Here is a 140,982-nt window from a genome sequence, read left to right on the forward strand (position 1 = left end):
TGAAAATTGCTTTTCATTACAGCTGGGAGGGGAAAAGGAGATAAAAATGAAATAAGCTGTGCTTTTCTTCCCTTTATGTCCTTTTTGCAAACCTGTAAGGATTCTTTCTGTCTTTTTCCCCCCCAGTTTCCTGCACCAGTGAGAAGTTTTATTACAAAATTATTGTGTATTTGTCTAGGAATATAGGGATCTCAAGCAAATCACAGCCCCAGTCTGGCAAGCACTGCTAATAGACGTAGTAAGAGGCAGGGTGTACTCTGAGCAGTTTTTACTTGAAATAGAGAAGCCAAGTGTCAGAGGGAAAATGCATGAAGACACTTTCCCAGGGCCACCCTCAAAAAAATCAGCAGCAGGAGTAGATATGAAATCCAGATCTCCTGCCTTCTAGGCCCTTGTGAAAACCTGCCTGCTTGGGGATTTTTTTCCCAGTATTAAGGAGTAATTGTAGCAATGGAGCTGGGATGCTGAAGCATCCTGCCCTTGCTGCTGCTCTGCCCCATGCCCGACGTTGGGACAAATTGCACGTGTGGGACCTGAGGCCAAGAGGGTGGGCGCCGACCCACTCGCTGGCTGCCGACGGACATTCCCACATGCAGCATCTTGGAAGTTGTGGGACTGAACTCTGCAGCTTTTCCCTGTGCTGGTGCAGAGCATGGGAGGGGCTCAACTTTGGTAGACCAGTGTGGGTGAGCCCTGGAGGATATTTATTCCGCAGAGATGCACTGTGCAAGTAAATCCTCCCGGTCCAGGCTGGAAACCCTGTCCCTGGGGAATTAGGCAGAGCTCATTTTCCCATCATTAATGGGAGCAGACAAAAATACGGCCACCGTGGTGGTGATCATCCCTGCAAATATAGATGTCTTGGGAAACTTAATCCTCAAACATATAAGCATTGCATTTCTGCCTTTGCAGCAAGGGAACTTTGAACATCTTCTCTGATACAGTGGAGCCAGCTGGGCTTTTGGACTAAGCTCAGTGGAGCCAGCTGGGCTAAGGAAGATGATACTTAGCTCTTAGCTCTGCTAGCGACTCTCTATGTAACCTTGGTCAAATCACTTGCCACTTTGAAGAGGGAGGAAGAAGATTCAGTGGAGCAGCTCCTGAGGGTGGGCAGCCCCAGCGTTCCATGTGCCCAGAGGAGCAGCTGCAGCACAAAACTGAGCTGCTGAGAGGGTCAGCACAGCTTCAGCCTCCTCCAGCCGCTGGTTTGGGGCAGCCCTGGATAACAGGCAGCCTGCACTGACTGCCACTTTCTTGGCTGCTCCCTCTCCGGCTCAGCAAAGACAGTCCAAATACAGTCCCAAATCACCACGTGCCTCAATTTCCCCATCTATTAAACAAGGCTAATCATCGTTTTCAGTTTTGTGTTGTCAGCATTGCACTGCCACGCAGAACCTAACGGGCAAGGGGCCTCTCAACAATGGTGAGCAACACCCTGGAGCTGAGCAGCTCCCCTGGTCGGGCATCCCCCATCCACTGTGGCTCTGCTGATTTTGGGCACGTGCACGTCCCCCCCCGTGCACCAGATAACAAACTGGCTCAGGAAACCACATCCATCCTCCATCTCGTCTGAAGGCAGATTGCTCACGGGCGGAGGAAATCTCCTGGAGAGTGAACCTTGTCAGCAAAAATGCAAATATTTGGAGACAAAGTGTTCATTACAGCAGAACTTGATTTCAGGGTCAACCCTTTTTGCAGCAAATTGTTAGCCAGCTAAAATGTTTATTGTCACCACACTCTGGCAGTTTTGACAGTACCTATCAAGTTGAGCTTGACAATATCTGCATACTGCTTCCCCGGCTTTCCCTCGCACGGCAGTGAGAGAGGTGCTGGAGGAAGAGATTTAAGACAGAAGCAAACAGTCAACAGATAATTGGAACTATGCCCTTCTTTGTGAAAAAGCCAGTGGTGCTGTGGACCGAGGGAACTGTTTAAGAGGAAAGTATAACACAGGCTGTTGGTAAGATGGTGGTGGGTTACATAGAGAAACATCTTGGCGGTTATTTTTTCTCTTTTTTTTTTTTTTTTTCAGATGCAAAACTGCACACATGGAACAATAAAGTCCCCCCGGTCTGGCAGTGCATCAGCAGAAATCACAGACTACAAAAGGATGGTATTTCCTTTAGTCTTTTTATGTGTGAGGCATGTGGCTTCCCAGGACCCACAGCAGGGAACCATCCAGGTATCTGTGGAGTTTCTGTGATTTTTCTCCATTCCCATTTGTGCTTTCTTCTGCTCCCCTTAATGCCTGCACAGGACTAAGGCCAGTGGCACCTGGGGAGAGAAGCTCACCGCTGGCAAGAGGATGGAGCCAGGGCCAGCTCTGCCTCACTGGTGAAGTGGGGAAAAGGGGAGGCAGCAGCAGGAATTTTGGGGAAAACAAGAACCAGGGTGAGATGTTGATGAAAACACCAGGGAGTGGACAAGGCAGCTGCAGCCACAGAACCTGCTGGTAACATTTTGAGGCTCCCTCTGCTAGACAAAAGACAGCAGCTCCCACCTCAAGGATGGACTAATTTTTTTCTGCTTTTTGCTCCTTCAGGTCTTTACCTTTTCCCCCAGCTAATGCACAGGGAAGGTGGGCCAGTCTGGAGCCACTGTGAATGGGTTTCATTTCTTTCCTTGCTGGAGCTGAGTGAAGGCTGTTTCATCTCAACAGGCTGCTCCCAACACCCCTTAATTTGAGATCTCCTGCATGCAGGAAGCAATGGAGTTGTGTGACCTTGCTGAATCCCGGCCGCTGCAGCTGCAGAAGAACAGGGGAGGAAAAGAAAAGAGGGGAGGAGGAAGAGGCACTTTGCTGTCTCCCATTAAAGCCCCAAGAGGCTGAAGATGAGAGAGCGAAAGTTTCAAATTGCCAGAACGTAATTCTGAAAGTCATTTTCCAAGCACTGAGCTCTCTGCAATGTCACCTCTCATCTTCCAAGGTGGGGATTGAAGGGACAATAAAGCACAGAATATTCTGCAAAGACAGAGCTGCTAATTCAAAGACAGAAGAGGTGCCAGTCCCCAAACAGGCTGTCTCACCCCCCCCCCTCTGCCGGGAGATCTCTGCGCTCAGATGTGGCTGTACGGGGAGCTCAGCTCAGCTCCTTTCCTGAGCCGTACCCCGCCCGGACGAGTGATCCAGCCAAGCTAAGCATGGCTTATCCAGTTCCTTCTAAGAGTAAAGATCTCAAAAAAAGCCCACTTATTCAACAGTCACACTTTTAATTTGACTCAAACTCCTGACTTTCAATTCAATCCACTGATGATAATGATTATTACTATTTTTTAGCCCTCCCTGAGGCCAGCAGAAGACCGTGATGGATGTGCAGAAGAAAAGGTGCACTTTGATATTCACGCACCGCCTGCCCCAACCCAGCAAAGCTGTTCCTCCCTGCTCCCCCTTCCAGCTCTCTGCCTTCAAAGAAATCTGGATTAAGGAGTTAGATGTATTCAACAAAGAGTTCAGGCTGGGATCTTGCACCAGAGAGTGAATTAGCCTCTTGTTCTACGTTCTTTGCCGACCTTTATTCCAACTGCATCCCCCTTATGTTTATAAAATAAAAAATTACCCAAATATACAGGCATGCCCTGCTGAGATAAATTGCATTCAACTCCCCTTCAGTTAATATCAGCTTTGTCCCGGGCTCCTTATTACTGGTGCCACCTGTCCACTCAAGCACAGGCTTTTGCCCTTTCCCAAATTACCCGAGCTGAGGCTTGGGTGGGCTTGCCCTCTCTCTGCAAACGCACTTATTTGCCCCCCCGGGTCAGGGTGCAGAGTTTTTACACTGACAATCAGGCTTTTTGCCAGGCAATCCCTCTTCTCTCTCACTTTCAGAAATGGCACTTTCCCCTTTCTGCAGGCCAGAGCTGACCCATAGAAAGAACTGGCCTTGTTTTTATCTAGCAGAGCACGGTGGGTCACACACCCTAGAGAGGACACTTTGCCCTCCAAGCCAGCAGGGTAAAAAAGTTCAGTGCTATCATACATACTAATCACAACCCTGGTTAGTTTTATATTATTATTATTATTATTATTATTATTATTATTATTATTATTATTATTATTTCCTGGTAACTATTTCCCTGCTTTTCCATCTGGGAGGCCAGTGAGAGTGTTCCTCCCTGGCCTGTAGCCAGTTTTCTCCAGCTGGGATCAGTTCAGTCCAATGTTGCCATCTGTCCTTTGAGGCAGAGGGACATCCTCTTCCATTTCGGATCTCTCCCAGAAACAATTCCCCCTTTCCCTTCCTCCATGCACCCTGGACTTGACCAATGCATCCAACGACCTGCGTGTGGCCATCATTAGACTCACGCATTTCTGGACAGACTCGAGTGTGGAAGAGGTCCAGTGATCCGGTCACTGGTTGCCCAGAGCCCTGCCAGCCCCAGCACTGCCCACAGGGCTGTGGGCAGGGGGACATGCCAGCCCCGGGGTGAGCGGGGAGGGGGGGTGGGGGTGGGATTGTCACGCCGTTAAGTGGATACAGTGTGTTTGGGGGGGGGTGTGTGTGTGTGTGTGTCTCCCTGACATAGTGGAGGTGGATTGGGCTCCCTGGGGATGCTTCGCCTGGAGGCGGGGGTGTCGACCCCCCCACCCCTCCCCTGGGCTGTGCACGTTGTCACTTCATCCCTCTCCTAATTAAAGACAGAAGTGAAGCGCTGAGACCCCGGCCGCCCCTTCCCCAGCTTCTCCCCCCCTTCCCTGCCTAGCCAGGAGGGGCGAGGGGGGACACACATCCCCGGGGGTGGGGGGACGGGGACCGGAGCCATTGTGCGGGGCCCCCGCGGATTGGCCGCCGAGTGCGCTGCAGTGATTTTGCGGCGAGGTCCCATTGGCCGCCGCCGCGCATAAGTTTTTGCTCCGGACGGCAACTTTTCCCAGGGATGATGGAGTAACCCCCGGCGGCTCCGCTCCCCCCCTCCCGCCGCCCGGCACCCCCCCACCGCCCCGGCCCAAGGCAGCCACCGCCACCCGGCAAGGATGAAGCTCTGCGGGACTTTCCTCGGTTCGTAGCCGTTTACCGGCGGGTTAGGGGGCGGGAGGGGGGGGGGGTGGGGGCGTGAGTGGAGGGGAGGGGGGTCCTAAGTGTGTGTGTGTGTGTGTCCCTCTCTTTCTCCTCTAAAGCACGCGAGCAGCTTGATTCTGCCTAAGCCCCGCCTTGGCAAAAGGGATCGTTCGGCTGAGGGCGGGTGGGGGGGATCGCGGACCCACAAACTACCCCGTTCCCCCTTGTTTTATAATGTTCCCCCCCCCGCATGGTGGAAAGAGGTTCCCGAGTGTTATTTCAGAGCGCAGGTTTCCCGTGTTGGGGTTTAGCAAGCGAGGTCCCGGTTTCATCCACCCCCCCACCCCCCCCATCCCCCTCCACTTTGCTCCGGGCTTAGTTGCAAAGGGGCTACAGGCTCGGAGGGGGGGGGGGGGGGGGGGACACACAACGCGCGGCCCCCGGTGCTGCTGCTCCGAGGCACCGGCCGGGCTTTGTCCCCGCTGCCGCGGGTTTCACCTAATTACAAAGGACGAGGAGGGAAGGGGAGGGGGGTGAGGAGAAAATCCTGTTTTCTGCTGCTTCTGGTCACAGTTCTGCTTGGGGGGGGGGGGTGGGGGTGGCGGTGTTTGGTTTGGTTTTCCGTTTGTTGGTTGTTGGTGGTTTTTTTTTTCCTCCTCTTGCACGTTGCTGGATAATAAAGAGCCGAGGAGGGTGTTATTAAATAAAAAGTTAGTCCGTGCCTGCTCAGCTGGGTGTGTTTCGGTGCCTGCGTTAACCGAGGCACAAAGGAGGAAGTTTTGGGATAATGCGAGGTGCCTTTTGCATTGGTGATTGCTCCAATTGTTGTTCTTCGGGGCGAAAAGAGCTCTAGATTTGGGTGAGACAAAGACATTGCCTCTTCGGGAAGGAACCACCCAAATCGGGGAGAAGGGGCTGGAGAGCGAGCAAAGGGTTATTAAAAGTTTTTTTTCTTTTTTTGTGCCTGTGCATGTTGTTCCATCTGCCAGGGGCCTGTAGTGGGCAGGTTTCTTCGCAACCCTTCAGCTGTTCCATATACAATATTAATGCTGGCCATTTCTATTCGGCATACAACAGCACTAATTGTAGTCTGAGGCATTAAGGCAGCCAGCCCATCTGCATAGAAGCTTTCAGAAAGAAACAAGAAAAAAAAAAAAAATCTTTCACCCCCAGCTGGTAACCGGAGAAGTTGGTGCCAATTACAAATGCATAAAGTTTGAGATCTAATTTTCTTTGAAACGGACGCAAAGAAGCCAATGAAACGCAGCGTGGCGTTTATGTCTATATTTACACAAGCAAAAGCAGTTTTATTTCAAATAATCTCCAACTTGAAACGCTTGATCTGAAAACACGAGCATGGTAAGAATTATTTAAAAAAAAACACCACCAACAAAACAAATAAACAAAAACCTAAAAAAACCGCACGGGGGGACCGTGAAGGGAATTTACTTTTAAAAAGCCTTTTGGCATTCGCTTCTGCAGGCGACACGCAGGCAGGGACCCTCGGAGCACCCGTCTCAGCGCTCCGAAGGCGAAAAAAATGTGAATATTTATTTTATACCTCTCTGCTGTACGGCTCCCTTTAGGGAAGCGGCAGCTCTTTCAGACCTGGGAACTCACAGTAATTATCTCCTTCCTGAAACCAGCTGTAAAGTGACTCTGTAGAGTTCAGAGGGGAGGGAAAAAAAAAAAAACAAACAAACACAAAAAAAGGTCGAAAAGTGCTTAAAAGGGTCTAAAATGCCTTAAAGGCGGGAGCGGGCGGGCGGCCGGAGCTGTCCACCGCCGTGGTGCTGACCCGCCGCCGCGCCGCAGCCCACGCGTGGCCTCGCTCCTCCAGCGTGGAGGGGGGCGGATCTGGCCGGCGTGACCCGGAGATCTTCAGGGGTTAGGAAGGGATTTGAGGGCTGCGAGATGGGAATTCCAGCCGGCTGCTGAAGTTGGTGGGAATTAGAAACTCTAGGTAGGGCGCTGCTGGGTTGCAGCGTTTTGGGTGGTTTGGAGGGAGGGGAAGGGAAAGTCTGGGGAGTTTGGGAACAAAGAAAAGCCAAACACTCTCTCTCAATCCGGTAGAATGGTATCAAAGCTGTCAGCTGCCTCAGGGCTCCTAGGTGCGTGGCGTGTTAATAAATGCAACAACAGCAATAATAAATTTAATCTGTGCTACCACTCAGGCACAGGTATGTTCACACACGTGCGTATTCATACACCTGCAGTGCGCGTGTGCGCAGATCGATGTGGAAACACACACAAGTAAACACACTTCCCTCCTGCCTTCTAGCCCATCTATTGTGCTTTTGTTTCTCAAGTTTTAGCATTACGTCTCTAAATGAAATAGCGGTGGAGAGGACTCGGCAGCATTGTGAGCAGAGAGGAGCTGAGTCCACCCAGCCCTCCCTTTGATTGTATCGCGGGTGCAGAACAATGGAGATGCAGTGTAGCACCAGGCCTGCTGCCTGCAGATAAGAGTTTAATAGAATTTCTGAATGCCAAAGGTTTAGGATGTAAAATATCCCTGTCTTCGTGGTGTGTCCAAAGGAGATAGAAAACCGCTTTTCAGGAGTACTCTCTGCTGAATACCTCCTTTATGCTAATGGGTTCGGGGCACACCAGGCTTGCAAACCATGGAACTGGGCATCGTAAGAATCTCCAAAGCGGCCTCAACAGTTCAAAATTAGTGTTTCTGTCACACTCTCCTCAATAAAATGCCCCAAAGGAGAAATCAAGTCACTCTCCCCTGCCATGTGCCCTGTAATGGTCCATGGGTGAGATGGGGGTTGCATCAAGCCCACGCTGCCAGAGCTAATAACGGGTGTGGGCCCAAACCTCGGGCAGCTTCAGAGGCTCTTCCCCCTCCTGCCTGCACCCACCCTGAGCAGGGTGCTGGGGAGCTGGAGAGGGGTGGTTGGGGCTCCCGCAGCTCTGGAGCTGGAGTTTTCCACAGGAAAGCGCATCCCCAGCAGGATTCAACTTTCCCTGCCAGGCTCTGCCTCTGCTCTCTCAGCTCTCTAAAGGCTCCTGGGGTTTTCATCCATTTGTGAGTTCCCGCATCTTTTCAGAAATCTTCATTAAGATGACAGCAAAGCCTTAATCGTCCTGGCGGTGCTGGGGATGGGGTGAGGGTGCAGGAAAAAGCCCTGGGTACAAAGGTGACCTCCCCACACACCCTGTGGGGCTGCAGCTCGCCTGTGTTTTCTCCCCACTATTTCCAAAAAGTTGCAATCCAAGTGCTAATGCTCCCCTCTGGAGGGGGCGGACGGGCTAATGCCTTTCCTGCTGCACAGTGCTGGGGTCTCTCCCCAGAGCATCCCCCCCTCCAGCTCGGCGAGGGCTTTCTTCCCCCGGGGTGGCTGGATCTCCACCCAACAGAAGCATTTGCAAGGAAAGATGATGCTAGCTCCTGGGAAGTGCCGCTCTGTCGGGGAGGAAAACATGCATAATGGAGGAGCATGCACTTTTCTCACTTAGAAACAATCCCCAAACTATTTTAGTCACCGTTTTCTTTTAGGACTTATCCTTATGGTATTCTCCTTCCCATCACGAAGCCCAAAACGTCACCGCCTGAGCCACGATCTGTCCTTCCCGCGGTGAGGCGATGTCTGCTGGGAATACGTTGTGTCATTTTTTTAATTTTTTTTTTTTTTAAGGGGAGGAAAAAAAAATATTTATACACCTTTTAACCACTCACTTTTGAATATGTATATCAGCTAATATGCAATATTTCCAGGTTCATAGAGGCGATAAATTTCCCAGTCTGTTCTTTATGGTGATAGGTCATCTTCCTAACCACCAATAAATATTGTAAAGTACTTTCGCTGGAGCTGTGCTAACCCAGGGCATCTGTCACTCGCTGCTTGCTGCTATTAGGAATTATTGGGCCATACCACGCGTTGGGATGCGCGGGGGGACGACACGGCACGGCGCTTGTCGCGCTCGCCGTCCTTTTGTGTTGCTGCTATCAAAGGAGCCCCGAGCCGCGTGCATATTAATTATGAATCAGCTCGGGTAAAATCACTCACCTTCTGCTGGGGCTTGGGGAGGGGGGAGCACGAGGCGAGAGGGGCTGGCGGGGCTGGGAGAGCCCCAACTTGCCGTGCACTCAAGTCAGCAGCTCCATCTCTCTCTCTCTCTCTCTCTTTTTGATGCTATACTGTAAATTTATTTCACCTCAGAGAGTAAACAGATATATTGCAACCCCAAGGGTTCATGGGTAGTGTATTTACAAAGGGAAGGCGCAGCAAGCCCCCTCTGTGCCATTTCCATTAATGAGAGCGGTCATTAAGTAAATGAGACATTGCCTTTAGCAGGCTTAAGAGTTCACACACTAAGGAGTATCAGATATTTAATTGAAACCAACAACCCGTCTTACACGCGTGTTACTGGTGTAGGGAAGTGGGCTGCCCTCCAAGAACTCTCCCCCCACAACCTCCCCCATGCAAATTTCATGATTGGTTTCCGTGATGTCATTTTGCAAAGGGGCAGACAATAGCTGTGGGGAAAGGTAAGTCAATATTATGTTCTTTCGCTGACAAAGGCAGATAATGCTGGCTTTTTTTTCTTTTCTTTTTTTTTTTCTCTTCTTTTTTTTTTTTTTTTTTTTTTTTTTCCCCCTCCCTTGGATTGAGACAGAGGGGAAAGGCTTTCGGAGCACACAGTTGATGTAAACAGACGCAGGCGTTTCGCCTTTAGAGCACGAAGGCTGGGTTGTTGTTTTGAAAATTGCACTGGAGAACCGAGGGGATTTTTATGATGATCATCATGCTCCTAGGTCCATCTTTGCTCGCTCGCTCTCTCACTGGCTGCGAGACGCTAGTGGACATGTTATGCTTCTGACTGAAAAGAGGTTGAATAAGACGAGAAAGGAGGCGATTTATTAAAAAAAAAAAAAAAAAAAAAAAAAGCACAACATCGCATTCAGCCGGGAAACTTTCTGAATATTTCTGGAAGAGGATGCTTGCCGGGTTGGTGGACCGCGAGATCGGTGGATGTTTATCCGGAGGGAAGCGTGCGCGGTGTTAGCAGAAGACGCTCCCGGGAGGAGTTTGCGCCGCCGGCGGCCTCCGCGCCCGCGGAGCTCTCGGAGGTGCTGATGGCGGTGCGCGCCCGCGGTGCGGGGAGCGGGGCTCCGCGCGTCCCTCTCCGGGCTCTACCCCCCCCCCCCCCCCCCCCAGCCCCCCTTACTACAAAAACTCCAGCCCGAGTCGGCACTTTCGTACTCCTCGGTCCTTAAGGAGCTCCGCGCCGCGGCGGGGGGGCCGCGCTTTGCTCGCCGATGGACGCGTGTGCGGAGGGCTGGCGTTTGCCCGCTCCGGTCGCCTGCCGGGTGCTCGCTTTTGCCCTTGGCAGACTTTTTTTTTTTTTTTTTCCCTCCTCTTTTATTTTTTCTCCTTTTTAAATTTTTTCTCCCTTTTTATTTTTTCTCTTTTTTTTTTTTCTTTTTTTCTCTCCCCCCTCTTCCCCAATAGTGACTACTTCGGAGTTCTCTATTTATAGCAGCGAGGAACAAGGGGAGTGTGCCATGTTTGTGGATTTCTCTCTATACATTGACCACGACAGAAATCTGCGGGCTCTTATTTTTAGCTAGCTCGGAAGAGGCTTTGCTTGGCTAATCTCTTTATCAATTTTAGCAAAGTTTTTTTCTGCTGTTGTTCTTGTTTTGTGGGTAATTTGGGGGGGAGAGAGAAGGGAAGGGGGCTGGTGCCTGACGATATGCTTGAGCCGCGATCGACCCCGGCGAGTTAGGCTGAGTTTAGGGCGCAGTTTGCTGGCGGGTAGGACCGACCCTCTCGGGGGAGGTGGCCCCAAAGGGGGGGGCTCAGCACCCTCCGAGGCTCTCCCACACAAAGGGGCAGGTCGTGGGGATCATCCCCTCGGAGCAGGAGGCCTGGGGTGTGCGAGCCCCCCCCGGAGCCGGGTTGCCGGGGCAGGGGAGGGGGGGGGGCTGGCTGCTCGCTGCTCCCCCCGACCTGGCCGGGCAGCAGTGTTGGGGGGGGGCAGCCCACACGGCCCCCACCGCTCCGCTCTCCTCCCGCTATTGTTGATCCCCCTCGCTCCGAGCAGCCGCTGAAAGCAAGTGCAAAAAGCCCAGGCTAAATCCTCGCCATCGCCCTGCCTCTACTTTTAGTTATTTTTTTTTTCTTTTTCCTTCCCTTTTCCTCTCTCTCGTTGGCTCATCTGCTGTTATTATCAGCCTTTTCCATATGGCCACTTTAATTAATGGCAGACAAAAGGGGGTTGAGGGGGGGGGAGGAGGAATCCAGGAATTAGAGTTTATAGTTGGTTTGTCTCTGATGCTGTCATAGAAACCAGAAGCAAAGATGCCGCCTTTCCACTTCTTTGTATGATCCTGTTTATTGTTCCCGAGCGGCGCAGATTGGAGCAGGCGCATGTTGCAAAGCGCAAACCATCGCCTGCTGCTGCGGCCCGAGAAACCTGGGCACAACTTGTCCCCTTCAGCTCTTTCTGCCCTCTTCCTTCCCTTCCCTTCTTTCTCCCGCCTCGGGAAGACCAAGGAGAACTTATTTTTGCTCGCCTTTTTTTTTTTTTTTTTTTTTTTTTTTTTTTTGCGAGTGGTTTAGGGATCTGTGGGATCCCAAAGGCGAGAAGAGCAGGAAAACTCCACAAAGTTGGGTTTAACCCTTCCCAGAAAGCAGACGGGAGCGTTGTCTTGTTGTCCTTGTTGTCCCGGCGGAGTTGGGGTCCGTGTACCCCCGGGCCCGGCTCTGTCCCGGGGTGCGTTACGGCGGGGGGCACCGGCCCGGGGGTCCCGTCGAGGAGGGTCTGTGCGGGCAGAGCCGCTTGTCCCCTGCGCAGCCCCGAGCAAAGGGCCGTGAGTGCCCCCCACCCCACCCCGGGGTCACCGTCGGCCCTCGAGGGGCGAGGGGACAGCGGGGACACCTCGTACTGTAGGAAAGCCAGAAATACAGCCCCCCCCGCCCCCCCCCCGGAGCCCCTGCAAGGGGGATCCCCGGCTCTTGGCCCGGCTGGAAGGGGCGTCCCGCTGCGGAACGGTGCTCACGGTCACGGCCAAGGGGGGCGTTGATGGCTTTGGGACAGGGGTGTCCCCTCCCCTTTGGGCAAACTCTGGGCTGGAAGCGGGGGAGAAGCCCCTTCCCTGAAGAGCAACCGCCCCCCCCCTTTCTTCCCGCTCTCCCTCCTCCCCCCGGACGTGCTGCCACTCGGTGGCCGGTCCCTTTGCCCCCGGGCTCATCCATGTCCCCAGAGGGGGGGGGGGGGGCGGTACGGGGCAGGGGCAGAGCAGCCCGGGGGGCTCTGGCGGTTAATAGCCCCGGGCTGGGGTAGGAGGGACGCGGGGTGGGGGGGTGACACACAGCGAGCCCAGGTGCCTTCCCGTCGGGAGCTGGGGGAAGTCACCAGGCCGGCGACTAACCCAGCTGGGCCGGGACTTTCCCCAACAACTCGAAGCCACGAACTGCGGAGGGGGGGGGGGTGGAGAGCAGGGTGGGGGTCCTCTGGCTCTGTTCCCCCCTTCACCTCGTCCCGCAGAGCCCCCGGGGGAGCCGGCAGCGGAGCGGCCCCGGTTCCCGGCAGTCAGATGACGAGGGCAGGGCTGACTTTGCAAGACGTAGTTCGGCGTCAGAGCAGCTGCCATTTTAGCAGACAGTGCTAAACTCCCCCCCCCCCCCCCCCCTCCACCCCCCCCCGGAAGCCTCGGCTTTGGGGTGCTGCCTCTGAACTTGGCTGCTTGGTGGACTCTGAGGGGGGGAGCAGTGCACCCGAAGTCAGCAAAACACCCTAAACAGGCTGAGTTACGCAGCTTTTGGAGCTCGGGAATATAAACTCTTCTCCCTCCACTGTGGTTCTGCGTCAGGGCTTGAGGAGGGCAGGTGAGTTTATACTCCTGAGCCCCAAAAATCACTCGGTACAATGCAAGATGGTCCCAAACTCCCTATGCGGTGAGGGGTAGAGCCCTCCTTTTGCAACCTGGGGGTGCTTATTTTGCAAGGGGGGCTGGCATCCACCCCACCCGAAAGTTTTGGGGGGACCCTCTGCTCCCTGAGAACAGAGCGAGGAGGGGGAAGCGGCAGGTTTACAGTAAAGGCTGGAGCGTGCGGGGGAAATAGCCACGGCTGGGCTGGGCTTCCCAGAAGACATGAAATCAGCCGTGGAAGGGGAGGGAGACGGGGGAAGCATCGCGTTATCGCTGGGAAGTCAGACGTGAGAGTTAAATGGCAAAGTGGGGGGCATGACCCGGCCTCCCTTTCACTTTGTGTGTGCGTGTCGGTTTGTAAATGGAAGGACTTAATTTTTACAGCTGTAAACTCTGCGGCTTAGTTGCTAGAGCTCTTTCCTTAATGACAAAGGACATCTCCTGTCATCACTTTATAGCTGTTCCTCTTTCTAATATGTGGGAGCTGAGGGTGGAGGATCCGTGCTGTAAACTTCCAAAGCTGGGAATACACCCCTTTGTGTTACTCTTCTTCCCCCCAACAAATTTCCTCTTTAAGTTACTGGTTGTGCAAATGCTGTTTCCTCTGTGGCTGAGCAGAGAAGGGTCCTAACACCCAGGAGGGAGGTTAAGGTGGCCCCAGACTCCAGGTTTATTTGTCTTTTGGGGATCTAACCCTACAGCAGCTGTGTGAAAGGGGTTGTCAGGCTCCTACCCATCCTCTCAGTTCCCAGGTATTTCTAGAGTTTTGACAGGGCAGAAGTCGCTGTCAGGAAACCTCACGCTTTCCACCTTTTTCTCCATCTTTTCCATCTTTCTCCTGGGTCTTGCGGGTTTCTACAAAGAATAACTCCACCACATAAGTAGCAGTGCTGGTCTCCCTGGGCGTGTGATGCAGAGTCCCCGGTGTCTCTGACATCCTTAGGGCTGGCTTGTGTGAAACCTCCCGTCTTAAAGTATTCTGTATCGCTTCTGAGGCTGTTTACCTTTGCAAAGTAGAAACTTGATCCACTACGCGGTCCTTAGAGAGGAGATCAGGGTGTGAACAGAGAAGTGGGGTGATAAGCACGTGTTTTGAAAAGTTTCTGGAGTGGGTGAAATGCCCCGAAACACCTTGCTCCTAGAGCGAAATGAATTTACACGAGATTTTTTGCTCTGGGATGTGGGAGCCAGGTCATGAGTAATGGCAAAGAGCAGGACTGGGGCATCCCTTCTGCTTCCTTCAGACATGGGAGGGAAATCTGTCACCCCCCCACTCCCCACAAATATTTTCACTGAGGAGAAGAGGGCTTTGTGTGTGTATATTTGGAGGAAGCAAGTTTCCCCTCTTGGCAGGTTAATTGGCTGAAGGGAATTTCTGGAAGCGCAGCCTTTGCCCTTGCCAAGCTTGGGAGCCGCTTTGCTGGGAGCGGCTGCGCGGTGGTTTGGCCGTTTGGGACCGGGCTGAGACACAGAAGGTGCAGAGCAGTTTCCAAGTGTCTCCTCCCCGTGCAGGTTCTCCAGGCTTCCCCTGCGTGAGAGCAGCAGCGCAGGAGGGCATCCCTCCAGGCTTCTCGGAGCCGCTTTGCTGCAGCATCTTGAGTGTGTGTGTGGGGGTTGTTTCTGCCCTGGGAAGAGCTGGAGGTGGGCACAGAGGTGAGGACATCTCAGAGGCAAGAACATGCGTTGAACACTTATGTTTAAAGAATGTAAACATTAAAAATCACCTGAATGGAGCTAATCCTCAGAAAGTTGAAACATTGTGGATTTTCTGTGGGTTCTTTTATGGAAGGCACGAGCTGGAGTTTTAAGGAAAACAAAACTAGTGTTTTTCTATTGTTGTAGGGATGAATAACCTCAACACTTCTGTGAGGCCTTGCTGTGGTTTTGCAGGTGGGGATGCGGAGGCAGAGGAGGTTTCTGGGCTGGAAAGGTCGAGACTGACAGCCTGGGATCTTAGTCTGAAATCTGTGTCCTTTTGAGCAGGAGTTTGCCCTTTGGGGACTGTATTTGGAACATCCCTGGCTGCTTTTTTAAAGTAATGCCTCTGTCCGTGCTACGGGAGCCTTTGGTGAAGCAATGCCTGTGTGAAACTGGTCCAGCAGTGCCCTGGAGGGACCCGGCACTGGGAGCTGTGACTGGTTTTGGGCAGACCCAAGAGGGCAAAGGCACACGTGGCTCGGGCTTGTTTACAGATGAGTGTGGGGAGAGGATACAGGCTGCGAGCATGGCTGGGGCTCCATCCTGCCTCCCTGCTCCTCGGCCGATCCGATCGGAGCATCCCAGTGTGCCGGCTGCCACACACGTTCATACGGGACTCAGATGCCCGGTGTGTGTCTTACAGCACTGAGGAAATGAAGTGAGCTGTGAAAGCTTGTCCAGGGAAGGGTGGTCGGTGTGAAAGGAGGTCAGGAAAGGAAATGGGGAATTTCCAGGCACAGTTTGGTTGAGGAAAGAGTGGCTGAGATCACCTTGTCCTACCAGCCAGGCTGTTCCCGCCAGTGTCAGTCTTACAGCAGAATAATGAAGTGACACACTCTGTGATACTCGGCTTTTCATTTTGGTTTGGTTTAAAAAAAAAAAAAAAAGATTAAAAAAATATAATTTTCACCTGAATTAAAATACTTTTGATCTTTGTATTTCATTGAACTTTTTGCTTCAGAGAGAATAGATTAATAAACACTTTCAAATGGAAAAAATATAGTTTGGAAAGGTCCCCCTTTTATCTTTAACACAGAGCTTTAATGCTAACCTGGGTATGGGCTGGCTGTCCCTCGGTTCCTTTTCTCTCGCTTTTTTTATCTTAACAACAATAAATTTGCTTTTATTGTGATCATGCTGGCCTTTACTGGTCACTTTTTATTCTTTCCTTTTTTATTTTGAAGTCAGCACATTAAAAAAAAATTGCAATGTTATTTTAATCAGACCAAATGAAAGAGCAAATCAGAGCGAGAATTTTAATCTGCCCCAAGCAAAACTGCCTTGTACATCTGTCATGTTGGGATTAGTGGAACTCTTTAAAGAAGCTGAAGACTTTTTAAACAAAGTATTAAACATTTGTGACCTGATTTCCATTCTTACAATATTCTCATTAATAAGAGTGCAGGCTGAAAGACATCTGTTAGCTCCTATTTGTTTTAAGTATATTAAAGAATAATAAGAATATTGGGGGGTGGGGGAAATCTAAATGTACTATTTAGAGCCAAATCTCCAAGCTGCAGTCTTCCAAAGTGATTCTGTGTCTAACTTGGGGCAGGGTGGGGGGAAGCATAAGTCTTGGTAAAGCCCGTGAAGTTGGATGCTCTATATTGTTGGTCTTGCTTGGCCAGTTTAGGCTGTTAGAGCTTGGGTGAGGCTCCCCCACGGGCTGTGAGCTTTGCCTGGTGCTCCATCCCTGCTTCAGTAGTGGAGAAGAGGCAACTCTATCTTCCTGAGATAATATCTAGTCTGAAACGAAAAACAGGCAGAGGTGCAGCCCTAAATTATACACAGATACAGCTTGTACGTGTGCAGCACCTGCACGCATCCAGTGCTGCTGTGGACCAGCCAACGAAGAGTAGGAAGGGAGTGAAAACGTCATTTTTGGGTTCGCTGCTTGTGTTTCGTTTGATGCTGAGGCTGTGAAAGTAAATGGCCCAGCTTGGACCCCTAAGGAAAAAAAAAAAAAAGCTAGGCATGTGTTCCGTAAACTACTTGCTGAAAGAAGCCTTCACTATTAACATGGGTATATGGTTTAAGAGAAGGTTGCTGTCGACTGCAATCTTTGCATCTTGTTTATGCTTGCTGGGTAAAATATTAACTAAAGCATCTGAACATAAAGTTCTGGTGTGAAAGAATATCAGCAGGGGAGAGCCATATGGTGCCAGCCTGCTAACAAAATACCAAACGCTGGAGATTCCTTTTTGCAGAAGACTGAAAATTCTCGTTCCCATACATAATACATGAGTTCACGCCTTTGATTACTCTAAACATTAGTCCAAGCGGTACAGGCGTCTCTTTGGAGCTAACACAACTTAGGGCATGCAGTTCTCTTCCCCCCTCTTCCTTTACATAAAAGAAATCGATGTCGAGCTGTTAAGATACAAATATCCAATATGCTGTAAGACAATATGTTTCCGAAACTGCTGCGTAAGCTGCCTCTCCTCTAATTAAATATAAACTGCAGTAGAGACTTGGGTTTCTTCGTTCCTTCGCTTGAAACCATTTGGCAAGTGCGTGGCTCTCCCTAGGACAGCATCTGCAAGTCGGGTCTGTGCCCGTTTTGGGGAAGCCTCTCGTTCCTCATGGGTGTGATCCGACCTTTCGGATCGATGCTGAGGGCCATAATTGTCTCTCTGAGCAGCAGCTCGCAGGCGTGTTTACCCGAATGCTCCCCGCGAGCCAAGGAGTCAGGTGTATTCAAGAGCAATGGATTCAAACCCTGCATTAGGAGGATCCCCTGGTGAATATTATTATAAGGCACAAGAGATGGCTCTAGGGGAGCTTTCATGCACGTGGTATTTAAAAACCAAGGTATTGCTGGCAAAATCTGTAGGTGACACTCTGAGCACTTTTGAATTTCTTCTTTTAAACAATCCCTCGAAACCAACAATTTGATGTTGAATAACTCTGCCTTGTGCTTGTCGCTGGGCTCCTCAAGTGCAGCTTGTTAAGTTGTTTGATGAGAACCCAATTACCTGTGTGTAGAAACACCCACGGAGCGTGGAGAAACCTCCCCAGCAGCTGCCTTTGGTTAACCCCCATTTCAGAGCCGGAGCCTTTCCCTGCCCCTGGTGCTCTCCAGCCTGGAAGAGGCAGCTCTGGGGGTGGAAGGGGATATCTGTCTGGCAGCCACGGGTTTGGGGCAAAACCGTGTATTTGAGTCACCTGTTGCAGCTCTTGGGCATCCAAACCCTCTTGGAAGAGCATCAGGTTTAGCACCTAAATGCAGAATTGGGCTTTCCTCTTTCAGCACTGGCTTTTCCTCTTCTGGCTGTACAGGCAACATGGGGTGATGGGATGGAAACGAAGACAAAGCCCCAGCCGTGTTGGCTGAATGTCCAGTGCAGGTTTTGAGGCAGGGCAGGGTTGGGTCTGTGAAGTTGCGTCCCAAGGGGAGGCTGCTGCTGGGCTAAGTGAAGGTGTCAGATGGGCTTTGAGAGAAGTTTCCTGATTTCAGCCAAGATCTTTTGAAAACTGTCTTGTAATGGGCCTCGAAGCCTAAGCAAGAACTTTCCTGGGGGACACGTGTCCAGTCCTCACTCCATACCCAAAACCCAGGTGCTTGCATAGGAATGAGAGAAAATAAATTAATTGCCTTCCCTTGTAAAGGCAAAAAAATCTTTATTTGTAAGAAATCAGAAGCCTTGGGTGGGAGATATTCTGGGTAAAGTTATCTTGGGCAAAGTTAGCCCAACTTGAGTGGCTCTGCAGAGGAAAGACAGTTTATGCCTCTGAAAGCTGATGTGGCCATGAGCGTGTCTGGAGCCCCAGCATCTCCTGCTGTGGCCTAAGTTTCTCCTTCAATTTGATGCTTTGCATCTAGGGAGCTTCTGGCAAGTGGAGTTAAGGGTTGGTTTGTTGCCCTCAATATTTTGATGTAATTAGTCAGTGAGCAACTTGCTGCTTTTGCCCAGAGAAATGCTCTCTCCAAGAACACAAGTGACAGGGGAGGATTAATGTCCTTCTGGAGAGAGCTGCTCTGTTTTCTTTATTTTAAAAAAAAAAAAAAAGTTAAAAAAAATGTGCCTGGGAGCAATGTTGTTGCTTTAAAAAAAAATGACAGTCTAAACAGTTAACTTTGCCTGCAGTGTCTGAGAGGAGCGGGGAGTTGTCAGCTCCTTTCCCACATCCCCTAGAAACTTTTGGCTCCCTCCTGTCACGGAGTGGCTTTCCTGGCTGCCGGGGAGGCTGGTCACTGCCGTGAAGCGGCTCTGGCAGGGTGGCTGCCTCCCCACTGCGCTCGCCAGCCAAGCAAGGAGCATTGCTGAGGAGAGCAAAGGGGACAATTGGGGAAAGAAGGATTTGGAGGGGAGAGAGAAACTCCCCACTTGTGGACTATGAGCTCATCCTTGGCTGTGGGGTCTGGGGAGCCAAGCGCCCTGCTGGGGACCGTGGACTTTCCCTGCTCCCAGCTCAGGATGGAGACAAAACCGCTGCAGCGCAGAGGGCTGAGCCCCTGCCAGCGGCTGGAAGCGGGGTGAAAGCTGCTCTGAGAGCGTTGCCCGTGGGCACCCAGCTGCTGCCCTGTCCCCCCTCCTCCTCCTCGTCCCCACTTCATATTCACAAGCGAGCGCAGACTGCCGTAGGAAGGACAGAAAGGTATCACTCGCCGCTATTTAATTTCAATTACACGGGGTCCGCAGGAGCGCAAAGAGCACTGCCAGCAGGGCTATAAACTTAACATATTTGATGATTATTCTTCTTTTCAAGCAAGTGGCGCACAGCAGCCGCCCCATTCAGCGGCGATAATCCTGGGGGGCTGCGACATTACGGCTGCCAGAGCCGTGCGCTGTAGCGGGGGCTCCTTTTTAATAAAACCATTTGAAGGGTCAGCTTAATTGCCTCATTTCGTGGCAGGCAGCGTGGCACCCTGTGCGTGCCCCTGATCTGGGAGGCTTGGCATGGAAATGGGCTTGGGTTTGAGTGTGCCGAGCCCGTGCCACGAGAAGGGATGCTGGGGGGTGCTGAGAGCCAGCGGGCACTGTGCAGCGCTGCCTCTTACCCCGGGGGAGTTGTTGCTGCACGATGATCTCACCTCCTTTTATGCCTTATTGCTCCTGTCTATCTGACTCCGTATGACACACGCTTACGTGTCAACTTTTCACTTCTTATATGGCAGCAGAGGAAAGGCTTAATATCATAAAGACAAGCTGGCAGCTGGGAAGGAGCCCACTTAGTCATCGAACTTTGCGTCAGAGGCGCTGCCAGCCTCTTCCCCGGCTCTTCCAGGCAGCTTCTCCTTCCTCTGCCTCACCTGGTGTCACACGTGGTAGAAATCCCTGTGCAGAGAACCACCCGCTTGAGCAAATGCTGTTGGTGGACCCTAGCCCTGTGCTGGGGGCAGAAGGGTTTGTGTCCCTCAGGCACCCCTGTGTGTGCAGCTTGGGCCAAATTTGGACAGAAGCAATGTGGGGTTTTTGTAGCTTTTGTGAGGTTTTTTTGAAGCTCTGTGTGTTTGCCCAGAACCTACTGGGCTGAGGGTAAGGTCCCAGAGCAGATTCAAATTCACTTGAGCTGTGACAGTCAACACTGGGGCATCTCTGGACGTTTGGAGCCCAGAAGGAACTAAAGAGTCACAGAATCATCTCGGTTGGAAAAGCCCTTGAAGCTCCTCCAGTCCAACCATGAACCTCACACTGACCGTTCCCAACTCCACCAGATCCCTCAGCGCTGGGTCAGCCTGACTCTTAAACCCCTCCAGGGATGAAGTCATTGACAACTAAATCTATAGACGACTAAAATGATAAAGATTGGTTCATATCTCGCCTGTTTCTTTTACTCTTTCCCTACACACTGGGGAAATCTATATTTGCTGCTCAGAAACAGGTACTGAGCTGAATGACGCATTGCCCTGTCCCAGGAAGGCCGTCTGTAGCTGGCTCTTCTCGCTTGCTATTTCTGTATGTGAAGAACCCAATTTATTACCTTTGCTTTATACATTTGGGTTCCCCCCAGTGTGCCGCCTTGTATCCCCCTCTGCAAGCACAACGCTCGGGCTCGTTCTTCCTCTTCTCTCTTGATTTCCAAGCAGATGATGGAGCGGCTTGAAAACAGAGTGTCAAATACCCGAGCTGGGTCAATGCATCCAGCTTGGTCTGTTTGACATCCATCTGCACTGGGAGTATCAACCTGTGCAGGCGTGGAGCTGCTGTGAGGAAGGGGATGCTCTGGCTGCAGCAATCCCTGATGCCTCCTTTCACCACTCAACCTGCCGGGGTAGGTTTGTGCTCCCATTTTGGGGGGACAACCCTGTCCCCATCCCCATGGGTGAGGAGATGCAAGCCAAGGGCTGCCTGGCAGGGGGCTGCTGGTGCTGTGACCGCTGCCACGGTGGAAGTGGAAGCATCACCACACTGCTCTCCCCAGAGGTTAATCCTTCTCTCTACAGCTGTGAGGAGGAGAGGTGGACTCGGGTGGGGGTCTTGGAGCTGAAATCACCTAATCTTGTTTGTTCCTCTGCATGTATCATCTCATCGTGGCTGCTTCCCCACCAGCCTCTTCTTCAATCACCCTTCTTATATTCATCTTCAGCCCCAGGAGTCCCTAATGCTGCCCTGGAGCCCCTTTGTAGAGCACAGATACACCCTAAAGCTCTTCCCAGACCACCTCAGGTGGGGAAGGACATCCCTGTCCAAGACCGGCAGTGCCAGTGGACATAGTCCTTGTGCCCACTGCACTCACCCCGCGCAAACCTCCCCGGCTTACGCAGGTTGTTTTCCCCTTCCTGAGGATTTCTGTGTGTCAGCAGCACTGTGGGAAGGGTTTTACAAGACAGAAGATGCTCTTGTAACCTCACCCTGAGCCATCAGGTTGTTCCCTTCAGCAGCAACACGTCTTGGAGCTGCTTCCTTTGCCCTGGCCCAAGACACACTTATCCAAAACCATCTCTAAAAATTCATTTGTGCTGAATTCTCCTGCTGGTGTTTCGACACATTGGCTCCACGGAGGCTTTCGATTTGGTATGAAAAGTAATTATTACTGGGGCGCAGTTTAGCAGTTGTGTTTTACAGTGCTGGTAAGGTTAAAAGAAATAATAATAATAATATAAGAAAGACTCAGCCAGAGTAACTGCCTGCAACATGCTATTTGCATTTTTAAGGAAATACTTCTTTGAGACAGCTTGGGTGAAAGGTCGGCATTTGCATATAAATGGAAAAGAAAGTGTGTGATGCTGGAAGTTACATCTATATTATTTTCTCAGCAGTGTGCTGCTGTTTCAGAGATTAAGGGACACGGTTTGCATTTGGCTTTTACTGAATAGAGAAGGTACCAGGAAAGCCAAATTAGAACAAAATAATGAGGGAAATGTGCAAGAAGAAAGCAGCGATATCCTGTTTCTCGGAGATGCTCTCTTGTGTGCCGGGCACGTTACACGGCTGTTTGCACGCATGCTGGGCACAAGCAGATGAGTGTTGCTGAGCAGGGCTCCCTCTGCGTGCACAAAAGGATGGACGCTGGAGATGAAGCTGGCGGCAGGAGCGGTCCAGGCTGTGGATAAGCCTGGCTGAAGGGGGGATGCTGGCACTCATTGTTTGGAAGTGATAAGCTGGGGCTTGCTTGATATTTAATTTTTTGTTGTTGTTGTTCAGGCTCAGGTATGTTTGGAGAGGAATTAATCAGCAGGCTCATATGAAGTGGTGGAGTCCCCATCCCTGGAGGGGTTGAAGAGTCGGGTTGACCCAGCGCTGAGGGATCTGGTGGAGTTGAGAACGGTCAGTGTGAGGTTCATGGTTGGACTGGAGGAGCTTCAAGGTCTTTTCCAACCCAGATGATTCTGTGAAGTTCCTGCTATTGCAGTAAGAAAACAAATCACACTTTGGGCAACTCTTAGCGGCTGGTAGGGTGAAGGCAGGAGGCAGAGACGCCCATGGCTCAGCTGTTGCTGTTGCCCTGGGCCCTGGAAACCCCAAAGAGAACCTCATCGCTTTGTTTTTCCTCGTGTTGGTGGCCCTGCTCACCATGCTCAGGGTGGCTTTGCATTTTGACAGCTCCCCCAAGGAGCCAGGAGAAATGGGATGTTGACCAGTGTTCACTCTATTCTTTTTTGATCAATATACTTCAGAACAATGCACAGACAGCAGTGCTACTGTGGGCACGCAGCATTTATTTCTCTCTTGAAGAGTACACAAGTGATACAAGGATGGAAGGTGAAAACCACCTTCTTTTATATCTTCTGCAGCACTTTGTAGTGTGCTTCTGCCACTGTGTAGAAAAAGAAAAAAGACTCTAATAAAAAGTCTTATTAACTGGCCATGAACACTGGAGCATGAATATTGCACTTAATGAGGAGAGACTGTAGCCTCATTTGCTCCCTTTGCATTGTAGGTGCATTGAGGGCTTCAGCTCCTGTAGCGCTGGGTGATACAGAGGAACAGGATGAAATGTTGGTCCTTCCCTGGAGCACTTTGTGGCTCGGGGTGCAGAGCTGCTGGGTGCTGGGATGGAGAGAGGGCCCCGAGCGAAGGATGGCAGCGCAGCCGTCGCAAGGGCCTGGGGATGCCGGTCCGTGGCAGGGTGATGTCTGTACCTTGTTCCTGGCGGATCTTTAACCCGCTGCTGAACTCTGCTGCTGAGGGCTTTGCCCCCTCTCCAAGGAGCAGGTTTTGGTGCTTCTTCCCTTCCTATTGCAGCGTGTCCTCGTGTTTGGGAAATCTGCATCTTCTTGTGATTAAGCCGGTTGCTCCGTGTCTTGTCCCAGGGCTGCGGGAAAGGGATGATTCCCTTTTCCCATCAAGGACCTGACAAAGAAAGTTCAAACGCATCCAGAGGTGGCAGGTATCGCAGGGCAAAGCACAAGCTGGCATGGCTGAGGTGGCCACAGGGGCTGACGCAGCTGCCTGGGCAGAGGTGGCAGCTGATGACATCAAAAGCAGGATGAGCCAACAGGTGAGGTGGCATGGGGCTGGGAAGGAGGATGTGAGTCACTTGTGCTTCATGCAGTGCTGGAGGAGGGAGCTGAGGGGGGCGATGCTCCTGGGGCTGCTGGCTGGCCCCTGGGTACTGCAGGAATCGCTGGAAGGAGGGTGGCAGGTTCTTGGGGCTGGAGACGGAGAAACAGCGGCATCATGCTAGCAGTGACCTGTCCCCTTCCTCTTTGCATAGCCAGATGGAAACCTGGGTGCTCCCCTCCTCTCCTCTGTGCCCCCAGGACCCACAGAGCTGAGCAGGGCTGTACACCTCTGAGCTGTGCTGGTGCTGAGCCAGTTGCTTAGTGGGTTGGCAACACACACCGTGCTGCAAGCATCTGTTTGGCAGTGAAAGCACTAGAAAGGCTTGATCCTACTGAAATCAAACCCCTTCTTTTCCTTTGGGTAAGGGGAAAATAAAAGATCAGAGTGCACATCACAGATTTCATAACCTTTGATGTTGCAGCGTGTGGTTCGGTAGCGCAGTGGGTTAAGCCAGCGCTGCATGTTTGTCGGGGCCATGGGATGAAAAATTCAGCTCACTGGTACGATGAGCTGTTGGGTCTCTGAACAGCCGCACAGTGCAGCAAGGCACCGTCCGGCTCTGTGCTTCGGCGAGGGGAGGCACGGCTGGGACTGATGTGGGGACGAGGAGCAGCGAGCCTGGGGCTGAGGGATGTGCTGGGTCAGTGTGATGATGGAGCCAGGGGATGGGAGAAGCAGGAGACCAAGCGTTCGGGTGAACTGCCCTGGAGACCAGCCCAGGGCGTAGCTGGGATACACGTATCCCTCGTCAAGGGCAATGACATTTGTCAACTAGCTTTAAATAAGAGTTACTATTAGGAAGTGCAGGGTGGCTGTGACTCTTGCACACAGTGGAAGGGATCTCCCAGGTGCTAGGAGAGGATGACCATATCCCACCATTCGCTCCCCTTTCACTGGAGTTCACTGGTTCCTCGCCTTGCTGTCGGTGCAAACACAGTCGTGGGGCCAGATCCCTGCAGCTTGGCCCCAGCTTTGTATGAGAAAACAGCTCATGGCTCCCCCATTTCTCCCTTTATGGAGATTATAAACTCTTTGGGACTTGTCCAGGTAAGGTCCCTAGGTGAGAGCATCAAAGCTCCACATCTGCCAAGCTCTTTCCAAACACGCTAAGGAAATACATCTTTAGGTCAGCAAGTGAACAACAAAGAAGAACCTGCAATCTAGTTGGCCATGCTACATCTCCCATCCATATATCCCATCCTAACTGATTATTAAATCATACTTGCTGATAAGTATGAGATGTAATATCTATTACGCAGCTGTTAAACCTCAATTAATATGTTTTAATGATCAGTCATTTACTGTGCAATATACAATTAACATCCAGTATTAGATCTTAAATTAAATGCATGTTTAGGAAGCTAAATTTGAAGCACCGAACATAGCCGTGCCACAGTAAACAGCGATAATTGCGTTGAATAGACAGTATTTCTGTTCCCTGAGAGGGGGTTAAACCAACACTCCTGGCAACAGAGGAGAATGGAGAAGAATTGCTAAAGTGGCTGGGTTCTACTTTTTCAGTGTATTTTGATCCCTACGGAGGTTTTAATTCATCTCCCTTGGAAAAAAAAAAGCACCCTGATGCATAACTGCCGCGCTCCTGCATGCGTGAAGGCTGAACTGGCAGGCGCTCGCGTGGGGTATCGGCTCGGAGGAGTCTTTTCTTGGCAAGGGTTGGGCGGGAGCGTGGGGCGATTAGTCGTGCTTCAGGCTGCGTTGGGCTGTGCTGAGTCCTGGGGGCTGTGCACGGGGGTTCAGTGGTGCAGCGAGGGTCTGCGACTGAAGCCTTAAATCAAAGATAAGACTCGTGTTGCCAGCTGGAAGAGAAGTCCTCACTGCACCGTGGGTTTGGGGCCATGCAACAAAGCAAATTTAGTTATTGGTGTTCTCCAGGCAGTGGCTGGTGGCCATGGAGAGCAGCGCATGCGGGCGATGAGCTGCAGGATGCACGAGAGGTACCAGCAAGCGGTGCAGAGGGGGTGGAGGGGCCCATAGGTGCCTTTTGCAGCTTAGAGAAGATATAAAATCTGAGTTTGAGATTATTTTTTCTTTTAATTCATATGAAAGATGGGCTCTAAAGGGCACCCTCCGATCCCTGGCGCTGCTGCTGTATTTGCTCTGAGAAGCGAGCCCGCGTTCTCTGGCGGGACACTGAAGGACCCAGCCTGTTCTCAGCACGTTGCTGCCTTGTTAACACAGGGTTCACCTTTCCCAATGAAAAAATGTGCCTGAGCAAAGATGAAGAAAAATCTTACACTCTTCCTTTTTCTTTTCTCACACTTGGGGGAGCAAATGAAGATTGATATGTTTTTCTTCTAGTCTTTCAGCTTAAATATGCAGTGACGCATCTTACGAGGAAATGAAGCCTTCACCCCCCATCTTTTCTCTAAGGAACCTGTCTCTCACCCCATCACTTTGCTATAGCAGATGTAACCTCTGCATAGATTTGGCAGTGTAAGGACATGTGTGGGAGCCGGCTGCCACCCAGGCAGCCCCCTCCTGCAGCATCCTGCCTCACTTTCTATTCACCTTCTGCACTCCAAAGCTTCCTATGAGGTTCGCTGGGTTTATTTTGGGGGGAACTTTTGGCCATTCTTTGGAGGGTTTAATTTTCTGGCAGATCAATGCTTTCTTCTCTCTTTGGAAATGGAAAGTAAAACACACCCAAGTCTGATTAACACTCTGAATCGCGTGTGGTCTCCCTTCTATGTTTCCAAATCTTCTTGTTTGGAGTTGGTGAGGGTGACCCAAAGGTTTCACAGAACTTGCTTTTTCGTGCCACGATTCTGCACAACTCACAACACTTCAGTTCACAGCTGAGCTTTCTCTGTAGATATTTCTGAAGGACTGAGACAAATAGATTCAGGGTTTGGGAAACAACCTCATTTGGAAGAGGACACACAGATGTTTTGGTGGTGGATTGTCATAAATGTTGATGGGGAAAAGCAGCCTGTCTAGTGAGGGACCCCAGTGCGTGATCCAGTCCTGACTAGGTGGTGGATACTGAGGCTGGAGCAGGTGGGGAAAAGCTGGTGATTTCCTTTGGAATGTGAACATCAGGCGGTGATCTATCAGACCAGCTGAGCATCTAGGTTGTTTTTCAAGGGGGAGTGGATGCCAGTGCTCCTGGTTGTGATCTTTGGCTGTCCCAGCTTCACACCAGGAGGGGGCCCCAGATTGTGCTGTTCCCTCTGGGATCTGCTTCCCATGGACAAAAAGTTGTATTTAAGGCAATATCCCACATCTCCTCTTGGGTGGCCCAGGTAGGGGTTAAGAGAAGTGTCCTTCAGATAGCCAGTGAGCTGCATTTCTGCTGAACCCAGGGTCCAGAGCTGAGGTGGAAGGGGCACAGCCAGCAGTGCAAGCTGATCCTCTCCAGAGACCAGATGCATTTAAGCAGCATGGAGTAGAGGAAATCTGATTCGCGTGTTGACGGAGCTGCCTTGGCCACCTGAACTGGGCTGGGCAGAGGGACAGGAGCGAGCAGGAGGGTGTTGAGCTGGTGCAGCCAACGCTGGGGCTCCTCACCCCAACACACAGCCCCTTCCCCTCCTCCTGCTTGCAGGGACGAAGGCACGGGAGGTTGGGATAGGGCCCGTGGCAAGGACAAGCTGGCATCTCGGGCCAGATTTACCATAGCAGCTTCTGGAACTCACCGTTAGCCTACAACTTAGGCCCACATGAGCAAGACAGGCCCAAAGAGGATAAGTATGCCTGTGTGTTTTGCCATTTTTGGCTCCTCAGGGTTGAACCTCATGACCTCTCAACCTTTCAAAAGTCTTTTAAGCTGTCTTTAGGGTTATCTTGCATCCAGGATCCATTGTTTCTACAGTTTAACCCACTCTCTGCTCCTGCCCCCACTGCATCCCAGAGGATGCTCCTGCTTTAAAACATGCTACCTGGGAGAAGGATGCTCAGTGGAGTGCTTGAGATAAGCAGACAGTCTGTACTGACCTATGAATGTGCTATAGAAACATCTTTATTCTTCTTATTTGATGTTTTTTTCCCCTCTGTTCTCCTTTCTTCTGTTCTTTTCTAGCTTCTTTCCCACATTTTGCTTGGTTTTAATCATCTGCCTGGCCATCTGTGCCTTCCTGCTCCCTTTCCTCAGAGCTTCTCCAAAGCAAAATAATGTTTCAGCAACTCCTGGATTTTGTTTCCAAGCCCTGTGCCTTTTCTGTGGGTCGGGGCTGGAACACAGTGCTTCAAACAGGGTTTGGAGTGGAGTCTCCAACACAGATGTTTCTCCTGTGAAACTTAGAAAAGTCCCCCCAGCTGCCCTCCTGGCTTCAGAACAGCTCTGTTTTAGGACAAATACATGAAGGTGACTTTCACGGTCATCTATCTTAGGCACTAACTTGGATTGTACGTCACCATAGGATCGAATTATCCCAGTCTTTCAATGTACTTGTTCTTGCAAGAGCACTGTGGGATGTACTGGTTGTTCCTTAACGTCTTATAGATAGACACAGGCAGGGGAGGAATAAATGCCCTAGCTATTTGCTGCACGTTCTCCTAAAAGCTGCTTTGTGGCAGAGCAGACCCAAAGTTGCTCGGCTGGTGTCCTACACACTCAGCAGTTAACCATTGCTGGAAACACCCACCTTCCACAGGTTTCCTTTAGTGTGTATGATCCCTCTCCCTACTTTGCTGTCTTTGAGATCACCCCAATAATAGAAACATCAAGTCAAGGAAGCATAGGAGCCTGTTCCAGCAGAGGAAGCGTAGCCTCTGCCCTGAGCTCTTCCCCAGGCTATTAGCAGCCCGAGATGAATGAGTGTGCCGGCACGTGTGTAGTTCCTCACGTGTCTCCTTCTGGGGGATGCTCTCCTTTTTCCTTTGCATCGGTGGTAAAAGATGAATGGAGTAAGACTTGGAGAACAGGCAGTAAATTATTCAGTACTCAATGCCAGAGGGAGCCGCAATTAAAGATGCGAGGGGAAGGCTCACGGCGGTGGCGCCCAAAGCGACAACGGTTTGCCAAGGTGAGCTGTGACACTGGGGGCCCGGAGGCCAGAGACCGGGGGCAAACGCTCTTAGTCTCATCCCAGTGAGCAATAACAGCTCAGCAGGGAGGCCGTGCCGGGCAGCTCCCGTGCCACAGCAGCTCCTCCACGCTGGCCCAGCCACCGCAGATCCAGCTGTGTGCGGCAGGGCCGGTGCTGGCCCCTTGAGGGTGTTTGAAGTTGTACTAGATGAAGGGCAAGTGCCAAGAATCTGCTTGTAAAGTATGTATTTCCCAGAATCTTCCTCTCCAGATGATGGCTCCTCTCGGCCTGCTCCCTCTTGCTCCCAAAGCAACTCTGCCTCCGGGAGCTTTAACTTCAAGACCCTTGTTTCACACCTTCACAGCATATCTCCGTAAGGACCCACTGATGTCACGGAGTTGTCATGGAAACCTGCGTGGGGATCCCACTCGGCTCTCAGTGGTGCCCAACTAATGGCTCCCATCCACAGCTATAGATGTGCAAATCTTTGTGAAAGAGTAAAAACTAACTTAATCTCTAAAAAAAGAAGAAGGTGTAAGGGAGAAGCCCTTTGGCAGCTGCCACGGGCACCATGAGGCTCCCCGGCCGGTGCAGGCAGCTGCCTTGCCCAGCCCACCAGTGACACTGTTACTACTTGTGTTTCCCAACTGAGGGCCAAACTGAGCAGCATTGTAGTGTTTGGGGTAGGCTGAGGGTGCACGTGCAAATTCTTCATGGTTGGGGCTCTTGGCCTTGGTGTGGCAGCCTGGGGTCCTGCTCGGGGCATGGAGACCCTCAGGCAGGATTTTTATGGCCATTAAAGAAAACAAGCAGGGAATAAATATTGCATTTTTGCCTCCGGTTGATGCTGCTGATGAGGTGCTGGGCTGATTCTGTGTCCTGACCCCGTGTTCCTCTTCCTCTCCCCAGAAAATGAGTTTCGGGGTGAGCTGCTGAATCAGAGGTGGACTTGTGGAGAGAAGATCAGCAGCTGCGAGGGAGCCACCAGCCTGCACGGCACACGCATCAAGGTGAGCAGAAAGCCCTTGGTCCTCCACAAGTGGACACTTTTTTGGTACAGTGACCCCTCACCCCATGCATTGGCCACAGGACAAGGGTCACGTGCTGCTGCAGCCAGGTGGTCCTGGGGAGATGGAGCCTTTCCGGTACCCAAAGTGATGGGCAGGACTTGGAAGTCTCTGTCTCCTTGCTACAGCCAAACCTCCTGCCTGGTGAATCCGGGCAGAGAGGGCTTCCAGCTGTCAAGATTTGGCTTTGAGTCCAGATATTTAAATCCTTGCCTTCCTCTCCGGTCCCATCCTTCAAGGATGGCTCAGATCTGGATATTTAGGTCAGTCCCAGCCCTCTTAAAATAGGCCCTTTCTCCAAGGCGCCGGCTGGTCGGAAGAAGCCCCTCGCACGCCAGGTGAAGCTGTGGTGCCTTTGGAGAAGACAAGCGAGGCATTCATCCCCAGCGGGACCCCGAGCAGCTTCTGGGGGCTCAACAGAGCCACTCATTTACTGCTGCAGCTGTGGCTGATGAAAGAGGTCCAGCCAAGGCTGTCAAACCTCCTGGCAGATTCACTGCCAGCAGATGAGGAAACTTTAATTAAGCATAGAACTGGGCTGCTCATTACGCAAATGGCACTTCCTGTCCCGTTTTGGCCTCTTGGTTGTGAGGCAGCATCTCGGATGGGCGGATGGACCCACCTGGGTGGTGGAGGAAGCCCTCCTTGGGTGACTGATGTTACTGACTCTTCCTGTATCCCCAAATAAACCGAGCCCTGGGAAAACCCCAGATCAGCAAAAACCCACCCTTAAAAAACATCCGTCTTTGCTAACAAGCTGTCAGCTGCAAGCAGGTGTCGCCAGGAAAGCTCACACCTTCTTAGAAAGCAGAGTAAGCAGTTGTTGCTATATTTAAAACGAGCTCAATTAAGGCTTTTCTATTGAACCTGCCAAATAAGCACTTAGATTAGATTTAATAAGATTGTTGTATGTTAATAAAGCAATGATTACAAAAGGTAATATTCCTAGTACCTGGTGCTCATCTAGTGCTCTGCCTCTGCCGAGCACATTGCTAATATTTACTGATTCTTGCAAGCCCCAGCTCTGCTTATCTGTGTCTTAACAGAGTGGTTGGTCTGGGGGCAAAAGGAGGAGGTGGGGAGGGGGCATCTGAAGTGGGAGCAGGGTTTGGGGAGCTGCAGCTTTTGGAGGTGGTAGTGCTGGTCCTGCAAAGCCAGGTCTGTGAAGAGTCACCCCATGGCACGTCGAGGGTACGCAAGGGCCTGATCCTGCACGTCTCAGGCTGCAGGACTGAGTCTGTTGGCCTGAGGTGTGTCAGTGAGCAGCAGAGGAATTCTGGCCCTTTGTTATAAAAGCCAAATTAAACTTGAATGGGAAGGGAGAAGGAAGCACCTGGCTTTGCTAAGGCTGTTGCTGGCTCTCTAGGAGGAGTTTTCCCCATGTGTAACTAAATCCATTCAGGCAAATTTAAAAAATATTTTTCTGCCTATCAGTGCAGTAGCATATTTATTTTCTGCTATGTTTTCCTAAAATCCAGGTAGAATTTAGGATAGTTTAGGCCTGGAGACTCTGTGTGTGTGTGCAGCCCTCTTACCTCACGGCAGGGGAGGGGTCTCAATCCCTCTCTAACCTTGGGATCCCCACCATGTGCGCACGCTTGAACTCGCATGTGTGCTCATAAATACATATTGCATTTAAATGTAGTTTTTCATGCCAGTTACAGCTCGTAATCCACAGGATTCGCAACGGTGAAGGACAATGGGATGCAGGGCACATTTACTTATTTATTTTCGCCTCTAAGGAAGTCCAGGCACAGGATAAAATTTCCCATGACAGGTCTGAAATGAGATCTCTGAGGAGCGCTAGGGAGAGGTGCTCTCTGCACGGAGCCAGCGGAGACCGTCCACACGGACGCTCCTGCTTGCGCTCGGCACGGACCACGGTGGCTGGTGGAGAAATGGATCTTTCTCTCCCAAATCCCTATTCTGCCGTGCCCTGGTGAGCTAGCTGGGGGTAATGAACAGCGGGCAGGCTGGTGCTGAAGGCTGGCTGCTCTTAGGACAGGCAGGGCTGATGTTGATGGGGCCACCAGAGCCCATCCCCTGCCACGAGCACTGGCTGCTGCAATCCTTTACGGAGATGTGCACGTAGCTCGCTTCAGCAATCGCCTCGCATTGTGCCGCTCAAGGATAATCTTATGAAAAAGGCAGCTTATTACTGAGCTTGAAAACAATGAGGTTGAAGAACTACGATTTTTTTTTTTTTTTTTTCCCTCTCCTCCCCACCTCTTCTGGCGTAAGAGCTGTTTGCACGTACAGAGCCACTTAGGTCTCTCGGCACGTGAAATGGCGTTTGGATTGCGTGTTGTAGCACTTTCAAACAGTCAAGAGGAAAGTATATGTCAACTTAAACTACTGCATATGAAATCACCCCAGCCTAATGCTTGAGTGTCAGCGCTGCGGAGGCACGCGGTACAGCTGCGGCTGTGTCAAATGTGATGCTTGGGAGCATCTTTTCTGGTCCACTTCACTTGTGCGGAGGATGCCTCTGCTACGGCTACAGAGCATTAGCGCTCGGTAAGCGTTTCACTGGCAGCATTGGGCTTTTTTGGGCTGGGGGTTGGACCCTTTCTGCAAATGCGAACTGACAGCACAGCTTCAGGAGGATGTTTGTGACACAGCTGTAATTTTTAATTTGAGGTGGGTACAAGCTGTGGTTTTGCATCTAAAGACATCAAGGCAAAATCCTCCCCCCGACTCCAAGCCCGAGAACACCGCACAGGGTGTCCTTCGCTGGAAGCAGTCAGAGAGCAAAAGGCAGACGGTAGTTTATTCAGCTGAGGATGGGACTCACAATAGGTGGAATGTCAGGAGGATTTAAATCAAGCAGCAAGGAAGACCCTAAAGGAAGAAGGGGGGGGGTGGAAATAAAACCTAACCTCAGAGTGTGGTTATAAAATAGCAGCTGGGAGCTACTATTGAGCCTTTTTTTAAAAGTAGAGGCAGACTCTTGATCAAGGGTATTTCTTCCTTCATCACCCCTCATTTTATTTTTTTTAAAACACTTATCAGCTAGAGAAAGTCCAGTGGGACAAAGCCCCCTTCATTCCCTGCAATGACCAATGATGCTGTGGCACTTTACAGAGAGAAAGATTTGGAGACCCAGATCCAGGTCTCTTCACCTGTGTTCAGCCTGCAGCAGCCAAGGGGGGATTCCTCATGGGGTGGGAAAAAAACATCCAAAAAAAAAAAAAGCAGAGGGAGGGGAAATCAGGACAGGCCATTCAAACCCATCCTCGCCGGCTGGTGGGTGCTGAGGGGGAGTTTTGCTGCCTGGCTGTGATTTACGCCATAGTTACATCCAGCTGGACCTCAGGGTTTGCTCCCTTCATTGTCTCGTGCTGATGATGTGATCCTTGGGTAGGAAAGGAGCAGCTGACAACAGTGCAAATTAACCAGAAAATCAACCTGCCCTGGTGAGAGCTTGAAGGATTTTGCTGGGACAAGGTTGGTGATGGTGGAGGTTTCCCACACAGCATCCTTCTCCCTTCCCTTCCCTCGTCCTGGCTTTGAGCCCAGCCCTGAAATGGGGCTGTGGGAGCTGGACCATCCCCTGACTCTGCGTGGCCAGGGTAGAGCGAGGGGTGGTGGGGCCCTGCCTCGCCAGGGTGGTCAGCGCTGCCTTTTCCCTCGAGGAGCTAAAAAAGGGGCTCTTTGGACCTGGAACAGGGGAAGGACCAAGCAGAACACCACTTTTCAACAATTCTGTTGGAAAAATGTGATTTCTTCTGGCATTTTCCTCCTCCTGCCTTACCTGCTGCTAGGCAAATTTAGGTTTTGTTTTTTTCTGTTATTTTTTAACTAAAAATAGAGCCTCTGTCTGTCCTTCTAAAGCTCAGACACCGCTTCTTGCAAATGGCATTTTGCTCTATCCACAAATAAGCACTGATGGAAGCTCTGCTGCTTTCAGAGTTAAATAAATATTCCCGCTGAATCCTCACCTCCCTTTGTCCAGCTGAAGGCTTTTTCAGCATGTTTATTTTCTCTGAGCTCCATGGTGCTCTTGAATACATATAAAGTATTACCGCTGACCGTGGGGAATTTCAGCATGGCCCTTAATGGCATATTTGCATAGAGCTGTCGAAGCCCAGGCACACCTGGGCATCAGCACATGGGAGGCTCCGGCGGTTTTATGTTAGCACCTAGGTCTTCCATCAGAAAAGAAATGTCTATTAAGATAAGAAACAAGAAGAAAATATCAACCCTGTAGGTACTCCATAAAATTAAAGTTCAGATCTGTGCAGCTGTTCTCATGCTGTAGTCCTGGCAGCAGAGCAAGGCTGTTAGTGTAGAAGTAGGCTGTTAAAATTCACATTGTAGGTGGGTTAAACTGTCTTTCAAGTTTATCTGTCTGAACCTCATTGATTTAGATTTGCAGCGTCAGGACATCATCAGTACAGCTTGGATTATGGTCGTGTCAGGAAGCTCCTTAGTGGGGGGCAAACGCGTGGTAAGAAACAGCCCCTGCACCAAAGCACCTTTAGAGAGAAGATCTAAAAAAGGGGCACCCAGAGATGAAGTGATGTTCCCAAGGTTACACTGACTGCCAGTGGCAGAGCACGGAGCTGAATCCTGACGTGAGTAACCTGAGGCCCAGCACCGGGTCTCTCCCAGTGTTGTCTCCTGGCGTTGGGTTAGGAAACCTGCTAGATGCTTATTTTGGTTTAATGTGAGAGATAGTCCAGTGATAAGGTGAGGAGGAGTGGAATAAACCTCTGTCTTTTCCAGCTGGACTAACATGCTCTGAGGCTGGCATCTGGTGGCAATAATTTATTTGCAGGTTTCCTTTCAGATTGCTTTGTTTTCCATTCAGAGTTAAAATAATAAGAGTGAAATCTAGATAGCTTCTCATCCTGGCTATTATGTGAGAAAGAGAGAGAACAAATGAAAATACCCCGTCAGTCTCCAAGACTGCAAACATGCACTATGTGACCTGAAATTTCGCGTTAAAACGATCTGTCTAGAGGGCTTCTTGCTGAGGAGGAGAACAATAAAGGACAGTGGTTTCATGTAACCTTCATGCATCTGAGCCCGATAACCACAGAGGCTCCAGAAGTGCAGTAATGGTCATGTCAGTTAATTTAAGTTGCCTGGGAGGAGTAGGGGCTGAGCTCAGAAATAGATCTTTTTTCCTGGTTTTTCTGCACTTTGGTAGGAAATGACGATTTTTGAGGATGATACTGTTGTTGATTTAAGCTGAGAAAAGGAGCCTGATGGTAGAAAACAGTCTGGGTGTGCAGAGCCCACCCCATCCCTCCGGTGCTGTAAGCAAAACCTTGTACATACACAGCGGTGGGGCTGTGTCAAGTTCTCTAACCAAGTAATGGGGTCTTCCCTATGGGGAAAAACCTCAATAATTTAGTTGTTTTGTTTTGTTTTGTTTTTAAAAAAGGCTGCTTTGTACAGTAGGCCAGGCAAGGCAGCCTATTTGGCTTTTCCATCCTTTGGTCCTCGGCAAGGCTGGGTCCATCCCTGCCTCGGGTGGGTTCTGTCCCTTCTGCCCACGTGGTGACTGAGTGTGCTCCCGTCTTCCTGGGGCTTCAAAGAGGTGTCGAAGGCAATGGGAGGAGTTGCTTTATGAGGTGCCAGGGTGTAGTGAGGAGCCTGGATGTTAGCTCAGATGTGGTACCTAATTTTTTTGAAGACAACTGTGACCGGAAATTGGATCTCCCCCCATTTATACACAAGCAGCTTGTTGTTGAAGGGCAGGTTTAAGAAAACGGAAGTTTTGCTCTGCTTTTCCTCCACTGTCCCTGCAGGGTCCCAGCCCCTCTTCTTTCATGGCCAGAGCTGGCACATTGCAGGCAGTGCCCGTTACTCTTCCCGCTTGCCCTCCTCTGCTGCTTTGAATAATTTATCTGCAGGAAACCCGTATTGCCAAGGCACCAGCCCAACACGTGCCAATTCCCTGGGAAAACTGTCCAAAAAAAAAAAAAAAAAAAAAAGAAAGAAAAAAAACCCTCTCTGAAATTCACTTTGGTTGGAGGCAGGCTCCCAGCAATCAAATGTATTAGTCGTATTGTCGGCGTGCAGCGGCGGCATTAGCCAGCTCGCTCAGCGCACGCCGACGTTGAAAGGCTCATAAATGTAATGAAGTCCCTTTGACACCTGCTCCTCTCCACACTTTAAACGTGAGCCATTGGTCCGCAGGGAACCGGGGCTTTAAAAATAGAAATTATAGTAATTGTCTGCTGTGTTATTGGGAAGATTGTAATAAACGTGGAGCACAACACCGCGGTGCCACAAGCTGAATGCTGACAGGATGCATAAATTGCTCCAGGTTTTGATTTTTTTTTTTTTCCCCTTCCCCCCGCCCCATCTCCAATCTCCCCATCGAACAAATCACATAAATCATTGTGTGTTAGCGCTGCATTTCTGGAGAGTGGCAGTGGGAGGGAGCGAGGCACTCGGGGAAATTTCATCCTGCCTCTTTGAGGTGTTTTCAGTTGTGGTGCCCCATCGGCTGGGAACCTCCATCCCCTTTCCCTGCCTGCCCAATACCCTCCATCCCTCCTCGCCACTCCCAAGCCTCAGGGGGGACAAGAGAGGCCCAGACCAAGCAGTGCATCCTTCCAGGGTGATGGGTGATGACCCCTTGCCCCTTCTGCTGGGGACTGCGAGCAGTAGCCATCCAAAAAGAGTTTAGAGATGCACACGGGGATGAGGTGGCACATATCACGTGTGCATCGTCCCCATGGCCAGCACGTGCTCTGCATGTGTGTCCCTTCCTGCTCCTTGACTGGGGGAGCAGCTGCTTGTGTGCCCCTTTCTTTTGGGGGTGCCAGAGGGTTAGCTGTGGAGCCCCTTCATTTTGGGATGGCACCGGAGCTGGTTACATCTCTCTCCAACTGGGACTTCTAGAGGATGCTTCAAAGAGAATTTGTTTTTATTATGTCAAATCCCACTTGGAAATGGTCCTTCCCGCCGCCTTTCCTCTCTCTCTCTCATTATCCCAGGAGGAAATGTCCCAGATGGTAACACCACAATAAAACCCAGTCTTGTCCCCAACCTACCAGGCTATGGTCCTCCTCCCTCTTGCACCCCGATCCTGCGTACCCCTTGGCATTCGCTGCAGAGAGAGCTGCTGTGTCAAGGGCGAGACGTAAAACCACCCCTTTGACCACTTCATCAACTTTGTTGACAACTTTAACGAAATCCCACTTCTATTTCTCTGGCTCTGCGTTTTTGCCCCGCCGTGGAGGTCCCCTGCTCCCGCCTCCAGGCACAGCCCAATTTCAAAGCTCCCCCGGACGCCGGGGCACGGAGCCCGCGCTGCACTCCAGAGGTGGCTGCACTTCAGCCTTCCGCTACCTTGTAGCGTGTTGTGATGTTTAATTAATATTAAGCACTTTGAAGTCCCTGATGTTACTTATTCATGCCCGTATTCCCCACAGACCCTCCTGTTTGATGTCCACATTGCTATTTAGATGCAACCCTCTTTGTCTCAAATTTAAGCGGAGAGGAGAGGTTGCTCTTTAGGGCACTACACAAAAAGTTGCCCTTCCCGGGCATGAGATCAGCTTGGCTGCATATTCAGAGATTTCTGAATACATTCTCGCTACTCACCTGGGTGCTCACAGCACTTCCGTGGTGTAAATCCAGAGAAATCAGTTCTGCCCTTAACAACCGATATCTCAGATGCAGCTGTTTTCCATCACGGGCCATCACACCTGGGGGTTTGTCCCTCTGCAGTACTGACCAGCAGAGAGTCCTTGTTGTGTCCCAGGATGTGGAAATTAATTTAAGGTCGCTAAATTTGGGCACTGTGGGTTGAACAGTAAAATCAATGCAAGAAACCTCTGTCTCAAAAACGCGGGAAAGCTTTCCCTGCCACCCGCGTATTTACACAGAGCAACAGCCACATGTGAGATTGTCATTTAACAATAATTTTCTTGTTATCTTTCAACAATTATCTTTTCTTTCCATTCCAGATGAGTTTAGAAAATGACGATAAGAGAGCACGCACGCGATCGAAGTCTATCAGAGGTGAGCAGCTGGTTATCCTGCAGCGCAGGGATGTATAGACCTGAGCTCCCTGCACTTTGCTTGTTCCAAATAGGCTTTGATTTTTCAGGCCCAGGCTTAACTCTTTAAGTTACGCTCACTGCTCCCCACCTCCAACCCCACTGAAATTTGTCCATGAACCTGGAAAACTCCCAACCATAAACCTTTACCGGTCCTCATAATATTTAACCCTCATTCCCTACATCCAGGGGAAGAAAACAAAATTTATAAAAGCCCCTTGCATGCTTTGCTTTAGGGGGATCGCAATCACTGGAGCTTCAGATCAGCTCCCTGGGCTTTCATCATGCACACTCTGCCAGTGGCTTTGAAGTTGCACATCTGAGAGTGCCTGGCAGAAGTAGTGCAGGCTGGAGAAGCAAACGGGGCTGTCCCCTGGCAGGGACATGAGGACAAACGACTCATTAATGCAAAGCTTGATTGCTATTTGTTTTCCAACTTAAAAAAAAAAAATGTGCAGGTCTTTCTTTGGGTGCTTTCTCTCTGGGAGGAGGTGAGGTGCTCTGATACAGAGCACGGGGTGTCACCTCGGGTGCTCCCATAGCCACGTGTGATGGTTGCAGACTGGCCTCTCCGTTTTGGATCCCTTTTGTGGCTGTGGATTCGATGAATTGCAGAAGTGGCTGGAATTGAGGAACAAATGGGGCTGGCTGAAAAAGTGTGTTCTGTAGCTCCCCCCACACCACCATGCTGGACCACTTTCCTTTGTCCTGACCCACCTTCCTTCTTACTCTTTTCAGCATCTGCATCTTTTTAAAACCAAAACACAACCCAGATGCTGCCAATTGTGCTGAATTGAGCTCAGATATTTGGGTTTCATTGCTTTGTTGCCTGTACATAAAGGTGCTTGCTCAGGTTGCTCATGACAGCGCCCTGATTCTATTTATTTTCTCACACCCTGCCTTCCCCACAGTTGAATCTGGGTTTCTTGATGTGAAAAGGTAATTTATTGCGCACACCCTGGGACTTGCCACTGCCTCCAGTTTGTTGTAGCTTGTGAGTCATCCCACCGGGAGCTGGATCCCAGGAAACCCAATTAGCTCAGACAAATTGAGCAAACGTGTTATGGTTTTTAGCCTGGGCAAATTTAGACTTGTGTTGTGGGTTTTTTTCCTCCTGATTATCTGGATTCCTGGCTGGATGTAAGGTTTCAGCAGTGATGTGATGTTGTATGTTGTTATTGTAAGCAGCGAGAAGTCCTCTTATTCACAAGTGAGGAATAACCCCTAAAACCCCTAAAAACGATTGTTTACCCTAAAAGCCAAGTAGCACATCCCCTACCATGTGTCTGAGCATGGGCAGGGGCTCCCACATCAGTCCGGTGTGACAAGGGGAGGAGAAAAATATGCTTGTGCCCATTGATATGTAGGAGGTAAATGTGGCCATTGCAGCAAAACAGTAGTGAACAGTGTAAAAAGTAGCTGAGAAGCATATTTTAAAGGCAAACATAGAGAAGAGAGTGTGAGAAAACTTGGTCTTTACTTGAAAGGGTTTGAGTCATATGTATGTATATCAGTACAGCTTCACTGACTTTAAAGTCCTCATGTATTTAGAGAGAGGGGTAGTCCCTGATGCTGCAGGCACGCACTCACGTGCTTGAAATTAAGCACAGGCCTGAGGATTTACAAGGCAGGATTATGATTTACTAGAGGCTGGCTTGAAATGAATGATGGCAGGATAGACTTGCCCTGTCTTTCCCAAATGGGATGCCTGAAGAGGCAATAGAAACCCAGCTGCAGGCAGGAGAGGATCCCCCAGAGAAGGGGGATGTCTTGGGAGGGGCTGGGCACCCCTGTTGTGTTTTTGACCTTGTGTTTGTTTCCATTGCTGCATCCTGCCCCTTCACTCAGTGCCCACGGAGCTCATCGGCCAGGAGGTGAGGTAAGGACCCTGCTTCTCCTCGGCGGTGGGAGGGAGGGGAGGCCCTGTGCTGGGATTGGCTTGGGCAAAGCCCCACAGCTCCTTCCAGGCTTGGGAACCTGCGAACCCGTGGGACTAATGGGGTGGAGGTCGTGCTGCGGGGCTTCTATTGGTGGGCACCTCGCTGTGTCCGAGTCCTCAGGGCACCACTTAACAACACACATTAGAGGAGCCATAGGAGTTAAAGGGATGAAAACACGAGCTCTGGATGGATCACGTTAGAACGAAGACCCTCCAGCAATCCTCTGTCCCACCCCAGATCTAAACCCCATCAAAACCCAATGCCCACATTTTGTGTTGCAGGATCATTAGGGACAACATCCTACTAACCAGAGTTTCTTTTCTGTATATTTTACATCTGCTTGTTGCCCCAAAACAATGTTGTGTCACATCACTTCTCGTGCCAGGTGTTCCTGCGTTGGCCCTATGTCCCCTGTTGAGTCACCGAGGTCCTGTTGTCACTCATTTAACAGCACTGGCATGTGAACAGCAGCAGCCAAAAGAGCCGGAGCGAGCCTCTGCAGCCCTACAGAGCTCCTCATTATAAATAACAGCCTCCCCCATCTCTAAGCTCCCTTTAAACCTCGCACAAGGGCTTACGCAAGAGGTAGGAGTCTTTAACCTGGACAGGCGCTAATAGCAGGGGCTGCCTTTCCTCACAGCCTCCGTCAGGAAGCCGTGTGTGTCAAAGAGTAATTGGACCTTAACCAGCCCAATTTCAGAGCATTTCTGCTCCTCCGCTCTCCTATTACTCTGGAGAGACGGGAGGAGCGAGCGGCAGGCATGCCACTTCTCCAACTTTTATTGCTGAACACTTGAGTGGAGGTGGTAATTGGAGCAGGTGACATATATAAGGGGCAGGACAGAGTGCTCCACAAAGCCATCTCTGCAGCTGTCACCTAATTGCCTGAATAACTGGACGATTAATCGACTAATTGGAAGCAGGGCATCGTCTGCATAACAATAAGAGGCCCTTTTGTCAAGCTTATGAAGGTTGAGGAGAGGGGGAGAGCAGGTCGGTGTGGTGGCTCTTGCAGGGAAGGAGAGCAGCTTTAAGAGACCTCAAAGCCCCTTTCCCCTTTTGGGATTCCTGCCAAAATACGTGAAACCTCCCCGGAGGAAAGCAGGGATGGGAAAGCCCAGCCCAGAGCAGGCTGAGCATCACCTCAGTGCTGGTGCTTTTTAAAGGGATTAAATCGACACACTGAAGCCAGAGACATCCCAAATCACCACCTGCTTCGGAAAACCTCAATGCTGAACCACTTGGCTCTTTCCTATTTACTTTTTAACGCAGGCTTCATTTCACCACATCAAAAATGGGGTGGGGTGGGGGGAATCCATTTTAATCGATTCAGGAAAGCTTATAAAAGCTTGTACATCTTCATCAGAGCAGCTCTTGTTTCCCACTGAATAAGGCCTTTTTCAGGCAAGCCACTGGTATCATAAACACTGCTCTGTCTCTCAGCATGCAGTCACTTAAAGTGTGTCTGGGACTGCTCAGGACAGAGCAGCCTCAGTCATGACTGAGGGCAATTAAAATTAAATAGACTTTCAGATCATCAGCAGAGGGAGCAGCGAAGGGGGGAGCTCGCTCCTCCAATTACATGTCAGCGGAACGAGATCTTTTTATACATGTCCTCGAGCGTTTTGCTCGGGAAGTGACGCCCCCCTGGCAGGCAAGACCCCAGGTGTGGTGGGGCTCGGGCTGTGTGTACTGAAAAAGCTGGGACACCCCCCCCCACCAGGCGATGGTGTTGGAGGATGCTCAGTGTGTCAGGTTGAAACCAGGCGGTGAGCAAAGGAGACAGCAGGAAGGGGGGACTTTGTCTTGGGGGGGCCAGGAGGTGCAGCTTATACCCACGCCTCCTCTAGAAAGCCGTGTGCCCTTAACGGACACATTGCCATCATTTACTCTGTTAGCATTAGCTTTGCTAAGCTAAAGCAAGTCTCCCTGAAGGAAGGATTCCTACTCTCCTGACAGTTCAGCAGCCCTTTTCTGTCCCGGTTTTGGGTTGAATTATATTCTTTGAACACAGCGATCTGACTTGTGCACGGTGTTCTGGGGAGTTGAGCCATTAATAACCCGCCGGTGCACCCAGAGCTACTGCATCCATTAGTGCACTCGGATCCTCCTTATCCTGAGCTTTCTGCAAGGGCTGAGCTCTCTGCTGAGAGCAGAAATTCTGAGTCCCTAAAGCCTGACTTGGCACTTGGTACTATTTAATGTTGTCCCATGTCTTTTACTCCAAGAATAACAGGCTGGCCAGATCCCCTCTGGGCTGGTGATACCTTCTCCCTTTGCACTGTCATCAAGAGATTTCATTAGCGCTTCCAACTTCCCAGGCCGAGGGTGATGCGGTGCTAAATGAGGTTATTAATCCTACACGACTCCAGAATTCCTCAGGCGTCAGGCAAGTCACTTGGGTATCCTATAATCAATGCCATAATCTGGTTTTGCCAGAAAATGTTTGCTTTAATGCTTCTTATCTGGAGCCCTTATAGCTCCTGGAGCTGGGACTAATTACCCCCGCAGGGGAGGCGTGCAGCCCCATGCTGGGGGATGCAGCAAGCAGGCTGCATCGCTGCAGCCCATGGCAAAGGCAGCAGCGGCTGCAAGAGCTGCCCAGAGCTCCCTGGAAGTCTTTAACTCATCCTCTACTGCAGAGCAGCAGGAACAAATGCAGGGATTTGGGAGATCTGGTCACCTAAATCCCACCTGTTCCCCCAAAAGTGAGGCTCTGAGGTGCTTGTGAGGAATTTTGTCCTGCTGATCTCCACCCAACATGCTCTGGCTCAAACCTCCTCAATCCACTCCCAGCCTGCTCCTTCCAAAAAGCCACCCATTTCTTAGGACAAGGAACCCCCAGTTCCCTGATAAGCCATCAAATAAGTGAAAAGCCCATGTTTTCCTCCTGTGCCAGCGAAAAAGAGAACTGAAGAGTAGCAGTGGGGAGGCAGCGTGCAGTAGTTGCCTGCTTTTTAGAAGCTTGCTCTTACACATGCAAATCTTTAATTAAACATAATCATAAAACTATAATGAACCGTTCATCTAATTAAATGGGGTGAGTCATTTCATTAATTTTTAGCAAACTGCAAGGCTGCTCTCCTGCCCTCCTCACTTGGAATTCAAAGGGACAAGCTGAACCATTTGAGGGAAATTATCTTCCCTTTTGCGTTTATTTTGTTCCTTGTGCACAGGACCTGTTTAACTGACCATAGTTTATACACTTTTAATTAAAAATGAATTCTCCGAGTCCTATTGCTGTTGTTGACGGTTGCTTGTTTCCCTCTCAAGCTGTCCAACCCCAGGCTGTAACGGCTCAGGACACATCCGTGGAAAGTATGCAAGACACAGAAGGTGAGGCTGGGTTGGAGGTGGTGGGGATGGAAAAATGCGAGCAAGAAACCCAAAGGCAGATGTTCACTGGAGAGAGGCTGGTTCAGAGGAGCAACCCAACTCACCTGCCCCAAATCTGCCTGCCAACAAGCCTCTTTCTGTCTCTCCATCTGTCCATGAGGGATCGTGGGGGATTTGCTTCACCAGGCTGACAGTAGCCTTCCCCCAGACCCTGAACCATGGCACAGTACCTGGCTCAGGTGCCTGAGGTTGGTGGGGGCTGTCAGCAGGCAGAGATTTTGGTCTGCTCAGTGCCTCTATGGACAGGGAGGGGAAAGGAGAGTGTGCTGGCTGCCTTGGAGGCCACACCAGCCTGGACTGATGGTTTTCATCACCTCGTAATGGTGAAACCTGAGCAGTTGGTGGACATGCCCCAGGGCCTGGTTCTTCATTCCCTGCCTGGTTTCATGGTGGCACTGGTGGCCATCATCAACAGTGGTGCTGGGAGCTGTGGATCCTGCTGTTCCATGGACAACAACTGCCCATGGGCCAGACTGCTGGAGTGAGCCCAGCATCCTTGCCCTGGCTTCTGAGAAAAGTTGACATAGTTGCACAAAGTCAAAGTCTGAGAGCAGATCTTCCGGCCATGAAGGGTTAAACTAGCTAAAAATCTGGGCTTCTGGATGACATCTTTTTCTAGTACTTGTGTATTTGTCCCACTTGCCTTTGCCTAACTGGTTCAATGTTGTAGCCGTGCCTTTCTCACTCAGCAATGCCTCCTCTCTGCTCCTTGATCCCATCTGCAGTTTACAAAGCTGCCCTCTAGCAAAGAAGAGGAAACTTCAGGATGCGGAGGCTGAACATCTGGTGTCGAAGAGAAAATCCCATCCGCTCAAGCTGGCCTTGGATGAAGGCTACAACGTCGACAGCGACGGCAGCGAGGAGGCCGAGGTGAAGGAGGAGTCTGGCTCCGATGAGTCGGAGGGGACGCTGGAGGAGGATGAGGCGGAGGCGGTGGAGCAGGAGGAGACCCGCAGCCCTGAGCCGGCAGAAGGTGCTTTATCATTATTGATTGTAGAGCTGTGTTCTGCAGATGAAAAAAGGGCAGGGAGTGTTAATAACCAGGAGTTATAGCTCCTCTGAATTATGTACAGGACGGGTCCTTCAATTATTGTGTTTGGTGGAAGCACAACGGCAAAGCTCTTGTTAAGCTGAGAGGGGATATGCACAGATTGTCTCCGGTGTCTTAAAAATGAGAGCTTTTCCATCAGGGATGCTCCCTGGGGAAGGACCCATGGAGAGCACAGAGGAGCTCACTGCCTGGCTCAGATGGCGGTGGGGAAGGCAGCCGGGGTCCCGCATCGGTGCCTCGAGGGGCTCGGCTGGCTTCCCTGGCGCGGGAGCCATGTCCCGGCTGGATCCGGCTGCCATCCCAGAGCAGGAGTGCCAGGCAAACAAGCTCCCCGTTTTGGAGCCCCTGGCTTGGGGAGCACTGACTGGGAGTGAGGGGGCCAGATGGCTGCTGACGGCAGGGGGCTGGGAAGCTGCGCGCATCTGAGCCCCACGAAAGCTTCCACATGGAAATCCCCTTTCTACCTGCCATTCCCAAATGCAATAAATTAGGCTGCTCCAGGGGTATAACAGCCAGGCTCTGGTTTCAATTAAGCTTAAGTAAGATAAAGAGATGTTTACGAGCTTACATAATTACTTTCTTTTCCTTCTTTCTTTTTTTCTTGTTGTCCTTTTTTCTTTCTTTTTTTCTTTTCCTCCTCTTTTTTCTTTTCCTTCTCTCTTTTTTTTTTTCTTTCTCCCCTTTTCTTTCTTTCCCCCCAACCTCAGAGAGAAGCCCATCAAAATCAACTCATTACGGACAAAACCCAGCAACAAGTACGTCTGGGCCCAGCAAGGCCAATTATAGCAGCTATCAAGAAATAATCGCCAACTCTCTCCTAAACCTAGGCCAAATAGCGGAGGAAACCCTCGCCATCGAAGGGCAACTGCCTGAAGCTGAGCTGCAGGTCTCCAAGCCGCCATCCAACGTTGTGCACTTGGTCCATGAGGATGCAGGAGAGGAGTTAGTGGAGGAGGAGTGCGACAAGGAGATCATCATCCAGACGGAGGATGCGGAGGAGGTCATCGAGGTCACCAGCGAACGCAGCAGCGAGTTGTGTCCGGAGCACCGGGACGATGCAAACTGTGAGGAATCCTGCAAACTGCAGAAGGCTGAAGCAGAAGAAGAGGATGAGGAGGATGAGGAGGAGGATGAAGATGATGATGAGGAGGAGGAGGAGGAAGAGGAGGAGGAAGAGGAAGAAGAAGAGGAGGATGAAGAGGAGGAGGAGATGGCTCCTGAAGTGATCTGCGAAGAAGCTCCTCATACTTCTCAGGACACCCAGAAAAGCCACTGTGAAGGGCAGTTCAGCCCGAAGCCCGAGTACTCGGTCATCGTGGAGGTCCGGTCAGATGACGACAAAGACGACGACGCCCGCTCCCAGAAATCGGCGGTGACCGACGAGTCAGAGATGTATGACATGATGACGAGGGGGAACCTGGGGCTGCTGGAACAAGCCATTGCGCTGAAAGCCGAGCAGGTGAAAATTGTGCGGGAGCCCAGCCGGCTGCCAGGAGAGCACGTAAAGCACTTCCAGGTGGATGAGAAACAGAGCAAACCGCTGGACAGCATCCGAAAGAGCTACTACGGCAAAGGTATGGGGACAAGCTTTCGTGTCTCCTTCCTTCCCATCCAGAGTGAAAGAGCTGAGCTTGTCTGCTCAGCACCCCATGAAAACTGGGCTGCTGTGGGGTTTCACAGCCCACAGAGGGAATTTAGCCACAAATCCTCAATGCCCCGAGGGATGGGGACATCCTACATGTCAACAGTGAATGCACAAAATGATAGTGTCCTCTACATCTCAGCAGGGGAATTGCCTGGCTAAATTGCCTGCTGGCCTTGAAAATCTCAGCCTGAGCAGTGGGGCTGGTTTAAAATTTAAGTGGGCTTTAAAGTAGTGGTAGGAGTTTGGCCACAGCAACACGAGGGACTTCGCAGGGGCTGCAGAGTCCCCCCAGCGCTGAGCTGGGCTGCCTGCTCGGTCAGTGTGAGTGGCTCCATGCTCCTAGCTGGGTTAGTTACTCAAATTGCTTTGCTGATTTTAATTTTGAAACTTTCAGTGTTACAATTTCACCTTCAGGAAAAAAACCTCCAGATCCAAAGGTTTGTCACCGTTTGACTGGAGAAGCAGTGGGAAGCATCCGTGGCAATTTTTTCCCTCCTTTCCACCTCTCTCCCTCTAAATCTGCTAATCTGCGTCCCACCGCCCTTTCCCCACAATCCTTAGATCCCTCAAGACCCGAGAAGCGAGAAATCAAATGTCCGACTCCTGGCTGTGATGGGACTGGCCACGTCACGGGACTCTACCCTCACCATCGCAGCCTCTCTGGTTGTCCGCACAAAGACAGGATCCCTCCCGAGAGTGAGTACATGGTGGGATAACAAGGGTCACTTAAATTAGTCTGAAGCCTTATTTCCTAGGGGGAATTTCACACCTGATGGGTAGAGCTGTCTCAAGGCCAATGGGCACTCAAATACTCCCAAATGATGTGTATTTTATGACTGAGTCCCTAGCACAGGCCTGATGTTAATCCTTGGGGTCTGACAGAGTTTCTGGCATGGGATGGTGTTTTTCCAAATTGTTCTGGGATGCGTCTATCCACTGAAGTGTTACTGCTCTTCGTGGGAAACGTTATGGAGATTACTAAGAAGTCCTACCCTTCTTAAAGATTTTTAGCACCATCCTGTGGAGAATGAGGTCCCTTCTGTGAAAATCAAAGAGGTGCTTTAAAAATGACTGCCCACTTCCAGAGGTGTGTAAAGCAGTTCCCATCTTTACACTGAATGTCGCATATTTTTTCCTATTTGGGATATCGTGTTGGGAAGAAGGGGAAACTGTTCTTTCTTGCTGTCCAGATGTGCTGAAGGTGTTGCTGTACAGCAAAGGAGAGGAGTCATTCAGGATGTGCAGAATAGCTGAGTCTCCTTCTATGCTCTCATCGCTGTAAAATTCACAAGGTGTTATACCAAGATACATCTATTCCACAGAAAATATTTATCATCATCATAACAAATTTTTTTTATATATATATGCATAGAGAGATGTTTTATTTTTACCTCTCTGCCAGCATCCTAAATAGCTTTCCCTGTACGTATACATAAAAATCAATGTTGTATGTTTATGATAATGGCATAATAGACAAAAAAAAAAAAAAAAGGAGCCCTTCCTTATCAGTAATTTCAAAGGTTGCAGACCTGCCATAAACACAGAACTGCAGGAAACAAGGAGAAAGTACAGCTATCTTCACACAAGCTTGAATGCAAGAAAAAAATATTAATAAATAACTAAGGCTGTGTGCTTTAGAAAAGCTTGCAAATCAAATTATTTTCTTTACTTTTAAGGTCAGCGCTGCAGGAAGCAATAATCCTGAAGATTAAAATTTTAAAAAAATCAAACAGACTGGTCCTAAGGATAAAAGCAGAGATACAACTTCAATCACTTAAAACTACCTGAAATTGGGAGACCTGGCTCCAAAAGGGTGGTGGGAGGGAGGGGCTGGATGGGGGAAACTGGATTGTAATCAGCAAACGAGGAGAAAGCCCAAGCTGTGTGCAGAGATGCTAATCTAGTGCTGACCTGAGCACTGCTGCCTTATAAATCTTTTTTTCTCTATGCAGACGAATTCTAATTACAGCATTTCACGTTCCCTGATTTCTAGGAAACCAGCGTACAAGACTTGATGATTTTATCTTTTTTTTTTTCTTTTTCCTCTGATTTTTTATCAAGTTGTTTTTGCTTCCCTTCCCCTCTCCCCTTCCCCTTCTTGCTCCAAAGTCTTGGCCATGCACGAGAACGTGTTGAAATGCCCCACGCCAGGCTGCACAGGACAGGGTCACGTCAACAGCAACCGCAACACGCACAGGAGGTACCAGCTTCAACTTCTTCTCCATAACGGCCAGGGCAAGGATGGCAGCAGGTCAACCATCCCCAAAAGCCTTTACTCTTGCACTGAGAGATGGTGCAACTAAGATGGGTGACCCTGAGACAAAGAATAGTATGGGAAAGCCAGACAGGGCAGTGATTTCTGGCTGGGCAGTAGAGTGGAGAAATGCTTCCAGGCTCTCAGGTGGGACTGCAGAGGGGTAGATGCAGGTGGGTGGTCACAGAAGAGATGTTTGGCACTAGAGAAGCAGAGGGTGCCCGGTGAGGCTGACTGGAGGGTGATGTTTGTGTTTGGCAGTGTGGCACTTAGCAGGATTTCTAGGAATTTCCACAATATTTAAGCTGAAATTATTGATGAGCTGGGAATTTAGGTCCTCTTGGTGTAGGATCTCAGCCCAGATGTGGTCAGGAGAGGACAGGGCTGCGTTCTGGGACCTGTAGTTATACCCCGTTCTCTGGCTTCGGTTAAACTCGAGCGCTTTTACAAATGGAAAGGCTGCAAGCGGAGGGGATGGTGCACTTAAAAGCTAGAAACCTTCCAAAAAGCCAGAGTAGCTTGTGCTACAGGGATGCGCTCATGAATTTGTGATTTACCATTCGTTGCACTTGAGCTTAATTGGCAGAGAGTAACATCTCTGTGAATGTTGATGCGTTTGCAGGCACGAGGTTAGTTTGTGTTGTTACTCGTTCAGCCATGGAGGAAGCTGCTGGATGCTTCGTGGTAGCTGTAGCTGCTAGAGGAAACTTAGGGAAATCTGCTCGGTTAATTGAGAAGCTCAGTTTGGTGCAGGCAGCAAGTGATTGCAGTGAGAATGAGGTGACCCACTGGTGTTAGTGGGTTATGGAGTGAGCTTTGGGCACAGTGGCTTGGGCTGAGACCCGGTGGGGTCAGAGCCCTGAATTTCACATGGGGCTGAGCTGGGGTTCCCTCGGTGCTGGCTGCTCCAGTGATGAAGGTGTCTGTGATGGCTTGGGGTCAGCTGGGAGCATGTGGGCTCTGCTTGTGAGGTATTTTTACCTTCCGTGAGCAATTGTTATAAGAGCCAAGCTGTCCCAAAGAGGCAGAGCCAGGCTCACGCGTAGAGTGTGTGTGGCAAAAGCCATTCCAGCCCCCAATCTCCCCCAGGCACTGGCAGCCGTGTACATCAGAAGTGCAAATGTTTCCCTACAAGTGCCCCTCAGAAGGCTCCTTTCAAACGCCCCTGCAAAAGATCCAAATAAATACAAATCAAAAATGCCATTTAACTGCTAAAACCACTCAAAGAAACCAGTCCGTCCCCTTCTGCCCCTGCTGTGCTCAGCCCGGGGGAGCTGTCTTCTTGATCCACCTCCCGGCCCTGGGGATGCTCCTGGAGAGATCTGGTACTTGATGTTTGGCTGCTTTGCTGCTTGCCAAGTCTAAATGTAAGCTAGGATAATGATAATAAAAAAAACCCCTTTAAATGTGAACACTTTTCTCATGGGCTCAGTTCAGCTCTGGGTCCCTGAAATGAAGATTTTCATGCTCATCCCTCATGCTTGGTTTCCTTCTTTCTTTTTTTTTTTCTCCTTTAAAAAAAAAACCTCACACAGTTTATCTGGGTGCCCCATTGCTGCTGCTGAAAAATTAGCCAAATCGCATGAAAAGCAACAAACCCAGTCTGGTGATCCTTCAAAGACCAGCTCCAATTCTGACCGGATACTCAGGTAAACGGGCCCGCGCAGCCCAGCGCCGCGCAGCCGCGCTGCCCCAGCCCTCCCCGTGATGCCACGCTCGCAAGAGCAGCCGTCACGGCTCCCTCCGGCTGTATCTTGATACTGCTGAGTCCTGTTATTATGATCATAGGTCTCGCCAAGGTGGGGAGATATTTAATTGATGATCCCAGGGAGGGCATTGAGGACAATGAATTGCTTCTGTAGCATCAATTAATGCCGAGGCTACAGGCCAAAGGGTTTTACCAGTGCAGCAGAAGGCATTTGTGCCGATTGCTCTGCAATGCAAACTGCCAGAGAATGATGGTTATTATATTAGCATTATAAGTAGGGTGGGCTCAAGGAGGGGGAGGAGAAGATTTAGGCTACATGTAAATCACTCGATGGCAGTTTCGTGTAAGCCCACCCGCTTTTCTTCCTTAGCCCGCGTGGTTCAGAGGAGAGAAACCTGCCACTCATTTCCAAGCCAGTCGCATTTATTTTGTTATTTCACCCGTCTCTATTTTCCCGGGAGAAAGGGCTGTCTCACATTAAGGATGTCCCTGATAGATGCTGGCTTCCGTAGCTGATGTGATTCATGAGGCTACAGATGGATTGTAATATGGTTAGTTATTTTGCAACGAGAGCAGGATAAAAACCGCAGTACAAGCCCTGAGCAGCACTCCCACAAAGGCATCAAGGTCTGATTAATTTATTTATTTGCTCCCCAGGACTGCTGAGCACCCTGGTGCACCGGTGCTCGGTGCTTTGGAAAGGCCATTTAGGGTGATTACTTATTTATTTGCAGCGGAGCCTGCGCCGGGCGCAGAGCGCTCTCGGTGCATCACGAGGACGGTCCATGCTCCAAGGAGCTCCCGCTCCGAGGACTCGCTGGTGGAAAGAGGTCACGGGAAGGAGAATAACAATAGGCCATTTATATACAATTTATATGCAAGACAAATTGATTCATGATAGGCAGCCCAGCAGAAGCGGGTCTTTAAGAGGGGCTCTGCAGGCAGGGGAGAGGCCCTGGTGCCTTTGCAATGAACCTGCAGGAGGGAGCCGAGCTAAATTGGGGTCCTCACGCCTTCGTGTGCCAACCTGTGTCCCATAAGTGATGCCCAAGTTTCTACTGCTGCCACGCCACAGCAGCCTGTAAGAATATATGAGAGCAAAACCTCTGTGTTTTGCCTAAAAAGAGAAAAAGAAAAGGGGGAAAAAAATAAAAAAGAAATCTAAGAGACCCAAACCAGGTGCAGACTTGGTGAAGGAGAGCAAAAGGGCTGTTGCTGCCTCTCTTCCCCAGGAGCCCCTTGGGGACAAGATGCAGCTACCTGTCCCCGTCACGTCCAGTCCCCTCCCAACAAACATCTCGTTGAGGAAAAGAGAAATCACTGTTGCTCGTTGTTTCATCCTCAGGCCTATGTGCTTTGTGAAGCAACTGGAGATCCCTCAGTACGGAAGCTACCGGCCCAACATGGTCCCAGCAACCCCCCGGGCCAACCTGGCCAAGGAGCTGGAGAAGTACTCCAAGGTCACCTTCGATTATGCAAGTTTTGATGCTCAGGTTTTTGGCAAACGCATGCTTGCCCCAAAGATTCAGACTAGCGAAACCTCACCTAAAGCCTTTAAATGTAAGTTGGGAGCAGGGGTGGGCTGGGTTTTGCATTTTCTGCCTTTCTTGGCGTGTTGCGAGGCTCTTGGGATTGTGGCTTTGGGCTGATGGGAGACTCGGGGCCGAGTCGCTGGATCCCTCCTGCTGCTGTGAAGCAGGGGGAGAAAAGGGGGTGGGGGAGGCTGAGATGGGTCCTGTGGCATGTACATGGTGGAGAGAGAAGCCTGTGGCTGCCAGTAAAGCTTTGCTTGAAGGAGAGTTGCTTTGGGAAGAATTGCATCGAGTGGTGGGAACATTAATCTGAGCGATGTCTCTAGGTGGGATAAGTTACACAGTTGTCCTCAGTCAGTCCCTGTTGCTTTGCAGTTCATATCTATTGATCTGTCTTTCCTCATCTAGCTAAATGGATTACAGTTTTCTTCTCTTCCATCTTATATATGACCCACTCCACCCATTTGTCTTCTCTGCCGTGCTCTGCTCTCCAGCTCTGCTACCTATCCATCACCCACCTCCAATCTCCCAGCTCTTTCCCATCGTAGCCACCCACCTCTGCTTTGGACCGAGGACCTTGCACTGGTTACAACACTGTGCAACAGAAGTGTGGGTGCAAACGAAATGGCTAAATAAACCCTGAGGGGCTGGGCTGTCAGGAGCAGGAGGGGAGCCATGTGGTGAGACAGCCTGCCACAAACTGGTGTTAAATCTCCCCCTTCCCTTTGACACCAAGCATGCACCTGAAGACATCTTTTTGAGGGAAAAAAAGAAAAAAAAAAAAAAGATTTAGTAGCCCACTTCGCGGAAGTCAGCAGCCTCAAGAGGGCTTTCTGTTTGGCTAATCCCGCTTCGACAATCCTGTTTAATCCTGATGCAGCTGCTCTCTAAAAAGTGCTCATACTTGAAAGCATCCCGGTTGTTGCACTACAATGGAAGTGCCCTTTATTACAGTACTAAATCTGTAAAGGATCAGACAATGAAATTGGATGGAGGCCAGAGAGCACAACTGCCACTGTCATCCTGGGTTAGGGCTGATGGAAAAGTAATTTGTTTCCCAGCACAAGTGATTCTCTTGCTGAATAGATTGTGTTATTTGCAATATTAGCAAAGAATTTTCAGGGTAATTGTACTGACAAAAATAATTCCAGCAGACCCACTAGGATAATCCTTTCTATTTTTTCTCATCACTTATTTTACTAATTTGCTGATTGCGAGTCTATTAGTGGTAGAAATACTTACGAAATGGAAAAGCATCGCTGAGCCTACGGTGTGAAATTGAAATTGGCATCTCACGATCCTGGATACGGTCAGGTTGGGCTGGCAAATACCCGCACCCCACCGCAAGGATGTGGATTAAACTGGACTCGAAAACAAGCAGCCGTACACAAGAATAACCATTTGGGCAAACCTCCAATGAGTTAATCAAAGCAACAAGATGAATATGATTGCCAATCATAGCAGGGAAATCTGTTCCTTTCACTGAGAACTTATTTTAAAGAGATCTTCATCCAGAGGGATTTATATTCCCCTGCATGTGTGTGCATAACTCCCATTAATGTCAATATGCATTATATATGCACACAACGAGGAAGAAAGCAGTCCTTGGGAAGATTAGCATTTTATAGTGTCTTATATTATCAGTTTGTAATGGGAATAATGAAATCGCTTTGCTCTGTAGCCGCACCAACTGAGGTTGTCTTGCTGCTTCGCCATCGTCAGGTCAAAGCTTACAAGTCTTCCCTGAGTGAGACTCCTGCTGAAGGGGAGGATGTTTTCCCCCAAAAAGGGCATAGTGAAATGAATTAAGAATTTGAAGATTCTGCTAATTGATTCAGAGTACAATCCTGTGACTGTTCAAAACCAGATGATCCCCTTTAGCACCCACTGAAACTACCGACTTCAGAGGGACTCTGTGGGGGTCAGAGCCCTCCTAAACAGGACCAGGTTCAAGATTAGGGCAAGTTTTATTGTGGGTTAACCCTGGGAAATTTTCATCGGGTGTAAAAAATCGCAACTCCAGGATTGCACTGCTGTGTGCTGTGACATACAGTAACAGTGCAGTGTCGTGGCCGTGTGCGGCCGTGTAATAAATCCTGTTATTCAGGCATATTTAAATGATATGTCATCTGTCAGAAAATCCATATTTCACTGATGTCATCATCGGAAGCTCATATTTCATGGCCCTGGTTTTGCTATTAATGTAATTTTTTAAATTGGAAGTTTTCAAACGTTCTGCAGGATATCTCCCTGTAAGTCAGCTCTGCAGGTAAGTTATGAACATACAGAGAACAATAAAAAAAAGAGCCAGGAAGCTTCTCTAAGCTTTCTCATTTAATCACTTCCACCAAGGAGTACCTTTAATGAAGAAAAGCACTCATGTTTTGAGGACTTGATAGCAGAGTCAGTTAATGAATTAAGTTTTCGCACCCAGAGATCTTTGCACAAGCCACAGCCAGCACTGCTCCGATCGCACATCCCAGGCCACAAAACAGCCCGTGGATTGGTGATAACCACAGGTTGCCACTGGAACTGCCCATGGGGGAGTAGGTGCTGCTGAGGATGAGTATGGGGGGATTGCACCGATCTTCATCCCTTCAAGACCTTGGGAGAACCAATACATTGGCTGTGTCAGACTGTCTTGACCTCTCACCGCTGCCTGTGCCGGTTATACAATAGCCTTGTGTTGTTCCTTCTCTTTTTATTCCAGCCAAACCTTTTCCAAAGGCCTCTTCCCCCAGCCACAGCCCCTCCAGCAGTTACGTGAAGAGCACTTCATCTTCCTCCACAGGCTTCGACTACTCCCACGATGCCGAGGCTGCGCACATGGCTGCCACTGCCATCCTCAACCTCTCCACCCGCTGCTGGGAAATGCCGGAGAATCTCAGCACCAAGCAGCAAGAGGCCCCTGGCAAGGTGAGCCGAGTGTGCCCGGGACCATCGCTCCAGCACGCAGTGGAGTGGGTTAAAACTCGAAGTTTGGGATGGGAGAAATACCTTTTTTTATCCTTCATTTCATTTAAATGTTTAAATATAGAGGGAATGCAGAGACTCATCATGTATCACCCTTTCATTCCCTGCTTTGGAGGAGGTAATCTTGACTCTTAGTGTGTTATGGAGACGCATCGTGGTTCAAATTACCCATCTGAGATGAGCATCGTTCCCAAGCGGAGTCTCAGAGCTGGTTTCAGTTGCTCACTGGTCTGTATCTGATGCCATTTGAGATTCCCCAGTTGTGCCCAGGCCGACCTCCAGCTATTTTTCAGAGGAACACAGGTTTTCTCCAGAAGTCCCATGTTGTGCCCCCAGCCTTGGGCAGGTGTCTTAGATGCCATGGGGCATCTTAAGTGGCACTAGATGCCTGTGTTCAAGCAACTGAGTCAAAATGCCACACTGCTGGTAGTACAGGGATGCATTAGCATGGCGTGTTCCTGAAATATTTGTGAAAGAGCGTCCTTTTTCATTCACTTCTAACTGACTGTGGAGAGGATGGGACATGAATTAACTGTCCCCCACACTGCAAAAGTCAAACAGGGGCAAGATCCCTGTAGGGAATTTCCGGCAGCTGCTAACATTGGGCATGTTTCCAACCTTTCAGTCCATGGACATTGAGGTGGATGAAAATGGGACTCTGGACTTGAGTATGAACAAGCACCGCAAACGGGAGAGCACCTTTCCCAGCAGCAGCAGCTGCAGCAGTAGTCCCAGCATGAAGTCCCCAGACGTGTCCCAGCGCCAAAACAGCACCAGTGCCACGAGCAGCACCATGACCTCCCCCCAGTCCAGCCAGACCTCCCGCCAGGATGAATGGGACGGGCCCATTGACTACACGAAACCAAACCGTCAGCGGGAAGAGGAGCCAGAAGAGGTGAGTGGTGACTCTTGATGCTTAAAAAACACCTCATGGGGGACTGAATGCTGCGTTTGCTTGCACAGTTGTCCTGTTTTCCCCTAGTTTGTGCTCTGAGCCTCAGAGAGAAATATTATTAGCTTCATCAGTGCTGCCAGATATCAGCTGTGGACAATCAGGCAGGAGGCAGATGCTCTTGGATCTTTTGGGGTGCTCTCGCAAAGGAAGAGCCCACCACTTGCACTGGCCTGGGTCTGCAGCGCTTTCTTCATTGTAAATCCTTCCAGCTCCCTTGCACCGGCGGTGCTCCTGGGGCCGTTCCCCAGGATGATTTATATCTGCCATTAGCAGATATGGCCCTGTGTGCCATGAACATTAATCCTGCAGCCTCCTGGCTGGGCTGAGTGTCCTGGCCCCAGAAGCAGCACACTGCCTCTCTGCCCATGGGGAGGCCGTGCTGAGGATGAGGATGGGGGGATTGCACTGATCTTCATCCCTTCAAGTCCTTGGGAGACCCAGGTGTAAATCCTCATGCAGACATGTTTTACACATTTCTCCTATAAAAAGGAGAAATTCCAGACTATGGGATCTCTGGTTTGGGTACTGCGAGATGCTTGCAGAGGGCTCAGGAGCATTGGCAATGCTGCGCTAACTGGGATGAACCTGGGACCCTTTCCCACCACGGCTCAGCAGCAATGGCTGCTACTACAATCACTTCTCCTGGCTGTTTTCTTGCAGTCAGAGCCTGCTGCCCACTCTTTTGCCTCCTCGGAAGCTGATGAGCAAGAAGTGTCGGAGGAAAACTTTGAAGAACGAAAATACCCAGGGGAAGTTACTTTAACCAACTTCAAGCTTAAATTCCTCTCCAAGGACATCAAGAAGGAGCTGCTCACGTAAGTCCTGCCTTCATGTCTCTTCCTCCAAAATGTATACCCAGGACAGCCAGGCTGGTAGGAGACAAAATTTATTAGCAGATGCGTTTTAAAATTAGAAGTGTAGTTCCCTTTCTTACTGTGATTGGTCTTATCTCATCTAAGGGGTTCAAATGAAAACTCAAAGAGAAGCCCTATCCTCATACAGCTGCTGATCTTTGAGGCAAAATCCATTCCCCTATGGCCTGGAAACTCTGCAGCGACGAAGGGAACTTTCTGGGGAGCTTGGTGCTCTTGGGATTCATGGACGTGGCTGTGGAAACCTCCTTGCAGGGCCCCTTTTCCCTGGCGTTTTCCTTCGAGTGTTTCTGGCACAGTGATGGATCCTGCTTGATCTCATGCCCCCTTGTTTTGGGACACTGAGTGATGCTGTGGAGCCAAGGGCACCCAAGAAATCTCAGTACCTTCTTGATGGGGGTGTTGAGGAAGACAGGACTTGTTGGCTGATTAACGTAGAGGAAAGGGTCCCATCACCGTGATACTGCAGGGCCACAACATGTGAACTAGGGCTGCAGCAAGACTGCTGTCATACTGCATTTTACACTGGAGAGGGATCCTAACCCAGCTCACATCTGGGTATTCATGGCACTGGGTGGGTGGAAATATGGACCCAGATTTATTCTATCAGATGGCGTATCGCTCTCCATTCACACTGATCCCAAGACTAATGGTTAGTGTTTAGAGTCTGACCCAAATGGTGCAGCACGGACCTGGCAGCAGGTCGGGATCAGTCTGGAGGTTGTGATGGGGAGGTGTCCCCCCGCCAGGCGGCCCAGCAGATCTGCTGTTCTCGGCTTTTCTCCTGTGCATCTGACTTTCCTGTATGTTAAACAGGGAAGAGTCGTTGGGCATTGTTTTGCTGACCTTATACAACGTAGTAGCTCGTTATTTGGCTATGCAAGCAGGAGGCTGAGGGAGCAGACAGGCGGGGGGGGAGATCCGTGGGGGCAGAGCAGCAGCAGCATCTTCCCTAAATGAGCAAAGCACAGGTCAGCTGCCCTATGCAAAGCTCTAAAGCTTTTTAAAAACCCAGCAGCGATGTGAATAGCGATTTCTGAGGTAGAGCCCTGAAGTCCTCCTGTGCTTTAATTGTATTATGAGGGTAGAGAAATTTCCTAAATGGAAACAGCCCTGGAAGAAATAAATGGTGTCATGTGCAGCCCTGAGCCTTCTCTCCCCATTTAACATCCTTGTTCCTTTCTGGCCCAAGGGCTGTAATGAATTAGCTGTAGTTAACTCAGGAGCAGACTTGCCTGCTGTTTGATGCTCCGTGGTGCCTAGGTGTAGTCCTCGGGCCACCTCCAGGCACTGACAGCCCTCGCTGTGAAGGTGCTCCTCACCTCTATCTTCTCATCACCCTCGTGTTGGTGCATGAGTGGGTACCACGCGGCGATACATCGCTGCTGCCTGAACATCTTCGTATCAGTGCTGGTTCCAGGGCTCACTCTGTGTGGGGGGGTGTTGTGGCTGTGAAAAGGACTCAAGGCTGAGCAGGTAATAGCTGCACCCCCAAGCCTCAACCTGCCAGGTCAAACTGTCCCAGGATATCCCTGAAGTGTCCCAGGACATCCCCACGCTCTCACATACCCGCTGGCCTCGGGCACGACTCTGCCAGAACCTCACTGCTCATGCACAAACCGACTTTTATTCCCCGGACACTGAGGGGGGATGGCCTGTGCACGTGGAATTCATGGGGGAGGCAGCAGAGAGGGACGGGTGGGAAGCACAGCCCGGCGAAGGCAGCAGGCGGGATGCGGCAGCTCTGCCTGGCCTCGATTTAGGAGCCCCCAGGCACACAAATCGAAGGTTACTTTTATTCCCTTTCTGGAGGGAACAATGTTTTCAAGCTTTTCTTTGCAGCTATAAGGGCTGACAAAAAAAAATAATTCAGAAAGCTGAAACCTGACGCTTTCAGGGAATAAGGTGATTTCCACAGCCAGAGCTTCAGTATTGCAAAAATCATCCAAATTGGCAGCACCAAGACAATGTGGTCATGCCTGTTCCTTCGTGCGACCCAGAAGGCTGCTTCAAGGCTCCCACTGCCACCGAGCAAACCAAGCAACTAAGTATTTGAACACTTTCTTCACATTCGGCACAAATTTTTTCAATTTTTTTCACTTTTTTTTTTTCACATCCTTGTGACCTTTTGTGAACAAAAAAGGGAGGAAGGGCAGCTGAAAGGGAAACAGCTGGTTTATTTGCATACAAACACATGCTGAGGTCCAGTGGCAGGATGTCTGGTACCGGGGCCAGGCTGAGTCCCCCCGCAGACAGACCCCGAGGGGGGCTCAGCTGGCTCTGCAGATCCGTGGCTCTTGGGTGATTCCATTCCTTTCCAGCACTTACACTCATTGTTGTTGTTGTTGTTGCCCAGTTGCCCAACCCCAGGCTGTGATGGCAGCGGACACATAACGGGAAACTATGCCTCTCACCGCAGGTGGGTTGACCTTTTCTTCATGGCTTGGATTTGGAAGTCAACTTTTTATTTCTTTTAGTATATTTTTTGACCATGTGGATAGTTTGGTTCTGTTTCCTCCCCACCTTCTGTTGCCCCTCTCCCTCCCCACGCCCTGGCCCTTTTTCTTTTTCCTTTTTTCTTTTTTTTTTTTTTTTTTTTTTTTGCTTATCCAGATATTCCATCTCTTCTCTTTCAGCCTTTCTGGTTGTCCTCTTGCTGACAAGAGCCTCAGAAACCTCATGGCTGCCCACTCTGCTGACCTCAAGTATGTTTGCGCTCAACTTGGAACTCCTTTTTTTTCTTTTTTTCCACCCTTTTTTCTCTCTTCTCCCTCCCTGCCCCCCTCCTCTTGCTCTGCTTTTGCTTTTCCATCCCCTCCCTTCTCCTTTCAAAGAGCCGATCAAAATCTGCCTGCGAGGAGCTCTGGTGGAGTCCAGCCTCCAGCTGCTGCGTTGAGAAGAGAAAATGGCACGGAAGAAGCTTATTTTGGGGAGGGGGGATCACGGCAGTGATCAGAAATAACCTAGACCCCTGGCAGGTTTCCTTTGGGCACTGTAGCCATATGCTATTTTCTTTTTCATTTGGAGTCTTTTCCCAAGCTCTTGTTGCCTAGTTTGTGCCATAACCCTTTTCATTCAACATTTTTGTATGTCTCTCAAATAATCCAAAGCCTAGATAAAGGCATATGCTTTATTTCTGGGTAGAGGCACAGCTGGGAAAATACTGCCAGGACATAGCAAAGCCAACTCTTTTGGAGAACCTGGGACACTAATTTTGTGCTAAATTTTAGGGGCCGTTTGGGATGCAGCAACAGGGGTTTCTAATTTCCATGGGAGTCTGATTTGTGAGGGAATGAAAGAGGGAGCAAGTAAATGCTTGGTGAGGCCAGATCCTGAGCCAGTGGCAAAGGGCTCACAGGCACCCGAATTTCTTTGTTCCCATTTCTGCTCCTGATGGGAGGAATCCAGTCTTCACATTTTCATTGAAATATCTTCCTCTGAATCCTGTTTTCAGCTTTGCTGTTGTCTTCCCAAAGCTCCTCATTTTCAATAGGAATTTATTCTTCACAAGAAGATTCCCCAAATTCTCTCTTAGCTTGCCTCCCCTAAAGAAAGGTTTAATAGAAATTGTATTTAAAATAGGTGGAGACACTGAGGGGACCCAAACCCTCCTCCACCCACACCCCATCTTTGAGGAAAAGCTAATTGTGATTTTTTTTTTCCAACATCACTTCCATGGAGCCAGCCTATTTTTGGAGGCTGATTTTTCTCTGATGCTCCCTGCTTTGCTGAATCCAGTTTCAGGATTATTTGGATACTGAGACATTTGTAACTATAACTGAAGAGCCTCTACTGAGAGTAAAACCTCATGGGGGACTTCACATTGCACAGGCTCATCATAAAGAAATCTACCCGGTGTCCTGTACGCAATCAGTGATGTTTGGAGCCATGGTAAGAATAGTCAAGTCAGGTGGGAGCCCCTTTGGTCATTAAGGTGATTGGTAAAATCCCAAACCCCTTTTTTGGTGGCCCGGAGGGCAGTGTGGGTCTGGGACTGCTCCACACCTCACCACTGATGTGGGTGCTGGTGCCAGGAAAAATGTTTGTTAACTGCCTGCTCCTTACCACAGAGGTGGAAAAAGTAGCTGGATTAGTCGATATTAATAGAATATGCTAGTGGATGGAAAGGACTCGCATGATTAGCGCTAAGTACACTTAATCGTGCATTATAGACGATATACATTTTGAAAGAACCTCTTAAGAGAGCTTTGCTGAACTGGTGTTTCTCCAACAGCCTTAAAGAATAGCCCAGTGATAAGGCAATTAGCATTCAAGATATTAAAAGCTCTCAGGAACGGTGCCCGTTTCCAGTAAGAGCCTGCAGAAAAAACAAAGGGGGTCGTCCCTGAGACCAGGCATCGCACCGAGCCTTGCTGTGCAGTGTCCCCTGCTCCCCTTGGGCATCTGATGTCATTGGTTTTTATCAAAATACTACACAAACCAGGAGACTTCTGGCCAAAACAAAGCTTTTTAATGTTATTTCCCAAGTACTGCTTTTTCTCTCCATCCTGGTGAGGATGGGAGCAGAGGAGGGAGGAAGGGAAGAGGATTTGGAGATATTACAGATAGTGCAGTCATAGCTTTTCACAACTTCAGATAAGGCCATGTCAGTGTTTCTATTATAAATTCTATTTCAGGGGTTAATATCCCTGATATAAAAAAAATAGCTCCAGGCTGGAACATGCAATAAAAGGTCTCTGTCGGTATGATTTGTCTCCAGATAATTAAAAATAAAAATCAAATCAATTCTCTCCCCTCTTTAAAAGTCCTGAAAGGCAAAAGGAGTTTGGTGTTAGTGTTTTCATAATTTCATCCCACCCTGAAGCTAGAACAACAAAGAAATAGTTTTGCTTTCTACTTTAACAGTGTATAATGGGGAAACGTCACAGTCATCTCCTAAACCTGTAATTTCTAAATGAGTTAGAAAATTTGCACCCTCAAAGAGGTCCTGCTGGGTATGTCCCTTCTCTTACTGCACCAGACCTATGTCCTGGGTCAGAGCATGCTGAGCCTTGGTCCTGACTTTGTCTCCCTGCCACCCTTCTGGGACAGGACATGTCCCTGCTCTCCCACCCTAGCTGAGGTGCCCATTTTTTTCACCGATGGACTATTCAGTGACCCACAAATGCCAAACCCTCCATCAGAGCTGGCGCAAAGAGGAGAATTTTGGTATTTTCTGACCAAAAAAAAAAAAAAAAAAAGAGGACTTTTTAAAAGGCTGTTTTCCAAGCTGCAAAACTAAAGGCTTCTGTGGAAATCGTTGCGTCACTGACTCTCAGGGACCAGAGCACCCCAGCTATACCATTGCCTAGGTCAGGCATGAGTTTTCCTAAAGGAGTGGCCTCAGGGGCTGCCTGTGCATCACCACGTGTTGCCCATCAGTTCACCGGGGTGTCCTGGAGACACATCAATCCCTGCTCTGCTGTGGGGTACCAGCCAGTGGGACCAAACCAGGCACCAGAGTGGCTTTAGAAAGGGGATTGAAAAAGTGAGGGCACAGCAAATTCCTCCCCCAACGAGAAAGGGCACTCTGCAAACTTGCAGAAGCTTGCTCCAGCCCAGAAGCGAGCAGCTGAGCATCTCCCGCTTGTCCCGTGGCGGCACCGTGGGCTTCCTCCCCCCAGTCCTAATCGCTTGACTCAAACAGCCCAGTCTAATTGGCAGGCTGGCGCGCACATCCTCGGCGAGCACTCCTCGCCTCTTTTCCTTGTCCCCATGACAACTTTTATGTCTGCCACGTCACCAAACAGCATTTGGAGCAGATCTTTGTGCTCATGGTATTTCATATCCCCTCACCTTTTTTTTGCTTCTGCGCCCTTAATGATGCAGCGCTTAACTCGTGCTATTATCTTCGCTGCCGCTCGGTAGGGCTCGCAGCCCCTGCTGGCCTTTGTGCAGGTTTGTGTGATCACAGAAGTATTCTCCAGGGTTTGCTTTCAATAACATCCCAGAGCGCTGGATGCTTACCTTCAAACCCATGCGCATGGATACATCTTCAAAGACCCCTTTGTAACAGCAGCGGCTGAGGACTGAGGGGCAGATTTTGCACCGAAGCACCAAAAGCTGCTGGTGCACTGTGAGTGGTGACCTGGTGATCCCCAGCCCGAGGCCCCACAGGCAGCCGGTCCCCTGCAGACCCCCAGGTCCCTTGCCCATGGCATTATGGAAGGGGGAGACTCAAGATTAACCTAACCTTTTTCCTCCTATTCCTTTGTTACTTTCCATCAGAGGCATCAGCCAGTTTTGGACTCCAAGGACCCTCCTGTGGTGGGTGTCTGTTTGCCCTCAGTGAGATTAGCCCCTGCCAAGTCACCCAGAACTGAGCTGAGACTTTCTGTTGGGCTTCCTCTTGGTGGTGGCCCCGTTCTCCAGAGGTGTAGGCTATTTTTCTGGTTTCTTGTCTATGCTCACATCCAGCCCAATGGCCCTGGATGGTACCTGCTGTCTCCTTATGGCTTCCTCAAGAAGACAGAAACTGTCCTGGAAGTCTTTTTTTGGCTCATTATCCTTTGTGAGGGTTGGACCCACGTTCCTCCGCCGGAGAGCAGCCACCCACCGTGCTCCCAATGTCCTCATCTCTTCCCACCAATCTTCCTCTCCAACGCTGACACACATGCAGCAATGCAACAGATGTTTGTGCCATGGATATTACAGACCAGACCTTGTTCTTATGGAGGGAGAAGGGGCAGGAAGAAAAAACCTGCTTCTGGGTTGACAGTCCCTAGATTCCTCTTTGAAATAAGCTGTCGCAAAGCATTGATCCCCTGCTTGCATCCCCAGGCTAATCTGAGCCTCCCTTTCCTCCGCAGGTGCCCTACTCCTGGTTGTGATGGCTCTGGTCACATAACAGGAAATTATGCATCGCATAGAAGGTAAGATCTCCCTTAAATTATTTCCTCTGTAGCCTCTTTCCATTTTTTTTTTTTCCCCTGCAGTGGGCAGAGTTGTAAAGTTCTGAATAAAACATTAATGTTACTGACAACTGAAGCCTATTTTCATCTCTTTAATCTGACTTCTCTTTTTTTTGATGTTTCCAGCATCTGATTAGAAGCTCCCTTCAACAGAATAAAAGACAAAGGGTCAGATTTTAGCTGATGCAATGTTCCTGTTAATAATGCCACCTATTTATGACTTCTATTATCACTTTAGAGCATTAATAGCAGAGATCTGAGCCTTCTGTTTCAACAATTCCATTAAACAGCGCAGGCTGTTAGCAGATATCTTCTTATCTAGACACCATTAATTACTGTCCATCTCCCTCAATTTTTTATTATTTTTTTTTCCTCCTGACTTCTCCTCGTGATGTGAAGCTGCAAAACGAGAGAGATCAAAAACACTGTGCCAAATTCAAGGGAAAGATGACTGAAGCGGGGGAATAGCAAATGCAGTGATTCTGCCAGTGAGACAGGCCTTTCTTCTCTTTTTAACCACAGTCTGTCAGGCTGCCCTCGTGCCAAGAAAAGTGGGATCAAGATCACCCCGACAAAGGATGATAAAGAAGACCCAGAGCTGATGAAGTAAGTCTGGATGAAACTCCTGAGTGAAACCCTTCACTCGTTCCCCTTTGAGTTACGTGGGGGAGCAGCAGCCATCCCGCATCCCCCCTTGCTCATGCAGCTCAGAGCATTGTCTGCCCGTGCTGGAGTGGGCGCTGCCAAAGCTCTTCTGCTGGTTTTTGGGGAATTTTTCCCTGATCCCAAAAATGGTATTGCAAATTTGAAATTTGATTGGAAAATTGGGCAGTGAGGGAGGTAACTGTATTTTTTTCTTGTTTTTGTGGATGTGAAAGGTAGGCTGGTAGGGCATGAACACCTCCTCTCCTACCTGTGTTTTATATAATTCCTAAAAAAACACTGGTGTTGTAAATGAGGGTAAAAACCCACAGTCAAGAAAAACGTCGCACGTTTTTGGGCAGCAATGGGCAGGCGAGGGGTGCTGGTGGGCTTGCTTCACTCCCAGGAACACGGTAGAAATAGAAACTATCCAGCACTGAGTCGGGTCAGGATCTGGTAGCCCTGAATAAAATGTGTTTTGTAGAGTCTTTGCCACAGCTGAATATTCAAAGCAAACTGAAAAAGCCTTTCTCTGCTGCCTCGGGCGGAATTTTTCAAAACATCCCAGGGGGTTTATTCCTACTGGGAATAGAGATTTTAAATCCCTTAGTCCACCTCAGGAGCTTTCATTTGCTGTGAAATCCATCTGCCCTGACTTTTAGCAAGCCCAAGCATCACGGGCTCAGCATCCAGGGCCTGACACGAGGTTCAGGGTCTGTGTCTCAGTCCCTCATGCAGCTACATGACATCAATGCCTTTACAGCAGGGCTGAGGCCAGCACTGACTCCAGGATCCTATTTAATGTTAACCCAGAGCATCCCCAGCCTTTCCAGAGCCTGTCCACTCACTCAGCAAGTGCAGGTGGAAGGGGGTAAAAAGAAACATGGAAAAACTTATCAACCCCCTCCAAGAGTTTCTGGATGCCCATGAGTGCCGGCTATCTGGCCAAACCGCTTTAGCTCAGCAGACTGTCCCCAAATGCATCTTTTTTCCTCATTTTAGCCCTAGGGCTGGTCTTGCACTTGCAGAAGAGCAGAGGTGAATACCTCCGTGTACCTGGGTTTTGCCCTAGAGCGGAGGCTGAGCCGGAGCGGGAACCAGTGGGTGCGGAAGAGCCCCGGGGGGGCTGCGGGAAACCGGGATGCACCAGCCGGGGGAAGGACCTTTAAGAAAAAGATGATATTTGAGCCATCTGCTCTGTTCTTACTCCTCAGTCTACAGGAAGGAAAGCCTCCCAGTTAAATGAGCCATGTGATAATTAGCAGGAGTTAGCAGAATTTATTAAAAATTAAGCAGCCTACTCAAGAATCTGTGGGAAAAAACCCTTTTTTGGCTCAAATACACTAAATAGCTGGTGGCATTGTAATGCTGTGCCATTAACCAGTGACACAGCGAAGGAAAGGACAAGCAGCAAATGCTGTCGTGCAACTGCCGGCTGTTGCGTATTTGCTTCTTTTACCGCAGTCAGAGCCCATGGCTGGGAGGTTGCCCCTCTCCACGTCTTCCCTGCGGGGCTGGGGAAGCTGTGGCTTTGCTCATCCTTGTCTGTCCCGTTTGGGGCTGGGACCGGCTGGGGATGTGCCAAGTGGGTCCCCCAGCACCGTTTCTCTGCAAAGAGGTTGGTTCCCAGCGCGAGGAGAAAGGGGCTTTGATACGGCTGGTTTGTTATGGTGCAGCTGGTGCTTGTGTAGGAACGCGGGACAAGCTGAACCCCAGCAGAACCAACGGTCCCCCCCCAGCATCCTCACCAGCGGTTGGGGTCTCTCCTAGTCCACCCTAAAGGTGTGAACTCGGGGAAGCTAAAGTGGCAAGAAATGGGGTTGGAGCATCACCAGAGCTGGGATTTTCTGACTCATAGAAAGCTGATGCCATCCACCCCCGGACTGGCCTTGGGGGCTCGTTGCGGCTTTGCTGCTCCATCGGCAGCGGGACCATGGGCGCGGGTGCAGGTGGGCTGCGAGGGTGGCATGAGGACGTGAAGGCATTCCCCAACATCCCGCTCCTCCAGGATGCCCAGGAGGAGCAGAAGCATCTCTGAGATGTCCAAAATGAGACAATCCCTTTGCTGCCACCTTCCCCCAGCCCTTGGAAAGCTCGTGTTCTGCCTCCCGCAGCAAGGTGCGCCCGGCGTGGGTTTGCGTTTAAGGAGCTTTGGCTCTAAATCCATCCTCCGTCTGCACCGAGTGCCACTTGGAACCCAGCCGAGTTTTGCACATTGCCACTGAGGAGAAAATCATTTAGTCCCTGTTGTTTTTGCTGTTCATCCTTCAAGTAATTTGCTACAGACGTGATTGAACAGATCACCTCAACCTTCAGCCCAGCCCTGGCATAAAACGGAAGCACCCACGGCTGCCTAATTGATCAAATGCTACTGGTGCTTCCGTTAAATAATAATAATTTTAAAAGAAATAAAAAAATAAAAATGTCCAAGCCAGCTGTTTTGCACAATAAGGCTCTGGTTTATTTTTTAACAATGAAAATGTAATGAAAGTTAAATTAACAGCGTAAAATATGTAATGGTTGGGCCGTAACGGCTGCATACTAAATGCTGGGGTTTGTCTCTTTCTCTCTCGCTCTTTTTTTCCCCCTCTCCTTTTCCTCCTGAGGATTCAGTAATTTGCTCGTGATCATATAAAAGCAATGATGTTATGAATTTACTGAGGATCCTGCTGGCAGGGATATTATAAGTGAATTGTGCTGCATTTGCAGCTGATTAAAATCGAGATCAGCATTTTTCAAATTATCTTGGGAAAAGGCTGGGTGTGCAGCTCCCCCCTTCTGCTGTCATCTCCCTTTTGTACGAAATATAAACAATCAGGGTAATCATTTCTGCGGTGAAACGCAGCTTGCGATTTTCAGGAGCAGCTCAGTGGATATTTTGCTGGGGAAACTCAAAGTCCCTAATTGCATTCAAACCGAGGACACAGGGTTATTTTTGCCATTTCTTAACTACTTTTCATTCCACCCTTCCTTTTTTTAGAGTAACCTCCCTTGAGTAATAAACTTTTAACTGTATTTATAATTGACTGGCATCTTTAAACAAATGCAAACCACAGCAGAAACCTTAATAGATACACCAGGCTTTGTTGAACGGCTGAATTTAGTGAGTATGCCATTAGGTGGGGAGTTTGCGAGCGGGGAGGAAAGAGGTGCCTTTTAGAGCACTCATCCTCTTGGCAATTAGCACAAGTTGTGTCAGTACTTCCATGACGCCCCTCATAGCTCCCGTATGCTTTAACTGGCCATAAACAGTGGCAGAAGCACCCGGGTGGGAGGGCTCGTGCACCTCCTTGATGATAATTCCCACTGTTATCCCCTTGTGAGCGCACGTTGATCTCTTGGTGGCTGTGAGATGTGAAACCAGGAGGAGGAGGAGGCGAGCAAGGCTGTGCTGTGGTTGCAGGCTGAGCAGTGCCCCAGGGCTTATTTGTCCTGCCTGATGGGGTACGGGCTCAGAAACCCCTCGGACATCCTCCTTGCAGGAGCAGGTTTGCCACTTCTCAGTGTACAGGTTGCAGACTGACAGGCTCCCAGGTCAAGGGCTGGTTCACAAGGAAGTGTTGTGTCCCCACAGTGCTCCTAGATTGTGTTGACCGTGCTCATGTAGGGTGATAAAGTTGCTGACCGTGGGTTCCTCAGCAGTAACACCAGGCAGAGCTGGCTGTAGATGTGTGATGGTTCGGTGCGAGCGTGTCAGCCTTGGTTAACGTTGGGATCCCACGTCAGGCAGCCCCACCTGCCGTCTTTGCCCTCAGTGAGGCACCAAACACACAGTTTGGGATGCCACGGGGACCTGCTTTTGCTGCAAGTGTGAGTGTTATGTGACCTCCACAGCCTTTCCCTCTTGCAAGATTTACCTTGGTTCTCTTTGGCTCTTTTGAAGGGGTGGTCATAGCTCTTAACTTCCCATCTGCTATTTCCAACAACTAAGCATCTACCCCGTAAAGTCTAGATGAGATCCCCAAATGTGAACACTTTCTTCCCAGGCTTCCCCGTTCCTGCTCATCCCTAATTTCCTTATGTCCCTCTTCATTCCTGTGCTGTAATTTTTGGACATTCCCTGTGCCCAGGTGTCCGGTTCCTGGCTGCGTTGGGCTTGGACACATCAGTGGTAAATACGCCTCTCACCGGAGCGCATCAGGGTGCCCTCTCGCAGCCCGCAGGCAGAAGGAAGGATCACTCAACGGCTCCTCATTTTCCTGGAAGTCGTTGAAGAATGAAGGCCCAACCTGCCCTACTCCGGGCTGCGACGGCTCCGGCCACGCCAACGGGAGCTTTCTCACTCACAGAAGGTAAATCACAGGGTTGAAATAACTGGGAGTGTGACAATATTGCTGTGGACTAACCCACCTGCCTGTAAATGCTGCTTGAGCATCGTTCAGCCCTTCAAGCAAGGCTCAACAGCTGGTGCTTTTGATGCTGACTCAGTCAGGTTGCTCCAAGGTTGGAGCTTTCTGCATGGAAGAAAATGTGTAGCTGTTTTAATATTGCAATGGTGAGATGTGGATTGGGCAAAATCATGAAAATTGCTAATATTGTGTCGTTCCATGAGCAAGGCAGAACAGGACTTGGGCACCCCAAACAGGGGGTTTGACACCCAAACCAGCCAGACTTGTCTCACCTTCCTCACCTGTCATGCCCTCTCTTTTAGGAAACAATGTAGTTTTTAATCTTTGTTCAGAGAAAATTGCTCTCGCTTTATAAATGGGGAGTTTTGTGGCATTATTCATAAAGCAATTTCCTCTGTACCGTAAAACGCTTTTAGAAGAACTGTCTCGCAGCATGAACTCCACCAAATGGTACGTGCTCTTCTTGGGAACATAAGCACCTATAAATACCGAGAGTTTATGAAACCCATTTTTACTTGCTTTTCAGTTTGTCAGGGTGTCCAAGAGCTACTTTTGCTGGGAAGAAAGGAAAACTCTCAGGGGATGAAATTCTCAACACAAAGTTCAAGACCAGCGATGGTAAGGAGTTTCACTCTTCTTGCCTTGCAGGTGGGCCCATATATCTTTTATTTTCTGCAGACTGGGGAGGTTCCAACAACTGAAATCAGGCCAAATTTGCAAATTTATCACGTGCTATGAACACCCATTTCTTGGGTTTCCTGGGTATTGGAGGTGGCATGGTACCAGCACTGCTCCCCAAGTGACAACACTGCGAGGGAGCAGGTGAAACAATAAAGGAGTTTCCGTAGTGAAATTCCAAGCAAAAAAAATTAATGCTGAAATTGAGATTTTTTTTTTTTTCCCCAAACATTCACTGGCATTTTTACAAATCCCTCACAGCGATTTTCACCTATTCAGGGCTTTTAATCCTGAGATATTTCTGGATCTGAAATTTTGTTAGCGATGGCATATTGCATTTCCAGTGCTATTACTGAGGTTTCTGTGGTATTTGACAAGGTTGAGGCATTTAACTTGAATACTTATATAGTTTGGAACCTATAAATACCCGTACTCTGCTAGAAGTATTGCTTTATTTTATGAACCTCATAATTTCTAATCAAGACATGCATTGTTTTTTTTTAAATGGCATCTTTCCAAACCCAGAACTGGAGAGAATGACCTGAGTTTTCAGGGCAATCAACCTTGCAGGGTGCGTGGAGGTGCTGGACTCCAACTGCTACGCTGTCATTGGCTTTTGCATTTACATATTGACCTATAAAGTATCATTGAACTGTGATGTTAAAAATGTTACTAAAAAAATAATTAAAAAAACAACAGGTGAGATGTGCATCCTGTTTAGAGGAGGTAAAAGCAAAGATGAGGACGTTGAGTGGTGATGTCTGTGCAACAGGGTGGGCTCAGCAGAAAGCCCAACATCTTTGCTTTGCCCACAAGCGTTTGCTGACTGCCCGTGACCTTCTCTCCTGCAGTTCTGGAGAACGATGAAGAGATCAAGCAGCTGAACAAGGAGATCAGTGAGCTGAACGAGTCCAACTCGGAGATGGAAGCGGCCATGGTGAAACTGCAGTCACAGGTTTGTGTGCTTGGACGTGCATCCGAGCCCACGGACGCACGGCCAAGCCCCTTGCAGGGGTGGTGGTGGGTGCCATCACGTGGGGGTTGCTAACCCTGCCACCTGCCTTGCTCTGCAGATCTCCACCATGGAGAAGAACCTGAAGAACATTGAGGAGGAAAACAAAATCATAGAGGAGCAAAACGAAGCCCTGTTCCTGGAGCTCTCAGGGTTGAGCCAGGCTCTAATCCAAAGTCTTGCCAATATCCGCCTTCCGCACATGGTAAGAAACTTTGACAGCGCTCGCTCCAGCCGGCGTGATCGAGGGAGCTGTGCCAAACCCAATTCACGATAAGGCTTATGTACAATTAAAGAGTGGGAGAATTTCTCTACATACACCTACGTGTCCTTTCTAAGATCAGTACTTTTGCCTTATCTCTGAAGCTTGCATTATATCTCCCTTTTGTTGTCATTTTCTGCTGATCTCCCTTTGTATCTATTGTTCTGTCTCATTACATCTGGGAGCATTATCACAAAATAGGAAACTTTATCAAGGGCACCCAGCGCCTTTTAGGCTAAGACAGCACAAGTAGAGATCAGGAGGGATTGGATTTCAACGTCAGAAAGATCTTACAGCTCTTATTATAATGCAGGTAGTTTCAATTCAGTTTTGAATAGCTGGCAGCCAAAGAATAGCATTCTTAAAGAGACTGTATTTTGTTTAATTTAACAAGGTCTAACAGCCCACAGCATGTTACCATAGTGTTACTGCAAAATGAAAAGACTGCATTAAAATAGTAAAACCACAAAAGGCTATTAATTACCTTCTCTCTATTCCCAGGAATGTAATTACTGTTGTCAAAACCAGGTGTGTGGAGGGGGGCTCGTGTTGTTGGGGAAGCTGTCCTCTTACAACTCATAAAGACCATCGCAACGATCAGAGGAATGAGCTTTTGATTTATTTTTTCTGTCATCATTTTTTTTTTTTGGGAATCCTTTTCATTGGGGTTTGTATTTAAATTCAGGATGGTTGGAGAGAAGCCATCCTCCAGCAGAGCAGTTTTGGATAGTATTCACCCAGCTGCCTAACTGGCAGAAAACCGCTCGCTGAGTGCTTTTTTGTGAAATATTTGACACATAAAGGTCAAATAAACTGTTCAGCAAATATTTTTTCAAGGTTTCAGGCAACTCCAATTAAATAATGCCCACGAGACTTGTATGCTCATTTTATTCCTGTTCTTTTTCTTCCTTCTCCCTTTCTTTTTTCCCCATTAACTCTGAGTTAGATATTTGCAAGGTTTCCACGATGCCCCTCAAAAGCAAAAGCTGTACCGCAGCAGTGTGCTGGCGTGGGCAGATGCAAGCCCAAGGTGACTGGGCTCCTGTCCTAACTTTGCCTTTGATTCCCTCCGCGATGTTTCAGCAGCCCTCTCATCCTCCAGCCCTTCATTTCCATGGCTTAATTCAGCCTCAAGCCTGTCAAACTGCCTGTACACACTTAAAGTGATGCTGTTAATAGTTCCACGAGGCCAATGCATAAAATTAAGGACCCAGTTAAGATCTGGCAGGATCAGGGGTTGCACGATGATATTGCGTACGTCCAACACTGCGCACAAAAAGGCTCCGGCGCGGAGACCTTTGGCTGTTGGTACATACAGATGATTAATTGCAAAGAAACATCTCAGCCTCTTCCTGCTCCACTGCTAACACTTTGATTTGTTTTTTTTTGGCTGCAGGAGCCAATTAGTGAGCAGAACTTTGATGCGTACGTGAACACGCTGACAGACATGTACACCAACCAGGAGTGCTACCAGAACCCGGAGAACAAGGACCTGCTGGAGAGCATCAAGCAAGCCGTCAAGGGCATCCAGGTTTAGTGCCACGGGATGGAGATTAGCAAGCAAACAGACTGTAAGATGGAACTTTCCCTCCAAGTATTCAGGTTTACAAGTTAAAAAACTTGTTTAATGAATGAAAAAAAAAAAAAAAAAAAAGGACCAAAATGTAACCAAGAGGCCATTTCTGAGACGTGGAACTAATCGAACTCAATGTTCTCGTTTACTTAACTTTGGACCTTCTTGAGAAAAGTGGGATTTTTCTACCTGGACCATGAGGTAGATCAGGATGGAAGGTTAAATCCTCCAGTAGGCTGTGGGGCTTGGTAGCTGGTGAAGAGCAGGCATCTTTCATGAGTTGCCATGCTCTTGCAGAGTTGATCCAAGGGTTAAAACATTACAAGAACAGGGTCTTGTCTGATCCAAGACTAGCATATGACTGGCTTAAACCCTCATGTTGTCTATGGTCGTATGTCCAGATCACCTACTCACACATGAATTATGTTCTGTGTTGCTACAAGTGCTGGAGCTGCAAGCTACCTGTAAATCTGAACCTGTGCTGGGCCTCCCAACCCCGAAGTGTTCAGATATCCACTGGGCATGGGAACTCTGAAGTATTATAAAGTAGCTTATTTTTATTTTCTGAAAGAAATCTGAAGAGCAGTTCTGGATCTCCAGTGGAAAGCGCAATGGAAAAAAGGTTCTCAGGGAAGCTTTTGGAGTTTGCAACTACAGTATTCCTTTGTCTGTCTTAAATATGAGAATAGCTATTATGAATAGGCCAATACCAGATATTTCATTCAGAAGAATTCTTAATGTGTCATGGTCCGGTGTATATGATTTTTTGGAAGTCTGTTTGATGACAGTTCTGGTTCTTTTCATTATTGTGATCATCCTTACAGTGGCGCAGTACTGCCAGTCCAGAGATCATACATCAATGCCAGAGAACGTTTGAGATTGCGATGAACAAAAAAAAAAAAAAAAGAAACAAAAAACAACAAAAAGAGATGGTTAATTGATGGCCAGCAAAGTGCTTACCTACCGCGAATCAGTAGTTGATTTCTTACAGATATCCACAGGGCAATGGGTATTTTTTGGTTTGGTGTTCTACATTTTGCGCAAAATCACAGCGCAAGCGCCATTCTGGAAAAAAAAAAAAAAATGGGGAAAAAAACCTAAAATATTCAGGTATTGGGTATTCTTCCAAAGAAGCATTTTGTTAGCAGCTCGGTACCCGCAGCCCACTGTGCACTTAAAGAACAACTCTATGAATGTCTTTGCGACGCTGCTCTCCAGCACCTGCTCCATCGTGCGTGGAGCCGGCTGCCGCCCCGCGGGTTTGCTCTCCCCCACCGTCGCTCCCGTCCGGAGCTCGCTGTCCCCTGCTGCAAACACTTCGGAGGCAGAGGGGGACAAACCCCCCTCCGGGAGGTCCCAGCGTGAGGCGCATCCGCATGCCGTATCCTGCATCCCACATCGCTCCCGGCGGCGGGGCGGGCAGAGCTGGGGAGGATTTTGCTGACCCATATGAAAGGCAAGACTGTGGTATCGTTTTGAGCCAAATCCTGCAGATATTTAGGGTATAATCCATGATTCGGAGAAGTCAGTAGAAAGCCTCCCAGGGGTTGCAGCAGCCACTGGATCTGGCCTCGAAGCTCATGAGTGACTTGACTCGTGTCGGTTCCCCTGTTGAGTTCAGTGGGGCAGCTGGTGTGAGCGGGTTTACTCGCGTACTTAAGTGTGTGCAGGATCAGACTCCATGAGTTCACTTATTTTAGAACCCATTCCAAGTGCAAAAATACAAAAGAAAGGGAAAAAAAATAAATAATTTGAGGTGTTAAAAACACAATGTTCTTAACATGTAAATAGAGTCCAAATTGATTGTGACTGCAATTCAGTTAGTATTTAAAAGTAGAGAAATTGCACTTCCTGGAAGAAAGAGAGGAAAAAAAAAAAAGTAGTTAGTTTAATTATCCTGTAAATTATTTAATTTTGGCAAGATGTATGTAATTTATATTTACACCACCTTATGTTAACTTTTTGCTATTTATTTAACTTTTTTATTTATTAATTTTATACTTATTTTAAACTGGACACCGCACCATAGAAAAGAAGATAAAAGAAGCAAAAAAAGTTAAAAATTAAAACTTTTGACCATAAAAAATGATATTCCAAAAAAAAGAAAAAAAAGAAAAACCCCTATCTACAACTCCTACTTGTAATTTTGATGCAACCAAGTTATTTTTTATATATTTTGTTATTTATTCTTTTAACGATGGGAATTTTTTTAAAGATATTTTATAACTGAGACATTTTGATAATTTTTTGGTTTGTTTTTTTGCGGGGGCAGGGGCACCGGGGGAAGAGAGACTTTTTCAGTTTTTCTTTTCTTTTGCATTCATATTGTTTCAGGCACTGATAACAGGAAATGAAAATTCTGTATTTATTATTTATTTAATATTTAAGTCGGGAAAAAAAATGAACTGTGCTCTTGTTGTATATTTATTTTGTCGTTTGTGTGTCGGTTATGTGATGACTGAGTACTTGTTTATGTGAAGGAATACTGTTAATATTTAAATAATAAAGAGTCACATTGAAAGTTATAGCAGGCTACATGTTATTCTGTGAAAACGAATACTGTGATCTACTTTCCTCAGGAAATGTATTTTGCAGACAGAACTTCCTTATGTACTGGCAGGGTTATTTCGTAATAAAACCCAGTTCTGTTTGTGACTTTAGTTCCTATGGTCTTTCTTCGAGCTGCTGCCAATGTCCCCGATGTGTCCCCAGTGGGCTTCGTACTTGCTCCTGCACCATGGCTTGGAGTGTCAATGTGTCTCCCACCTCGGAGCTGCAGCCAGGGACTGTCCACTCCCAACCTGGCTCTCCTCGCCTACTAAATTGGGGGATTTATGGGGAATTTAGGTTTGGTATCCCTGAAGTTTTGAAGAATAAGGATGTGTCACCATCTGGCCAAGCGGGTGCCTAAAATCCCACTCGTCCCATGATGGGGAGACCCAAAAGTCCAAGCAAAGGTGTGTGTGTATTCTGTCGGTTGCTGGAGCCCCTTTCCCAGGGCAGGAGGGCTGCAGGCAGCGTTCCTCCGAGCAGGGGCTCCGCCCTGCACCCCCAGCGCTCGGCATCCCTGGGATTCCATGGCTTCGTGCTCCCGCAGGCAGCGCACAAGCAGAGGAGACGCCATCGGGAGCGGCGCGGGAGATGCCAGCCCTGGGATGGAACACAGAGACAGATGCTCTCCCCTCCTGGATTTACAAAAAAGCCTCGCCAAAATGATCTCTGAGGTTTAGCTAAAATGCTGGGCTTGTATTTGTCAACAAGATTTCCTCACTTACATCTGCCTGGCCACGACGTTCACAGATTACCTTCCTGGAAGAACGGAGCTTTTTCACTGACAAAAGAGTTTATGTTTTGAAGCGGTGGCCATGAAGAGAATTTCTCACCGGTCTCTGTGCTGGAGACATCATTTCTGAAGTCGCTGAAATTCAGTTTTGCTTTGCTGTAGCTGTAGCTTCCAAGGTGAAATAAGGTAAATCATATTAAGGCCGTTTGGAACTGAGTGAGTTGGGTTGAATGGGAATTTCAGGCAGTTCCATCACCAAGAAATTCAATTCTCTGATTAACTGAGCTGAACTTTCCTGACTGTCCCCATGCAGAGACACAAGAGCCGCTGGGTCAAGGCAGGAGGTGCTGGCTGTGCCACAAACACCCAAGGGAAAAAGGCAAAGTAAAATGGAGCCGAAGGGTAAGAACTGTAGCCAGAAAAATATGGAGCTCAGAAAAGTTTTGGGTGGAAAGAAGATTTCTTAAAGCCTTTCCTCAAGCTTGTACATGGCCATGGGTGTTCACTGGAAGTTTTTTCTGTCTTCATTGGGTGTCTGCAAGCTCCGCTGGGGCAGGACAACTGTCAGAGGCTTAGGACAGGCTCATGGGGGTGGTGGAGGAGAGGAGGTCCCTCCTGGAGAGGCTGCAGTAGATGCTCCTACTTCATGCTGGTGGGTTTCCAGGGCTTTGCTGAACACAGCCTAGAGCTGATGGAGTTCTGTCACCTCTGCAAAGCGCTGCACATCTTAAAAGGAGAAAAACAGGGAGACTCGTGCGATGGTTCACCTAAACCGGCTGGCATGTTGTTTTTCTGAAGGGCACATAATTGTTTTATGGGGGTTTTTGCTAGACTTTGCACCGCCGAGCGGTTCCTTGTGCCAATATTTGATTATGATGATAGAGCTAATAGACGTGCTCGCTTGTCCTTTCTTAACGAATTGGCTGTGCTGCATAATAGAGCGGTTAGATTTGTGTTAAATTGCAGCTTTGGGAGCCATCACTGCGAGATGTTATCTTCTCTGAACTGGCGCCCTTTATCGCAGGGAAGGGAATTGAATTGGTTTAAGACAGCACACTGTCAGTTTATAGGTGTGCTTAGGAGAGCTCTTAAGCCGCCTCCAACATGCGTAGGGTGAAAGCTGAACGGCAGAGGAGAGCGGGTCTTTTGCTTCAAGGATGCAAGGGAAAAGATACTTGTCAGCATATGGCTGTTTCTAAACACATCGATAAATCACTGACCAAGGAGAGCATCATTCAGCCTCACTGATGCCACTGTTAATTGTTAAAAGCTGCTAACGACCCATCCCTCTATTCTTGTGCTCAGGTGGTACCTTCCACTTGTCAACATTTACCTAGCCTCCCCCGGAGAGCCACGAGCTCCAGCGATGGCTTTCAGGTGTGCGCAGAAAGGGGTTTCTTTCCCAGCCTCGTGCATTTTTTCTGATTTTTTGGTCCCCCTGCCCCAGAGCTCCTCTGGGTCAAGTCTTAAGGCTCACCCCATCTCACCCTGCTCCCACGACCAAGGTGTCCTGAAAACACACAGCTGGGTGGTCAGGAAGGGGTTGCCTCATTCTTCATCAGGTTAATGGGGAGAGAAGGCAACTTTGCTCTTCAGAGCTGCCATTTGGCCTCGCATTTACCCCCCTTGGGTCCCGGGAAGGCCATGCTGAGGTTGGGGAGCAATCAGATGGGCTGGAGATGACACGGCAGCCAACGGAGCAGCCTCCAGCTGGAAAGTGTTCCCCCGAACCAGTGCTGAGCACAGCTTGGCTGGATTAAAAGATCCGGCCTGCATTTGTTAAGACACTCACTTCTCCTACACTTTTATGAGAAGATATATCCTGAAATGACCTTCTGCTTCGTACAGAAGGGCTCGTGGGATTGAGGCTGTAGGAAAGTACGTGGACGATGCATTCTTCAGACAAATAGCTCTTGTTATTCCAGATGCCTTCATCCCCTTCTTTCAGTGAGATGAATAAATCACCAATTGTTGTAAAAATGGTAGTATCGGATTTAAAGACATTTTCGACCCTGTCGACAAGGAAGTATAACAGCCATTAAAGCCTGCTTTCATTTATATAACTGCAACGCTCTTTTGTTTGAATGTCAGTGACTATCTGTGATGATCTGAAGAAACACGAGCCATGAAGGGATAGAGCAAGGACATACTCTCTGCATGAGCTCCAGGACTAGTGCGAAGGGCTGAACCACCCCGGGAGGCCCTGTCCACGCTAAGATATGATGTCTGACCCCGCAGCATCGTGGCCACGGTTAACTCTGGCATGTCCTTATTGAAGACAGGATGTGCCAAAACTTTTCCTTGCCTCTTCCTTACTTCCAGCAGGTCCCAGAATCCACCCAAAATGAGCACAAGGCAAGGACCAGATGGTTTGGACTCAAACAGGGGCTAACCTGGCCTTAGCACTGCAGGGGAGTTGGTTTTGGCTTAAAGCTCATCAAGTCCAAGATCAAGGATCAGCTCCTCAGCTTTTGCCATTTGCCAGAGGACTCCTTCTCAGGCTTCAACATTTAATAATCTAGCCCAACCATGCTGAGGCTGTTTAGCAATTAAATAACATAAATCCAGAAGCTAGATTAATAAACCGTCTAGTCTGTCTAGAGCAGTCTACAGGGTGGAGAGATAAAACTGTAAAATATTTATTACCGGCTTGGGGATGAAGTCATTAATTTAATAACTACCCATTGCTTTGCTTCTTACAGTTGTTAGCAGACTGAAGGTTACAGAAGATTAGGTGGGAAACTTACTGCCTCCCTGCTGAGAGGAGCCTTTCCCATGAAAGCCAGAGCCCAGCTCCCATCTGTCACCCCACTACATTCGGAGGTGGTGAATATATTACCATGCCGCTTACCGAAATAAAACAAAACAAAATTTCTGCTGGCCACATGGCAACCCTTCACGAAATTTAATGAGGACGCTGCCCTTTGTGCGCGGGGCCATTTTCAACAGCTGTAGAGATGAAGGCAGGAGGATCTTTGTCAGCACTCGCCGCTTGCTCACGATGTGGCTCCCACGGCAAGGCCGGCCCTGGCAGCATCGTCAGGGCAGGCGTCTTCGGGGACTGATGCTTCCGCTGCCTCTTGTCCTGAGAGGCCGGGAGCATCATCAGGGCCTCCCTCGTCTGTGATTTCTCAGTGGGTCTTTACATTTTCAGGAGAGGGAACATGGGTATTAGTTCAGTGCCTGCTGTGATCTGATATCGGGGAGCATCCAGGACTTAGATGTACACATCCTCTTTATACTGATTATGGATGGAGTCCCCTGATGAGCGTGCTCCCCCGCTGACAACTGCAATTTGCAGCGATGCTGCAGCAAAAGTGTTGGGGGGGTGGGGAAAGGAGTGAGGGAGGATGCCTGTGTGCGCCCTTGGCATATTTTGTCATCGGTTTCATCCAGGGATGGCAAAGAGCTGTCATCTGAACAAAGTGCACAGGGAGTAGGGTTTGAGCAGGAGGCAGTGTGTGATGTGGGACGTGTGCCCCCCGCCAGCTCCTGCTGATGAGGGGCCAAGACACTGCTAATCCTCCCTGATGACCACACTGACAGCAGAGGTGATCAAATTGCCTAAATAATAATTTAATCAAATCTTTATCCTGCTTTGTAAATAAATAATAAAAAAAAAATGGGCACATACTGTGAGCACAGGCCACAGCACAGATGACTATACAGGTGCCCCCAGCTGCAGTGTTCCTTGAGGGGACCAGCTCCATCAGCACTTAGTGCCCATCCTAGTTCTTGAGGAGGGCAGGAGAAACAGCTCAGAAAGCACTGAAGGGTGCTTGATGGCTCCTGGAGAGCTTCATCCCAACTTTTTTCTCCCCTGCAGAGTCCATACTCCTCGTTCAGCCACCAGCCTTGGAAGAGCCCCTTTGGCCATGGGCATGCCTGGTCCTCCTAAAGCCTTGGAGGGCTGCAGAGCCACATGGACAAGGCAAAGCAGAAATGACTGGGAGCCCTAAGGGGGTGCCTTGAGGAAGTAAAAGAGGTTGACAGGAGACATGGTGGCCAGTGACGGAGAAAGGCATCTGTGCTCTCTGTTAACACAAGAAGCAACAATAAGCACCTGTGGGTCATGCAGTGGTGGACACTGATTTTTACCTTACGCCATTTGGTGTGACTGTAGTTCTGCTACCAACCCAGAGAGCACCAAATAGCCTTGTTTTCAGGTAATTTCCAGGTAATCTGGTTGACTCAAATCATCCTTGATGACTGCCCAGGAGAGAAAGGAATAAAACATCCCTGAAATAATATTCTGGTTTCTGCAAGCTCCCATAAAGGAGAGGCTTGTGTGAGGTTTGTGGGCAGCTCAGAGCAGACCAGTATGAAGCTGCATCTCCAGGTACTGGAGGTGAGAAGCTCTGTACAGGTGGATCAACTGTGATGTCTTGGCCAAGACTTTGCACTATGGTTTAATGACATCAGGCTGTGTTTTAGCACAGACAGAGTGAGATTTTAGTGGTACTTTATGCAGGGTAGGGAGGAGAGGAAAAGAGAAAGAGAAAATGCTTGTGAATCAGGCAGGCTTCTTCAGTGCTGAATGGCACTGCAGACCTGCAAGGTATTTCTGTTGTCACCAAGAAGTAGAAGAAACATTTCTGCAGAGCGTTAACCTCATTTTTTCCCTCATAACAGACTAATTTGCAACTGCCAGCACAAGCATCTTTGTCCTGACCATCCTATACTCCAGTACCCATCCACCATGGGCAGGGCTAACTGCAGAGGCCCTACCCCAGTATCATGTCATCGCATTACCCTTTCATTTCTCTTATCAACGCCACCATTCAGTTCCACTCCTTATTCCCAGCCGTTATCACAATGAGCCAAGAAAGTGCAGAGCATCAGCCAGGAGGAAAAAAAAAAAAAGAACAGGTGAAATTCTGATGTTGTCAGCTAAAGTAGTTTCCAGATGAGCTCTGCCCACAAAGAAGCTGAATCTTGCTGATTTAGTTGCCAAATTTTATATTTGCTCCCTCTCCCCCATCCTTCCTTTAGACTGCAAGCTCAAAGTGGAGTCCTGACACTGCAAAGCGTTAATAGAATTAGTCTGCTGCTATAAACTGTTAACTGGGGCTTGTTAGCTCAATTGTTGATGCTAAATTCTTATCAGAGTCACCTAAAAGAGCATTAATCAAGAAAGGCTGAACTCCCTGCCTGGGTCACAGAAATTTAATTAAACCCCAAGTAAAACTAGAAAATCATTTTGAAAAGAGAAGAGACGAATGCAAAATGCTTTTCATCATTTGACTCTGCATCTGCGTAGTTCAAACCCTCAGCCATGATTTCAAAGAGAGTTTTGCCAGAGCAAAGGCTGAGTGAAACACAGACAACACTTCCCTCAGTGCCTCCTTTAACACAGGGTCCTGATGCTCTTCCAGGGTAAATGAAATATGGAAAACCACTAATTAAGGCCTGCTGAGGACCAGGACCCACAAATGCAAAGGAGGAGAATGCCCTTTCAAGTAAAACAGCGATCTCCTTGAGTAAGGTTGTGTTATGGTTATTGGTTTATGGATTTGTATCTATTTTCCATTTGCTGTGCAAAAAGGCTCATGCAACAAACCATTTATTCGGTAGATGCTGAGAAATATTAGTACCGGTGTGGGTATGACCTTGTGTGGGATATTGTGTATAGTTCTGGGAAATCTCTTTGGAAAAAGAAAAGATGAATTTATCCTTGAACAGGTGCAGGGAAGGACTGTCAGGGTGATTAGCAGAAGAGAGAACCTATCTTAGGAGAGGAGATTAAAAGAGCTTGGCTTGTTTAGCCTAGAAAAACAAAGGTTAAGAGGGGATATGATTACTCTTCATAAATACATTCAGGGTGGGAGGAAGGGGAGTGATTTAAGTTAGAGGATAATACGGGTAGAAGATCAAATAAGGCACATCTTGGCCAGGAATAAATTTACATTGAAATCTGAAGCTGTTTTCTTCTTGCTGGAGGAGGGAGGTTTTGGCAAGGCCTTCCGAGCAGGACAGCTGAACCCCTGTGCTTTTTAAGGGGAGATGGATAAATGTGGTGGCTGGTGCAGCCCGGCAGGTGAGGTAGGACATGTAGGGCTTCCAAAGCTAAAGCAGGAAAATGCGATATGGCTGACGTCTGGTTGTATTTTTATTATTTATGAATCCATAAAAGCCATTGATTTTATTTAATCCATGAATCACTTGAAAGATCCAGGAATCATTTTCTTCCCCCATAAATATGAAAAGCTTGATTTTTGAGGTTTTTATTTGGCAGCCCTCTCCTAAATCATGGCAGATGGGCCATAACAAGATAGAAGCGACAGAGGACACTGCACGGGGCTCACCGGTGCTCCTGGCAGCATCAAGGAGAGATGAAGCACATCACTGCTGTGTGTCCCCAAGGGCAGGGACCTCTGGTGACGCTCTCTCCCACTCTCAGCCAGGCTGCACCATCTCCTGGCTGCCTTCCTTTGACGACGCAGTTAAGTGAGATGAATCCAGGTCTTTATGAGCCTTTTTTCCAAGCAGCAGTGGTTATGCACAGTGCAGTACAGTGGAAATCGAGACATATGTTCTTCCTCTTGCTTCAGCAATTACTCACAGAGCGCTTTGATGAAGTGAGGCAAGAGGATAGCTTTAGGAGACACACGCACGCACATACATATCCTTTGCATGGGCAGGAGGATCTCAAGTGATTTGCTGTCGGTGTGTTAATAGTAATACTAGTGTAAATGCATAGGTCTGCATGTATTTACATATATGCATATGTATGTGTGCATGCATATATAGTATAGGCTTCTGAAAGCAGTATGGTGCCAAACTGACCAGAAAATGCAACGGGGCATGTTTTGCAAAAGAAAAAAAAAAAAAGAAAATGGTGAAAATATAACCCTATGATTTAATGCTCCTCCAGCTCTTAATTTCTGTAAGTCATTCTGTCACTCACAAATTACCCTGTTGACTCAAACAGCCACCTGTATCTCCAGGCTGCAGGTCAGGCTGCCTGAGCGCACCAGCTCAGCCTGCCGCGCCCTGACTTGGGTGCTAAAATGCATTTTTACCTTCTGTTCTTTCGAAGAAATGAAAACATCCTGTTTTAACTGACAGTCACTAAGATGGACTTCAGAAGTTAATTCATGCTGACTGGTGTTTTAAAAATACTTATAAAAGCAGTTGTTTTTTTTTAAAAAAAGGAAGGAGGAAACTGTAAAACACAGGGAAATAAGGACAAGGAAAAAAAGCAAGAAAAATCCTGGCTTCAGCTCACCCTCTTGAAAGTTGCTTCCTCTCAGCAATTAGCTATCTCAGCTAATGAAGGATGGAGACCTGATTCTTACTGGGAGGATTGTAGAGCTGGAGATTGCTGAGAGCAGGGACAGGAATTGCACTGCACCTCCGAGGGTCAGCGCAGGAGAAGACGCTGAGGTGCAACCTCCAAACCCCACAGCAATGCCTGTACTGCTGGAGACACCTTGTGGTACACGGCTGAGAAATATAATAATGCTGGGATTTAACCAGTGCCACCAGGCCCTGCTTTCCCCATCCTACTCTGCTTTTCCCACTTTCAGAGGCTGATGGGGCCCTTCAAGCCGGGGGGAGCTGCCCACGCGCATTTGCAGACAACGCAGACGCAGGAGTAACTAATCTATTGCTGACTATAACTCATGGATAACAAAGCCCCAGGTGAGCTGTAAGGATGAAAGGATGGTCTTTTTAAAAAGCGTGGAAAGAAGTAGCACAAAGAACCAGCAATCACAGACCCATGAAATCATGAAATACTCAACCGTTCTGTTTTTCTAAATGTGGGTATTTTTGCAGTATTATCAGACAACTTTGGGTTTCCTCCAGAGCTGGAGCCCAGTGCTACGACCTGTGTGGAGGTGTTTTCAACAATAACTACATTTTCAAAGAAGGTGAGGGGGGAAAAATTCCCAGGGGAGCAGAACCAGTGGGTGCCAGTGAGAGGGGGACAGCTTGGCATGAGTCTTCTGTGAGCGTGTGATTTGGGCCACGAGCTGCAGGGACGTGTATGAGTTAGCAGTGCAGAAGATAACGTGTCCCTTGGGGGTGACCGTCTCCCTTCAGTTATTCCCTCCCCGTGGCTGTGCTCCCTGATGTGTTTGGGGTGCAGGCAATAAGGTGGGGACTTGCAGTGGGCAACTGTCTTCCCTGCGTGCTTCTCCTAGCTAATTCCTGTAATTCTCCGTCTGGAAACGGGGGGGCTACAAGTCTCACCAAACCTGGCAGCGAAAGGCTGGAAGGAATCATGAACCCACCTGGGAGGGCTCAGGGTATTTGGGAATCTCTAAATCACTCCTCAAGCTCTTTCTGGTCTTCTTGAGGACTTGCTGCAAGAGCAGCTGCCGCCACCGAATCTTTCTCTCTGCCTTAGTAACAGTTTGCAGGGAGGCACAAGTGGTGCTCCCCTCTACCCTTGAGCTGCAAGCTCTCTGCCTACAGCACAGCTGCTCTAGCAATAATGGGAATTTTTTTTTTACCCAGCTTTTATTTTAACAATTTTTGCGCAAAAAATAAACCAACTGCTATTTTTCAAGCGGCTTTAGCAGCAAGAGGAGCAGATGCTGAATGGAAGCCCTGGAATTACACATGTAAGGAGTTTGTCTGTTCTGCGTCTGCAGATTTCGACTGCGTTGCCATTACGCTCGAGTGCTTTCTGTATTAAACAAGATGAGGCGAGTGCAATCACCACGTCCTGTTTTGGTTGTATCAGCAAGGAGGAGTTTCAGCGCTCACTCTCCACGAATAATCCCATTCTCCCAGGCAGCTGTCTTCTGCGAAATGAAAGTGCAGACATCTACAGTATTACCCTGTGCCTGTTTGCAGAGTCTGCTGTTATCATGTTAATGAAGGGAGCTGAGATAATCACCTTAAAGCATAAATACATCTCGGATGCTGATTCACTTTCTCCTATTTGAGTCTCATTTACCAGGGTAACACTTATTTTTTTGCACTGCAGGCTTGTTGTGTCTGGAAGGATAGCTATTTCTTTTTTCACAGTTCAGATCCAACCAACTTAAATCAAGAAGCCTCTTGTTTAGATGTGGGTTTTCCTTCTTATTTTGTAGCCATATGTAGTATCAAGTCCTAGATCTAAGGCCAGTCCAGACAATTTCGCTTGAATTCTGCAGTCTTTGCGGTCACACAGATGGCATAGGCTCAGCCAATGCTGTGTGGGCCACTTAGGGATGAAGACAGACACACACTTTTAGAGGAAAATTTCTCTCATTTTGAGATGGGTGAGAGCAACCGCCTTTCCCCCATGTCTTGTCAGGCCCTGCCATGTTGGCTATCACCCCTGAGTGAGCCTACATGGGTGGGTAGAATCTAAATTCGGTGCCTAACCCTCAGCCAGATCACATCAGGGGACAGGAATCCCTTCACTGCACAAATGGGAAGTCAGATATTGTGGCAGTCTTGCAATACTCCATGTTTCCTTCAAGCCCCAGCCCCTGGAGTCAGGTGAATATGCATCTTGTTTTCTTCTCAGTGAGTTTACTTCTAGCATTTATGGCTGCAGCAAAGAAAAAAATAATCCAAGAATGTGATTCAAGTCGGGTGTTTCATAGGCTCAAAATGCAGAGTAACAATTAGCTCCCAGAATAATGTTGTTTTTTTTTTTAAGTTCCCATGATTTTTTTCCCAAGCTTTACTAATGATACCAGAACATCTGGTGTTGGCCACGCTTCACACAGCAGGTTCAGCAGCAGCGCGAGGACTTGTGTGCCAGCTGGAGACTGGCATCTCCCCAGCTCCTCGCCAGCTCCTGCTGCTGGGCTGCTCCGTGCAGCCGCTCCCGCACCCTGGGAAGCCCCGATCCTGCCTGGAGCCGGGGGATTGCTGCAGAGGTGTCTGACAGGGGATGAGGACTGGGAGAACTGGGTGCTGAGCTGAAGGAGCAAGCGTGGAGATGCAGCCCTATGCTGGGAGCCAGGAATTAGGGCAGGGTGAGGGGTACGGGGCTGGGGGAAGGCAGCCACACTGCAATGGGGAGATGTTCCTGGGAGCTGCACAATGGGACAGATGGGGAAAGAAGAGAGTCCTAGCCTATACTTAGTCCTGGTCCGTATTTAGCCTGGAATTGTGGGTGCAGGCTGTTAGCCCAGTCTGTATTTAGACCTGGTTTGCATTTATGCCTGCCCAATACCCCTGTGCTGCTGGTCCAGGCCATATTTAAGCCTGGTCTGTTGGCCCTATCTGCATTTAGCCCCAGTCTGTAGCTCTGGTCCATATTTAGCCCCTCCCCACGGGCCCAGCCTATTGACCTTGGCTGTATTTAGACCCAGTTTGTACTTAGGGCCGGTCTGTATTTAGCTCTGACCTGTAGGTTCGGTGTGTTGGCTGGGTTTGTATTAAGGCCTGGTCTGTAGGCTCCATACGCAGGCCCTGTACATAGGCCTCATGCACAGGTCCTGTAAGTAGATCCCACGTACAGGCACAGGCTGTTTTCAGGCCGCGGTGCCACCAGGGAAAGGCGAGCTCCTGCGGTGACAGGGAGTGATCTGACCCCTGGACTTGGCACTGGTGTGGCCACCCCTCGATGAGTGGGTTCAGTTTTGGGCCCCTCACTCCAAAAAGGCCATTGAATGACTCGAGCGTGTCCAGAGAAGGGCAACGGAGCTGGTGCAGGGTCTGGAGCACAGGTCTGATGGGGAGCAGCTGAGGGAACTGGGGGGGTTTAGTCTGGAGAAGAGGAGGCTGAGGGGAGACCTCATGGCCCTCTGCAACTCCCTGAAAGGAGGGTGCAGAGAGGGGGGATGAGTCTCTTGAGCCAAGGAACCAGCGCCCGGACAAGAGAGAATGGCCTCAAGCTGTGCCAGGGCAGGGTCAGACTGGCTCTTAGGAAGGATTTCTTTGCAGAAGGGGTTGTTGGGCGTTGGAATGGGCTGCCCAGGGCAGGGGGGGAGTCCCCATCCCTGGAGGGGTTGAAGAGTCGGGTTGACCCAGCGCTGAGGGATCTGGTGGAGTTGGGAACGGTCAGTGTGAGGTTCATGGTTGGACCGGAGGATCTTCAAGGGCTTTTCCAACCGAGATGGTTCTGTGTGATTCTGTCATGGAGCCCCCTCACCCCGTAGTGGTACAGTCTCCCCACCGCCCCGCGCTGGGTCTGTGTGGTACAGCCCAGGCAGCCCCCCCCGCCGGGCGGCAGTGGTACGCTCCCTGTCCCCCCCGCCGCGGCGGTGGTGGGCGCCGCGCAGGCGCAGTGGCGCGACCGGCGCTCAGCTGGGCAGTGTTTACAGCTCCGGAGCGCGGCGGGACGGCGGCGACGCCGGGCCCGGGAGGGGAGGGGAGCGGGTTGCACCGACCCACCCGCCGCTCAGGTACGGCTGGGGGGGTGAGGAGACCCTGTCCGCTGAGGTCCGGCCGGTCCCGGCTCGACTCGACCTCACCGGGCGGCTGCAGCAACACCCCTCCCCCCCGCCTCACCCCCCTTCCCCTCAGCCCCGGCCAGAGTCGCGCCGCCCCCTCAGGCCGCTGCCCCCCTCGGCTCTGCCCTGCGGCCTTCCCCCGGTAGCGGGGCTCCCGCCTCTGCTGGGGCTGCCCCGCCGGGGGGGTATGGCCCTTCTCCTGGCCTCTTCCTCGCCCCAACGCCGCCTCCCCGTCCGGGCGGCCTGCGCTCCCACACGGCCGCGCTGGGGCTGCGGGCTGGAGGCGGCGACGCTGTGTGGGGACCGGGGCCACCCAGGGGTAATTAAAGCGGGGGGAGGGAGATACCAACATCAGGCTTCCCTACACCTCCCTCCCACTCTTATCTCCGTCACTTTCCTCGGCAGCAGCCTGATAACGCAGGTAGTGACTGAGCTATATAGCGTGGGGCTTTTTAATTTGTTGTTTGAGAGGGTTACAAGGGATCGGGTTGAATGCTGTGCCAACTGTAACTTTTTTTTTTTTAATCGGTAAATAGTCTCACCTTTGTTATTCCTTCTGGAGCGTATTATGCCAGAGCAGGGATTACCCTGGAAATGTGTTGGGGTGAAGAATTGCATTTTTGTGCCTTGTGTATTGTTTTGAGCCTTCCCCTGTGGCATCTGCTGGTGTTTGCCTTGGAAGAAATTGCTTTAATTTCAGTGTTTGTTTCAGGCGTCTGAATGCAGCTTCTCACGTCAGACTTGTTTGTTTTTCTGTTTTGTTTTTCTTAAAGGGGAAGATGGCAACGTGCAATTGAAGGGATGTTTCAACACTAAAAGGCTGCTTGGTTTGATACCTGTGTTGTGATCAGCTAACAATCATAATTTTTGCATGTGAACTCTGTCCCTGTTCAGATTTGTGGAAATCTGTGCTTTACCTAGAAGTGTGAAAAGTGCAACTGGCCTAGTTATGGAGGGAGAGGATCTTGTTTTTAAAAGTTTGTTAAATCCTACTCACAGTCTTAGTTCCCACTTCCAATGGGAGAAGGGAAACAAAGCTGAATAAAGATGTGGAATTATGTGAAGAGGAATTTAAATGTCTGTGTTCTGGATATAAAACATGCATTTTGTTGAAAGTAGGCAAGGATCCAATAAAAGTGATCATTTCAGAAGTAACTGACACCTGTCACAACTTGGATATTCCTTGATCTCATTAGAAAAATGTCCTCCATCTTGTAGACCATGGAAGAGCTGTTGTTGATCATATAGCTGAGCTGAAACCAGGTCGGACCAGTTGTCCCAGTGAGGCTTGTGTACGTCAGAAAGAATTTGTTGGGGATCCAAAGTGAAACACTGTTAAAGGTGCAACTTTTTATTCATACTTTAAAGTTTAGATTTTTTTAGTAGCAAAAAGAGCTTAAGTGGAAGAAAGAAGCAAGCCTAAGAACAAACTAACACAAAAGAAAGTCAAGGGAATCCACACCCTCAGGGAAGAGAGTATTTTAATTCAGAATGTTATATAATGCATAGTGACCAAAGATATAAGCGAGCCTATATGTGCAGATTCAATTAGTTGTTGTGTATGTAAGAGGAGAAAAAAAAATCACATTGGCTGATGAACCCACCTAAGCCTTCAAATTGATGTGTTTTCATTGTGAAGTAGTAAAACACAATCACTTTTTGTAGAGAAAATGAAGGGGTAAGTATAGAAAGGAGAGGGGTGGCATTTTTTTAAGTTTTATTAGTGGTCTGAAGCTGGATTGATTGTGTTTGAGACATGAATGTATTAAAAACTGGCTTGAGTTCCCTGCCTAAGTATATCCTATTTTGTGTGTCTCTACAGGTAATCAGGATGGTATGTTATTTGAATAACTGTGAAATTTCCTTAGACTCCTGTATCTTTTCTTTGTTTCCTCTGAAAATGAAAGTGTATAATTTGCTCTTGCTGAATGTAACAAATAAACCCCAGCAATTTAGCTGTAGGCAGATCTTCTGATCCCAGGAATGAACTCTAAAGCTGCTGCTTCTGTGGTTGTTATTGTGAGCAGAGAAAGGCATTGTAAATAAATGCATTTTTAAAAAAATCATGTTGTGTTTTCTGAAAAGGATTTTTTTTTTTTTTTAGGATATGGGAAGGGAAGAAAAGCTAGATTAATTTTGAGTGATAAGTCCTTCTATGTTCTTCTCCCCCTATACCTTTTCCTTTAAAACCTATAGAAATTTTACTGCATGAAGCGTATAGCCATGCTTAGTGTAATGCACAGTCAAGGAAGGCGTCTGCTTTTCTTCACCACACCAACAGGCCTGAGCAAGTTGCTGGAGACAATCATGTCTGTGAGGTCAGACATGTTTGTAATTCATAAGTCTGTGTCACTGAAAAGTTTCCAAATTGGCTCATCTAGGACTTCAGAGGACCTAAGGAGTTCCCCAGGCTTCAGTGGAAATTCTCTCTGCAGTTGCTGTCTGTATCGTTAAGTGCTTTACTAATGGTGATGGCTCAAGGTACAAAGATGAGCTGTGTGAAAGTGCATTTGCTAAAGTAAGCAAGCTTGTACTCTGGGTCAGAGTTTTAACTGTGAAATCAGCATCCTGATGCATGTTCAAAGAAAATGTAACTTGAGATTTTTCTGGTTCTTGCTGCCTGTGTCTTAGTCTCTTAATTTCCCCTTGATACTATTAGAGATAGAAAGTCTGCGTGTGGCAAGAATTCTGACAGGCAAGCCAAACTTGCACTGTTGGTTGGATTTGCAGTGAAAAATGACCTATAAGCATAGGAGCTAGAATAATCCTTTATATAAAAGGGTTCAGTGGAAAAGCTGACATGCCAGTAAAATGTTGGTTGTGTTTGAAGACAGGCGTTGCACATTTAAATTGTCTATTGTGGTTTTCCCCACTAGTGTCAGGTACTAGATGCCAGATCTGCTGCATTTTGGTTTCCATTGTCTGACTGGGGGGTGGGGGTGCCGGTGGTAATGTTTTTCTGGTGCTTGTGGTCTGCAGAGTACCTAAAGGTCTGTCTTGGAGTACTTCATATACAGCAGCGTAATTCAGTGTTCAAGTGTGTGTTCTGTACCTCATCTTCCTTTATTATTCTTTTAGTTTTAGTGCTTAGAGAAAACTGTTGAAGATGGGAGGTGCAGTGAGTGCAGGAGAAGATAATGATGAATTAATTGATAACCTGAAGGAGGCACAATACATCCGGACAGAACTGGTGGAGCAGGCGTTCCGAGCCATTGATCGAGCAGATTACTACCTGGAGGAGTTCAAAGACAATGCCTACAAGGACCTGGCGTGGAAGCATGGAAATATTCATCTCTCAGCACCATGCATTTACTCTGAGGTGATGGAAGCTTTGGATCTGCAACCAGGGCTGTCATTTTTGAATCTTGGCAGTGGCACTGGTTATCTGAGTTCTATGGTTGGACTCATCTTGGGTAAATACCTTTTCAATCATGCTAACCCTTTATATTAGATTAAAAAAGGAAAAGTTTTGAAATTGGGAGTGAAGCATTCCTCAAGTAATGAAACTAAAAGGTAGCTCGGCAAGTAAAGAATGCATTAATCCAACTGGCCAGTTTGTTGGGATTCTTGCAACCTTCTCTCTGGAACTGGCTGGGATCCAGATTCCTGGGGCAGTTCAGAACAGGCAGCGATGCAATTGCAGAGGTGCCTGTAGTGGATTCCTGCAGGACTGGGCACAAACTTGGGTTTGCTGTCCCTTAAGAACCCAGCTCGTGTTTAAACTAGGGTTGAGCACATCTGCAGAAACCTGTGACTGCAGCTGCCCCGTGCCTTGTTTGTTTTTACACTGTGCTGTCTAGACTGAAACATGTTTGAGATCCAGTTTTGGTTCTCATCAACACAGAGGTGGGAATAGTCTCTGGAAAGCAGCTAGTGCATCAGAACTGGCTTTGTGACCACATCTGCAGTAGGTGCAAAGCATCAAAGTGCAATTATACGATTGCAATTTGCCCTTAAGTATTTCAGTCAGCGGTTGTGCTGCCAGGATAGATAGCAAATGATTATAGGGTATGTATTTTCCTTTTGTGGGGGTGTCAAGAATTTTAACTGCTGAATTGTTTGTCAGGATAGAGCCTCGCTCCCATCTCCCACTTGTGGTTTTCTGCTGGGTTGGTTGAGATTACCTAGGATGCCAATATGTAACTCCAGGGCTTTTGAATTTTTTTGAATTTTTGGAAAAGTTAACAAGTCATTTCTGAATAAAAAGTGTGAGTGCTGAACAACTTCTGTATTTTCCTATTGATTTTTTGCTGTTAATTGAGGTACAATGTATGGTGAACTGATTCCTTTGAGGAGAGTTTTAGCGTATCAGCAAGGGGGTATAAAAATAAATATTTTTTTTATGGATTTATTAAAACATGCAGGCTATTGTTCTGCACTGGAATTTTTTCCAGGTGGTCAGTTTTACAGCAGTAGTGTCAGTGTTTCCCTCCTACAGAGGAATTTCCTGCATAGTTAAGAGGAAACGATTCAAAACCAATTGTGCAAAACAGCCTCATTTGCTGCCAGAAATTGCAGGTATAGGGTTCCAGCTCCCATTGTAGTACTAAGATAGCTGACCCTACACAGGCTCTGTCTGATGCTCCAGGAGCAATCTGTTATAGGAAATAACCAGAACTATATTCAGTCCTGTTGGATTTTGTGTTGTTGCTCATTACCATTATCCTAGTGTTCTAAATTTGCAGGTCCTTTTGGTGTTAACCATGGTGTGGAGCTTCATTCCGATGTGATCGAATATGCGAAGCAGAAATTGGACTTCTTCATTAAAACAAGTGACAGCTTTGACAAGTAAGAACGTGGAATGCCCATTTGGATTCATTTTGTGCATTTGGCTTTAGTCCTGGCAGTTCGTGCTCCCATGTGGCAGCTCTGAATTCCGGGTAATCTTGAGGATTCTGGCTCCTTAGGTTTGCTGAGCTGCAGTGTGTGACCTTCGAAGCTGATGTGTATTGGGGGGAGTTTCACAAATTTTTGCAGTGTTTTTAATAGCAGTGCTGCTGTTGCAGAGCTTAAAGGAAGTTGAAGAAGGTTGCTTATTTTAAAACGCACTTGCAGGTAACAACTTGAAACTTGCAAGTAACAATAAATAGTTATGTTTGATCTGGGAATTATCAGAAGAATATGAACTGATTTCTGTGGTGGTGTAATATGTTTTATCCGAGAAGAAGAAAAATGGTGGTTTAAAATATGAAGGTAGTTTTATGATGATTAAGTTGGTACTAAAACTGCTTGGGGTTTGATTTATGTTCCTTAGAACCTCCATTTTGCTGCTGTCACAAGTAATAACTTTCCAGCGAGATAACCATTGCCAATAGTAACTTCAGCAATAAAAGTTGTAGCTGTCATATTTTTGGATCCAGCTCACAGTTTGGTCAAACAGGGAAGTAAAGCATCTCTGGATACCTGATAGTCCTCTTCTCGTGGGAGGAAGAAAATTAAAGTGTATTATATGCTGGAATTTAAGCTACTCAGCCCTGTGCTGTTACTGCTGTGCTGGAAAGCTGCTGATGACAGGGCTGTATTTTCTTGATGTTGGCAGCAGACTGAAAGTTTTCGGCACGGGTGGTGCTTGCACGTAGATGACGGGTTTTTTTCAGTCCCGTTGCTATTGTTTGAATAGGTGTTTTAAGGAAGTCTTTGTCTCCAGACAAATATAGTTATGGAGCAATAGTGAGCTGAATTCAGATATCAGCATGGCTGGAAAGTTGGCATTGCTGAGAGAAATGTCTGCTGGGTTATGCTGTTGGAACACGGTGTGCAGGAACTGTTAGCTGGCTGCTCTGAATGTCTAGCACGCTTTGCAAAAGCAGAAAGCTTCAGGAAGTGTTTAGGAATAAATTGGTGCTATATTGAGCTGCCTCTCAAGATACCAGTAGAAGAATGGATATGTTGTACAACTTCTATCAAAATCAGCCCTTAAATGTAGGGCTTAAAGCTTATGTAGTTTTGGAGCATGTAAGAAAACCAGAAGCATCATAGAGTCGTTTACTTTCCTTCTAAACTGAATCAGAAATGATACAGGCAAAAATTCTTTTTATGAAGGGTGAAATCACAGTTCTTTTGAAGCTAATGGCAAAATTTCCATTGGCTTCAGCAAAGCCTATTTCTGAAGTGTCAGGTGATAGTTCCCCACAACATCTGAAAACCATTTAAAAGCATTTGAAAATGCCAAAAAAACCCTGGTGTGGTCCTTAAAAGACCTTAACATTTGGAATTGCAGGTCTAATATTTATATTTGCATATTATAACTGGGTCAGCATCAGGTGACTAAAAATAGCTCGTGCTGAAAAGTTATATGCAAATGTGAAGTATGAAATTACGCATCCTTATCCTTTGGAGATTTAATCTGAATTCTCACCTCATTGTTCTGTGGTTTTGAGACTTCTAGCTGTGGTCTGTTCTGATTAATGTCTGGAATATATGGTCTTTGGAGGAGAAATCCTGTGAAACCTTTTTTCAAGTATTTTTCATTGTTGCATTTTTTTCAGAATCATGAAAAAAATGTCTTTGATAGAGTGTAATATTATTGTGTGATACACATCTTCTTCATTTTCAGATTTGAATTCTGTGAACCATCTTTTGTTACTGGCAATTGTTTAGAGATTTCTCCGGACTGTACTCAGTATGACCGTGTTTACTGTGGTGCTGGAGTGCAGAAGGAACATGAAGATTACATGAAGAACCTGTTGAAAGTCGGGGGAATTCTTGTCATGCCTCTAGAAGAGAAGGTTGAGTGCCTTTCTGCCCATGTTTTTCTTTCAGTTATTCTTAATTCTGATCTTGGTTTAGTCAGTAGCTCTTCCTTTAATTTGCCCTGCTTGTAGCAGGTTGAGGAAAGTATTAAGTGCACCAGTTTTCACTGAGTGGAATCTGAACTCTGCACACTTTGTAATATTTAAGAAATTCATAGTTCTACCAGTCTTTCGCAACATATTCTGATCTGTTGCTGTTAATTGCAGATTTACTTCCATGCTGCAGAAAAATGTCAGCAAGGCTTTGTTCTAGTTATATAAATCTAGTGTTGTACCTCATGGCAAAATACAAGATTTTACACCCTAACTGGCTTATGAAAGAGAGTGCAAGCTGTCCCTATCTACAAGCGTCAGTGGATCTTTTTTAGTAAAAAGCGAGTAGCCGCCCCATGTGCGAGCTCAAGATTATAATTCAGATTATTTTTTTGTGTAATAGCGCATTGTTTTAATGGTCTTGAATTTTGAGTTGTACGTATCTGACCTTTCACCTGTCAGGGTAGTTGAGATGAGCACAATGCAGTTTCTTCCCAGTCAGATGCTGTGCAGTGAGTTGGTGTAGGAGATTTGAGCTGGAACAGAAATCCAGTGATCTGCAGACTTCCTTCAAGAGTGAGTGTTCGTGGCTGACTGATGTGTTTTCTCAGTGGTCAGACATAGCTGTGCTGGCTCAGAATTGAGGAAAATCTGGGGAAGCAGGGTGACCCAAACTGCTCTTTTGTGACAGATGAAGTTACTTGGGGCTAATCCTGTAAGGAATTCTCAATTTTCTCAAAAAAAGACAGTGTTTCTCCTTATTACTTAACTTTTACTGTTGTAGCTTCTAGTACTTTAACCACTTGTCCAGGCAGAAAAGTTGTTTGTTCATTTTTTAAATTTTTTTTTTAAATCTACTGTGGTTCACAACAATGGACAGTAATCTCCTTGTTTTGGTTTAGTTGACTAAGATAACTCGTACTGGTCCTTCTGCCTGGGAGACCAAGAAGATTCTTGCTGTTTCTTTTGCTCCTTTGATTCAGCCTAACCACGCAGATTCAGGAAAATCAAGGCTTGTTCACTTGCGTGAGTACAGACATTCCTGAGTATGGGGGAGGTTTCTTCTGCTCTTTGGCTATAAGCTGCACCTTGCTTCCTTCGATGTAACATCCCTATGAATCCTTTCAACTGTTCCCTTCTCTGAACAGTTGTCTAAATCTTGTGTTGCATCCCAATCTATCATCGAGTATATCTGTGGAGACCTGGTGCAAGAGTCAGAATTGCATAAAATAGATTCAAAATGCAAATGATTTCATGTGAAACTGCACCTAAACTTTGTGGGATGTGTGGTGGGATTTTTGCACATGCAGACATGTGTTCCAGTCCTGAATTACATACTGTCGTGGTTCTCAGGCACTGTGCCATGGTGATGGAAAACACTCAAGCAGTACCTGTGAACAAATATTATATCTACTCAAAGGCTGTCACCGCCCAGCAATTCAGAATTATCCTGAACCTGGAATGCTTGAGGGATAGAGGTTGTGCAATTTTGGTTAGCTGTTTGAAATGCAGGTTGTACGCAGTGGCCTCAATCTTTAGATTAAGGCTCTGGTGTAGAGAGGCCTCTTAAGAACGCATGAAGATAGAGATACGTCCATAAAGAGATTAATCAGGCTTTGTTCTTATTCTGGAAAGGTGTCTTTGCATGACAAAAAGCAGCTCAGTAAGCAGTCCATGCAGTGCCATAAAGTCCATTAAGTGCATATTTCAGCATAGCTTTGTATGGTGGCTTTGTACGGAGACCTGCATATATATTACATGTCACTTTTGTCTGGTTCCTTCATTCAGGTCATAGAAAAGCTTGCTTGTCAGTAGAAGACAGGGTTTTTTTGATTGTTTCAATTTTAATTTATTTTAATACATGGATATGTGTGCATCAATGCATTTTTTTTCTTTATGCTGCATGAGTTATGTTGTGCCTTTATGGGCTGGCAGCAAATAACTGCAGAAGACAGAACAGTCTTCTAAACCATTAATGTGGGAGGTATTTTAATACAATAACTTATTGTATGCTTCTATAATTACTTTTACCAAATGGTTTCCAGCCTGTCTTCACCCACTAAGTCTGAAGCAGTTTTTGAAGAGCATAAATAGTACTTGTGTTTTATGAGTGAAGAACTTGGCAAAGCTGAAGTAACCTCACAATAGAAAAATGATTTTATGGAAGAGTTAAATAGACTTCAGGTCTAGTTATCTACAGTAGGAAAATACCTTTTTTGAAGTTATTAAACAGTCACAGTTTCAGTCACTGAGTCTGCATTCTTATAATCTTTAAGACGTGTATCTTAAAATAATTGTGAGGACTTGACATCAGAATATGAAACTCTTCTTTCATCCCATTCTTTTTCTTCAGTTAATGAGAGAAATGCGTAATTAAATTTTGTTTGGAAAGTTACAATACAGTTTATCTGAGTTGACAGGAGTTGAATAGAGCTGTTTTTGTAATCACAGCAGGGAATTCAAGTGGCCTGATTTAATTTGAGCAAATACAACTTTTCCTATGAGTACTCTTGCGGGGAGTTTCTCCATATCTGTTCATGGTTTTCGTTTTGTTTTAGCCCCAGTGGCTGTTCGCAGCCTCCAGGACCTGGCTCGCATAGCCATCCGAGGAACCATTAAAAAAATTATACACCAGGAAACAATGAGCAAAAATGGAAACGGGTTGAAGAACCCCCCAAGATTTAAACGAAGACGTGTGCGTCGCCGTCGCATGGAAACTATTGTTTTCTTGGACAAAGAGGTCTTCGCAAGTCGTATCTCCAACCCATCAGACGATAACAACAACAGCGAGGATATCGAGGATGAGACACGAGAAGAGGAAGAAACTAAACCCTCTGAACTAAAGCCAGATCCCCCTGTAAACTTTCTGAGAGAAAAGGTCTTGAGTCTGCCTTTGCCTGATCCCTTGAAATATTACCTGCTTTATTACCGGGAAAAGTAATTTCCTTCTTCTAGAAAGTGGGAAGTAGGCAGAAAATAAAGTACTACTTAGGGCTTGACAAATGTATACCACTTGCTTGCCTGCTAATATGACCACCCAAGGCAGTAGGCTAGCTGGGGAATGTGGCTGCTGTATACTTAAACATTATAGCTTTTTTGGGTTTCTTCTTTCTTCTCAGTTGTGTGCTATAGTTTTATCCTACAGCAGGGATTCCTTAGGAAGCAAGTTGGTGAAATGCTCAGCTGCTTATGGAAAGGAGGATCTAATTCCCTGAAACTAACTGCACAGAGATACTCTAAAAATCTCATGGCTGCTCTACCGAATTGCAGTTTTTAAATATTCTTAAGCAGTTCCCCAAAGACCTTTGCTGCCTGTGCGCTCTCCCACTAAACCTGCCATGTGTCTACCGTGGTGTGTGTTTAATGGAGGATGAAGATTATTAGTAAAAACTGACCTGGCTAATCTTGTTTCTTCCAGTAATCTGAAAAAGCACAACTTTTACAGAAAGGAAAGAATTTTTGGCATTACCCTTGTGGCATCCAGGTTTTGAATGAGAAGGAAAGCATCAGCTCCCCTTTGGTTGGTCTCAGTTTTACTTAAAAATTTATATATATAAAATTTTTCAGTAAAAGGTAAAAGTGTTTTACAGAATATTGGTTTTCTTAATGGGAAACACCTGTTCTAGTGAATTAGTCTGAGATGTAAAGCTGTGGTTTTAGGTTTTGGGTTTTGTTTTGTTTTTTTTTTAAAGTGAGGGAGGGAAGTGAAGAATTGCAAAGCTGATTAGCTTTGACAGGATGCTAGGGTAGACTGTTGTCTCTGGAAACGTTTACAGAGTAATTCTGAATGGGGAAGAGGGTAGAGAGGAGATGCGGAGCGGTGAGTTTGTGAAAACTGACTGTGAAAGCAGAATCTGTGGATTTTGCTGGTGTGTGAGATAACTTAATGTCTGCTGGGCTGAACGGAGTGAAGTGCAGAGCACTAGCCTGAGTGGAGTGGCTTCTGTCCTGGTAAATCAGCCAAATGTAGTTTTGTGGAGGGTGTGTAGAACCTGAAAACAGTCTAGAAAGCCAAATTGATGCAGTTCTTAAGTGTTCCTCTGTGTGCGCCTGTGCTGTAGCAAGGTGGCCAGAATATAACTTGTGTACACACGGTCCACGTGCGGTAGGTGGAATGAAGTTGATCGTCTTGGTAGGTTATTTTATTCCTGCAACAATTAAGTAGATGATTTAACAGGCTCATACAGAAGGACTTTACGCTCTGCAGTTTGGTGGATGTGAGCTCTAATTTTTATTCCTGAGTCTTCCTGTAATGGTGATGGAAAGAGATACCATGTTTAGAAGGGGAAGTTTACTTGGATCAGCCTGTTTGAAAAATCTGCCTAAACTGGTAAAGGCTGGAAAGAAACCCTTGAGCTTGTATTGATGTGAAATACTCCTAAAGCTGGGGGGGTTTTCTTTGAAAAACCCCCTCTCAGTAGGTGATGAAGCTGTGTTAAGGCATTGCCCCATCAGAAGCACTTAAGTTGGTATCATGTTGGTATCTTTTTTTTTTAATGCTGTTTCCTCATTTTCTGAGGAGGAATGAATGAAGACTGTCTTGCCAAAAATACGCTGGGTTTTCGGTTAATGGTACTGAGTTGCACAACTTAACGATAAATACTCTTTTGAAGTTCTGTGCGGCTTTGAAAAAAAACGGATAACTCTTGTATGTCTAAGCCCAAGGTGGAGAACTCTTCCTTGCCTAAGAGGCTTTTTGAATATCTTTGAGAATATCATCTGATAATACAGTGTCATGTGGCCACTGGCACGTACCACGGTTGCAGGCTGTGTTTTGCCTCTGGTTTCCTAAGTATTTGCTTCTGGTCTAAATGGTACCCCAAGCTGTCTTGCTCCTGCAGATTTTTATTTCTTTATTTTAAATGGGGCAGTTCTGTGGCCACTGAGCTGATGGTTTCCTGTAAACGGTCAAGTACCCATCTTGTAATTCTGGCAACTACAATGAATTTCTTTTTACAAATGAAAATCCTGAAAATGGTGGTAAATAGAAGGTTAATAGAACCTACAAGTAATATTTCTCTGTGCTTCCCCAAAGGCAGGGGGATTCCCCAAGTACCCCTGTATTTGTGAGGCACTTCTGCTTAGTAGCTGTCACACCAGGTATGTGCCTTTCTGTATTGTGGCACAATTTCCATACCCTTACATAGTACAGGGTGCCTCCTCCTTTTGGCTACCAGGTCAATCTTCAGTTTGTTAATTACAAAACTTCTTTTAAAGAAGTTGCTTTAAAAAAAGACAATAAACTTCAGGTTTGTATTAGTAGGCCTTGCTGAGATTCTGTTAAAGCTGACCAGTTGAGGGAGAATTATCTTTCATTTATCCCTGGTTAATTTTGTCCCCATCCCACCCCCTGTTGTAAAAGATACTTTATCAGATTTTTCACCAGATTTGCCTTTTTTTATTACATTTGCTGGATTTTTGTAGCTTTCTATAAGATGCATAAAATACTGCTATTTTTCCTGGATAAGGTTGAATAAATAAATATATATACAGGAAATCTATGTTCTAGGTTGTCAAGTGGTCCCCTTGTCCAAAAACCCACAGATCCAAACAAATACATAGTGGAAATTTTATGTGTAATATAATTGTGAAATAGTATTGCTTATAGCCTGTAAATGAAGGGGAACTGTAAATACCTTTTCCCTGTGCACAAGCACTTGCACTGTAGTTTTGTATGCATTTCTAATAGAGTAATTGTAGCATAACTGTTTTTGTATAGTCTGTAAACCGTCTAGGATTTTACCTGCTTTGTTTCCTTTTGTGTTCTGAGTAGTCTTCAATTGTATGTGACTCCTTTTAGGTTTCGATACTGCAGTAAATTTGCAAAAAGAAATGAACTTCAAGCTGCTTTGATCATTAGTGTGTAAGTTGAAAAATCTGTGTGTAGAAACTAGAGTTAAATTGGCCTGAGGCATGCAAGTGTTATGCAATTTAAACTTTATTAATAAGTGTTTCTGTATCAATAAATTCAGTAAAGACTTTTTAGCCTTCTTAACATGGCTTTGCATCATGTTGTGATTAGAATACTTTGTAGATAAGTACTTATTTCCATAATTGAAGGTTAAGACACTAGAACACTAGAAAAAGCTCTTAATAATATGGTGCAGGTGCATAGTTTTAGATGAACTCCTCAGAATATAATCTCTCAACAGAAACCTGCCCAGCTGATGATTTTTAAACCTTTTTGTAAGGGAGTTGTGCAAGATGTATTTTGGAATTAGCACACACAGAACTGATCTAGATTTAATGTATCAGAATGGTTCAAGAGAGAATTCACTTACCTGGCTGTTAGACCTGTAGACAACAGATACCAAGAGGTCACTTAGTCCATTTCTGTACTTCAAGGAATTGCCTAAACCAAACACATCAGGAGTTTAATGCATTCTGAACTGCAACTCCCCTCTTGTCTCCTGTGCTCTGTTTCAGTGCTTAATTAATGCAGATTTTTAAGAGCTGGTGTTCAAGGCTTCCATTTCACTAGTATTGAGAATAATATTTTGGCTTCAGCTTTAATAGGAAACTGATCATAACAGCAAATACAGCTGTTGCTAATTAAATGTTTCTGTTAACCTTTATTCCACAGGATAATTACCTGTAGTCTGTGTTTCTTCCTGTCATCTGTGTGTATGATGGATGTCCTTTTACCAACTATAACATGAGACTAGTTCAGTGTTAATGTTTTCCTTCACGTGATGCTTGCTGAAGAAAAATCCGTTTCTGCTTTGGAAAGCTGGATGTGTCGTGCAAATGGTATCAAGTAAATTCAATTTGTCAGATAATGTTTGTTTACTTCATAGTAAAACATACAACAGCACAGTTCCCTGGGAAGTAGTGACGAGCTCCTCGGGGGACCTGCTCTAATGAAATCTTTATACTGGGGCAGAAGTGATAGTTAAAAATAAAACAAAGAAGGGTGGGGGGAAAAAAACACCCGCGTGTGAAAACCAAACTTCCTTGCATTCTGATGGTGTGAAAAAGTCTGTCTAGCAGAGGCTGGAAATGCTTAAGATGGGACACAGGTGTTAACTTTCATTCCTGTTGCTTAGGAGTGAATTTTTGGTTCTTGTTCAGAGCTGCACTCTCCCTTTTAAACAATTTGTCATGTTGATGGAAAATAAGATAAATTAATGCAAGAGTAAGGGAACTGTGATTGCTAGCGTTTCATAACATCTCCCAAACATCCCATTTGTCATGAGGGGGAGATAAGCGAGGTGGAAGAGGTGTGTTTCAAATTCAAGTGAAGATCTGCTTCTAAGTAAATGTATCGGTTGCAGAACTTGCCTTTTTGACTCAAATTACTCCCTGTTGTATGGCCACTGTTAAATCTGCTGACTTGGCTAAAGAGCCCATTCCCAAAAAGTAATAGACAAATACCCATCACTCCTTCCAGAAGCTGCCCAGCCTGGTGCTGAAATAAGATGCCACCTATAGAAACATGACCGATGCCTAGCCCAGATCTCTTGTTTGCAATATAAATAAAACTCGAAAGGATTTTTATTTTGCAGATGGTTGGTTACAAGCTCAGAGTTTATTCACTGAGATGTAACTGGAGGCTGAAGGCAGAAGCCTTGTATTTGTCAAGTGGCTGGAGGTGCTAGGGAAGGTGGTGATGACTTTCCTAAATACTGAAGCATGGTTTGAAGAGAGCATTTATGTTTTTCTTAGAGATACTTCTTTACAGAGCAGCTCCTAAGTAGCTGTGTTCCCCTGTCCTAGTAGAGTTCACTGTGTTTTGGAGAGATGATATCGGGGAGCGATCAGGCTGGAAGAGCGTACGACTGACGTCTTGAAGACTTTGACGTAACCTGTGTTGTCTTCTCCGATGCACATGAAGGATACACTAATGCGCTTCTCAAATTGAAATGAAAAGCTGTCATTCACCTGGAGCAATCTGCTCTCGGTTGCCGATGGTTATATAAAGCCTGAAGCAGCTCATTTAGCCTTTCACAACCTTTTTTTGTAGGAAAGGGTTGGGTGGCCACTAGAGGACACTCTGCTCAAAACCATGAGCTGGGCCCACCGGTGGAGTGGGGAGGACTTCAGCGAACTTAGATTTCAAAGTGATGTCAGGGCAAACAAACAACAGATTGCCTTAGGACTAGATGCAGAAAACCTGCAGTGCAATGCCCTTTTAGAGCTGGAAAAAAAAATACAGCTTTTACCATCTGTGACATGAAATTTGTACGTGAAACCCCGAAACCCAACACTTTCTCCCCAAATGCTCAAGTGACAACGAATCTGAAGAAGAGAACCGGGGAGGTTTAAATGTCACTCTTGTTAAGTAATGTTTTGTCATGTTAATTATATGGTAGTTTACAGTATAAAGCAGGTGTGAAGGTTGATGGGAAACTTTCATTTTATCTTCCAGGTAATGTGGAATGGTGCCATGTTTGGAATCCCTCAAGTACCTTTTTATCCTCATGAGCGTAAATGCTGCACACTCATGCTAAACCCACACATTTAGGACCTTGTGCAGTAATAACTTAAAACCTAAAGATGAGCTGTTTTCACTCTTAAGTTTCTTTATAACAGTAAAAGGTGATTAATTCAACTGGAAACAAGTCCTCCCCTTTGCATCTCAAATTTTATCATCCAATGGGAGCAACAAACTGAGGTCTGCACTTCCTACAGTTCAAACTCAGTTGATTTCATTGTTTCTTTCTCTCTTCACCCCACAATTACCTTTAATTTCTCCAAAATCCTGACATTTTTCCAAATTACATCCTTGTAGAAAGAAATTATATTGGCTAAAATGTCTTTGAAATGAATCAGTTTCTACTCTGCCTAAGAAACTTTACAGAATGCATGCAATCAGGTTTTTTTGGTCTTTATTTGCAGGTTCTTTATCTCTGTTAGTGATCTCCCTTTTAAACTCGCTTACCTGTAGTATCCCACGCTCCTGTCAAACGGTTGGAAACGTATTTTTGCTGGATGTTGTAACTACATGTAATAAGAGACAGCCTCTACCCTAAAAGCCTTACTGCCGGATACATTTGACAGGCTGTTAGATAAGAAGCTATCCTTAGTTTGCAGAGAGTGTGCTAAGGCAAAAATTGACATAAAAAACTTGACCCTGGGCCATCTGCATCGTAGCTCAGCCCTGGAGGCACACGGTCATTTTTTGGTTGTTGTCCATGAAGGTGCTTTCTGCGTACTTTCAGATAAATGCCTCAGGAGGAGGTGGAGTTAACTTGCTGTTCAAAATGAGAAACAAGGTAAAAATAAATCAAAATTAAGAATTTGTATTTTAGCACCACAATTAAAGAGGGGTGGGAACAGTCTGATCTTCAGTGATGTACATAATGGCAGAGAGGGTGGGCGGTTGGACTGTCAAACTGCCTTAATTTAATTGCAAACACATGCTGATGAGTCCCCTCCTCCTGGACCTCAGGGCTGGGAAACTTTTTTTTTTGTCAGCTCCCTGCAGTTCAGAATTGAGGCAAATACACTCCAGCAAACACCATGCTGATCAAATCTTCAGCTCTTCGAGGCTTTTTGTGTTTTCTCCTCTTGCCTAGCTTCTCCTGCTCCTGCCCTAGTCGCTGCCTGTGCTTCAGGACTACAGTAAGATGCATGCATCTGATGTTGGAAACCATCCCCGATATCCCACCCCAGACAAACATACTGTGAGTAACCATTTCATTTTACTGCCTTTCTTACCTGCTTGGTCTTTAGAAAGAAGAAAGAAAAAGTCAAGGCCAAAGGCATGCTTTTTACCCTCCTCCTTTTTTTCTGCAAATTGCCTACATCACAAACTCATGCTTTTAAAGAACAAAACAGAAACTGCTTATTTTAGCGTCAGTTAATTGTTAACAGGACAATCAAGGGAAATGAAAAATTGAGTAAGAATAATGCTAAGGCAGTCACTGGAAGATAGTTTTGAAGAATCAAAGGTCACAAATGTTAAACTGAGCTTATAGAAAGGTACACAGTTTACATTTGAGAAGGCTTTGTATATGGGTATAGGGGGGAGAGAGGAAATACAGCAGTTCAGGCTTTTGTCTCTACTGAAACAAACACTTTTCTAATACATACAACACCATTTCTTCCCTAAACTTTACTGGTTTTCCAGTTTCTATCTGAAGTGTACAAACCAAACTTCAGGCTTCTTTGGAAAGCAACAATTGTGGTAACTCACAGATTCCTTGAGAAATAAAGTACCTGTTGGTGAGGGAGCTGCTGGCTGAGCCCATTCGAATAGAAAAGGTGGAGGGAAAGGGCATGTAACGCTTGGAGACTCCTCAACAGCTCTTACCAGGAGATCCGGAAGAGCACTTCCCTGTGATTCTAAACTAATCCTAAACGTAAAGGTGGCTTTAAGATGCAGTGGCATGTGACTAAATACTTCCCTTTGTGCCACTCAGCTGATCCCTTCGTTTGGAGACCTATTTTGTAAGTAGTAGGAAAGACCTGTCAAAAATTTATCTTTGTACTCATCCTCCTTAAACTGCTGCTAGTTGTAAAACTTTTTCAACACTAATTTGAGAAGCTTTTCCCTGTGCCTGTAACAAACCAAATTTGGTCTCAGCCAGAACATCTATACCAGCATTTGTCCTGTAAACATCTCTCTAATATTGCTAATGCGTTTTTCTGCTGGCAGCCTAAGGAACACAGTGTGGGCAGGATGCTGCCATTGTAATTGCTGCCATCCAGATTGGCTTTGGTGGATGAACACCACAGAGGTTTTCTGGCATTGGTGGCACACAGGGAAATGTCTACACTTGCTACAGCTGCCAAAGCTACATTCTTGGAGAAGCTGTTTGCAGCTGGACTGCTGGGGAGTCACCGTGACATGGGGCAGGTCAGAAGCTGGACTTGCTCTCTCCCTAGGCTGATGATGGAGTGGTTATTCCATAGTGTGAAAAACTGGTCAGTGCTGGTTGGCTTGGTGCAAACTGTCTGGGTAGAGGTTATCTGCTCTACAGCAGCTTGCAGAGTCTGGCTCTCCAAATGGTCACCAAACTTTTTTCCCCCCCTGTATCCTGAAATATTAAAATATTTTTAAATACCCTTATACTGTTTAATTTTAGCAGATTAACTTGTTTCTCTTTGTTTAAACATTGATCATTATTGGGGGAAATGTTTGTTCTGTTGGCTGAACTGAGGTATTTCTGAGCTTAGTGGAGCTTAATTTCTGATCTCTGAAATGAGGCAACATTTACCGTCACACTGGATAGCCTGAGTGTGTTTCTGGTAGTGATTCTGTGAGTGCAGAGGGAGGGAAATTTACTGTGGTCACCAACTTTTTTTCATTACTGGAATGATGTATTTCCAAATGCCCTCTGGCAACAGTACACTTCATTCCCTGTGCTGCAGGGGGCAAAACCTAACTCTGATCCATGGCTTGTCCTTGCAGCTTCAGTAAAATTCCAGGTAGTGTCTTGCTGTAATGTAGGTGGCATTGATTTGTCTGTAAAACTCAATCTAGAAAGGTGACCAGATTCTCCAGTGCAGTGTATACAGTCACCCTAATTCCCTCTTCCCTGCTCTAACTGGTTTGCATGCACACTGCTTGTAAATGCTCTGTGTTTTGCCTGCTTAACCATTTGGAAAGCTGGTTTATTTAGTTTAACATGATAACCACAACCTTGGATGGGAAACTGGGTTTTTAAACATTAACTAAGTGGTATAGGTACAAGATACAGAAGTAGTAATATTCCAAAATGAGATGACTGTCCTTATAGATCAGTATTTTTAAAGGAGATTTATCTGGCTTATTCTCTTTTAATACTGTCTGTATAATTATAAGGAAAACCCATACAGATGAGCAGAGATCTCCATAGATATAAGACATATGAGCCTGGTAAGTGTTCTCTGTTGGCAGATCATGTGCCTTTGTGTGGTGAAAAATCCTGACTTTCTGGCTATCTTGAAGATCTAATGTATGTAAATCCATTTGCTAGCCAGCATCCCATTGTATCTGTTATAAATAACATCTGAATAATTAAACTTTTTTTTAATTGTGAAGGATCAAAGAATGCCTCTTAACCAAGCCCTTGACTACTCCAGCTTTTTGGTATGTTAATCTTTCTCCTGAGAGGACCGTTGTGTCAGAGTGAACATTCAGAATTATAGCAAGAATAGTCTTGATCATGGAGTTATTCTGAGTAGAAAATGTGGGATTGTGATATTTTCCACATTTGCCCTTTGGTATGAATAGGATCAAGCCTGTGACTGCAGATACAAACACCGATCCCAGGCCCCGGCTTGGTTCCCTCGCAGAACAGCTGCAGTTTCCAGATGGAGTTTGCTTTGAAGTTGGGAGTTTGGGACTTTCTGACCTCCGTGACTCTGTGCCACCCTCTCTCCAACAATCCTTGAAGAGTGGGGAAGTCTTCTAGCCGGCACATGCTGTGCTTCAACAAGCCCCGTTGGCAGATGGCCCCCTCGGGGCTGTAGCCAGCTGGCGTAACTTAGAGCAGCCCATAGCCTTCTCTGAGCGATGCTGGGATTGGCATGGAACCAGTTCCAGGATTGATGAGCTGTTTCTGGCTCCTCTTTGGTTGCCATTTCCCTCCTCCCTTCCCAATCCCAGCTGGGTGCAGCTGAGGATCTGGCCCAATGTCTGGTTTTAGCAATAGACTATTTATCTTTGGTAATGAAATCTGTTCGTTTTACCCTGAGCAGAGAATAGGATGGCAGGAATGGCTACACGTGTACAGATAAGTAAGCTATAAAAATTCATGGTGTATAACTGCAAACGTATTTTGGCTGCTGTCTGTTCAACTGGAACATGATTATCCAGATGTGATCTGCTGGTTACCGCTGGGATTCAAGCAGTTCTCTTAGCCAGCAGCCCAAAGAAGGGAACAGCTGTGAAACATACACTCAGAAAATTTCAATAGGTCTTTAACCTTCTAAGTCATTTGTTCTACAGTGTGACATTTAAAACAATAAACTTTGAAACGTGTGGGCATGAGGAGAAGAAATCCATGGAAAGAAGTTCCCCTCTGGCTGGCAGCTAATGGATTGCAATCCAATTATCCATGGGTTATTCTCCTTTCTGCATTATGCATAGCACATAATGAATGAGTACTTCTAGAGGAACATAGCTGAGGGCACAGGCAAAGGCAGCACAGTATCTGGGATCTGAACTCGTTGCTGGCACGAACTGAAAGTGACCCAGTTGTTCACAGACCTGGTTGCTAATTGGGCACCGTAAGCACGTCCAGCTTGACAAGTTTTTTTCCCCTTTGTCGTTGTGCTGCTTGTTTGGTGGCCGCTCGGTCCCTTTCTTCCTCCCGCAGGTCCTTACGCTGCAGTAGGGAAGCTGTAGTAGGACAGGGTGTAGCTCTCTTAGTCTTAAGGAGCATAGTTTTGAGAAGGAACTTTATACATTTGTTGGGGAAAGGTTTACTGAGCAAATGAGTTCTTGGAAACGCTGCTCCCTTTGTGGTCTCTGTCGTGCGCTTTGGGTTGAAGAATGGATTACTCATTTCCTCCGTGTGTGATAGTCTTATACGCAGCCATGAAACGCACACCCACACATTCTGGATGTGCCAGGTGTGATCTCTTTCTGACTTCTTTCACTGTAGTATTTAATCCTCATTAAACCTTTTAGAAGTGACCAAAATCTTCTGTATGTTCTGTTTATAGAAGTCCCTTCATCGGAAGGAAAATGGGGAGGGAAGGTATTTAAAACATATTTTCCTTCCTAGAAACATTCCAGCATCTTTTGATGAAAACATCCTTACTCTTGAGATTGTAGCTACCTTCAGGGGTTTAGAAATCCTGCCTTCACTGAACTTCACAGTGCCTCATCAACTGGTTCCCACTTGAGTATTTGCATTTTCATTGACCTCACCGCATCCTTCTCCCCATAGGTCCACCAGGATTTTTTCCTGTGCTCCTTAAGGAGAAGGCAGTATTTTATGGTGAAAGAATATGTGTGTATTCTGGGTAAAGACTTAAATGGTCACGCTCTTAAAAAAGAAAAAGGCTAACACTTACACTACGTGAGACTTGATACTAAAGAGTGCCCCAGCAGTTCATTTAAGCTGGCATGGTGCTAGTGCTTCTTGGGCTCCATGAAAAGGATATATATATATCTATATATCTATCTTTACACACTGAAATTTTCTTTTACTCCCTCCAGATCAGGGTCAGAACACAGTTCAGCAGGAGGGAAAGTTGTCTTCATTTGATGTGGGCGATATCTTGAATAGATGGTACAAAGGAAATATGGTCCTTGCTGACATGAACGTCCAAGAATAGACATAGCTAGTTTGATTAGGATCAGACCCTAATCTCCATCCATGTTAATATAAATAATAGCTCAAATTATCTAAGATTGATGAGGTCAACAGCTTGCTCTGTAATCTCCCTACTTGAATATGTGTCCAGGAACAAACCTATGTTTGGGAGATATTTCTCAGGCCTGCCCTTCCTGGCAAGAGCTAAAGGGATGCCCTGTGGCAGGAGATGAGCTGCTTCCACCAGGGATGAAGCTCCAGCAGACCCCTGACACTGCCTTCGGGGCCAGGCTCTGCAGTGCACATTCACACCAGCTCACGTGCACAGAAAAGGTGGGATCAAACCAGCTCGGTGTGTTGACTGCTGACGCAGAGGGAGCCCTTTTGAAAATCTGACCCCTATTTGTGGGAGCTGAAATCTTAAAAAGCTGGTTTCAGGAATGCCTGTGGTAATTTCTTAATTAAGGTCTAGTGTGCCCATCCCTAAAACTTCAGAATGTAAGCAGTGTTGCAGTGCAACAGAGAACAACAGCCTGTTCTGCAGCATGAGGCTCTCTGCATCTCTTGCTCTTCAGTGTTTCTGTATAATCTCGTTTACACGTATTTCCATGCTGAACATCTTTTCCTTCCAGTTCACTCTTTGAACAGTCAAATCTTGATGTCTTAAGCTGGTACGCCCCGAAATAGCCAGGACTTGGAAAAACCCCCAGCCTTGAGCCTCCCTGCAGTCTCCTCATCTGTCTAGCAGAGATGGCAACGCTCAGCTGTCCATGTAAGGATTCGGAGATGAAGGCTGTCATTTATTAAAGCCATTTGGGGAGTCGTGTGTGAGAGGGACGTTCCTGAGTTGGGGAGCTGATGACAGTGAGTCTGGAAGACTTCATTTCCATCTCAGCAAGGCTGTTTTCCCTTCCTGCCAGGACTGGAGCTGTTTGGCAGGATGGGGGAACCTGCAGAGCCAACTCCAATGTTCTGCGTATAAGTAAGAGGAACAAGCATCTTTCTGATAAATGTTCTGGCTCTTCTTATATATGGGAAACTTGACTTAAAAATTGCATTTAGGATGCCTTTCGCATCCTCCCTTCCCCAGGAAACACTGGAAGGAATCTCAGTGTCTTATCTCTATTTGTAAAACCATCTTTACTCTCTGTGTCTTTGTTGATAATGATTGGGTGGCTGGCACTTACTCAACCAGTTCTGGGTGAAATGGTCCAGAACTCTCAGCATCACTGCTGTGCACAACGTTTTGAACACAAAAGATGCTTCAGTGCAACAAACCCAGTAATTTCCATGGAACTGCAGTAAAATACCTCTTGTAGCTAATTATCTGCTTAGTTAACACAGTAATACATGATTCTGTAAAAGCCTAAATAGATTAAACAGAAGTGGAAGTTTCTTGTAAAAGCCATTGATTGCTTTATATGCTAATCACTGATAATTATTTAACACAACGCTTTCAGGAATTATTGTTCTAATAGCAGCTGGGAGGATCAGAAAGATTCAAGTGTCATTCTGTAAAGGCCTGTTTCCCCATCTGTTGCAAATTCTGACATTCTTGGGAAGCCTCTGCGATGGGGTTAAGAGTTCCCAGATTCAGAAAAGGTGAGATATTTCAAGAGCAGATCCTAGATGATCCACGTGTTCCAGCCCAGTTTCCTGTCAGAGCTACGCTGCTTTGGCACGAGGGTTTGGTGAGATTTTCTGTGGAGCCGGTGTTGTCCAGAGGGATCAGTGTTGATGGAGGACAGCTGCTGTCCCGGGCCTGCAGCGTGCGGGCGTGTGTGAGGGCAGAAGAGGACCTGGGAGAGGACCTTTAGCAGCAGCTGTCCCCTCTGTTCCTTACAGAAACGTACCTTGTAATGCCAGACTGTTGGCCTTGAAAACATGGGGAAGAGTTAAATCACAAAAATCACAAGGGATTATTTCCCTCCCTGCCCCATTTTGCAAATTCCAAGGTGGAAAGCATCAGGCGGGAGTGAGGGAGCCCAGCTGTGGGTGCACACAGCAGCTGGAACGGGCTGGCACGGGAGAAGCTCTGTGGTGGGTTCCTGTAAAAAGCACACTTGTTAGTGAAAAGAAACGTAAGGTTTCCAGAGTGAGTGCCCTGGGAATAGAGAGAAACGAGCGTTTCTGTGTAAGAGGGGACAAACTCTGTAGGGAACGTTCTCAACAGGTAAACCAGGAATTTCCCAGTGCAGCCCTACGTGGTGTTCATTACCAACTGAGCTTCAGGGTAAGGCAAGGGCTGGAGAAAAAACACTATGGATGAGCCAGAGTATTGGGATTCTTTTAATGTGTTAGTAAGGAGGAAGATGTGGGTTCCCCTGTGTCTCCAGGGACTTTCTTTGCTGTGTAGGGACATCCACACTGGTGTCTTCTTACTGGTACAGGTTGCAGAATAGTCTAGTCCATCCTTCTGCCTCCAGGCAGGATCTATCCACCTAAACCATATGTGGCTCATGTCTGTCTCGCCTGCAGTCCACCTGAGTGTTTTATTCGCCTTGCTATTTAAGATATTTTTTTAAAAAATCTGAATCTGCAGTTTTAGTCAGTGACTCTCTTCTCTTTTCTATTTGTAGCAATGTTCTCACATAGTTATTGTATCTATGGCTAAATAAGCCGTTTCAGTTCTTCTCCTTGTCATGTTTTCTAGACTTCAGATCATTTTCATTGCTTTCCTCTGGATTCTCTCCAGTTAATTCACATCATTTCTTGCACTGAAGTGCTCAGAGTAGGCATGCACTGTTTCAGTTCCCTTTTTTGTCTGTGGGGAATGCTGTTGCCTGTGTGTGATGGAGAGCAAACCGGAGAGTGAGCTTCCCAAAGGCGTGCAAAGACAGCTGGGGTCCAGAGAATCATTTGAAGGTCTTATCTGGAACAGAAAACAGAAGAAAAATCAAGATGCTTCATTAAAATAATAAGCTGAGTTTTATTATATGCTCCTTGGGGATAGTAGAGGGGAAAAGTTCCTGCATGAAACCAGACCCCCATTGCTAGCTCAGCAGTGGGAGCTCTCAGGAGGCCTCTCTCCATCCATGTCCTTTCGGCAGCAGGAGCGCTGCTGAGAGACGGTCCGGCCACGCGACAGCGTGAGGCCTCTCTTAGCGACGCGGGGTCGCTCCTGCCAGGCCCTGCAGCCCAGGTTTGATCTCACAGGTGAAGAAACCCACTGCCTGGGAGGTCAGACGGGCTTAGGGAGCTCGAGACCAGGCGCAGACTTCCACAGCGCCATTTCCAAGGAGTCATTTCTGGCAAGGAACCAATAGTGAAAACAACCCTGGGAGTGGAGGAGCTTGTGTTTTTATTTTTCTGGGTTTTCAGAGGTGTTTTCAGTCACCTGTGGTTCTGGGTTTTGCTTTTTGTTTCAGCTGTGGAAGCCGCACACTTATGTGTGAATGCTGGGGTGTGAAGGATCGCAGTTGTCTTTGTTCATTAAAATAATCTTCCCCCCCTCCTCCCCACCTGCAGCCTGTGACCCAAAGTGGTATTTTACACTTCACTGCCTGCTTCCCACTGCCTTCCATGAGCATTGACAGCTTCAGCTCTGACCCCTGTGTATTTCTTCCACTTATTTGTTATGTTCCCTATTACCTGTAGCCAGCTGCCTGGACTAATTACACAGCTCTTTACAGCCCCCTGGGGCAGGCAGAGTTGGTGTCTGTGCATTACAGTGTATAAATCAAGTTTGCATTTCTTCACCTTTTTTCATGGTCTAGTCTTTCCTCATTTCCTTTCAACGAGGCCGTGGAGAGTAGTCAGTGTGTTGTGCTATCACCTTTGCCAACGTTTAATTGTATTTGGCTTTATGGTGTCAGCCATCGCCTTGAAAAATCCGTGCAGATACCTTCAAATTCACATCATCAGGGAAGAGGGATATGTAACACCTTCCAACAAGAAGAGCAAGAAATGCGTGTTCAAAGCAATGCAAGTAAAGCCAAACACACCAGAAAACGTCAAGTTACTGTTAAAAACTGCAATTCTAAAGGGTGATCCTTCGGGACTGCAGTTTGCAGTGGACAAATGGTGCCTGTAAGTTACGATTCCAACACTTCTTTTGAAATATTGAAGCTATGTTCCTTCCTGCCCTCTAACTCTTCTCTGTGCAATACTTACTGCTAAGAAAGGGGAGAGACTTTTCACCACATTAGTCTTCTCATTCCTTTATTCAAAGTTAAAAAGTTACAGGAAGGAAAAAGCACAGCAGAAAAGGCAACTTCCACTGGCATGTGTTCTGTTGCATTCAGTGATAACAGAGGGGTAGCAAGGCAGAGATTCAATATTTCAGTGTAACTTAAGTAAAAATGCTGTGCATTTTCTGCCTAAAAAGTAAGGAAATTTAGTGGGATTTTTTTAACATAAAATAACCAGTTTTTACAAACTGTTAAGCTAAAGAAACATCTTAAAATCAGCTTTACTTACTGTGTATCTTCTTCTCAAGTACTTGCTCAAGGATGTTTCAGCCTCCTTGGATGCTCGCTGTCAGTTTGAGTTTACAGCCACCTGCAATGAACACACCTCTTTCTAATCTTAATTTTATAAAGGCCACGATTCTTGTTGATGCCTGTTCTAAAAATAACTGTTGAACTTGTAGGTATCTGTAGAATTCTTGTTTTAAACTCTGCCTCCAAATGCTCTGTAACTTACCACCAGAATGACAGGCAATTCAGCATGACCATGTGTTTTTTACCTCTTAAAGAAAATGCCCTTAAAAGGCCTCCTTAAACCGAGAAATAACTGCGTATTCTCTAAATGTGATAGATCAGGCAGCGTAGGAGACAAAAGCAACTTCATTGTTGTGCTTTGGATAGAAACTAGCAGCAAAAAACCTTGTTGGTCTTTTGTGATTTGTTATAATACGCTGGACCATGGAAGGTGCCAAATCAATGCACATTCCCTATAGAAGTGTTTCTACTTGGTTAACCAGGTTAAACCACTTAGCTCTTATTTTATTATCTCATTAGCAATCAAAACCTCATGTTTTAAGGCTCCAAGTCGATGTAGTTACATGGACAGCCCTTGAAATTTGCCAGAATCCCCTGGACTCCATTAATTCTAATTGAAGTTGGCACAAATTTGAAATGCAGGCAGCGATAAGCTGTTCTGAGTCTTGGAGCGTTGCGGAGCAGAATGTGAAATGCTTATTATATGAGGTTATTTGATCAGATTTAACCATTTTAGTGCAAAGATAATTTTGCTAGGGAGCTAAAAAATGGGTCTATGTGATGATGTGCATTCCTTTATGAATCAGTGTGAGGTGCAAGTGTAATTGCAGGTGAACTTGGGGTGTTGAGCAGCAGACCTTGTCCGGTGTTCGTGGAAATGATCACTTGAGTCCTTTCAGTCTTTAGTTTTCTGTGAAATTAAAATTAATTTTGTAAATGTAGGTTTGTCCTGGCTGTTGGCTGACTTTGCAGACAAGAGTAGACCCCAGCCATCGTCCCCAGTCCTCCTCCACTCCCTTCCCTGGTCTTTGTCTCCATTTCTCCCGTTGGCTCTCCCAGAAGCCCTCCTCCATTCGTCTCGTGGATGATGCCAGTTGCTGATGGCTTGTTGATATCAACGAGTACACTGATTGTGTTTTCTGCTTTCAGAGATTTACGTTTCAACCACATCAAGGAGATACAACCTGGAGCCTTCAGGAGGCTGAAGAACCTCAACACGCTGTAAGTTCCACTCAGTGCTTCTGCAGAGAGGATATTCATTTATTACTTATGTCAGTACTATCCCCTATAACAGCTTGAAGGTGGCCTTGGTCTTTTAGCTATTTCAGCCAAGTTGTGCATATCCAGCTAAAGCTTTAAAATTCTCTGTTCTACCCTTGATCATGTTTCTTACCCTTTTTAATTAAATGTGCAATTTAATAACTTTCATTTTGGCAATTAACCCATCTTTTTAAAAATAATTAAAAATCCTGATGCGTACTGTCACTGCCTGGGGATGTTTCAGCAGGTATAGCTTTAGAGTAGCCCGTAAAAACGGTTCTGGCATGGGATCAAGATAGTGGAGGGATACATTAAAATCTTCCTTTCCATGGCTGCTTCAAATGCATAAACCACATTAGTTGCTCTACATGACTTTGAAGTCAGAGCGCATCCTTCCGAATGCTGTCTTGTCCCTGTGCCTTGCGCTAGAATAAATGCCTACAGCTACCCTTCTGCGGATAGGAATGGTGGTAGAAGGCAATTCCTTCAGCCTTGCATCCCAGCCAGAGCAGGCACGCTCACGGTATGATACACTACTCTAATAACAAGTTTTTCTGCTCTGCTCAAAGGAAATAGTGGGAGCCTTTGCTGCTTCTTGCTGCTGTAAGGCTGAGGGTTTGAAGATAGATATGAGTACATCTGCACTGTGTAGCCAAGAAGTTGAAAACAAATCAGCTCCCAAATCAGGAACAGAAGCTGAGTTAGCACAGCGCTGTGCTGGATGTAATTGGTCTGTTGAGACTTAAATCTGATTATTTGAGCCGTAACACGGTGCTAACAGCTATGAGATTTCCAGGTCCAAGCTCAAATCTCTCTGTGAAGCAAACCGACTAGCTTGGGAACCTGCACTGCACCACAGACATGCTCAGATTTCTTGGGTTCGTACATTCGTGGTCCCAACTGGCAAGAGAAAGTCCAGACTGTTTTTTTTCTGTCTGACCTTGAGAGGCCTGAAGTCCCTGATGCTGTAAAGATGGTAGTGCTGAAAGAAGGAAGACCTAGGCACCAAGGAATTCAGTCAATAGTAAGAAGTTGTAGGAAGAGTGGGAATGCAGCAGGACTTTGTCATAGATCCTTGTTCAATAGCTACCTTTTAAAAATCAGCATTTGCTAAAGATTGTTCCACAGTGTGTGTGGGACTGATTGGCCAAACCATGACTTCAGAGTACCCTGGTCATGGCCCAGGCCCCTGCTTGTAGGACAGGTGGTCAACTAGTAGACTGGTAGAAAACTTCATTGCCAATGATGCTGTTCATCCAGAGCACGAGAACAGCCTGTGTTAGTCTCTCAAACAGCACCATGTGGTACTTAATTACCCAAAATAATAGGGAGAAAGGATACTTTGGATGGATTTCTGTCATTTGAGATAGGGTCAGATAGGGTGATAAATGTGACTAAAATATCCAGAGAGAAAATAGAGTCTGAGTCCGTGGGTTTTACCTTATCACAAAGCTCTGCTGCGGCATCTTGATCTCCAGACCTGCTCTTCCACCCCTGAAGCTCTTCTGAGTGGAGAAACCAAACCGTTCCAAATGATGTCATCTCTGTGTGATGCAGACAGATGTTTGGCAGGCAGCAGGGCAGGACCGCCAGGCTAGTTTCAGCTGAACCCTGGGGAAACAGGATACTGGCAGGCCTTCACTTGGAGAGATGCTCCACCCAACCTGGGGAGCTTTGTACAAGATCTTGGTTCCTGCCCTGCCAGTGCCTCGGTCTAGGCAGGTCCCTGACATCTGCAAGACTTCTGCTTCTGTCTTTCTGACTCCCGCCTCTCTGCTTAAAACTGGATATAGATGTGCAGCCTGGCTGAGATGGAAAGACCCATCTCTCTATAATACCTGTTTATGCTCCATGAATTTGTCCAATTCTTTTTGCTTTCTGTCTCCACACCCTCCTGAACAGGTACCTCAAGGACAGCAAGTCCACGAACAGATACTAGAGGGAATAGACATGAATGTACCCCCTGACATCACTAATCTCATGATTATGTTTGCTGGGGCAGTAAGAGGAATGTGTTTTGCACAGAAGGTGGGCAGGCTCTCCCGCTTTTCCTGAAGTGTCCTACGGCCATTGTCAGAGCTGGAATACTGGACTAGGTGAAACACTGCTCTAACAAAACACTGCATTTTTATATTTGAATTCTGAAAATCAACTGGTTTTTTAAATGGAACCTTTCCATTTAAACAGTACTTCATATGCTTGGTTGTATTTCCTGGTCTGGCCAGCAAACTGGAAAAATCAGTTATTCTCACACTCGTAGTAGTTAACTCCCACAGATGAGGAGCTGATAACTGAATGAGAGAATGTCAGACCTCGCACTCCTAAAGCAAATTTCTCTCCAGGAGCTTTGGTTTGTCCAATTCCCATATCAAAACTGACAAGAGCTGATGAATTTTCTGATGTTTCTTAGATGGTAAACTTTTGCCTCAGGACTCGTATAGGTCTTCAAGTGATAAAGAGAATAAATCCTTTAAAATCCCTGAGAGACTTGCTGGGAAAGTTTGGCCAGAATATTTGAAGCAAGAGGTTTGGAGGACAGAGTAGTTCAGGTTCCATATGCAGGGCTCTGAGCTTGCAGCTTTCTGCCATGGGACTTAAGTGTTCCTTAAGCAAATAAATGCTTTTAAGCGAGCCTTTTCCTATGATGCTTTGGCCTGGCAGGGGAAGGGCAGCAGATTCTGGCGAAGCTTCTGTTGTGCATCTCCTTTTGGGCAGGATGGCTGTACTATATCCAAGTTTGACAGTTTATAAACCGCCCTGATAAGGAAACCTTTGTAGCTGGCATTGGATGTGGGGACATGGGCTGTGAGACTGACGGAAGAGGAGCCTGCGGTGAATGTCCAGAGGGGCTTTTCAACAGTTCAAACCTTCCCCTGGCTCTGCTCTCTTCTTTTCTCTCCCTGGTGTGGAGATTTGATAAATTACAGAGCACTACTTTAAAAATAAAAACAGAAGCCCTGTTTGTCCATGGAAGAGATACAGTCATTATATGGTTTTGGCTAGGGACTCCTGGTACAGCAGCACAGGTAATAAGCAATTATCTGAAATGCTGCACCACTGTGAGCTTGCTTGTTGGCTGTCTGCAATGTTGTGTGCATTGGAGAAGTCCTCTTGGGCTGAAGGTCTTGGAGTTGTGGGGTTTCCTTGTCCTTTCCTATTGCCTCTTCTCAGTTCCCGTGCAGATGTTGGTGTCAGGATCTCCTCTGTGTAATTTTAAACTCTTAGTATGTCTCCTTGGTTAAAAAAAAAATAAAATAGAATAGGGTATCAGGGAGAGGAAAGGGAAGAAACTCCTATATGCCATCCACAAAATACCCCCAGCTCCTCAACAGCTGTTCTGCTTGAGTTTGCCAACACCAGCCGCATCGCTTCACCCTACGTTAGCTCAGAGCAGGTGGCGGGCTGGGGAAGAGAGCAAACATGCTGCCAGCCCATGGTGAGCCGCGGTGTCTCGTTGCTTTCCAGTCTTTGCTCCTTTAGGTCCTCTTTGGGTGGGGATGGTTGGTGACACCCCTGCATGACTGTCCCCGAACGTGTTTCCGCAGGAGGTCAGCACTCTGCCACCAATTGACCCAATTGGTCGATTCCTGTATTTTCAAACCAAGACCATCACAGCCAAATAGTTGCTGCTACTTGGATCTCTCCAGCATCATCTATAGAAATGTCCAACTCTGGGACCAAAGCAGTATTTCTTAACTTCCCCAGTATGTGTTTTGTTCTGCCTGTGGCATGAGCACCCTAGAGAACAGGGACTCTGTGGAGACCGCATCATCGTACATGCTTCTGTCTGGCCTTTTGTCAGTGTCATTGCTCCCATCATATTTCTCTTTCTGCTTAGGTGAGAGCAAAAGGCACTTCTGGTGAGCTCTGCAGCTCTCCTTTAGATGCTGCTTGTAAATGGTTTCAGGGTGAATGACAGGAGTAACATGGAGACTCTGTCTTGAACCCTCTAGTAGCTCTTCAGAGAACATGTTCCTGCCAGCAAGGAGGGGATGTCGGGGCCTGCTTGGATCTCAGAATAAAAGTTTTTCCCTCAAATAAGGGAAATGGCTATTCCAGATCTTTCTGTCAAAAAGGGACAATGCATTGCTGAGCATTAAACTCACTTTTTCTCCCCCATTAAATACACTATGTGATGATTTCTATTAATGGTGGGAGGAAAAAAATAGCTGTTATGTCACAATGACTGTAGCTTGTCAAATGAAAAGAGGAAAGGGTACACGGTTTGAGTCCGAATTCTGTACTGTCACATCATCTAATACATTCTTCAAAACAGAAAACGACTCGTTTAATGCGACTTAAGCCTGTGCTTGGCAACCTGGAGAGAGGGTGGGGAAGGAGAAGGGAGGGGCAGTCGGGACATAAAACCTAAAGGAAACTGAATGTAAAATGTCCTCTTAGTGAATCTGGGCCAGATCTCATGGTGCTTGTATATCTCAAACCTCCCAGAAGAATTTTTCAGGAATAAAACCTGTGTGATTGAGTCCACCTACTCATTTGGAGCCCAGTTCACCAGCTGGCACAGAGGGGAATGCCACGTCATTTTGCTATCTGTTGATAAGCTCTAGGAGACGTGCTTCTGATACTTCTAATTTAGCTTGTTTTGCTACCGGGTATGCTTAAGATATGCATCGATAATGATCTTTTCAGCTTCTGTCTGCCAGACCATATTCCCAGCAGATCTGGTTAGCAGTAGATTTTAGCATTCAATCCTCTTTAACGTTAGCAGGAATTTGGGTCGTTTGCTATTGATTGCAGCTGGGATCAATATCCAGGTCATGCCAGGATTTTGCGTGCTTCTCTGCCTGGGTGAATTGCACAGAAGTCGAGGAGCAGACAGCAGTATCGAAGCCATCTAAAGTCTTTCTAGGAGCCAGATGTGCTGTCTTGTCTATGGAGTTCTCTGAAAGCAGCATTTTGGAGTATGTGGACTATGATGGACTTCATAAATTAAATCACTTTTGAGTTTTTTCCAGGACATATCCTTCTATTACAATGGGGAATCCTGAGACAGGAAACAGAGATGGCTTCTTCCATACGCTTTTTAATCTTTAATCAGGCAGCGAACAAATTTTTAAGTATCAGACGATGAGATAAGAGACCTGTGTACTGCATGCCATCTGAACTTCCAGATTTTGCCTTATTTGGCTTGGATCACTGATTACACCCCCTTGAACTGTCCTAAATAGCCAAGACAACAAAACGGACTAGGTCAATGCTTTTAAATAGCATCAAAATGCAGTCAGACAACGTGTTGCAATTTGAAATCCCCCCTGGATGTCAGTCCTGGTCCGACCTCATTGTGTTAAAGATAAAGGGTTGGCAAAGGAGTCCAGACGGCTGCGGTGCGGGGGGCTGCTCAGGCTGTCGGTGCAACCCTGCCTCCAGCACCTCCTTGCCTGGCTGTTGCCTTGTGTCCCCTGTGAAATGAGCAGCTGATGCCAGTTACGTGGCAGGGGACAGGTCCTGGCATCCACGGGAATGATGTTGGAGCTGGCACCCATCTATCAGCCCATCTAGCATCCTCAGAAGTAGGGCCAGGGATCAGATAACAGAGAACAAGCTGCCTTCGTTCTCCCCTGGCTGAAGATGAAAGCATGCTGATAGAGGGCAGGGAAGGAAGCGTGCATGGTTGGTGCCTGTGTTGTCTTTGTCCTGTGGGTAAATAGACAAAATCCCTCTCCCGCGCTGCTCTCAAGCAGTTATTTCCAGTCCTTGGGTGTTCAACCATCAAATAAACCCTTGGGTTGGTGTTCAGGGGCTGTATTTCCACTCAGCATATCTGGCTGTCAAAGCAGGATCGTGTGTTCCAAGGACTTGACATCATTTTTGCATCCTTATGAGTGAAATGGGGTTGTTTAGCCTCAGCCATGTGCATTGAGCCATTGCTTCCAGCTGTGCAGAAGCTTTCCAGCAACTTTCTGCCTTAACCTCTTCGGGCTGCTTGTCCACAACCCTGGCAACGTGCAGCTTGGTAGTGGCACGTGCATCCATGGTAGCAGGGCAGCTAATCAAGGGAGGATGCTCAGATCAAGGATACTGAGATTTTTCTCAAACCTTTATTGTTCTGACTTCCAAAAATTTATTTGCCCTCGAGTTTCTCACGTGCTTTTTGGACCTTTTATGTAATGCTCCACCTGCGAACAAGCTGACATGACTCAGGTGCCTGGCGGTAACTTGTGAAGCTGCCATAACACGTGTGTGTTTCTGACATCTTTTATCTTTGCATCCCTGAGGTGTTTGATTTTATCTTCATCTTCTTTTCCCACACGTTTTCTTCCATTTCTCCCCATCTCTTTGTCTTTTCTCTCTATCCTTTGCCTGCATAAACTGTTTTTCCCAGGAAGAGACCTTTGCTTGTAGTGCCACAGGCTGGCTGATGCACTGCCTAACCTGTTTTCTCCAGTAAAGTGGGGCAGAAGATGGGGCTTTACTGCTGGAACAGTGCTGAACTGTCTTCTCACCTGCTGTCTGGTGGCAGATCATTTCTGAGGAGCACAACTTCCACAGAAAGGAACTGTGAAACAGAAAATGCACATCCAGTGCACTTGTTGAATTTGACTCAGCACTGTAAGGTCTGTCTGCTTGCAGAGGGACTAGCAGTTTTTCCTACAACACAAGAAAAACAAGTGTTTGAAGTACACCGTTGCAGCTCTCCTCTCCATCCACATCTCCATTTAGGAATTTTAAAAATAAGTTGTAGCTGGTGAAATCCTTGCTCTGAGCTCTGTGTCTATAAGCTCCACCAGCTCTGCGGCCGCAGTGAGGTTTGCCAGATCTGAACATCAGTGGGATACCACAGCGAAAGACCCACAGGAGTGCGGTTGGGCAGCCACGATGAATAGTTAAACGTCATATATTAAAGAGCTATTTATAAGTGATTTATTTCGTTTTCTTGGTGTTGGGCTTGGCAGTGGTTGCAGAAGAGGTTTTTGTAGCGTTCAGCTGCATGGTTACCACTGTTGCACACAGTCTGGTTATTACGAGGTTGAGCTGTTTCTGGTCATTGGCACCGGCCATCATTTGCATGCACAGTCATGGCAACTGCACATACAACTTGGAGATTTCTTGCCAGTGTGATGTTGTCCATAGGTTTTGTATTAAAATCTGGCATAAGGCTCTCCAGATCGAAAGAGGCTGTCTCGGAATAGCCTCAGGAGTCAGATCTGTGTTTATTTTTCATTTGCACATAGTTCTATACAAAGTGATTAGAACAAAGTGTTTTACCATTTTATAACTCCTATAACTCCACTGTGAACTGGTATTTTAAACTGCATTTGTACTCTTAAATACTGGCTCGCACGTTGTTGAACACAACCACGCACCTTCGAAAACCATGGTGGTTGTAAAGAATGGCAGCAATGATTTAATTTTTCCCTCCCCTCCACTTCCTTCTGCCTGTCTCCCTTCCCCTCATCCCTTTCCTGGCCAAAATTGAAACTTTGGGGTGGAAACCACTGTGGCAAAAAGTAAAGTCTTTGAACGTTGTATATATTGGAAGCACTTGGCCTCTCTGGGTGAGAAACCTTCTCGTTGACTTAGCTGGTGTGAGTATCCAAACTTTGATCTGCTAACCCCTTTAAATCTTAAACTCTGTGAAACGTGGGCTCAGGATTTTTCAGTGGGTATCCAGGAACAGAAATGCCACAAATCTTACACGTGCTGAATTCACTGGTTGTGTTTTTCTTTCTTGATTTGAACAGGCTGCTGAACAATAATCAGATCAAACAAATTGTGAGAAGATCCTTTGAAGATCTGGAGAACCTAAAATACCTGTGAGTTGTTAGCTCAGTAATTTCTTAACCTCTTTGAAATATAACAACTTGCTTCTAATGTTTGCCAGCTAAGGATCCATTTTCTGTGCTCGGAATTTCTGGATGTTAATGCCATAGCTATAAAACATTGCCCTTGAACCCAATCAGCAAGCTCTGCTTTGGGTTGAAGTTCATAGCTGTCTCCTGGGACTTTTAAAAACACAACTGCTGATCAGTTAGCCTAATGCTTTTTTCTTTCTCTCCTTTTGAAAGCTACCTTTATAAAAACGAAATTCAGAGCATCCAGCAACATGCCTTCAGCGGGCTCCGTTCTCTGGAACAGCTGTGAGTACAAACGAGCCTTGTTGCTGAGCGTGATGTGCGTAAGTGCCGATTTATTGGCTGCTCTAACTCAAGTGCTGTGTTTCCAGTAGTGCAGAGTACCAGACACTTAGCAAGGAATAGGATGAGGCTTCTGCTGTTTTATCATCCAGCCTTGCAAGACTGCACTGGCTTCGTTTGAAAACAGCTGGTCCCAATACTGATTTTGGTTAGTTAATGCTGAGGTCTCTCCCTACTGACATCCCATATATTTTCTCCTGATCATGAACCTCTGGAGCACAGGAAGATCCCAGCTGTGCTTCTGATTCCCTTTACATCCAAGGACCTTCTGATGGGAGGAGATGGGGGTCTGTAGGGTGACTTGAAGCAGAAGGCAGCTGGCCTGCTGTGTTGATGTCTGCTGGGACTCCTGGAGCAGAGTAGGATCTGGCCTTTTGCTTGAACTGAGGGTGGTGGTCAAGTTTCTCCCTTATCCAAACCTTTGCTGAAAACGAATGGGTGAAGTGCAAGCTGAGAGGAGGGGCAGCGGGGTATTTGTGGGAGCGATGGTGGTGCTCGTATGCTGTAAAGCATCTGGAAATTGCAATGGGGGGAAGATGATGGATCCAAACAAAGTAATGACCTTCCCTCCAAGCTGCATGGCACTCTGGGATGAAAAGAGCCTCACGTGTTTACCTGGCAGCTGGAGTCTGTCACTGTGACATTCGAGCAGTCCTTAAATGCTCCCCTTCTGTGTATGGCAAATCTGTGCTGTTTATTCAATCAAAGAAGTTTTGGGGTTTGGCTCTTAGTGCTCCATGCTCAAGGTGAGATGGGAAGACTGAGGTCTGACTCTTCTAAAGTGTCTTGCTAAACTGGGATTGGATTTTTCATGCCAGGGGTCATGATATATTATGTGCCTGTGTGTAAATACATGTGTGCATGTGGAGAGAGTGTGAGCGTGGATGTTTGAAGTTTAGGAATTATTTGCATCGTTGGAGAACAGGGACCAAAGGTGAAACTGTTCTAATTCATGGATTGTCCCCAACGGCAGCGTTTATAGGGCTGGAATGTAACTGAGGGTTTTGCTGTAGAGGGGATAGGATCCAGCTTGTTCTCCAGGCTGACAGCAGGAGTGAACAGAGTGTAAGAGGAAGTTTCAGGCAAGCTTAATAATAGGTATGCTACCAACCTTGCGTGCAATGTGGTTTTTCATCAGCCACCTCGGCAAGGATGCCTTGGGAGAAAACATAGGAAGCAGATAGCGACTCAGCTGTGCTTAAAGAGGAGATGATGCTGGCTGCAGTGATATTTTAACAATGAGCGTTCCAGACTTGATGTCACGAATAAAAGAAAAAAAACCCCAACAAAACCACAAAACCAACAAACAACCCGCTGAAAGTCCCATCTGTTTTCAATCTCAGGCAGGCATGATTCCAGCAGAATTAGCTTTGCTCAAATCCTACCCCGTTTTGCTGTACCCCACAAGCCAGTTTTTCAAGAAAAAGTATAACCCGATTGATGGACAGTATCAGATGCTTTCCTCAAGGTCCAAAGCAATGACAGCAGACATCTGAGACTTATTAAAACACAAATGTCTCTCCCCACTGTTGCCCTCCACTGCAGAATCTGAGTCACTGTCTCTCGGTTTGCGCTCTGATAGTGGACCATTTATCATGAATCCTTCCATTACAAATCAAACAGCCATGTGGTGGCTTAGGCAATTATTTCTCAATGCAGTCAGCTACAACAGCAGAATGAGTATTTGTACATCCGTGATTAATCGGTGTCCACTGTGAAATTTATGCCTGTGTAAAATAAGGAGGAAGAGTTTAGGCAACTTTGAAACCATACCAAAATGCATCTAAAGGTCAGGGTCATGTCAGTTGTGCTGGTGAAGGTCACAGGAACAGGGAGGCTCAGGTATCGTGGTGTGTTGCTCTGCAGACCCCAGGTTTTCTTTGCTGATGGTCTCCCAGGCCTCTGGAATCACAGGTCACACTTGAGATGTAGTGGAACTAAAAATACTAACCTGTATTAGCAACAACTGGGCTTCTGTGGGCATAAATATATCGCACTGGGCATTAATGTGCCATTTAGATCCAAGTGTTCCAACTGACTGAACCTCCTCTGTCTTTGGAGACTGTGCCCTCCCTCTGCAGAAACAGAATAGCCCGATGGCAGCCGTTGCCAGATGTTTCTGCTCTTGCTGGGTGGATGCACGTGCCGGGAGCCCCAGTTAGAATCACAGATAAATGCAGCCTGGAAGAGACCTGTCTCCAGCCCAACCTTCAGCAACAAGAAGAACCAATTTCAAAGTTTTAGCAGGTTGCTTGGGGCCTTTTTCTACAAATTAATTCTCAGCAAACTCACGATCCCACTCAGAAATGTTGCAATTCCTAGGCTAGGAACAAGTGCCTTGTAGTAAGGCTATTTCTTCCTCCTCAATGATCCAAGGATGTGTTGGGGAATGCCGAGGCACTAGGGGAAAGGCAGGGAAAATCCCCGTACGGTGCTCAGATGGGAGCAGCTGCTACTGGCTCTCCATGGGCAGCTGTTTCATCCTGGCCCTTAACAGTGCAACAAACAATTCACAGTGTGGGGGGTGGTCTTAGGCTTCAGGGAAGAGCAAATCTCTCCTCCTCTCTGTGTGTGTTTTAGTTTCTTAAGTTTATTAAGAGAGAGAGAAATTAATTGACAGACTAGGAAAAAGACAGAGTTGGCTACAACACCGAAGTGGATGCTGGCTTCTTGACATCTGCCCTGAGATGTGTGGTGACCAATTGCTGGGTGTTGGTGGATTGATCTGGAAAGATTTTCTGTCTTCTAAATCGCAGTCTGTAAGTCTGGCCTTTGTGATTTTCTGTGTGACAGCTACCTGCATTTCAACAACCTGGAAAGTCTGGAGCTGGAGACGTTTAGTGAGCTGCCTAAACTTGAAAGGCTGTAAGTAAAGATGGGACCTTTCTTGTGAGTAAGAGGGTGAGGAGAAGGGCAAAACCCCCTTCTTTTTGTATAACAGTTGTGGTAGCACAAAGTGTGATCTTCAAAATGGAGGGAAATGCAAAAAGAAGGAGATTTTACATACTTGCCAAGTAGACGTGTTACTGAGAATATGAAGGGAATTTCCCATGCTCTGTTACGTTCACGTTTCCACCTAAGTGGGATAAATCTACAGAAAGCCCTACAGTTGGCTGAGCCAACTGAAATTTTACTCTGACCATAAGGTCAACATTAGTCACCGTTGGGCAGTGTGTACAAAAAAAGGCAGTGGAAAAGGAATAAAATCAGAAGTCCAACAAGAAAACCACGTGTCCTTCTTGAAAGCAGTTAGGAAACAAAGTCCTGTGTCTCCTGCTCCCCAGGACTGCTTCTAGTAGTAATGTTGCCACTAGGACAGAAGTTAACGTGGTGGTTCCCCTCCATGGTGAAACCAACAGACCCTTCTGTGCTGCATGGAAATGTGCCTTATAACCATACATGCTAGGAAAATAAAACCGTGGGATCCAAATACCCGTAGGAAAATTCAGACCTGGATCAGTACACCATGGGTGATCTCAGTCACTGTATTTGATCCAACAAAAATTCTGGATTTAAATTTTAGAGGAAGGTTTGTCAGCATCCAAGCTGGGCAACCAGGCTGGTCTTGCGTGTACACGTGCGTATGCAGACATCTGCGTGCAGGCTGTACGGCTTTTGTATTTATCTCCCGTTCCACCATCTACTAAAATTGCTTCGTATCTTTCATCAGTGGTCTCTGTAACCGACAGAACTAAATGTCTCCCTCCACTGTGGGAATGGAGAGTAAATTATCCCATCTTGGTCCCCACTGATGCATTTTAGTCCAATCAGGGTGGTTTTTTTTTTTTTCTAAGAACTGGGGTATCTTATCAGTGTGCTAAGACTCTGGAAGTGAAAATTTGCCTTGGTTTGTTCAGAGGTAAGCCTGACTTAGGCCGTTGTTGTCTGAACTAGATTTACTCATGGATTTGGGTTATTAATTACATTAAGTCTAGGGCATAAGTTGTCCAGCATCTTCTGCTGGAGCCTTACTTCAATGGCTCCCCTTGCAAAATTGCTGTATTTTCTGTGGGGGAGAAAAGAAAAGGTCCCTTCTAAATTGGAGCTGACCCAGGCACAGAAAATATAGGGTGGGTCCAGTCTGTGGGGATTTCATGCCCTTTCTCCTCCCTTTGCAGAGCACTCAGCAGATTAACTTTAAGGTTCCAGTTTAAACCTGTTACATCACATCTTGAGTCACCATTTCCAGTCCACACCCGCTCTCCACTTTGGTGTATTGCGTTGCACTCCCAAATGAGTGAAATCCCTATAGCTCATGGAAGCAAACACAGTAAATTTAAAAACTAAACTCCATTTTGATGAGCAGCCTTTGTATTTAAAACTGAGTTTTGACCTGGGATGTTATCATCCACGCAGTGCAAATACTGAATAATGTTTTGGCGTGGGTTCTCCCATTGCAGATTCTTGCACAACAACAAGATTTCCAGGATTCATCCAGGGACATTCTCTCAACTGGAATCCCTCAAACGACTGTAAGTAAAAAACATTGCCTGCAAAGAGCAATTGTTTGTCTTTGATCAGATGGCCAGGACCTGAGGAAAAATGTGCCTGGTTGGCAAAGCTTTTAGTTGTTGCACTTCTAAGGCCACTGCTAAGTTTATAAAACAGTTTTGATTGGACATGAGAGCTGATTTAACCAGTTAGTAGTTTCTTCATGCTAGTGTCTAATTATAATCGTCTTACAGCTCAATAATGCCACAGGAATGAAGATTCCTGGGAAGTCCTCAGAACAGTTTGAGCCCATAAAACATTCTTCAAAACTGTAGAAAGTCCAGGTCACAGATATGACCTCCATCATGTCTTCAGATCAGTATCTAACATGGAAGGAAAAATCATAAAAGTCATAAAAGAAAAGGCTTTTTTTCTAGAGATTGAAAATACTCAGAGGGGTGCCAAGGTGCACGATTCTCCTCCCATGCAGGAACGCTCTGGTGTGTTATTCCCACAGAACCTGGCTGTCTCTTAAGCTTATTTCTTGTTTGCTTAAACCCCCCAGAGCTTTGCTTTGTTTGCCTTTTATGATCTTTGGAAATAAGATCTATGATGCGTTTTGGGGGGAAAAAAGCAAAAGCTAAAGAATTTTGGTGTTCTGCCATGATTTTAAACTACAAGAAAATAATGTGTTTCTCACTGCAGCCCTCTGTGATTTCTGCAAGCAGGTAAAATGCTTCACTTTTCTTTAACAGGGAATAACTTGTGAAATGGTGTCGGTACGTGTCAGAGATGAAGGTGGGGTGTCTATAAAATGCTCTGTCATGGCCTTATGTGAAATCTCACATTCTCAAATGTTTGTCCCTGAAACCATTAGACCTTTCTTCCATGTTTTATTTCGATGGCCCAGACCCATCTACTGTAAAACTGTCAGTGGGGAAGGAGGCATAAAGTAATCCCTCTGTAGTCTTTATTTATCCTTATGCATAGCACTGCACATAGGAATGAGACCAGTGGAGGGAACAACACGGGTGTGCTGGGAGGTCACCGGTCCTCCCATTCGATGTGGTTTGGGCGTACGTTGCAGTAATAAAAGCTCTTATAGTTATGCAAAAATGCTACAACCTCTAGCAGCTGGTCACAGAAAGAGATTGATCCGATGCTTACTAAAATCAAGGGGGATTTTTTTGGAGCTAAGTGTAAAAGAGAATGGAAAGCTCTAACAGAGGCAATGTCATCTGCTGTTCTTATAGAATTCAATAAAGATTGAAATCTCCATCTTGGGGGAAGCCCCAATATTTCAGTATCTCCCTTTGCCTCAAATTAAGCCAAAAATCCATAATCCGGTTTAACAGAAGAATTTTCATTTGAAACTGGAATGGCTGATGGATAATGTTATTTTTTCAAGGAAATCCTTCTCACTTGGTTAAGCATCATATTTAAACGTTGTGGGAACAAAATATCTCAAATTTTCATTTGGGATATAATCAAATGCAGGGAAAACCAGGCAAGTGATCCTTCGCTCTAGAGGACTCTTCCCCTCCTGTGTCCTGGAGGAGGCGGCAGCAGAGGCTGGGAAATGAACCGCCTTTTCCTCGCTCTTGCAGGCGGCTGGACTCCAACGCCTTGCTTTGTGACTGCGACTTGATGTGGCTGGCTGAGCTGCTGAAGAAATACGCTGAGCAGGGCAGTATCCAGACAGCCGCCACCTGCGAGGCTCCGCGGGAGCTGCACGGACGCTCCATCGTCACCTTGACCGCCCAGGAGTTCAACTGCGGTGAGTGAGGTCAAACACCCTCCACCCGCCACCTTCAGCCCCTGGAGTTGGACTTTGGTCTGGGAATTGCTTCTTCCAACCCTTTTTCTCCCTCTTTCCTGTCCTGGCATCCTGCTTTCTCCCTTCTTTTGCTGTTGAAATGGGAACATCCCAGCAGGGTCACATGAGTTATCAGGGTAACGCAGAGAAAGCTGACAGTCACGTGGGGGTTTGGCTGGCAGGTGGCTTCTTGGTTTTTAGATAGTGCAGGGCCAGTAAAGACCCTGCTGCGGTCGGTGGCTAAATCAGCAACCAGAAGAAATGCCCCACATTAGGCTGAACAGAAGGGGAACACTGGGAGAGCTGCAGTGGCTGCAAATACGACTGAAAACCTGAGCAAACGTGGAGTAGACACGTAGCTGAATGCTGTGTTCGACTGTGGTAGTGTATTGCGTTGGTTAAGCTGTTATTCTCTAAATTCAGATAATTGCTCACTAAAAAGTGCCGTTTTGAAATGAAAGGTTTTGTTCTGAAAAATTCCAAAGTTGAATGTTTCATAGAGAAGAAGACAAACCTCTGATTTTTAAGGGCAGGCATCAGCAGAGGATGGCACAAGTGTCGGCTGTGGTTCCCTGACACCTCACTGCTGGTGGAGTCCGTTTGAGGTGTTCCTGCTCACTGGGCCAGCTATGAGCATCCCTCCTGCATAGGCCAGCCCAGCTGTGAGCCAGATGTGTGAGACCAGCTGGATTTTGAAGAGGTCTCCCTTGAATTCAGCTTTTCTCCTATGATTTCATTATTTTTTTAAAAAAAGCTTGACCATTTCACAGCTTCATTTAGGGCACAGCCATGCAAAGAGTTGAACTGGCACAAATGGGTCTGTCACCTCAAGGGAGGGGGGAATAGGAAGGGTCTAGAGAAAGCAGCTGGGGACCCACGGAGTGCAAGTGGATGTGCCACACAACGAGCTGTCCCCGACACACACCCAGTGCCACGGTACAGCCATTAATGTAAATTTGTTCTGGTTTAGGCCTGGGCACACAGTGGGGTGTCTGTCAAATTAGCCAGAGCACCTGGTGGGAAGATTTTGCTGGCATTAGGCTTTTACGCTGGTATTGTGCCAGCTGGGAAAGACAAATGATGCATAATTCAGCGTAAAGCTCTAATGATGCAGGCAGCTGATATCTGAGTCAGTACCAAGGCTGCTGGCATCAAGTTCACCCACTGCTTTTTAGCAGATGTGAGCCAGTGGATCAAATCTGCACTGGATCAGCATTTTGTACCAGGGGCTGTGGTGGGTTTGGTCCCACACTGGCGTTGCCGCTGGGGATAAGTTGCCAAGCCATTAGGTTGTGGTCTAAGGAGTAAAGGCACTGACCTGCCACTGGGGAAGGTGGCAGGTTCTCACTTAATCTTACAAATAATCCAGCTGGTTTTCCTGGATTACTGGTGAGCGTACAGGTTACTAGATGGGTAAGTATTCTGCTGAATCAAGATCAAGCGCTCGAGACCACGTACATAAATTCCTTCCTATTTTAGCCCATCTTCTAAATGTTTAACTTGCTTAGTGCTTGAGCACGTCTTAAAGAGAAGCATATAGTGAAAGGCTTGGCTGAATAGGGATCGGCTGATGAATTAGGGACATAATGAATAAAATCCTGTCGAAAGGGAAGTGGTGTGATTTGCAGAGAGCTGGCACTGTATGATTTGCAGAGAGCTGGCGCTGTGTTCAGATGGAGCAGGCAGTTGCTGAGAGCAGCAGGCTGCCAGGGGCAGAAAAACAACTCAAGCGAGGATGCCACTGACTTGTTTGCTTATTTTGGGGGAGACAGGGACCAACTCTTGGGGCAGCTGCAGTGAGCCAGGTCTGTTTTCTCTCAGTGCTGCCTGGGGCTGTGCGAGGAGCTGCTCCACGGCCCAACCTACTGGCAATAGCGACAGCCACTTCCATTCTCCAGGGCTTTTAGCAGGCTCAGATGAACGATGCTGTTCCCTCCCTGACACCATTTTTGCTGATGTTGGTGAGAAGACCTGGGGTGGCTCTGGGTGGCTGCTGTTGTGCTCTGCTGGTGCCTGTTTGCTCGGGGGTTGCAGGATGGGTGTTGCGTTACCCCCTACGCTCCAGTTGGGCTGTAGGTGGGTTTGTGCTGCTCTAGACTGGGTTGTGTTAAAATGGTCTTTTGCAGAGCGGCCTCGCATAACCTCAGAACCCCACGACGTCGATGTCCTCTTGGGAAACACAGTTTATTTCACCTGCAGGGCAGAAGGCAACCCAAAGCCTGCGATTATTTGGCTGCACAACAAGTAAGTTGCACGCAATGAGCCCTGGGGTAGCGAAGGTTTTCAAGCACCGAGCTCTTCAGTGACTGCCTGTAATTACAAAACCTGTTTCACACAACATAAAAAAAAAAAAAAAAAAATAGAAAAGAGATATTCCATTCTCTGGTGACCACGTAATCCAAGTGGTGTTTTCATCTGCATTTAAAATATTTCATCTGCATTTGTAATGGATTCCAAGAGCTTATAATTTTCCCATAAACATACTCTGCAGGCTGAAGGCAATTGTCTTTTGTTCAGAAAAAAAACCCCAAAATTAGTATTTCATGTTGCTCTAAGCCACCATGCTCGCCGCTTATTAACTACTGAAATGCTTCTAGTCTCTAGTTTTTTCTCACTAAAGGCCTAGCGTGCTGGGAGAATGGCTTTTTTTTTCAAAGGGAAAAATCACTGTGCTCCACTGAAAGACAGATCTTGCAAAGCAGTGTATAGATTATCATTCTATACAGCAACACTGAGAAAATATACAGCTATGCTAGATGCCAAAGTGTTTCTGGGAAGTGCTGCACAATAAAATATTCTGTGCTCAAGCAGTTGCCCACTGTGGAAGTGAAGTTACTTTGCTGCTTTACGAGCTTCTTGTCTGTGGGAGCCTGAATAGGGCTTGGTTATTAATAAAAATGATCAATGTATGCTTCTTCAGCTAACTCCCCACCAGGCAGAGTTTCAGCACAGAGCAAAAGTTTATGGCTGAGTTAAGTCCCCCTGGAAGGAAGGTTTTGTTAGGGAAATGCTGGCAGGCTCCCAAAGATAGCATTGTAAGAGGGGTAATGATAATAAATGTTCCGCAAATGAGATATGACTAGAGTGAGGAGACATCAGGGGAATTAAATAAATGCCCAGCAAGCATATTAGTTTGCATAGTGGATTCAGCCTTTGTCCTAGGGGGAGAGAGGTCCCTTCTCCCTTTTCAATCATCTGCAGCCATCCAAGATTCCTTCGTGCTGGGAGAAATGGGATGCAGCAGTGGGACCTTCTGCCGTGGGCTGGGATCCAGGAGTCGCAGGTCACTGTAGAAAGAAGGAAGATGTTTCACAGCTCTAGGGTTGGGTTGGAGTCCAAGCTGTGTTGGGGTCCCATGGTGACTTACTCAGGGCTTTTTTGCCCCCCCTGAGGCCTTTGAGCCTGTTTGAATAGAAATGGCTGCGCACAATAACAATATTAATTCATTATTACATTTGCACTTAGTAAATAATGAGAACAAGCTTTCCAGGCCTGGATGCCCTGACAATAGCATCGATGCTATTGCATGGGAACAGAACGCTGTCCTGGTGGGCTGTAAATGTTGTATGTAATCAGTGGTGAGAAAAAAAGTAGCTCACCCAGGGAGTAAATCAGAGCTGGGCCTGAAGTTCAGTGCTGTAAATCATAACTCTTGCTATAAATTTCATGAAGTCTCAGAACAGCTCCAAGGAACACCAACTTACTGCAATGCATGCAAAGCCCCACCACTCCCCCAGCAGCTCGGGGGAAGACCACCAGACTTTATTCCTTTCAAATTTTGCCTGTTTGTGGCTGTTTTTCAGTAATGAGATTGACATGAAAGATGACAACCGCTTGAACCTGTTGCAAGACGGTACCTTGATGATCCAGAACACCAAGGAGTCGGACAAAGGCGTCTACCAGTGCATGGCCAAGAACATAGCTGGGGAGGTCAAGACACAAGAAGTCGTGCTGCGCTATTTTGGCACCCCATGTAATTGAGCCTTCTGCACCCCTTGAAGGCCCGGCTCGGGTTGGGGCTGGGAGTGGAGCTAAGTCAGAGTCAGCCCCAGCTTTGTATATGCCAAGATATTCTTGGTGTGCTGGGGAAGAGTGGCTAACAGCATAGCGTGGGCTGAGCTTTAGGGTGTTTCTTCATGGTAGTGGGAAACTGGGGGTTTAGAGATTGAAGGTAATTTGGGGCTGAGGAGGGAGTTTGTGGAGGCTGGGATGAATTCTGCAGCACAGAGGCATCAAGGGTGAAGGGGACGCAGGAGCGGGGATGCTCTAGACTGGGAGGGAGGATGTGGTAGTAAGAAGTAGCGCTGGGGGAATTGCTCACAGCGAGGATTTGGAGGTCAGGGAAGAGCCGGGTGACTGCTAGCTGGGTTGCATGAGGAGTCCAAGCAATTTCTGCCCATAACTGAGCAGGCAGCAGAGCTTCTGGTTTCTGAAGCACTCATTTCCTTCCAGCCAAGCCCACTTTTGTGATCCAGCCGCAGAACACTGAAGTGCTGATTGGGGAAAGCGTCACTTTGGAGTGCGGGGTCTCTGGGCACCCCCACCCTCGCATCCGCTGGACCCTTGGCACAGGCTCTCCTTTACCGCAGGATTCCCGTTTCGCTATCACCAGCTCGGGAGGACTCTTCATTCAGAACGTCACCTTCTTGGACCAGGGGCAGTACAACTGCAATGCCAGCAACACTGAGGGATCCATCCAGGCAACAGCAAGGATCATAGTGCAAGGTGAGGGGTCCCAGGCTGACATTTCTGGGATGCAGTGTTCAGTCAGGGGGGTATATTTAAGGCCTGTGACTAATTCTGCTCCCATGAACTGCGAATTAACCTAAGCTTGCTGCCTGAGTTTTCGCTGTTGCTCAGTCATTGCTTTCCCCTCCAGATTCCCCCAGGTTTCTCCTCATTCCCAGCGATCAGACAGTAACTGAGGGACAGAGCGTGGATTTCCCCTGCTCTGCTGAAGGTCACCCTCCACCCGTGATTGCCTGGACGCGGGCAGGTACTGCCTCACTTGACTCATGATTTCTTTCTCTCCCCTGCCATCGTCCGTGGGATGTGGGTGAGAACACCTGGGCTGATGGTCCAGGGCGATGACTTGCAGTGGTGACACAGGACAGATGGTGATCAGCACAGACCTAGTCGCACTAGGAGGTGTGTTGTAGATCACCAAAGATGATGTTAAGCACTGAGGACGGAGCCTCTTAGGTCTTTAACACACTAAGTCATGGTGTCAGGAGGAAGGAGCGTGCTGGTTTTCACCAGCATGAAACCCATGGGAAGCCTTGAACTTCCTCCTGCAGTGGCTTCTACCTCCTTTGAAAAGACAAGGCCTGGACACTCCAGGTCAGTGGATCTCACCACTCTTCATCACTGTCACTGATTTGCTCCTCTTGGGGTGCACGGTGCAGAAAAGCACCGTTCACTGCTGACACACCGCTGAGGTTTCTTCTAGCTTAGGGAAAAAACACTTTGGGCCAACAGGTGATGGTAAACTTTTAAAGTCTCCGATGATTGTTAGCGCTGGCTCCACTGAACTGATCCCATCCAACACTTTCTGGGACAGAAGCCAATAACGCTTGGCCCAGCGGCCCTCCAACTTTTCCTTATGCTTCACAAGCCATAATTAATGGTTTAGTGCTGTGGAGAATTCATGGCTATTGTATTCCAGCTTCCACAGCAATAGCCCTGACTTGGAGTTAAGAAGGACCAGCTGAAATTCTCCTCCACCAGCATGTTCTCCATCTCCTTTAGCCTGTTTTCCTCCGCTGCCCAGATTTCAGAAGATATCTCTTAGAGATGTGGAAAGGAGCACAGTGACAAGAAGTAAGCTTAATAACTGCTTTGTAACCAGGTTTGCTCGGTCACTCAGCAATTCAGAGATCGGCCAGGCTTTACAGTGCTCTCACAGAAGGCATGCGGAGAACAAGACAAGAGGAAAAGTGATGGAGCATTGCTCATCTCAAAACCACTTTTGACAGCATGGGGAGAATTCAGATCACTTTTGGTATTTGGGATGAATAAATAGAGCCCTTATTTGGAGGAAAATAGAATATTAAAAAAAACCCAAGTCGCTAAACAGAGAAGTTCTAATAATTTTGTTTGGGTTTGGTAAAGCATTTTGATTTTCAACTTTTCTCCTTAAATAGAGGAAATATTGAAACAACATTGTTTCCAAACCAGAGAAAATCAAAATAGCAAATTAAAAAAGACAATGCTAAATGTTTCCATTTATTTGATGAAACAGCCAGTTTGGATAATTGAACACAGATTTGCTATCCATCAGGTGTCACTAAATCTGCAGTTTGCACTAAAAAAAGACTTATGAGGAAAGAAAAAGGGTACCAGCTCCTTTCCAGCTGCTTAGACAAGACAACTCAGTCATGATCCTGGGTGTGGGAAGAGCAGCATCTGTCCCGGTCCTCACTTAGCAAGATGAAGATGGTATTTCAGGGTATGTTGGGAAGGAAAGGAAGTTTTTAACTGTCACACAGATACCTCCAGTGATGGGAAGAGAAATCTCACAGACAATTAACAAATTGCACTGCTCGTTTGACCAGGGGGGCCACTGCCGAATGACCGGAGGCACAGCATCCTCTCGACGGGTACCCTGCGGGTGGTGAGGGTAGCTTTGCACGACCAAGGCCAATACGAGTGCCATGCCATCAGTGCCATCGGAGTGAGGACCCTCCCGGTGCAGCTCTCGGTGACCCCGCGAGGTGAGCTGGTGAGGCTGTGGGGAGCAAGGGCTGGCAAGTGTGTGTCGTTAATCTAACGTTATGGTAAATGACACACTATCGGACAAGGCAGGGAATTACCCTGTTTGCTATGGGATGAGATTTTGCTTTTGCCTGGGAGTAGGCATCTAGCCATGAGAGCTCCATGAGTTGGTGGGAAACGTTAAAGAGGTTTCTGGAGTGCCAAGATCTGTAAATTGAAAGAAGCTGCTTCAGTTTTCCTTGAAAATTTATCTGGTAGTCCAGAAAAATTATAACCATGGGAATGAAACTCATCTGGTGTGGCCAGGGAATGGGATGGTATCGGCTGGCACCTGTACAAACACTGGGGCAAGGTTATGTGACCAGAAATGACCTTTAACACCCATCAGATGAGCTCTGATATCTGACCAGCTTGAGTGGAAAATGGGGCCCTTTAATATGTCTGGGAGTTGTCATTAAGAAAATTATTTTGGGAAAGGAAAAGAAACAAAAGATTTTTGTTGGATAATTTACCAAAAAAAAAAATTAATTAAATTCTTAGTAATGTTTTTTTTGCTGTTTTTAAATTTTGGCTTTCCTACAGTATTAATTGTATGGTTCTTTTTAAAATGAAATATTCTGCAAAACAAAATGATTCCTTCTCAGAAAGATTTAACTCTGGTTCCAGATACATTTGTCTTAAACATTAACTTCCAGGTCATAGGTTCAACCTAAATTTAGGTATTCTAAAATCATGCCTCTGTAAAATACAAGTCAGGAATGCTTTCATATTTTAATTTTCTTTTTTGTTCCCATATAAATGATGGTTCTAAATAAGCAAGCATCCTTGCTTGTTCACAAACATAGCAGAATTTTGCTAATGGTAGACTGGAGGGAAGGGAAGTATCTGGAAACATGAAATTAGTGATGCTTCAAGCACAGAATTCACAGGATATTTTAAGATCAGCAAGATCAATATAATTATTTAATGTGACCTGACTAACACTTGTCAGAGAGCCTCATCCAATAATTCCTGAATCAATTCACAGTTCTTGTTTCAACTAGACCATCTTTTCCAGAAAGCCTTTGAATTAATGATCTTAAATGACAGAGAATCCAGCACACTCCTATGTAATTGCCCCAAGTAGAGACACACAGGAGCAGAAAATAATGAACATAAATTACTGAGGATTTGGGAGAGAGACACAGAGCCTGAGTAAACTGACACCCCTTGAAGAGCCCTTGCAACAGCAGAAGAGCCCAGCAGCTCTGGTTTGCCCACACTGAGATGTTTTGCACGCAGATTTCTCTGTTTTCCTTGATGCGTTTCTTGCACTTGTGACTTTTTTCCCCGTGTTGCACAGTGATACCCGTGTTCCTCCATCCCCCCCAAGATGTGGTGGCGGAGACAGGCCAGGACGTTGCCATTACCTGCACTGCCCAAGGGGACCCACGGCCCACCATAACCTGGGTCAAAGTAAGAGCTGATAGCGTGTACTGGACGGTCACTGGGAAGCAGGGTGGCTCCTCCGTGGGGACACTCAACAACTTTCTCGTTAAACACCTCTCCCAGCTCAACTAGTTAAATCAGTTTGTGCAATATGCGTGATGAAAACTTAAGGAGCAGCATTTACACTGATTTGGGGTTTTTAATGGTCTAAAAGAATGTTGCTGTTTCTCAGGCTTGAAGCCTTGCAACACACGTTCCTGTTTTTTCTTGCTCTTCTTTCCAGATGAGTAACTTGAAGCCAGAGACCTTCCGGGATGTTAGAAATGCTTCTTGACTATTCCTGGAAAAAAAATGAAAATGGATTTTTTCCTAAGTAGTTTGTCCTTATTTCCAGGATTTCCACTGGTGGAACTGGGTGATGCTAGTTGGCTCCAGCTTTGATGGGGCAAAGCCATGATCCCTCAGAGTCACACTGCAGCTTGGCTGCTTTTCTCAATAATTCATTAGATGAACCTCTTCAGACTTTTTCCTGCTGTGCCGTAGTACCACACCTGTGACCTTCACTGGGACGTGCCCTGCCTTTGAGCACAGTCAGGCACAGAACAAATCAGAAGGGAAAATGCTTGAGCCTCAGTTACCCTGCAGAGATCTTGTGGGAGGTGACCTTGCAGCTTGCCTTGGGCTCCAGCCAACAGTGGGAGCAGAAGGAAAGAGCCTGGGAGGGCAGCAGAGTGAGCATTAGATTGGGGCAGAGCAGCAGAAAGATGTTAAGAAACAGGAGAATAAAAAAGCCACTTCTGCCACCAGCCAGGTTGAGAGGTAGGTTTGATCCTTGATCAGCGATGTTGTCCAGAACCAGCAAAAGCTGGTATCTGCAGCTCAAGGCCAGCAAAAATCCATCAGTTTCAGGTTGTCCCCAAACTGAAGACATTTAGACTCATTTATGTGCTGTGAAACTTCCGTGACAGCATCAGGGCAGAGCACTTGCCCCAGCCAGCCCTGTAAGAAGTGCCAAGAAACACGTGGGGTGTCTGTGCCCTGCAGCCAGTGCCTGGAGGTGGACCAGGGTGAAGGGGCTGAGCAAGGACCTCCTGGCAGGGGGTCCAAAGCAGGAGCAGATGTCCTTGGATGGCTTTCTGGTTTCTCTGGAAGAGCAATGCTAACATCTGGTGGCCACATTAGTTCATCGCATCCCTCTGCTGAATAAGCTGAAGGCTGGGATGATGAGGAGCTTTCCATACTCTGACACGTCTTCTGTCTTTTGATGGTGCAACAGGAGGGAATCCAGATCACAGAGAGCGGCAAGTTCCACATAACCCAAGAGGGGACCCTTTCCATTCAAGACCTCGGCGTGGCTGACCAGGGCAGATACGAGTGCATAGCAAGGAACCCCTTTGGCTTCACCTCCAGCGCCATGCAGCTCACCATCACGGGTAGGGTATCTCCTGCGGGGTCCTCGTGAGTCTCCTCTTGCTCTCGTGTAAGGAGGGGCTACGCTGTGTCAACATCTACACTTTGAACAGATAATGCTGTTATTTCTTTAGCTTCTCTGCAGGCAGGTTCCCTCGCGGGCGTGATGGGAGTCGCTTGGTTGTGTAAGCCCACGCACCTCCCAGCTGCTCCTCGCTGTTTTCTCAGCTGAGCTGCAATTGCTCCCTGCAAAGCCAAAAGGTGTCTTAAACCACCTCCTGCGAGCCGAGCTGTCGGCGTGCGTGTAGTTACTGCCTCTGCTGGGAGGGAGAAACTTATTAAAATGTGCCAACACGACAAGTCGTTGTCTGACCGTAACCTCGCATGCCAGGGGAGGGAGAAAGAGAACAACATTGTCGCTGCAAATACAGGGGTTTAAATGTTCCCTCAGTCCCTTGGGGATGGGAAATAAGTCGCTCATTTTCAAGCTTCTGTTCCGTGCATTAGGGAAGCTGTAATGAATAAAGAGAAGTAGCACTCCTCTGCTAGTCAAACCAGAGGTCAAGAGTGGAAATTGTACTTCTTGGAGGTTAGGGAAGAACTGACAAGGAAAAAAAAAAAAAAAATCAAAGGCAAGCAATAAAGTTAAAAACAGAAGTAAAGGGCTATTCCTTAAGCACACAGGAATAACCAGCATGGATAACGAGTAGCTTATTAGATGAATTTAGTATCTGTACAGCGATTGTATGCAAGGAGCTGAGAATAATCTGAAATTTCTTTGTTGTTTGAAATTATTCCTAAAGTAGTTTCTGTGATTTATTCTTAATTGGTACCTCATTTTCCAGCTGGCTATTGCATATGCCAGTAGATGAATGGGAACTGGTTTGTTCAGCTGTGACAAAGGCCCTGGCTTTAAAAATGCATTCTGTAGTAATTTTTAAGAATTCATGTGTTTAATTCTGAGGGTGTTCAAACAACAGCTTTCTTTTTTGATTTAAAGTTATGTATTTGATGTGTTAACACTAAATTTGAACTGAATTAGAAGTGTTCCACAAACGGAAAATGAATATATGAGCAATACATTCAAATGAATTTCATCAGTTTTAGAAGTTTCCTTTGTGATAAGTAAATACATTATTTTGGGTTAACCCACTGTGATTTTTACATTTTATTTTTCCAGTTTAACCACCATCCAAAGCAGGCATTTATTTGCAAAGCTGTACAGGAGCAAAGTCTAAATGTGTGTTTCACAGCCACCTCCTGAGAAAGTCACCTTTTTCAGGCAGTTAATTTCTTCTTCAGAATATCTGTTTTAAAAAATAAATTCACAGTGTTTATGTTGCAAATGGAAATGCAGGTCGACCTGCAGTGGAGTTACTACGGGGCTTGTGCTGATACACAGATTTTTTTGAGCTTGGAAGGCAATATCAGAGTAAATTTAGGATATTTTGTTCTTTCTTTCTGCTTTGCAAAGCCACGGATGTCGGTCGGAGCGGTGACACGTTTGTAGCCACATCGATACGGGAAGCCATCAGCAGCGTGGACCACGCCATCAATTCAACACGCACTGAGCTCTTTAGCAAGTAAGTGTGTGAAGCGCCAGGATCTGAGACTTGAAGCAGAAGAGACAAGGGATGACAAAAAAAGACAATGAGTGAAGCTTTCTCAAATCTCATTTTATTGTTGACAATCTGCAAATGAAAACTACAGGATTGCTTCGAGTATTAGAGGTTGAAGCTGCACCATGGAGATGTGAGGATGTGATAGACCTTCACAGCAGGCAGTTGGGATTCTGGAAAATTCTGATACACGAATATCACCTCTTATGTCACTTCTATTTGCAATGTACATTTTGCCAGCTGGAGTTGGCTCCAGAGACGGTGCACAGAAAAGAAAATAATCAGCACAGTCGTTTTATAAATGCAGCTGACTGTGTAGGGTGAACGGAAATAATAATATAATCATTCTAGCCATTTCCTCAATGAAAAATGACTTCTCGAGAGAATGGTAATTCCCTCCTCTTCCACCCCAATGTATGTTTTTAGTGAAAAGATAGATAGTTTTTATTAAGCCTAAAACCTCTGGGTTTCAGCTGTTGAAAAGTGAAAAATAAATTACTATAGCAGAAAAAAACAGAGATGCTGAGGAAATTAAATATGTCTATTTTCCTGGGGAAAAATATCCTTTCTTTAATCATCTCCAATATGCAGGCAAGCCACATCATTCTGATGCACTAGTTTTGGGGGGTCAAGCACCAGACCAGGCTTAGAGACTGACTCCTGCTGCCTGCAGAGTCTCATTGCTCTGGACAGAGTCTTTTTATTTTAATTTTCCTGTATCACTTCTAATTCCTTGAAACAGACGCCCCAAGACGCCCAATGACTTGCTGGCTCTCTTCCGTTACCCCCGGGACCCCTACACCATTGAAACAGCCAGGGCAGGTGAGATCTTTGAAAGGACCTTGCAGCTGATTCAGGAACACGTGCAACAAGGTCTAATCGTGGATATGAATGTCACAGGTAGGAGAGATTTGATTTCCCTTCTTAACTTTGTGCATAGGATTAAATTAAAACAATGATGTGTAGACATCCAGAAAGTTTAAAAAGTGCAATGGTGTACCAAAAGTCCAGATCAGTTTTGGATATATCAAGACATGTGTTGTCTGAGTTGCAATTCTCTCTTACAATCTCATGGTTTTCATAGCAGACGGAGGGTTGATCTCACGTTTACCATGCGAACCTGGTACTCAGGAAAGTGGTTCAGTTCCCTGTTTTGCTAAAGATTTCTTGACTGGCTATGAAAGCCCTAATCTTTAAAAATATTTCCATCTAACTCACAAAGGAGTACCTTTGTGGATCTGAGGTTCAGTCCCTCAGCAGCGTGGTCAGAGGTGTCCCCTGCCCTCCGAGTGGCAATGAGAACAATACTGAAAACTGGAGTACGTGGGTGCTGTAACAGAGGAGGGGGCATATCACTCCTGAATTTCTCCTCTTACTACTTTGACCTCGTAGCTACAAACTCAGATGGGTTCCAGCCACTCAGCTTTCTTTTATCAAGGCAGAGTAGCAAGCAACAAAACAATGCAACACCAAAAATACCTAGTGAGGTCCAAGCATCCAGCAGCGGGACTCCAAAACTTGCTAACTGGAACTTCCCTTGTATACAACAGACGTTCCCGTACACTGCAGGTTTCCACCTATATGTGTGAGTCATCATGTAGCAGGCATGTATGTTTGGGGCCCGTAAATATTTTTTCCTGCCTGGATGTATTCCAGGCTGCGAGGAGTCTCTCTCCAGGCTGCAGGTCTCGTCTGGGCTGGTTGGCCTGCCAGCCTCTCCTCCTCGCTGCCCCGTCAGCATCCGCACAGCGCAGCATTATTCAGCGCTTTTGCATGGCGTAGCGCCCTGGCAGTCGCCCACAGCTTCCCTGCTGCTCGTCACGTAGGGTTTGGATGGTTGATGGTGCTCGAGGTTGCAGTAATAACGCAGAGAGATGTGAAATAAACCTAGAGTGGAGACCGAGACCACCCCCGCCATTTGGTCTACTAGTCACAACATTTCTGGTTTCCACCTCTGTGCAGTTTATGCAAAACTCTTTTCCCCTTCTTTGCCTCTTTGTGGGCAGCTCCCACCCAGGGAGGTGGTGGAGTCACCATCCCTGGATGTGTTTAAGGGTCGTTTAGATGAGATGTTGGGGGATATGGTGTAGGGGAGAACTTTGTAGAGTAGGGCTGGTGGTTGGACTCAGTGATCCCAAGGGTCTTTTCTAACCTGAATGATTCTGTGATTCTGTGATATGATCCTGTGCCTCATTTGCCTTCCATAAATTCCGTAGCAACACCATGATCTGAGACCTGGCCTTCCCATGCCCACCCTGACAAGCCCAGCAGCAGGGTTCACACGGAGCCCTTACAGGGGATGGTAGGAATGGCTACAGCGGCTGTGGTCTGACCTGCTGCTTTGCCTTTACCTTTGCAGGCTATCGGTACAATGACTTGGTGTCCCCTCACTACCTGACCATGATTGCCAACCTGTCGGGCTGCTCTGCCCACCGCCGCACGCCGAACTGCTCGGATATCTGCTTCCACAAGAAGTACAGGACCCATGACGGCTCTTGCAACAACCTCCAGCACCCAATGTGGGGTGCGTCTCTCACAGCCTTCCAGAGGCTCCTCAAACCCGCCTACCAGAACGGATTTAACCTTCCCCGGGGGTTTTCCTTGGCAGAAGATGCCAGGGACCTGCCCCTTCCTCTACCTCGCCTTGTCTCCACCACCATGGTTGGGACTGAGACCATCACCCCCGATGACCAGTTCACGCACATGCTCATGCAGTGGGGCCAGTTTCT

At 47.2% G+C, this 140,982-nt stretch overlaps 3 protein-coding genes across 20 annotated transcripts in view; all 3 read left to right on the plus strand.

Annotated features, from left to right (window-relative positions):
- Window positions 1–9,260: 9,260 nt before the first annotated feature.
- MYT1 (myelin transcription factor 1) lies at window positions 9,261–74,027 on the plus strand. Of its 7 annotated transcripts, none has more exons than XM_074843128.1 (23): window positions 9,261–10,080; window positions 29,435–29,535; window positions 37,524–37,578; window positions 39,465–39,495; window positions 42,830–42,892; window positions 43,678–43,925; window positions 44,711–45,577; window positions 46,210–46,344; window positions 47,710–47,848; window positions 49,438–49,551; window positions 50,956–51,170; window positions 53,853–54,058; window positions 54,741–55,010; window positions 55,731–55,885; window positions 58,299–58,361; window positions 58,579–58,647; window positions 62,752–62,814; window positions 63,376–63,459; window positions 67,566–67,787; window positions 68,371–68,462; window positions 69,374–69,477; window positions 69,596–69,739; window positions 71,193–74,027. In XM_074843128.1, exons 3-23 carry the CDS (start codon window positions 37,524–37,526, stop codon window positions 71,331–71,333), a joined length of 3,480 nt encoding a protein of 1,159 aa, XP_074699229.1. In that variant the 5' UTR covers window positions 9,261–10,080; window positions 29,435–29,535; the 3' UTR covers window positions 71,334–74,027. The 7 variants fall into 7 exon arrangements, with proteins under 7 accessions (XP_074699229.1, XP_074699232.1, XP_074699231.1 ...); XM_074843131.1 differs by having other exon boundaries at window positions 53,934–54,058; XM_074843130.1 differs by having other exon boundaries at window positions 47,758–47,848.
- An 11,793-nt stretch (window positions 74,028–85,820) lies between these two features.
- On the plus strand, window positions 85,821–98,780 carry PCMTD2 (protein-L-isoaspartate (D-aspartate) O-methyltransferase domain containing 2). 4 transcript variants are annotated; one of them, XM_074843417.1, is made up of 7 exons: window positions 85,835–85,952; window positions 86,774–87,341; window positions 89,079–89,413; window positions 90,686–90,788; window positions 92,557–92,728; window positions 93,688–93,811; window positions 95,344–98,780. In XM_074843417.1, exons 3-7 carry the CDS (start codon window positions 89,107–89,109, stop codon window positions 95,724–95,726), a joined length of 1,089 nt encoding a protein of 362 aa, XP_074699518.1. In that variant the 5' UTR covers window positions 85,835–85,952; window positions 86,774–87,341; window positions 89,079–89,106; the 3' UTR covers window positions 95,727–98,780. The 4 variants fall into 4 exon arrangements, with proteins under 4 accessions (XP_074699517.1, XP_074699518.1, XP_074699519.1 ...); XM_074843418.1 differs by having other exon boundaries at window positions 87,219–87,341; XM_074843416.1 differs by lacking the exon at window positions 86,774–87,341 and having other exon boundaries at window positions 85,821–85,952.
- Window positions 98,781–98,925: 145 nt separating this feature from the next.
- Window positions 98,926–140,982, plus strand: part of LOC141931381 (peroxidasin homolog) — a 49,412-nt gene continuing 7,355 nt past the window's right edge. For 5 of the 9 annotated variants that reach the window (XR_012625558.1, XM_074843407.1, XM_074843408.1 and 2 more), the window contains exons 1-17: window positions 102,049–102,411; window positions 112,569–112,640; window positions 120,383–120,454; window positions 120,707–120,778; window positions 123,629–123,700; window positions 125,236–125,307; window positions 126,874–127,043; window positions 129,209–129,326; window positions 130,886–131,055; window positions 131,535–131,807; window positions 131,962–132,078; window positions 133,637–133,795; window positions 135,139–135,251; window positions 136,501–136,657; window positions 138,109–138,217; window positions 138,996–139,153; window positions 140,613–140,982. The exon at window positions 140,613–140,982 is cut by the window's right edge and continues 1,134 nt beyond it. Coding sequence is in view for 8 of the 9 variants with exons in the window: in XM_074843407.1 (XP_074699508.1) it covers window positions 102,248–102,411; window positions 112,569–112,640; window positions 120,383–120,454; window positions 120,707–120,778; window positions 123,629–123,700; window positions 125,236–125,307; window positions 126,874–127,043; window positions 129,209–129,326; window positions 130,886–131,055; window positions 131,535–131,807; window positions 131,962–132,078; window positions 133,637–133,795; window positions 135,139–135,251; window positions 136,501–136,657; window positions 138,109–138,217; window positions 138,996–139,153; window positions 140,613–140,982 (2,438 nt within the window). In the remaining variant the exon portion in view is untranslated. The other 4 variants (XM_074843410.1, XM_074843412.1, XM_074843411.1 and 1 more) reach the window with 4 other exon arrangements.

This window comes from Strix aluco, chromosome 17 (assembly GCF_031877795.1).
Source record: "Strix aluco isolate bStrAlu1 chromosome 17, bStrAlu1.hap1, whole genome shotgun sequence".
Classification (NCBI taxonomy): Eukaryota; Metazoa; Chordata; class Aves; order Strigiformes; family Strigidae; genus Strix; species Strix aluco.

Coding starts and splice junctions, on each gene's coding strand:
- MYT1 (XM_074843128.1), top strand. CDS start 37,524: ATGAGTTTAGAAAATGACGATAAGAGAGCACGCACGCGATCGAAGTCT. Junction 42,893..43,677: donor AAGTATGCAAGACACAGAAG/GTGAGGCTGGGT, acceptor TCCCATCTGCAG/TTTACAAAGCTGCCCTCTAG. Junction 46,345..47,709: donor AGACAGGATCCCTCCCGAGA/GTGAGTACATGG, acceptor TTTTTTATCAAG/TTGTTTTTGCTTCCCTTCCC.
- PCMTD2 (XM_074843416.1), top strand. CDS start 89,107: ATGGGAGGTGCAGTGAGTGCAGGAGAAGATAATGATGAATTAATTGAT. Junction 89,414..90,685: donor TATGGTTGGACTCATCTTGG/GTAAATACCTTT, acceptor CTAAATTTGCAG/GTCCTTTTGGTGTTAACCAT. Junction 92,729..93,687: donor TCATGCCTCTAGAAGAGAAG/GTTGAGTGCCTT, acceptor GTTTTGGTTTAG/TTGACTAAGATAACTCGTAC.